Raw genomic sequence first — 144179 nt, forward strand, 5'->3', positions numbered from 1 at the left:
CTTTTCAGATATTTTGCCTTTTTTAAATTGATCACTTTGTTCTCTTATAGTTGTTTTAAAAGTTCTTTGTATATTTGGAACATCAGAATCTCTTCATCAGATAACGGGTTCAGCAAACATTTTTTTTCCCAAGTCTGTGGCTTATCTTCTCATTCTCTTAAGAGTCTCTGCTGCAGAGCAGAAGTTTTTAATCTTAATAAAGTTCAATTTACCAGTTTTTTCTTTCATGAACTGTGCTATCAGTGTTGTATTCAGAAACTCATCATAAACCCACATCATGCACATTTTCTGTTTTCTTCAAATGTTTTATAGTTTGTATTTCACATGTAGTCCAATTATCAGGTCTGACTCAATTTTGTGAAAGTATAAGGGTTGTGTTTAAGTTAATATTTTGTATATAGGCATCCAATTGTTCTGTCACCATTTGTTGTAAAGATTGCAATTTCTCTATTGAATTGCCTTTGCTTCTTTTTCAAAGATAAGTTGACTATACTGGTTTGCATGTATTCCTGGGCTCGCTTCTGTTCTCTTGATCTGTGTGTGCCATCTTGCCCCAATAACACACTGTTTTGATTATTGTAATCTTATAGTAAGTTTTGAAGTTAGGTAGTATCAGTGCTCTTTCTTCTTCTTTATTATTGCATTGTATATTCTAAGTCTTTTGTCTCTTTATATCAACTTTAAAATTAGTTTGTTAATATCCACAAAATAACTGGCTGAAATTTTGATGAGAATCTCACTGAATCTATAGATCAAGGTGGGAAGAGTTCATATACCAACCCTATTGAGTTTTCTAATATGTAAACACAGACTTTCCATTTAATTGGATCTTCTTTGATTTATTTCATCAGTGTAATATAGTTTTGCACTACTAATCCTTCACGTTTTGTCAGATTTACCTCTCAGTCTTTCTTTCCTTCTTTTCTCTTTCCTTCCTGCCTTCCTTGTTTCTATTGTTCACGATATTGCTGTTTTTTACATTTCAAATTCCAATTGTAAATCATTGGTATATAAAGAAACGATTGACTTTTATATGTTAACTTTGTGTTCTGTGACCTTGCTATAATTGTTTATTAGTTACAGGATTTTGTTATTAGAATTCTCTACATATACAATCATGTGATCTGTGAACAAAGATAGTCTTACTCCTTCTCTTTCAATTTATATATCTGTACTGAATATTCTTGTATTGTCATAATTCAAGTATAATGTTGAATAGGATTGGTGAGAAAGAACATCCTTGCCTTATTCCTTACTAAGGGCAAAGACATCTACTTTCTCACTATTAAGTATGACGTTTAAGGGCAAAGACATCTACTTTCTCACTATTAAGTATGACGTTTACTATAGTTTTTTCATGGTGTTTTTTTATCAAGTTGAGGAAGTTTCTCTCTATGCTTGGTTTTCTGAGAGTTTTTATATCAATGAGGGTTTGATTTTGTCAAATGCTTTTTCTGCATTTGTTGATATGATCACATAATCTTTCTTTAGCCTGTTGGTATAGTGGATTGCAATTATTAGTTTTAAAGTGTTGAATGAGACTTGCATAGCTGGAATAAATTCCACTTCATCATAGAATATGATTCTTTTTGTTCATTGCTGAATTCAATTTGCTAATATTTTGTTGAAGATTTTTGTTGCATCTTTATGAAAGTTATTGGGCTGTGATTTTCTTTTTCTGTAATATCTTTATCTGGTATTGATTGTTAGGGTAATTCTGCTAATTCTAGTTAGGAAGTGTTCTGTCTGCCTCTATTTTTTGGATGAGATTGTGGAGAACTGCGGCCATTTCTTTCTTACATGTCTGCCAAAATTTATTAGTTAACTCATCTGGGCCTAGTAAGCTTTACTTAATGTTTATTAATTACCCATTCAAATTCTTTAATATGATAATTTAGATGAAAGTGACTGATTCCTTAAAAGAAACAAACTGTCAAAACTCAAATAAGGAGAAAGATCATCGGAAAGGATTTTTAAATACTAAAAAACACTTTACTAGTATGTAGTGCCTCTCTACATCCCTGGTAATTTTCTTCGTTTAAAAGTCAGCTTTGTTTGAGGTTAATGTAACTACTCACCTTTCTTTTGACTCATGTTAGTATGGCTTATCTTTCCACATTCCCTTACTTTTAATCTGTCTTTATATATAAAATGAGTTTCTTATAGACAACATATGTTGGGGGCCTTTTTTTAATCCACTCTGACAATCTTCCTTTTACTTGGTGCATTTAGACCATTCACATTTCGTGATTATTGATTCAGCTGGATTAATATCTACACTGTTTGTAACTGTTGTCTATTCTTTGAATTCATTCTTTGTAATTTTTAACCTCTCTTTATCTGCCTTCTATGGTTTTAACTGAGCATTTTATGATTCCATTTCCTCTCCTCTCTTAGCATGGCAATTATACTTCTGTTTCAAAATTTTTAGTGATTGTCCTAAAATTTGCAATACACATTCACAGCTAGTCTAAATATGCCTTCAAATAACACTGCATTGCTTCATGCATATATAGTTATCTTATAGCAGAGTATTCCCAATCCTTCCTCTAATCTCTTATGAATTGTCTGTCATTCATTTTACTTATCTATATGTGTTGTAACAACACAATTCATCCTTACCATTACTTTAAACAGTTATCTTTTATATTAAATAAAAGTAATAGCAATAAAATATTTTTATTTAACCTTCATTTATTCCTTCTCGGGTGCTGCTTCTTTATTTATTTTTATTTTTTTTAAAGATTTTATTTATTTTTTATTTGAGAGAGAGAATGAGAGAGAGAGAGCATGCACATGAGAGTGGGGAGGGTCAGAGGGAGAAGAAGACTCCCCGCTGAGCAGGAGCCCGATGCGGGACTCGATCCCAGGACTCCAGGATCATGACCTAAGCCGAAGGCAGTCGCTTAACCAACTGAGCCACCCAGGTGCCCTGGTGCTCCTTCTTTAAATAGATCCACATTCTGACCTATATCATTTTCCTTCTTCCTTTAAAACTTTTGAAATTTCTTGCATGGTAGGTCTGCTGACAGCAAATTCCTCAAGTTATTGCTTGTCTGAAAAGGTCTTTATTTGTTCACTTTGGAAGTAAATTTTGGTGGATATTTAATCAAACATTGATGTTTATTTTTTCCATTCAACACTTTAAGTATTTTATTCCACTCTTTTCCTACATGAGTGATTTCTCACAAGACATCTACTATAATTCTTATTCTAGTTCCCCCATAGGTAAGATGGTTACTTCCTTGACTTCTTTCAAGATTTTGTCTTAATCTATGTTTATATATGATAAGCCTAGATATATTTTATTTTGTTTTATGTTGTTTGGGTATTTATCCTAACCCTTGCTATTAATTGGAAAGCTTTCAGCCATTATTGCTTCAAATGTTTCTTCTGCTCTGTTTTCTCTTTTTTCTCCTTCAGGTATTACAATTACATTAATCTTATACCTTTTGTAATTGTTCCACAGTTCCTGAAGGTTCTGTTCCTGGTTTTTTGTTGTTGTTGTTTCTTCTTTGTCATTGTATTTCATTTGGGGAAATTTCTATTGATTAATATTCAAGCTCAATGATTTTTTCCCAATGTGTCCAGTCTATTAATGAGTCCATTTACAGCATTCTTTACTTTAATTAAAATGTTTTTGATTTCTAGCCATTTCCACAGTTCCACTTTCATTACCTCTCTTTGCACGTTGCCTACTTTTCCATTAGAGCCCTTAATCACAGTTGTTTTAAATTCCCTGCCTAGGGCACCTGGGTGGCTCAGTTGGTTAAGGACTGCCTTTGGCTCAGGTCATGATCCTGGAGTCCCGGGATCGAATCCCGCATCGGGCTCCCTGCTTGGTGGGGAGTCTGCTTCTCCCTCTGACCTTCCCCCCCTCTCCTGTTCTCTCTCTCTTTCATTCTCTCTCTCAAATAAATAAATAAAATCTTAAAAATAAATAAATAAATAAATTCCCTGCCTAAATTCCTAAATCTGTGCATCATCTCAGTCTGGTTCTGATGTTTGCTTTATGTCTTCAGACATTTTTGTTTTAATTTGTCTTTTGCATTTTATATGTTGTCATTTTTTTGTTGAAAGCTGGACATCTGTCAGGTGACAAAATTGAGGTAAATAGGCCTTGTGAGATTTTGTTAATGTGCCTAGGAGTTGGTCTGTGTTTAATATTCTCATAACTGCATTTGTCTTCAAATTACTTTAGTGTCCTTGTTTGTGTAATCCTTTGACTTTGGGTTTCTTTAAGTATTCCACCTAGGAGAAATTCAAAATCTTGTGAGTCTTTCAGCGGTAATCCACTCTTATTATAACGGAGCCCTGCTGGTGTGGTAGAAAGGTGTGGGAAGGGGAAGTATTCTATAATCTTTTGGTTAAATCTCTGTGTTTTTGTGAGCTTGTGCCTCTGGGTTGTGACCTTCCTAAGTGTTTCTTCTAGTGGTATAGCGTTTTTATCTCTCTTAGATGAGATAGGATAGTTAGAGGAGACTGGAGTCTGAGTAAATCACTGCCAGCAGCTGGGATAAGGGTCTGATAACCTTTTTTTTTTTTTCCTTTTTTTTTTCTTTCCTTCAGGGAATAGGTAGTACTTACAAAGAAAATTCTGGGAGTATTTGACAATAATTACCCTTCCCCTTTTCCTGTAATAGGCACAACAGGGATCTTTCTAATATATTCACCTTGAAAACATAGTGGACTTGAGAAACATGGGGCTCTTTCTAAGACTACAGTCACCAGGATTTTCTTTTTATCATGCTAGTCCACACTGAGCTTCCAGCAACTCATCAAAATCACCATATAAGTATTCCTACACATTTATGGTTCCTGTGGCTCCTACTCCAAGCAAGCAGTTCTTGACTGTGACTCTTGGTTTGCTTGTCTCTCTGAATTTCAGAGTGGCAATCTGCCCTATAATCTCAGTTATCTGATGGATTCAATAAAAGCCATTAATTTTCTTTTTGTTCTGCTTTTCCTTGTTTTAAGGATGAGAGTGACAACTTTAAAGCTCTTCTGTACATGATGCAGCTGAAACCAGAAGTAGCAGCCATTGGGTCTTTAACATCTAGAATGTTAAGTTGACTTCTTTTAAGAATTTGAAGTCTATTTTTCGGAGTCTGTCATCTCTCATGGTTCGTCTCCCTCTCCGATTTCCCAAACTGAGGGTTCTGGGGTGGGGGTTGGGAGGATGGGTTAGCCCGGTGATGGGTATTAAAGAGGGAATGCTCTGCATGGAGCACTGGGTGTTATACACAAACAATGAATCATGGAACACTACATCAAAAAAAAAAAAAATTTGAGGTCTATACTAATGTTCTCCATTTTTTTTTCTATTCTTAACAACACATTGATCATATTTATTTTAAAGTTACTATCTGATAACTGTGGTATCTAAATAATCTATTTTTTCTTGGTTTTGGGTCATTCTTTTTGCTAAAAGATAACCTCTTAATTTTTAAATTTAATGCTAGATATTGTATATGAAAAGCCAGAGAAGCTCTGAATGATGTTTTCTTCCTCAAAGAGGGTTAAACATTTTTTCTAGAGGGCAAATAGAGGATAGGCTGATTTGTTTGATCCCATGGGGAATTCATTTTAGGTTGTTGTTTTTTTTCTTTTATGCAGAACATGTTCAACTTTGGCTTTACGTCTAGATCATGTCCCTTGCCCCTTGGCTGTGCTCCTAAGAAGTCTTAACTATAACCTAACAATGTCTGCCAGCGTCCTTCATCTTGGCAGGTCTTGAACTCCCACCTCTGCCTCTAGTACTGCACCGCTGATGAAATCTCTGAGCAGCTCTTTAGCTTCTCAGCTGCTAATTTCTGTACAAATTGTTGCAGTATTTCTCTGTGCATGTTCATCTTAGAAGCTCACTAGTATCTTAACGGAAATTGCACACTTGGGTTCACTTTTTGTGATTCTCTCTTCTCTGAGATTTTGTCCAACTAGTCCAATCACTTTGAAATTTACACAGTCCAATCTCTGAATTATCATACATGTCAGTTACATTAACTAGAGTCCTAAATGTCTCCATTTTTTTTCATTGTCCTGAACTGTATCAGTATACGTCTATACTTGGAAATATATTCAACTAAATTGAATACTACTTTGGGGTCTTAAAAAACCTCATATACAAGATGTTGAAAATATAATTCAGTCTACACAAGTAATCAAGAGAAATACTTAATTCCAGTTTTTAAAATTTTTGAAGCATTTAAAATAAATAATGGATATATTATCATTTAAAAATAAACCCAATGACCTTGTGCTCTATATTAATTAGAATTTATTTCAATCCCATGCTATTTTGAGGATTCAATTTTTTAAAACTGTAGTGCTGGTAAACTGAGAAAGTTATCCGAAAAAAATCATAAGTATAGTAGCTATGAAATATAGATGATAAATAGAGAATTTTTAAAAGCTATTTTGCTTTACCATTTCTCATGTGAAATTATATAGTTAAGTGTAGTGAAATGGCATACTATATGAAGGTAGCTGAATGAAGAACAATGACAGTGCAACATTACTGATAATTATGTAGTTACTCACATAGTAAATGCATTTTCTTTCATTTAATTCCCCCCAAGGGGAAAAAAAGCAGAATACATGAATCTATCTGTTTTATATTTGGTTGATATTACATATTAGGCTTCATTTAGAACCCAATTTAAGTTGTATGTATCAGCAGTAATAAGACAGATTTATTTGAGAAAGAATATACTTATTGTAATGGTTATCTAGTTTACTGTAAATATATATATGTAGGGAGGGAGGGAGGAAAGGAAAGGGGGGGGGAGAGAGAATGCATTTAGAAAGTGTGATTTAGCCACAAAAACATGGCTAAAAAAATTCTGTTTTACTTAAAATAAGTTCTTAGATTGTATCTACTCCATGGAAAAGGTAAATTAAATCTCTTAAAATTCAGTGCTTGGAACCTGATTAACCTTTTCCTTAATTTCAAGATTTTATCTGTAAAAGATATAGTATTGTTTATATACCTTATATTGCCATGAAAGTTAAACAAAATAACTTATTTAAAGCAATGGAGTCTAATAATCACAAACAAAAATGTCTTTACACATCCATGATGAATTTTTCCAGATATTTATTTTAAATAAATGTTAGTCTAAAGTTCTCATTTTATAGGTCTACATTGATTAGCTAATCCAAAAATTGCTATAATTTATTATTGAATATTTTTACACACACAAACACACTCGTGTAGGCACACACACGCATATACCACATGCACAGACTTGAATTACTGATTTTTTTTTTGTAACTGGGACATTTTCTGAAACAAAGACGACCAGTATTTTGCCATAATTAGACTTTGTGAAGAGCAGACTTAGATATTTGCAGTTTTAGCAGGCATGCTTTTTTTTTCTTACTAAATAGTTAATTGGAGATAATTGAAGAAAACAAAGAAATGTCCTTGGTGAGTGTTAGCTGGATTACTACTTTGTGAGAATGAAGTTATAACTAGGGCAACATGAAACCTGCAAAAGAACAATGGTAAAAAATTAAAGAACATTCTTTAGGAGTTCTAAGTGGAAACTAAAATGGCTAAATATTAACATTCTCTGATGTGTCAGAAAGTATTTCTTATTCACTTTGGTAATAGCAAACTTAAAGGAAGCTTTATTAAGGGCTTGTCAGAGGTATTACCTCTATTTTTTTCTTTTATTATAATTATTATTTTCCCTATTTTAATTACTAAATTTCAAACCATAAAATTTAGAAATAGAAAATTGACTTGAGAATGAGGGATTTTCACACAGACCTAAACACACACATACACACACAGAAAAATAAAATAAATATCTTTATACTCACCAATCAGAATCAACCACTTTATCATTATCATATTTGGTTACTGTATTTTTTTTGCCTTGTTTTGTTTAAAAATATAAGACATTCTGTATGGTTACCTCTATTTGAATAATGTCTCCATTAAATGTAATCTTAGGTATTATTTAGGTTCTGACTCCCTACAGTCAATAGGTATCATGAATTTAGTATATATTTTTTCATTTTATTTTTGTTAGTTTTTAAAAATGATAGATTAGATTACCATGTTCAATATGTGTACATGTACCAGAGTGTATCATTCCTAAATTTATTATTTTACCAAACAATATATTTTTGAGATCTACCTGTATTCAGAGAGGGAGTGAGAGAAAGAAAGACAGAGATGGGCAGACAGATAGATAGAGATATATCTACTTTTTCTAGTTATATAGTTTCTAGTTTTAGATTTCTAGTCTACATTTATTATGTTGTGTTCTATGGATCCTGCTTGACAGAATACAGCTGGAATTTATTTCATTAAAATTTTTGATTTAACAGCTTTTAGTTGATGAGTATATTCAGTGTACATGATTACTTATATCTTTTTTTAATTTCCTTGTTCTCTGAGTTTTATTTATAACATATTTCATTTTGTTCATTTTCTTTTTCTTTTTCTACCTTTTAATGAATTGGTATTCTTTAGTTCATTTATTTTCTCTCTATAAGTTAGGAGCTAATTTATTCTGTGCTTTCTCATTAAAGGCCTATGATGAAATATTTGATATGTATTTTATACATGTGTATATGCATTTGTTTATATTTAAGTTGATTAATATTTTAGCCTCTTTCTGGACACTTCAGGGACTTCACTGTTGCTTAAATTTCCTAAAAACTGTCTTCTACATTTTTATTAATCTTTTTTAGTTCTGTTAGTTTCTAAGTGCAAAAAAAAAGTTATTATTATGTATAATCCTCTGGCTACAATTATTTACCTCTTCTTTGCTCATCATTACAATTTTATTTAAAAAAAATTATTATGTTAGTCACCATACAGTATATCATTAGTTTTTGATGTAGTGTTCCATGATTCATTGTTTGTGTGTAACACTCAGTGCTCCATGCAGTATGTGCCCTCCTTAATACCCATCACCGGGCTAACCCGTTCCCCCCCAAAACCCTGTTTGTTTCTCCAAGTCCATAGTCTTTCATGGTTCATCTCCCCTTCCAATTTCCCCCCCTTCATCATTACAATTTGAATCCCAGTTCTTTTCCCTAGGTACTTTTTTTTTCTTGCCAAGGCCTTTATTTTTTCTGCATACTTAGAGTTTAGCTTGTTATCGAATACCTGATTGACACTATTTTAAAAATGTGCTTTGAAGGCATTGTTCTTTTTTCTTCATGTTATCTTACACTGAGAAATCTACTTAATTTTGATTGGTGTACCTTTAGACACACTTAGATTTCAAGTCTGATAGCTTTTAACTTTTCTTTTAAAATTTAAGATTCCACAGTTTCATAAAAATATACTTAATATTTAATTTTATTTATTTATTTATATTTTTAAAAATTTTTATCCATTTATTTGAGAAAGAGAGAGATAGTGAGAGAGAACATGATGGGGGGAGGGGGAGAAGGACAAGCAGACTCCCCACTGAGCAGGGAGCCCAACACAGGGCTCAAACCCAGGACCCCGGGATCCTGACCTGAGCTAAAGGCAGACACTTAACCGACTGAGCCACCCAGGAGCCCCTAATATTTAATTTTTAAATCTAAGGATTTAGTATTTCTTAGTTCTGGGAAATTCTCAGCTATCATTTCATTAAGTAGTGCCTCTTTCACATTCTTCCATTCCATTTTTCTGCTCTTCTTCTATTCACTATTCTGTGCACCCAAATAGATCTATATTGGATCTTCTAAATCTATCATGTTATCTACATCTGAAAATTGATCAAGTCAGTTTACTTACTGAGGCTTATTATAATTTGTTTTGCATTTTTTTCATTCATTTGGTTCTCTTCAGATTTGCCTTTCTTGTTTCAAAATCTTTATCTTTTTCTGCATCACATCTCTTATTTTATCTGGTTGAACATTTGGAATATACTACATACTCAATTTAAGTTCCTTTAAAATTTTTCCATCGTCTCTAGTCCCTTGGCTTACAATTCTTGCATTATGGATCTGTCGGCAGTCTTCTTCCTTTGAACTTCACTGTGAATCTTATAATTTCATTTCTTAAACCATTCTCAATGGGATAAATCTGGACTCCAAAAGTTCCAGGAATTTTAGAGACCACTCTGTGGGACAGTTTTTTTTGTACTACTGCCATGTACTTACAGATTTCACCAGTTTGGGACAAATCTTACAACAGTTTACATGCTCAAGGTCCTTGCCCCTAATAGCTTTTGTAATTATAGCCTCAAATTTACCATATGCAATCTTGGACACATGTTTGTCTGTTTCTGCTCAGAGTCTGCTGCAGATAGCTTAAGTCTTACAGTAATGCTAAGCAAACAGGTAAAAAATATTGTGTTGTCATATTAAATATCAGTGACTCTTAGATCTATACATGGGGTCCAGGGAGTTTGTCCTTGATTTTCAACCTTCTGTAGATAGCTTTTTTATATCAAGTACAAATTCTTCCACCATCAAACCCATGATTTACATGCCTTCAACCTCCTTTTGGCACCAAAAGCTATGGATTGTTATTTTATCCAATAATTAATTACACATGTCTGAGCTGAAAGGAAGAATCACCCATCAACCCAACCTGACAATTAAACAGAAGTAAGGTTCATAAAAATTTATTTTTATATTTTCTTTTTAAAAAGATTTTATTTATTTATTTGAGAGAGGGAGTGAGCGCGAGTTGGGGGGAGTGGTGAGGGAGAATCAGACTCCCACCCCTGAGCAGGAAGTCCAATGCTGGGCTCCATCCCAGGACTCTGGGACAATGACCTGAGCCGAAGGTAGATGCTTAACTGACTGAGCCACCAGACACCCCTACTTTTTATATTTTCATTTGAACTAAATTTTTAGATGCAAAAATTACTTGGAAATATTTATATTCACAATGAACATATGAATTTCAGTTATATTTTCAATCTCTGTATATATTATAGATGCACTTTCAGAAAGTATTTTGGTAAAGAAAACTTATTTCTCCTTGAAATTCATACAGCATAAAAATAAATGTGGAAAAAAACTTAATATGAGGACCTATGCTGAAAACCAAATTTACTCATATATATTTATGACTTAGTATCATAGATTTACTTCTACACAACAAGATAAAAATATTACTGCTATTTGAAAACTGGTTCTTGAATTAATAAGCCCATTTGAACCATGAAAACTAAGTCTATTTGCTTCAGGGTTAGCCACATACATCATCTATCTCTGAACCAAAAGAAATATTGACCTTCTCAAAGTAGTTATGATGAGAAGGATCATAGTAAGTTCATTATTATCATGAAATAGAGGAGAAATCAGAGAAATCTATTCATTATAGCTGTCCATAAATTAAATTTTAGTCAATATTCAATATATATAAATATATATACTATGCCATGTGTTGATACCATTTCCCAATGTAAACTTAATCAATAGATTAATAAGGTAAATTTAGTTAATTTTGTTTTTCAAGATCATATTGAAAACAAGATAAAACCAAATTTGGAAAATAGTTTTGTTGTTAATATAGCTCACTTTGTACAGACCCTTTTTGAATTTTCAAATTTTAGTTTTCCATTGCAATGACCTTAAGGCATTGGTTCTGAAATGAACTGAATATCATTTCTCTTTTGTAACAGTTGGGCAATTAGCATGGCTTAAAGATAAAAATAATCATGAGACATAATTCACACAGTAAGAATACAGGAGACTAAAGGAGAACACAGGCAGCAACCTCTTCAACCTCAGCCACAGCAACTTCTTCCTAGAAGCATCGCCAAAGGCAAGGGAAGCAAGGGCAAAAATGAACTATTGGGACTTCATCAAGATAAAAAGCTTTTGCAGAGCAAAAGAAACAGTCCACAAAACCAAAAGACAACCGACAGAATGGGAGAAGATATTTGTAAATGACATATCAGATAAAGGGCTAGTATCAAAATCTATAAAGAACTTATCATACTCAACACCCAAAGAAAAAATGATCTAATCAAGAAATGGGCAGAAGAGATGAACAGACATTTTTCCAAAGAGGACATCCAAATGGCCAACAGACACATGAAAAAGTGCTCAACATCACTCGGCATCAGGGAAATCCAAATCAAAACCTCAATGAGATATCACCTCACACCAGTCAGAATGGCTAAAATTAACATCAGGAAATGACAGATGTTGGCGGGGATGCAGAGAAAGGGGAACCCTCCTACACTGTTGGTGGGAATGCAAGCTGGTGCAACCACGCTGGAAAACAGTATGGATGTTCTTCAAAAAGTTGAAAATAGAGCTACCATATGATCCAGCAATTGCACTACTGGGTATTTACCCCAAAGATACAAATGTAGGGATCTGAAGGGGTACGTGCACCCTGATGTTCATAGCAGCAATGTTCACAATAGCCAAACTGTGGAAAGAGTCAAGATGTCCATCGACAGATGAATGGATAAAGAAGATGTGGTACACACACACACACACACACACACACACTGGAATATTATGCAGCCATCAAAAGGAATGAAATCTTGCCATTTGCAACTATGTGGATGGAACTGGAGGGTATTATGCTGAGCGAAATAAGTCAATCAGAGAAAGGCATGTATCATATGACCTCACTGATATGAGGAATTCTTAATCTCAGGAAACAAACTGAGGGTTGCTGGAGTGGTGGGGAGTGGGAAGGATGGGGTGGCTGGGTGATAGACATTGCGGAAGGTATGTGCTATGGTGAGTGCCATGAATTGTGCAAGACTGTTGAATCACAGATCTGTACCTCTGAAGCAAATAATACATTATATGTTAAAAAAAAAGAAGATAGCTGGAGGGGAAGAATGAAGGGGGGGTAAATCGGAGGGAGAGATGAACCATGAGAGACTATGGACTCTGAAAAACAAACTGAGGGTTCTAGAGGGGAGGAGGGTGGGAGGATGGGTTAGCCTGGTGATGGGTATTAAAGAGGGCATGTTCTGCATGGAGCACTGGGCGCTATACGCAAACAATGAATCATGGAACAGTACATCAAAAACTAATGATGTAATGTATGGTGATTAACATAATAAGAAAATATGTATGCAAATAATAAAAGAACTTAAAAATAAAGAAAATAAAACTGAAAAGAGAAAAATAAACAAAAAAGAAATTTCCAAGCAATCTTCCAATGCAGTGTGCAACTGTATATTCCTACCAACAATGTATGAGAGTTCTAGCCATACCACATTCCTGGCAACTCATGGTAGCGATCAGTCTTTTAATGTTAGCTCTTTTAGTGGGTGCATAGTGCTATCTTATTATGATTTTAATTTGCACCTCACTGATAATTAATGCTACTAAGTCTTTTTAAATGTGCTTATTAGCCATTTGTATATCTTCTTTTTTTACTGTGGTTGTTCAAATTTTTGCTCAGTTTTTTATTCAATTGTCTTTTTATTACCAAATTGTAATTCTTTATATAGTTTGGATACCAGTCTTTTGTGCCTTTCTGAAATTACACATTGTTAATATTTCTCACCTTTGACTTACCTATTAATTTTCTTCATGTTATATTTTAGTGAGCATATACTTATGATGAAACTTGATTTATCATTTTTTTCTTTTATGGTAATTACTTTCTGCGTCCTTTGGAAGAAACTTTTGACTACCAGAATCCATGGACATAAGCTTCCATAGTTTCCTCAAAAGCTTTATGGTTTTATTTGTTATGTTGAGATCTGTTATCTATTTCAAATTAAGTTTCTGCACAAAGTGAGTTGAGGTAAAAAAAAAAAATACAGGAGAGAAATGCATTACCTATATCCAAAACTTTCAAGTTTTAACACTTCTAAAGAATGTGTGGTTTTAGACTATATAAATTTTATGCATTTAAAACATTGTATTTCGGGGCACCTGGGTGGCTCAGTCGGTTAAGCGGCTGCCTTCAGCTCAGGTCATAATCCCAGGGTCCTGGGATCGAGCCCTGCATCGAGCCCCGCATCGAGCCCCACATCGGGCTCCCTGCTCGGCGGGGAGCCTGCTTCTCCCTCTCCCTCTGCCTGCCTCTCTGCCTACTTGTTCTCTCTCTGTATCTCTCTGCCAAATAAATAAATAAAATCTTTAAAAAAAATAAAATAAAATAAAACATTATATTTCCCCTATGCCTATTAAATAAGTGATGAGATACTAATTGGGTATTATTTTGAATTCTCTTAAATGCTTAAGGATTGAATTAAAATGGTTAAACCAATCAATGTAGTAGACAAATATTTTTTGAGGAACTAGGATGTATGAGGTATGTGTTATTAATTAGACATATACATTTTTAAGAAATATTCCTACCTACAGTGAAATTATACCTCTGAGGAGGGAGCTCTCTGAGGAAGTATTAATAAATAAATACCTACTGTGAGTTAAAATAATTAATTACTAGAATAAAATGAAATATAAAAATACTAATAATGAGATGATATGGGAAATGAGACTGTAGAGGGGCATATGGATTGAAGAGGAATGAAGAAAAGGGAAAGAGGTATATATATATTTTAAGTTAAATTTTAGGTAGTGAACATACAGTGCAATATTGGTTTTTGGAGCAGAATTCAGTGATTCATTACTTACATACAATACCCAGTGCTCATGGTAACAAGTGCCCTCCTTAATACCCATTGCCCCTCTTGCCCATCCCCCACCCACTTTCCTCCATCAACCCTCAGTTTGTTCTCTATCGTTAAGAGTCTCCTATGGCTTGAGAAAAGAAATATTACATAATTAAGAAAATTGGGAAATGAAACTAAATAAATGAGAAATGAGACAAAGGATAGGATAATAAAAACAAATGAACAAACAATAAAAATGAAGAAAATGTGAGCCAGGTTTCTCGAACAGTGATTTACTCATTGAAATTTTTATTTTATTTATAATCTGAAGATTTCTTCTAATGGGAGTATATCCTTAGCAAATTCATAAAGTACTTTTTACTAATATTTTGGTAGAAAGAAATCATTATTTTGCAATACAACAGTCCATTTAGCATTGAGAATCTTTGATATACTAAATTTTATAGATGTAAAACTCTTGACAAATCATACTATTTCTTTTGTCTTTTACAAAGGCTTTAAATTCATAGTTGTAATTTGGGAGTAGCATACATATCAAAGAAAGCAATCCTTATATAAAAGCCAAAAAAACTCCCACAAAAACCCACCAAAAATGTTAAGATATCTCAACAATCTGATATAGTTATGGGTTGGTTTTGGTTTTGTTTTTTTTTAATCTGATAAAAATTCTTAGTCACAACCTTTTATTTCCTTTGATAAATATAGAACAATTTTCTCAAATTCTCTCCCTGAAGAAAATTTTAAAGAATGAATGAAATATGTGATAAAAAGCATCTAAAAAGAAAGCATCTTAAAATATCAAGGAGCTATCAAGACAGTGAAGAAATTGAGTCTGATTTTAAGAGACCATATATAAAACCACAAAGAGGAGACCCAGAACTCAAAATGCTTTCTCTAAGGCATAAAAGTTTCTGATTTTTTTACAATGGCCAAAAATAAAAGCAAATAAAGAAAGGACTAAGATAGCAAAACCAGTAGAGAATTAGAAATAGATCTACAATGACTTCAGTTTTAGATTTATCATCTACAAAGTAAACACACACATACACACACACATTTTACCATACTCTTGGAGATTTCAAAAGGCTTAAAGATTTAACAGGAAACAAGAAACTATAAAATGTGTCATAGTAGATTTGTATAAGAGCCAAATAGAAATTCTTGAAAAAAAAATCTATACATTAACCAGTAGTAACAGCAAAAAGAAGATACTGCTAAGTAGTTTTCAAAAGCAGATTTTCTATCTAAGAGCGGGTTAGAAATACATGGAGAACCAGCCAATTGGAAAATAGATCTGCAAAAGCACTTAAAATACAGCATTGAGAGATAAGAAGACTCAAATTAGAGAATAGGGGATAAGAAAACAGCAAATACAGTGAGACATTCTAAAATCCGTATCATTGGAGTCTCAGAGGAAGTGGAGAGAAGAAATAGTTCAAAAGCAATATTTAAAGATAATGGTTGAGGATTTTCCAGAACTAATGAAGTCAATGGTCCAGAGTCAAGAAGCCCAGTAAATCATTAGCATGAAAAATAAGATAAATACACTTGGAAAACTGTTCAGTATCTTCTCAAGCTGAACATAAGCATACTCTATGGCCTACTGATTTTGTTTCTAATTTATACCACAAACATAAATGTGTATGTACATAAAAATAGGTATAAAATATCTACATAAAAATATGTAGCAGCTTTATTTATATTAGCCCTAAATTGGAAACAACCCAAATGTCTATCACAGGATGACACAAGCATTGTACAGTTTTCAGTGAATGAATACAGAAAATTATGTAGCAATGAAAAAGAACAAACTGCTGCTCCCTGCAATAGCATGGGTATTATCTTTCACATATACTGTTCTGTAAGAGAGGATGATCAGATGGGGTTACACACTGCAAGATTCCATTTATACAAATTTTAAAAACAGGGAAAAGAAAAACAATGTGTTACAAGTCAGAATAATAATTGTATTTTGGGGTGGTTGGAAGGGAGGATAGGAGAAGTTTCTAGTGTGTCTTAATGTTTTAAGTTTTGATCTGGGTGGTGATTAAATAGATAAACTTGTTTGGAAAATTTTATAAAGCTATATACTAAACATTTGTGCATTTTATTACACGTATGCTACATTTTATCAAATAAAACTTTGCTATTAAAAATGTTAAAGGTATTGAGAAGAGGAAAAAGATAATATATAACATCTTCACCAAGAATGTGGGTATGGAAAGCTTCCTTAAGAAGCAGAACATCAGGGCACCTGGGTGGCTCAGTCAGTTAAGCAGCCGACTCTTGATTTCAGCTCAGGTCATGATCTCAGGGTCCTGGGATCAAGCCCTCGGTAGGGCTCTCTGCTCAGTGGGTAGTCTGCTTGCTCCTCCCCCCCGCTCTTGCTCTCTCTCTCTCTCTCAAATAAATAAAATCTTAAAAAAAAAGCAGAACATTTATGTTCCGGAAGAAACTGATAAATTAAACTATATGTAAATCAGGGGCTTCTTTTCATCCAAAGTGACTGGTGAGTAATTCATATCCAGAATATATAAAATTCTACTTACCAATAAAGAAAAAAATACCCAAAAACTCATTGAAAAAATTGGGAAAATTATTGAATAAAAACTTCAAAACAAGAAAAAATACAAATGACAATAACAGCATCATATGGAAAGTTGGGCAACATCTTTAATAATCATATATTATTATATGATTATATCATAATAAATCTGGCAACTCCGTGTGTTGGAAAATTTATGGAACAATGGCAGTTTTCATATATTACTGGCTTGTGTATACATTTTGATACCATTTTGAAAAACTGGAAATATCTGCTGTAGTTAAAGATATGCACATCCAATGAACAAACAATCCTACTCTTGGAAGAAATGCAAGAGGCGCACCAGGACCTATGCATAGATGCTTGTAGCAGCATTGTTCATAATTGTCCTAAACTAGAAATGACTAGTCAGTTCTACTAGAATTAATAAATTAATTGTGTTATTTAAAAAATGTAACATTATCTAGCAAAGAAGCTAAACAAACTAAGCTAAATCCAACACCATTGGTGAATCTTAAAAAAACAAAACAAAAACAAAAACCCAATATTGGAGCAAAATAAGCACACTAAATAATATTTTCAGTATGATTTTATTGCTAGAAAGTACATAAACAGGACGAACTATTGTGATGCACACATAGGAGGTAAAACTAGAAAGAAAATCATGGAAGTGATTACCATAAAAGTCAAGATAATATTAACCTCAAGTGGAGAGAGAGGAAATGTAATTGTCCAGAGACATATGGAGTTGACAGAAATGTTCTCTATATTAACCTGGATGCTGGTTACATTGATGGTCACCTTATGATTATGCTATATCTGTATATTTATGTTGTTTTGGCATATATGACATGTTTATATTTCATAATAAAATAAAAAGACCACTGACTCATATACATAATCAGTTGAGTGCAACTATCTGATGAACATTAGCACTGCCTAATTAATAAACTAAATCCAGTGGGCAAAAACTTAATTCTGTGTCATTATAACTGCCTGAAAACCTGACTACAGTAGTGAATCTAATTGTTGTTAAGACCGAAACATTCTGATTCTAAAATCATTTGACATAAACAAAAGCTGATTCAATTTCTTTGGTAAGATTTCAAAGTGCAGGCATAAAGAGACAGAAAACTCTTTTCAATGTAATTAGGTAAAGATTGTGATTCTTGTGCTAAATATAAATGTATACATCATATTTGAAAAAGAAAAGCTAGACACATAAAGCAGAATTAATTCAGAGGGAAAATACTTATTTCAGTCCCAAGTTTTCTCTGAATTATTTATTTATTTTAAACTCTGTTTCTAATTTTTTTAACTACCCAACTAAGGTTACATTAAAAAAGGCCTTCATCATTTGCAATATCAAGTATTTCTTCATATACACTCTACCCTGAATCTCTACCCTATGAACACATAGGTTTTTGTTTTTTTTAAGATTTTATTTATTTATTTGAGAGAGAGAGAGAGAGTGAGTGAGAGTGAGAGAGAGCAGGACTCTGGAATCGCGATCTGAGCCGAAGACAGACATTTAACCGAATGCGCCACCCAGGTGCCCCACCTGGTTTTGACATTATCAGTTGTCTGGAGGAGTTTGGGGAAAACCTGAGGGTCATTAAACCATATTCTGATAACCACTGTAGTATAATAATAGCTCTCTTGAAATTAATATCTTCACTCCTCTTATTTTTATATTCTTCAAGCAATAAAGATGATTCAAATGTGGAAATATGAGAGAAATTTTTAGAATGATGGGAATGTTCTAAAACTGAATTATGGTGATGATTCCACAACTGTCAATTTACTAAAATTCATTCAATTAAAAACTTACACTTGGTGAATGTTACAGTATGTAGATTATGCCTTAATAAACCTGTAAAAATGGTGGAATATAATCTCATCTTTCCTTTGTAAAATCATGTAGTGATCTTGCTTTGTGATTTCACATTTATTGTAACTTGTGAATTATTTAAAACTTTGATTTTAGAAGAGGTAGGACAGTGTAGGGATTAGAAAAACAGGCTCTTGCTTGACCCTGAGTTCATAGATTTAATTCCAAATACCTCTCTAGCTACTCTATAAGACTGTTTTTTTTTTCCTCTTCTGTAAAAAGAAGAAAATAATAGTACCTAACCTAATGATTTATTCTAAGTACTAACTGAGTTAATGTGTCTAGATGTGCATAGCGTCATTACCTGGTAATTACTATATAAGTGTTAGCTATTACGCTATATGCTGAATTAAGGAGCCAGTTAAATGCTGAAATTGAAAATACAAAAGTAAAATAATAAAATTGTTAAAGAAAGATAGGAGTGAAGGGAAATAAAAAGGAATGTGTTAATCTTCTTTAAATAAACATTATCCTTGAGATAAGACATAAATAAGCAATGATTAAAATTAATTCAGGTATATTTGTAAGTGGTGGACTGATGAATGATGATGTCAGTAATTAGGATGATGAAAAAATTCAATATATTTGGCTATATCTGTTATTGTTTTATAGTAGATAAAATAATTTGAAGAAAAAGATGACCTGAAATAATAAAGGTTGGAGAGTTGAGATTATTAAAGACTTGCATGGGTATTGATGACAAATGGAGAAAGATGCTAAATACTTTACTAATTATGACTGTGGGCCAAAAAGGGTCAATATGTTCTAAAGATCTTAGAAAAAGCATTTCCAATTAGTTTATTGGCAAGATCTTTGAGTTCTGTGTGTCTTGGGGGGGGGCGGGCAGAGATTGTGGGTATGGTGTATCTCAAGGATAAGTTTACATTATTAGTTTTTTTTTTTAGGAAAAGCAGTAGTCCCCTGGAAATGAAAATCTTTGAGTGATCACTTACATGAATCTGAGGTTTCTATGTCTGTGGTAAATCGTCATTAGTCACCTTGGAACTGCCATGACTACCTTCTAAGATAAGACAAGCTTTCAAGGCAATCCCCTTCACTGTATTTGCACAAGTTGGTGTTTCCCATTAAGAGGAAGTTGAGTGAAATTAGGAAAGTAGAAGTGGAGTGATCATCACTAACATAGTACAGATCAGACAAAATGGCTTGGCACTCTTCTGACTTGCAGTTCTGGGGAAAGCAGAAGAAAGCTTGTCAGAAGTCCCTATGGTCCTTGGCTTCTTTCCCATCCTCCTCAGCCTATGTTTCAGCCAACATCATTAATAACTTTTTCCAGTGCTCCTGCTCTAGGTTTACCAATTTTTACTCCCCCAGTTTCTGTCAGAAATATATAAGCTTAAATCCCCATATTAAAACTCCTTTCTTAGTAGTACTATTTTCATAACCAAACTCATATTAAAATAGTCCCTGAAATAGGGGAAAAGGAAAGAGGAAAACAATATTAGGGCAAAGTAATGACTATCCATTCTATATAGCAGAGAAGTCTAAATCTAGAGAAGTTAAGATCTCAGAAACATTACAAATTAAGAATAAAATTAACTTCTATTACTGATTGCATTAATCACCTTTTCTGATATGAAGAAACTCTCAATATTTTGATTATATTAGTTTGGACCGTCTGAAAATAATGTTTTTGTAAATCAAAATGGTTGAATGTTAATAATTTCATGTAGTTCAATCTAATAATTTTTATCAATCAGGGAGAAATATTTTTTTTAAAGTAGAGATAGATTAACATTTCCTTCTAGACCTCACTCAAGTGGGAAATAAGCACACGGAGAATGGTGCACAAAAACTCTGAGGAGTGTACTTGAGTGGAACATTACTGACCTCAGAATGTAAAAGGGAAATAAGAACCAGAGGAAAAGTTTGAAAACTAAAGGCTTTTCCAATTTAAAAGTGTTTTCTTGCTGTCAAGCCTGAATGATATCCTAGAATGAAAGAGCATCATATGATTTTGGAAGAAATGGCATTTAATGCTGATTTTTTTTTCTTTTTTTAGCTTGGTAAAACTGTGCTGAGTGAGACTTCACCTTTCCATTCTCTAAGGGAATAACACTATGATGGGTTCTGAATTTAATTAATGTGTTTCTAGCCCATGCACATATTTAGGGAAGGATGAAAGATTTGGCTCACAAAGATTTGACATGCTCTAGTATAGTTTTAATCATTTATTTAAGAATAAATTAAAGGACACTTATGTTATAGTACTTGGATATTGTCGTATTAAAATACAAGAACTGAATTTATCTTTATGTTCACTTTTTCTTTCTTCTAATTATACCCAAGAATAAAAGATGTTTAAAGGGACAATTTCAGCAGAGTTGCTTCAGGTACAATCAATGTGAGAAGTCTGGCATGTGTTTATTTTTAAAAGTGGTGAGATTAATGTACTCTGAGAATAATGTAATGAGGTATGCTAAGAAGATTGCCCAAAAGTCAAGAGAAAAAAAAGTAAAATGCAGTTAGGAGAATGTAAACCTTCTCCTATAATTTGTAAGCCATTTATAATCCAGAGTCATTGCAATGATTCAAACTAATACAGTCAAATCAAATGCTCTATTTGGTGGATTTCTATTAGATAGCAATGATAAATATAGGACAGAAGCAAATACAAATTTCTTACCATGTTGTCAGATATACTTTCTGAATTTTTAATTCTTTATTTTTAAGATTGTTTCAATTACATCATTTTTATAATCTATATACACGCTAAGAACTACTTTTAGTCAAACATAAACTTGTACAATTGATTTTTTTCTCAGACGCTTTGAATTCCACAGATCTAATCATCCTACTAGCTCCTTTGGGATATTCAGTTTCGGAGGAACCCATGATTTCCAGATAAAATGATTACACAATGATGATTAAATGTAAATTCAATTACATATGTAAATATAATATTAATCTTATTTAAATTAAATAACATCTTTTTCTTCTTAATTTTCTTCTTAATTATACTTTATAATGAATGTCTGAAGAATATTTCCAGATTCCTGTTTTGTATTAGGCTGAATTATTTCACTCTCAGTAATGGAAACCACAACTTAAATTGTATTTAGAAATGAGAAAATATATGAACTGAAATAATAGGCAGTCTAGATTAGGCTAGTCTTCTGGGATATTTGACTTGTTTTTTACAGGATTTTATGAAGACCCAAGGTTATTTCTTTGTCTCTGCTCTACTACTGTAAACCAGATTCATCTTGAGGATGGTTCTTGATGTCTGCTAACAAGAACTGGGAAACAAGTATCTTTTTTCACATCCAACAGCAAAGGCTGAATTCAGTTCCTTAAAAGTCCAAAGCAAACAATTCAGTTGCATTTCATTGCCTGATGTTAAACTTGACCATCTCTAAACATTGGCAAGTTTGAAGAAATTACCATTGTTGACCTAGAACAATTATTTCACAGGGAAGAGATGAATGTTAGTCAGTCATAGTGGCTATTATACACTCTAAAGACTGGTTTTAATAATTAGTAAGAGGATCAGGTTTAGTAAAGTACTTTTGTCATTTTGTCTATTGAGATTGTCAAAGGAATATACTTCCACTAACACTGAAAAAAAATTAGGGGGCGCCTGGCTGGCCCAGTAGGTAGACCCTTGATTTCTAGGTTGTAAGTTTGAGCGCCACATTGGGTATAACAATTACTTAAAAATGAAATCTTTTAAAAAAAATTGAAAAAATGTTAGAGTCTACAACTTCAGCCAGATTCCAATTACATTTGGTTTTCCTCTTATGTATTTTTATTTTAGAATAGATTTCAATTTACAGAAAAGTTGCAGAGATAGTAACAAGTTACTATATATTCTATACTGTTTCTCTTATTATTACTATTATACACTCATATGTTATATTTGTCACAATTAATAAACTGATGTTGATACATTACTATTAACTAGAGTCTATACTTTATTTCTACAGTGTTGACCTAATCTCCTTTTTCTTTTCCAGGATCCCATCTGAAATACTACATTACATTGAGTCATCATGTCTACTTAGGCTCCACTTGGCTTGTCACAGTTTCTTAGATGTTCTTTGTTTTTGATGACCTTGGTAGTTTTAAAGATTACTGGTCAGGTATTTTGTAGAATGTCCTTTACTTTGGATTTGTCTGATGTTTTTCTCATGGTAAGACTAGGGTAATATGTACTTGAATATTATATAGAAAGAAAATTTTAAAATTATCACTCAAAAATTATTATAATCTAGGAAAGAAATATAAATTTGTAAAGAAAGGAATAGAAAATTATATATATTAATATGTATTATATAATAAATATCTAGTATCAAAATATACAGTACAAAGAGCAGATTTTCAAAAATTTTGAAACCTCAATCCATAATTCATATACTTTACATTGTGCCTCAGGAAACATACACACACATAAAACTAAAAAAAAAAGTCATATAGTCTATTTTTTTCATTATAATCCATTAAATTCATTTTACAATCCACTAGTATACCATGACTTGCAGTTTTAATAGACTGAGGAAATCAAATAGGGCCTTCTTTCTCTTCTTTTTCCTTCATAGCTTTGGAGAGCATTTGACTGAATATTACCAAAGACAGAAGGAAAAAATGAGAAAAAAATATTGGAGAGATGATATAATATCTAATAATATAAAGTTCCCTAAAGAATTTCTTTACATATGTTGGAAACACAAAAGGCTAAGTGAGAAGAAAATAAATACATGTTTTGGTGATTTTCATAATGGCCATTACAGTTAAATTAGGTGAATCAAGAATAAAGAAGTTAATTGCATGGATAAAGGTTGTACAATAAGTCAGCAGTAAAGAGGGAAATAAAAACCAGGCATCTGTCCCCTGCAGTCACTATCACACACATCCCACAAATAGTTGATTTAGCAGTAAACTGCATTGTCTTTAATGCTTCTTATTAGATAGGTCTACATTTTCACTATAAAAAAGAAAATGAGTATAGGGAATTCAAAGCTATGTACAAATGATTTTGGTTCTCAATTTTATTTCTCTATTGAATATGAAAAAACTGCAAGAATCATGTAAAAATGTCCTATGTTTCAAGTGACTTGCACTATAGCAGTCCCCATGGCACATTCACATACTTGAACTAAAAGGTAATATTACAGGGATCATTTCCAAAAGGAGATAAAATAAGAGAAGAATCTTTCAACTTGAGTCCCATTAGGAAGGGAGGCTCAGGAGCACGTTTTCTTATCACTTCTGTTTGCATAAAGAGGTGGACACACATCTAGGGAACATTTTCAGAAAGGGCATATGTGGCAGGGATCAAGTGGGTGGAGGATGGTCTAGGCACGTGAGGAAGTCTATCTAATACAGGTATTTGGGGAATCTAATGAATTCAATTCTTGTTTAGAAGCCAAAAGAGTAGCTCGTTGGTAACATTTTTTAATGCCAGAAGAGAGATGTGGGTTCGGTTCCCAGTGTCAGTAGCTACTTCTTCAGGCTATTTGGCACACATCATATAGCAGGGGTTGCCTGACCAAAAAAAAAAAAGCTGGAGACCAGGAAGTATGACTTGTTGCTCATCAACAATTCTGCTAGCCAAGAAATGATCTGCATGTTGATGGGCCCTCTGATTAGCTATTCATGATGAGATGTACTGTTACAGTGCATATATATGCATAAAGCAAGAAGGGGTAAAGTTAAATGTAGGAAATAGATGGACACAAATGCCCTTTGTACTTGGCCATTTCTAGGTAAACATAAGGGTGATTTATCTTGTCTAAATGCAGATAAGAAATAATTAACAGCTATTTCAAGCCACTAAATTATCTACTCTTTGTTTGTATAAATAAAATAAAGTCCTAATAAAAAACAACGTGGTTTGTTGACTTCTGCTTGGCTAATTTTTAAAAATGTTCTTTGATTTAGTTATTATACTTTATTTTAAATTTACAGTGTCGGTAGCTTTAAATGTGACCTAGTATTCCTTCTAATGGTGATGACTTTTCAATTTTTAAAAACATCTCGATGGTATTTTTTCCCATATTAAAACAAGCTTGACAGAACAAAGTACTAAAATCTTTAAACGAGCCTTTGTTATATTTATAAGCAACGTAACACTAAACAACAAAAGAATAAAAGGAAATTTTCAATAAGGCATGACAGCATTCTGACCCATGACTAAAAGTGTGCTGGAGTCAGTGGTTTATAATCTTGATTTAATGAATCCTTAAAGCAGACCTAAAGTTAAGTGCAAAACTTTGAGTAAATATGTATTTGTGCATTTTTTTCATGCAGTAAAAGTGCCTACTACTTCTTTTCATAGCATTTTTAAGGCCAAGTGGATCCATGACCAAAAGTAGCCAAAATTCCCCTCTCCCTCCAAAGATAGTAGGCTCATATGAGTCTTGCCAAACTTTTAAAAACTAGATCATCAGGGCGCCTGGGTGGCTCAGTTGGTTGGGCGACTGCCTTCAGCTCAGGTCATGATCCTGGAGTCCCGGGATCGAGTCCCGCATCGGGCTTCCTGCTCGGCAGGGAGTCTGCTTCTCCCTCTGACCCTCTCCCCTCTCGTGCTCTCTCTCTCTCTCATTCTCTCTCTCAAATAAATAAATAAAATCTTTAAAAAAAAATAAAATAAAAAATAAAAAATAAATAAAAAAATAAAAACTAGATCATCTATATATTATGCAAATTGTTTCAGAAAATTAAAATGAAGGAAATATATCTGGCTTAGAGTGCCAATTTAAACTTGATACTATAATCAAATAAGGAGGGTATAAAAAAAGATAATTATAAACTAAGATATCTTTGTATTCAATATCTAAAACAAAAGATTTCCACCTATATTTCAATAGTATAAAAATCAATGTAACACTAGCTTCTGTAATAGATAAAACCCCAAATCTCAGTTGTTTAACACGTGGAGTTTTATTTATTTATTTATTTTTTACTCAGATAAAGGTAGTGGTAGGGATAGAAGGTGGGGTGGTATTCTGTACAAGCAGTCATTAAAGAACCCAGGTCCTCCTATCTTTAACAGGTAGCTTCTTCTAAGGTCCTGGTGGGTGGAATTTCCAGCCAACAGATGATGAAAATGAGAGATTGTAATTCAGTGGGGAAAAGGAGAGGTTGTTGAATGAATGATATTGTAGAAATTGTTTATTAATATGGAAAAATGAAATTCAATCCCTACAGATTACCTAAAGCAAAATCAATTCCTAAGACAATATTAGGAGACTTTTAAATTAGATCCCAGTTTCCTACCGCCTGGGTCAGGAAACTGGCAGAGAAATCATTTCCACTGTATTCTGTTGGTCAAGTGATCACAGAGACAAGATTCGAAAGGAAGGAGCACAGATCACTCACCTGGATGAAAGAAATGTCAAAGAATTTTGGCCCATATTTGAAAACTGCTACAAGTGTCTCCTGACATTTTGGGCTAAATTTTATCGTTTACAAGGAGGAACAGTGCTTAAATGAGGGGAGATAGAAGAAAGCAACAAAAGAGTATACAAAAACTGCAAACCTCATACTAATGACAATCTTTATCAAAACTTTTTTTGAAACTGTTTCCATATTTTACCTTTGAGAAAGATTTGAAATATGAGTCATACATAGAACACAGTTATTAGCAAATCAGTCTAATGTACTTTGATAGAGTAATTTTTCACTTCTGATTGCTATGTTTTGTTTTAAATAAGTCACTTTGGCAAGAGTTCCACCAGTATGCATTCATAACTATATTTTTACATTGTAAATTAAATAAACAGATAACAAGTTATTTTACATTTCAAACATAAAGTATATTAAACAGAGAATGTACATTTTGTTACCCTGGGCAACATCTACCCTCTGCTCAGTTATTTATTTAGGTTTGACAGCTACTTCTGATCAGAAACTTGAGGATACACATGGAAGATAAAATACAGAGGAAAACTATTTCCTTGTTTGCCATGATATGCATGCTAAAAATAAGCATACAAAACATTTTTAAAAAGAACAAAACAAAAGAAAACAGCAGGCCACCCTTCGGTAAAACATTCTGAGCTGAGGAGATTGTCAATTTTATGCTTATTCACAATGTACTATAAAAATCTTAAGAATATGTATATTCTAGTGTGCCTATAAAAAACAAATAATATATTTTATTTTCTGATAGAAAGGGCATCGAAAGAATTTTGATTGATAGTGCCGAGACTTAAGCATTATTTTTTTTTTCCCCTGAGATGTCATCGGAGTTTTATCTGTGTTATATAGGTACTATTTTTAATTAGGTTTTATCATCTACGCAATAATTCATATAATCATTTATTAGACTTACAAGTTGTCTGTTGAAAGTTTATGTGAGTTTCATAAATGATCTCCCACTTTTTTCCTATATGTTGGAATAGTTTGTGTAAGGGTGGCATTTTTTTTCAAATTTTGGTAAAATTTGCCAGTGATGCCAATCTGGTCATGAAATTAGTTTTGTGGGAATATTCTTAATTATTGATTCAGATTCTTTAATAATATAAGTGTTCTGAAGTGTTTTGAAATGTTGGAGTTTTCTATGAATTTGCCCATTTCATCTCAATCTTCAAGTTTATTGAAATAAAGTTAGTATATCCTCTCATTCCTTTTTTAATGCTTATAAAGAAAAATGCCTATATGTAGTATTCATATATGATATTGAATACTTGTGCTTTATATCTCTTTCTTCTTGATCAGCTTCACCAGATGTTTACCAATTGTCAGAGAACCACCTTCTGACAATTTTAATACCCTTCATCTTAAATTTCTCAGTCACAAAGCAGACAGGAGGAATGAGGATAAATGTCTCTTTTAAGACTCAAAGACTCAATGTGTTTAAATTTGGGATAGGCTTATCTTAGTCAAGTTCCATATTTTGTAGTTAGATGAAATTTCTTCAAGATTTTTGTCCTCAATTGTCCTCCGGACTTCTATTTTACTGTATTTTGTCATAGAGGGATTTTCACTGTTTTGTTTGTTTCATTTTTCCAGAGTTGGATGAATCTGCCTTTTAACTGTTTTCCAAATGCCACTTTAGAACAAAATCCAAGCATTTTTTTTCCCACAAAGATTATTTGGATTGAGGAGCAGAATATAGTGTCCATAGAATATGTGACAAAAGACAGGTACAGGTAAGTGGTTGGTATCAGGGACTTTACAAGAGGGATATCCGCACATCACCAATAGTCAGGTCAGTGGAGCATGGCAATGAACAATCTAGGAGCTGTCACTATTCAGAGATCCAGATAATAAGCTAAAACAAAACAAACAAACAAAACAGCAGGAAGTAGCAGGGCGACAAACATTAGGGGACTAACTGCAGTCTCCAGAAGCTAGGAGTATGGGGATTGACAAGAGAGAAAAGCAGGGTTCAGGCTTGAGGGACTGAAGAAGTTCTAAGACAGGCTATTTAAGGAGGAACATTGGCACAGGGGATCAGGGACAATCTCCTGTTACAGAGCCATTCCCAGAAACGAAGCAGAAGTCTAATTTCTTGATTTGGCCTGTATGGTCAGAGCCAGATTGGTAGCAATGACAACTTGTTGCTGACCATCTGGCAGTGAATTAAATCCTTGCTGGCAAGGAAGAGTTTTGGGTCTAGAAGCAAGGGCAGGGTTGAGCTTAACGCCAGGAAGTCTGGCAAAAGGGAGGTAAGCCAGATCCTGATACCGTGGACACCTGGCTCCTTTCATATACATTTCTTTCACTTGTTTTTAACTATGTTTTAAATTAGGGACATTAGAACTTTCCAGTAATAGATCTTCTCTTATTATTAAGAGGAACATATTATATGTAAAATACTTTTTTCCTTACCAAGCATCATTAACAATAAATTAAACCTAAGGCAATTTTGATTTTTCAAAGCTTAAAATGTCTAGCTACAGGAAATTAACTACTAAAATGTTTATCCCAGCCATTTCAAATTGGGGGTCATCGCTTCCATATCCAGAAACACAAATTATCTTTAAACTTGAAATATTGCCGTTACTCAAACTTCATATTTAAAATGCTCCTTTTAAAGGAAAAAAAAAACTGTCAAAATTTGTTAAATATTTTCAAGAAATGTCATATTTTTCACTCTTTTACAAAGACCCTATTATTATTAAATCAGTCTGCCAAAGTCTATTTTTACTTATTTTATTGTCTATTCCCAAATTGGTACAGATGTTGATGTCAACCCTTTCTTATACAACTCTACCTTCTGAAAAATTTTGGTAGATTATTTCATAAATACTAATTTTAAAGTGTGTACTATTTTTTTTAATAATCTAGAATGCAAAGCAGAATGTTGGATAGGGTGGGTGTAGTGACTAGAATATCATTTTTATTTCTATTCCTCAAAGCTCCTATTTTCCAAATAAGATGCTGCTTGTCTCTTTCAGTTTTTGTATGAGCCTGTTGACTTTGCAATCTGAAAGCTCTTGATCTTTAGTGATCTGTAACACATCTGTATGCATAATACTGTCTTCCAAACTCCCCAACAATACAAAAACATTAGGCATGTATCATGGAGCTCTTTTAATACATTTTCCATGCAACAGTGCTTTTCAAAATGCAGCCCATTTTTGCATAAAAAATAAGATTTTACTGTGTGAGGATAATCAGGTAGTTATGCTGAACTAATGAGCTTTTTCTCTTTCTGACAGTCCTCAGATACAGTAATTGGGGAATTTAGTCATTCTTTAGATCCAGGAATGATGAGTTTTCTACCTTTGGCCATCATGAAAGATTTCCTTACACTAGAATATCCTGGCCAGGCTTTAACAAACCAACACTCCAATCCATTGATTGCATTATATGAAATAATAGGCTGTCTGCCTATTCATTCATATCAAATCATTCGTTAAAGCTGAGGCACTTTGCATATAATGTAAATTGTGTCTCCTTGCCTCTATTATTTTTATTACATAATGAATCTGAAAAGATATGTTAATTTTCTTCTTTATAAAGCAAAATTTAAAAATTAAAAAAAATGATCACAGGGAAGTAATGATGTACTAGCTGGGGCAGCTTGGCTTTATTTTGTTAGAGGAAATATGTTTTCTATAACTTGGAACCACATTTTAAGAATTCTATTGTCATAATTTTTAGACATTCCATCTCTCTTTCTACTTATCTCATGTCCTGTGTTCCAGAATTCAGTCTTGATACTTCATAATCATACAAATCCCCTTTCTGCATTCTGAAAGGAATATTCAATTCAAAAAGGGAGAGGAAGGGCCTGTGAAATTCATTTAGACTAATGGCATATTTATTTAGCACCAAAGGGCAACATTCTCATTATGAAAATGTTTTATTTTTTCCCCAATATGACAAACAAGCTAGTGAGAAAGTGGCAAATCTTCACCTTTGGCTGTTTTTCTCCGAAGCTCTGGCCTATTTCTTAAACTGCTGTGGAAATAGCCATCGCTTTCCCATTTCTTTCCTTCTCTCAGTTTCACTTCTTTCCATAGTTCTCTATACTCATGATCAAACAAATGAAAGCTTGAGGGTTTCCTGTGTGTACCCAATATCAGAAATGCAAGAACTAGTCGTAAGGTGAGCATAAGCCTTGCCTTCAGATCTATGTTTATGAGATTTAAAAATTATTTTTAAGTATTTCTAATTCTGATAGAAGCATACTTGAAAAACAAAAGAAAACAAAACAAAACACACAAAACTGCTGTGCATTGTTTCTTATTCTCTCCATTGTCTGGCTTGTGTGGAGCTCCCAGAAAATAAGATTAAGCTGATAAAAAGCTTGAGAGGAGTCATGATTAACTTAAAGAGAAAAATTAACAAATGAAAACAATGGTCTGCCTGTTTAGCAACAGCCAACAAAAAAACCCAACGACCAAAAAAAGAAAAAAGGAAAAAAAGAGAGAAAAAAGTGTATCTAAAACATGTTTTCTATAAGCTAAGTGTGCAAAAGGATAGCTTTTTAACAGCTATTGAATTCGCTCTGGGACTGAAGCATTAAATCATTCTAACCCCAAGTGTCAGACAATCAGGAAATCCTTACATTTTAGCTGGATCTTTAACACAGAGATCTACGTACTCACAGGTTGCTTTCTTGTATTATAAAGTTTAATGCATTGTATAGCACATCGTCGTAAACTGGCCAAGACTGACATGGACTTGGCAGATACTTTCTGGGGCTCCTGGTGCCAACAAGATGTCTTTGCTAGGTGAAAACAAGTAAGAACCAAATTTTTTTCCAGCCTGCAGAGATAAAAGGTTCCTGAGAATTGCTGAGTGTTATATTGCTGTCCTAAAACCCTTCATTTTGTGCTCTTGTTCTGAGTTGTGCTTTTGTTGTAATTGGCTCCCTGCCTAGGAACTTGCTGTGCCCTGCTGGGTTAACCATGATGGGCAGGCGGTATGAGGAATCACCAGTTGATCTGACAGTAGCCCCGTGGAGTTTGGGATTACCTTTACCACAAGAGGGTGGTATAAATGTTTGGAAGGCAAGGTGGTATTTTATCCCCTGGCTCCCTCCCCCACACCTCGCTCCGCTGTTAAACTGGTCTCTGTCTTCTCAGCCTTTCGCTTCTCACCTTTCTCTACATACACATCCAAATGTCATTCTGTAAGCTTACAATGTGGTGGCACTCTATCAGCTTCAAACATGTCAAAAACAATCAATGCAACCATCTTGGGCAGGGGTGTTCAACAGAAGTTAAAGTCTTTATTGACCCTCTGGCAAACATTCAGAAAATGTCTCCTTAAATCCCATAGATAAGGCTATGGAATGTTTTATTAGCATTCAAGATCTATGAAATAGAAGAAAAGGGATTAGCCGAAGGTTACTATTCATTTGCAAATATATGTCATTAAAAATTGTAAGAATACTGTTATTTCACTTATAAATATTGTATTGTGGAGATTTTTATTGAATCTCTACTAGATACCAAGCACTAAGGATACAGTAGTGAACCAGAGACAAAGCCCTATCCTCACGGAACTAACAGATGAGTGGGAAAGACAAAAACTGTGTGAATTTATAATAGATATATATGTCATATAATTTTAAGTGTAAAGAAGGAATATAAATCAGGTTAAAGAGACATTCAAGAAGAGGGTGGTGCTATTTAGGCAAGGTGATTAAGTAAGGCCCATCTGAATCAAATATAGAAGTGAGTTTGTATAAATCGAATGGTATTTATCCATTCATTCAACAAATATTTATCAACTGCCTAGAATAATGCAAAACAAGTGTTTTATTTAGTATTTAAGCTAAACTGTGTACATTCTTCATGCCTTAGTTGTTGCCACTCTGGCATAGCATAGAGATTAAAATCTTAGGTTCTGATATCATATACCCATGTTTTCATCTTACTGTAGTGGGATGTGTAATGGGAAATTAATTTCTCTAAGTCTCAGTTTTCTCATGTGTACAGTAACATCTAACCCAGCAACTTGTTATATGTATAATTGGAAAAACAAATGAGAGGCACCTAGCATAATTCTTAAAACACAATTTATAATTATTGAATATTAATTATTAAAATTGTTAAAATCAATGCACAGCCAGATCTTTCCAGTTAAAAATAAAATATTGATTATATAACCAGGGAGCTCTTATTTTATTAAAGCCTTCTGCTTATTTTAATGGTAACATTTTAAAAATGAAGTTATAAAGTATGATATAAAAAAACTACAGCAGCCATTACTTTTTTACAAATGGAAAGTTAATTATAAGGCCCCATTTTCAATATGTTAGTTCAAAGTAACTCAATTGCTTTCAGAATTCTCTCTATATTCCTTTTTCTCCAGGTGATCTATGTTTAAGATCAAGGCAGAATGTTATAGATCACCCTGCCATAAGGAAAGAGAAATATCTATGCATTCTGCCAATTTTTGGTCACCAAAGTCTTCAAACAGTCCTTCTTGTCTCAACGTTAGATCCTCTTGACACTTTTGACACCATCTTTGGCTAGATAGAAGACTTCATCTGCTTTCCTTGCACTACCTAGGACTCTGAAGTTGCTATCGGCTCCTGACCTCATGTTGGATAGAACACGTATAAAAGGTTTACATTCTTTTCTGTATTACATGCGCAAAAGGGAAACCATATCCATACCCAGGGATTCTCTTGTACTCTCAGGCTTTTAATATTTTTTTTTAAAGATTTTATTTATTTATTTGAGAGAGAGAGAATGAGAGATAGAGAGCACGAGAGGGAAGAGGGTCAGAGGTAGAAGCAGACTCCCTGCTGAGCAGGGAGCCCGATGCGGGACTCCAGGATCATGACCTGAGCTGAAGGCAGTCGCTTAACCAACTGAGCCACCCAGGCGCCCTCAGGCTTTTAAATATTGAGTACTTCTGGCCCTATGCAGGGTTTTGGCCTGTAGGTGGGGCAGGTGTGATGACTCTTTCCCAAACAACTATTTCTAAATCATTCCTATCCTAAAATCACTTTCAGCTTAGACCAGGGGTTCTCAAGCATGCATTAGAATCACCTGGAGGGCTTATTTAACTATAGATTGCAGAGTTCTACCCCTGGAGTTTCTGATTCAGGACATCCCAGTGGAGCCTGATGACTTGCATTTCTAATAAGTTTCCAGGTGATGATGCTGTTCCAGGACTGTACTTGGGAAACTACTGACCCAGATATCTGAATCTTTACTTCCTTTTGGGCTGGAAGATCATCATGTTAAATTTTCCATTCTTTGGGCGCCTGGGTGGCTCAGTTGGTTAAGCGACTGCCTTCGGCTCAGGTCATGATCCTGGAGTCCCGGGATCGAGTCCCACATTGGGCTCCCTGCTCAGCGGGGAGTCTGCTTCTCCCTCTGACCCTCTTCCCTCTCATGCTCTATCTCTCATTCTCTCTCAAATAAATAAATAAAATCTTTAAAAAAATTTTTTCCATTCTTTATGTTTCATAATATAAACTGTATTTCTTAGTCTTTCAAAGTTTACCCTCAACATTTAAAGCTGAACTTTTGGAATTCTAGAAAAACCTTTTCTCTCACTGACATGCAGTTCTTACAAATCAAAAGCACTTTGTTTTTCAGGACAATGGTTTTCTCTTTTTTTTTTTTCCTTACTATATTTTGTATCTATTTCAAACTAAGATTAATGAAATGAAATACCAGGAGGAAGACCAGATTTTTTTTTTCTAATTTCAAATGTACTTTTCAGTTTGGAAAAAACAATACATCTGCATATATTTAAAAAGTATCTACTGTTTAAGTATTCTCTATTTTAGCCTTCTGATTGCTAAATATGATTGAGTCACATAACAGCCTTCCAAACTCTGGAGGTATCATACTGTTACACAAGTACGTTCTGTTAAATAATGCTTATGCAGATTACAAGTACTTAGCTAAGTTAATATGAGCAACCGTTTACAATCTGTTATATTTTGCTTATGGTAATTTTTAAGAGATTACGTTGGATGCACAAGTAAGCTAGCTGAACCTGCTAAATGAAAGTGCATGCACTTAATCCTTTTTCTCTCAGTGCATTTAAATTAGACCAGAATTGCTTTTTTAAAAGCATAGACTTAAGAGTTGTAATGAATACTTTGGCCACTGAGGAGAGTATGAATTGTAAATGCATACATACATATATACATACACAAATATACATATGTAAACCCCACATACTTTGGTAAACTGTGATGAGACAAAACCAGATATAGCACTTATACACAGGAGCTGGGTAATGTAATCTGAATAAAACAATGTATCATTCACTTTCAATTTTTCTAGCTTTAAGCTGACTAGAGGATGGATACACTTGTTCTAAATTTTTAATCATCCTTTTTTTGAGTACCCTCAAATTAACTGCGATTTAATTATAAGGTTTCTATTTCGATTGTTTGGATTAGGCATGAAATTTGGGGTGTTAATTGTGTGTGTTTGTTTGATTGGTTGTTTTGCACAGACTCACTATATCATAAATCCATGGTGTGTGCTTCCTACATGGGTATGTCCCTTGATCTACAATGGCCCTGGGTTTTAGTATGGCATTTACACTTACATGGTATACGAACACAGTTAACATACTTTAATATTTGAAACTGACTATGGTAGTGGAATATGAAGCTAAAAAGGCCAATATATTTTCTGAGGAAGACATTATGAAAGCTGTCCTTGGTTTAGCAGGTGAGTTTGCTACTTTCAGAGTATGCCTTTGTACTTGGAGCTCTATTAGTCTCTGTAATATAGATCTACAGAGATTTTTTTTCCCCCCAAAATGATATCGGCCTATCTCAGATTCCTCCTGCCAGCTGCCTGTTCCTATTTCTGTTTATTTCAAGTAATCAACAACTCTTTTACATTTCTACTGGCTGAGTTTCTGTGGTCCAGTCTTTCTTTTGGATGGAAAATATCCTAGCTTCATTTGACAGCAGGTCTAGCAAGTATGGTTGTAATACCAATTGATGCATTCTGGTCCAGGATTTTGATAATTTCAACTCCATTTTGCTAACTGAAGACAACATTAACACAGTGCTTGCCAATAAATCGTGTCCGAATACTGAATAAAGGGAGTGACAGTGTTCAAGGACACTAAGCTCTGTGCATACATTATTATTCTTAGACTCCATGTTAATCTTCATTGCCTCCCATGGGTACCATTATACTGGAGAACTATTATTTTGCTTGCCCAAAAAACACTTCCCTTTCATTTGGTAAAAGCACCTTGCCTTTCTTTTGGAAGATAAGTCTTTCCTCAATCTTAATCCATGCGATTTGACAGAGGCTGATTCAGCCTTGAACATTAGCAATACATGCCACCCAGCTCTGATCATTTAAGGCACTTCAGTTTCCTCACTAAACTCATTACCTTGGCTGGAACAGTGAGGCCATTACATGTGGATTTTACTGTCAATAGAAAAAGGAAGTATTTTGTTTATTTGTTTATTTTCAAGAAGATGTCTAAAGTGATAAAATATCACCTTGATGTCACTGGTTATCACTTGGCACTACTTGCGGCTGAGTACAGCTGCTCAAATAAAGTCAACAAAGATAAAAGCAAAGCAGTGATGAAGCATTACCTTTACAGAACTCTTCTTGAATACCTCATTTGAACATCTATATCAACCCATATCTAAAGCCGTTTCTACTCTTAGACTTCTCTTTACGCCAGCCAAACACTCCATTTTTTGCTTGCATCAACCTGAATTGGGTTCTACCACCCAGAACTAAACCATATGATAAAGCTCAATGATTACCAGTATCCCCAATTCTGAACACTGGCATTAATAACAAAAACATTATAGAATCACAAAATTTAGGACAAAGCCAATGATTTATTTTATGATAAATTAGTAAACACTCTGCTTTATTAGCATTAACAACCTAACATTTCATCTGTAGGGCTACCAAGAAGCCATTTGATGTGATATGCATGTGCACTAAAATATGAGAGTTGTTTTTTGTTTCCTACTTTCTTTTCATTTTTGGTTCTCTCCTTTGTTTGATATCCAAGTATCACAAGGCTGCTTTGGCTTTACAATATATAGTAATATTTCCTCTTTAATTAAGCCAACCTCTTTAATAGGGAGGTGGTATATAAGACACTGTAGTGGAGACTGATGATGAGCTATGGAGGGAACAGATTACAGTGACAGCTCTGAGGCCTGTAGTCAGGAGAGAGTTGCTGCCAGTGTAGGATTTGTCCAACAACTCCTTTGTTTTCAGGATGATTGTCATTTCACTGTATTACATTGAACCTTTAAACAATCCATAATTTATTACATGTCTTCTCAAATGTGTGCTTCCAGGGCAGAGTAAGCAATGTGGAGACTTTCCCAAACAACTTTACCAAGGTCTTCTATGTATGCTTGTGAATCCCAAGAGAAGAGTTTCCTTTAGTGTCCAAATTCCAGATCCCAGGCTTTTGTTTCATAACTCATCAGGGTGGAAGATGAGGACTGGAAAGAGTTATTTTTATCTTAATAACTTGGACTTCATTAATGCACTCAGAAACTAATACTTTTGCTGACTATAATATTTCCTCAATATGTAGAGACAGTTTTTAAGATCTGAGAGTTCTCTGAATTATGATAGATATAATTCTAACTCTGGCTCCTGGGCTTACTCTTTGGGAGTCCTTGGGATTTAGGTTCCTCTCATGTAAACTAGAAAAATCTTAATATACTATTTGATTGGGTGATAGTCATTATTAAATTAGACAAGGCGGATTAGTCTGCAAATTGTGATTTATTAGTATTAGTGTGAGCATTATAGTCCAATGTAAAAATAATCATCAAAAATGAGTCCAATTCTTAGGCAAAGTTTTTTTTAGTTATAATTTCTAAGATGTGTGATTTACTAAAAAAATATTTTCTGACTCATACATGTTATATCATGAGGTTATTTGCCTGAGGTTACCACTTGATTTATATGTTCTATCTGACCTCTTCCCTCTTTTTCCTATGTGAATACATCACAAGAAAATTACTGGCCATATGTTTCTACTTGTACTCAGTGCCCAGAGTGTGCACATACATAAAATGGTTCCCATGAGGGAAGAAAAATAAAGACCCTTGAGATGAATGAATCTCCTAGAGCAAAGGAAAGATGCTTTTCTCTGGGATTCAACATAGTCATGGAATCAGAGCATATAAGAAGTGATCTATCAGTACAGCCTCAAGGTCACAATTTCCAATTCAGAAAATCACCCAAGGGAGAGTTTCAGAATCAGTAAGTGCTTCTGGAACTGCAGCTGAAAGCAGTGCAGGAAGAAACACCATTTATAAAAGTGAAGAAGCTACAGTGAATACTAATTTTTTTACTCCTTTCTGGGCAAATGACATAGGCTACCACAGAAAATGGGAAGTGATAGTAATTATGACTTATGGGAGGTGTTTAAAATCATTATTGTTGGTGATGATGATAAACAGAGTTGTTTGAGCGGGAGGGATAGTTTAACAAAAAAAAAATTCTAAAAGAACATAAAAGAAAGCGATCCAAGACAATAGAATTCTTTTCTTAAAGAAAAATTGGAAGGAGAAAAATTAATGAGACCTAGGTGAGATAAAAGATTAAAATTTTAGTATTCAGGAGTTTGGAAGACCAGTCAACTTTAATAAAAACATATTTAAGTACTCTCACTAAAACAAACATTTCTATCTGTTTGGAACACAATTTTGTTTATAAATAAATAACATTAAACTAATAATAATGCTATTAATGATATGTTACCTTTATATACAGGTTCTGTTTTTTTTTTTTAAATAAACTCTTAATGCCATGATATTAGTCTAAGAGAGAACAAGAGGCTTGTCAAGACCACAAAGCAAAGGGGTTAGAACTGGGACAGGAATTTATATTTTCTAAATGCTCAAAGCTTCTCCTATTGTATTACATCTGCTCAAATAGGTTTTTACCAATTTCACAAACATTTAGTATAGAGACTTCCATCTCAGTAGGCCTTATTGGTACATGTAGTTCTATCAATTTCCTACATTCAGGGTATAGTTCACGAAAACCAACTAGTAATTATGTTGGCTATTATTTGACTCCTTAGGGACAAACTGATACCAAATGTGTTCTAAGAATACTTTCTTATTATTCTTACTTAGCAATGCAAAAATTTATAAAATTAGAAATAGTATGGCTTAATTTATGGTTAAGAGTGTGTGATATACCTGGGATATTAGAATTCTGTTTCATTTAGTCAAAACAGTCAGCTGTGGATCCTTGGTTTGATAAGTTTCACTGCATCTTGAGTGCAAAGCAAGAATTGCCATGTTACTTTGAGACTGAGACTTAGAAGAAAAGTTGCAAGAGTGTGACCAGATAGAAAACTTTGAGATGGATAGTTGAAATTAGGCTACAAGATTGGGGATATGCAGGGAATTCCATATTTTAAAACTAACAGCTACCTCCACAGTAGTTATAATTGCCAGCTTTTGTGTACTAAAATTGCTACTTTGTCGTGAAAGTGGCTAACTTAAAAAAAAATCTCCATTAAGCTTATTGATAGAATTTTATTGTCTAAACAAGTGGTAGTATAATGTTTTTCTTTTCCAATTGTTCAACTTAGGGAACTTAGAATACAATTATCCTTCACTGTTGTGACACTCTTCAGTTTATCAACAAATACACTAAAATTGTGTTCTCCATAATTATTTCATATGTATCTTAATTTCTTATTAATTTTTACTGCTATGTATTCTTCTTCAAATGCATTATTGTACTATTCTTTCCATTAAAACTTGTCTCTTTCTCATCTGAATTAATTTCTCCAGCTGTCCAGATCCATCTGTATTTTTGATCAAGCTGATTTATTATCTCTAGCTTCTAGCATTTTATTATTACAGATTTGGATGTACGCTCGTTTGCATTTTCCACTGACTGCTTAATGAATATGTTGAATAATACCAATGCACATTCTGATCCCCAGGGACCTTCCTTGATACCTCTATCCTTCAATGAGGCATAAAATAAGTGAAGTTTTCTATTTGTTGAGCTAATTTGTATATTCTTATTGTACTGTTACTTACATGCAATAAAACCTTAAGTAATGAAACCCTCAATTAACTAGATTTTTTTCAACTTAATTTTTAGAATAAAGAAGAAATTAATGGCAAAACAGTAACTAGCAGGTATTATTATAAAACCACGACTTTGCAGAGTCCTAGCTCAATTTTGCTTGAGTTCAGTCTCTTCTATCTTCCACAGCTACAGTAAGAATATTTTAAATAATTAAGACTTGGGTACAGCAATATCCTCAGGCAATTTATTAGGAAAATATGCCACAGACCCTACAGTAAACTGAAGAGAATTGGGGCTGCTGACTTCATGTGGAAGATGCTATTTCAGATAACATCCCATCCCCCACCTCCAAGTACATACACAAATATACCCAGAAAGAATAATCAATAAATCTTTCAGACAAACAAAAAAATTATGGAGACCCAGATTCCCCCTCTCTTTATGATCAGATAAGGTGAGTTTTCTTGCTTAACTTAAAACAAGCTGACTAATCTCTGATTCATAAATTTCAGTTTTCAAATACAAATTTTGTTATACATTTCTGCTGGTATATCATAATACATCTGGGCACACAGTCCCTTTCATCTTACATTTTAAAAAGTTCTACCTCAATCAACTCCATGAGAGTATGGCTGTGTATAATTCTAAAGCTATCTTTTCTTCAGAATAAAGGACCTAGCTAAAAATGAGTCTTTTGACATTGTGATGATCAGGCTCAGTATTACACTGGGGTCTTCCCTTCTTCCTCTGGTATAGTGGTTGCTGCTTCCTATGTACCACTTTACCTCCCTAAGTAAACATCTAGGTAGTGCCTCTATTTTGTAGTCTCTGATCTTGGGCCTTCATCTCTACTGCCTATTCCCATACAAGCTTTATTTAAAAATATTTTATTTATTTATTTGACAGAGAGAGAGAGATAGAAAGAGCAGGAACACAAGCAGGGGGAGTGGGAGAGGGAGAAGCAGGCTTCCTGCCGAGCAGGGAGCCTGATGCGGGACTCGATCCCAGGACCCTGGGATCATAACCTGAGCCGAAGGCAGACGCTTAACGACTGAGCCACCCAGGCGCCCCATACAAGCTTTATTTAGATCCTAGCTATGATTGAGAACTTGGTCAATCAGATTCTCAAGGAAACTTAGCAAGCAGGACTTGTTGGAAATGATCACAGAGTAAGTCCAGGGTAAGACAGACAGATATCTAAAACCCAAAATAAAACACCAAGTGTGATTTTCATTGTAATAAGCATATACAGGAGGTGGTAATGATGATGATTTCCTAAATGGAGAAAACAGCATGAAAAATAAAAAGGAAATTAATACATGTTGGCCAACTTATATGGAATTAAAAGTTAGAATAAAAAAAGGGGAGATGTTAAAAGGATACCTAAAATTTCAGTTATAGCATAACAGCTCTACTATGGATTATCCTGGTTAAATCATGTAACAGACTCAGTTCCCTGTTACATCATTTAAAAAAATGGCAATTACAAATCTTGAATTGTTCCTAGGGTTTAAATGCAAAAGTAGATATAAAGCCCCTATCAAAGTGGCTTGTTCATAATAGGTAAGTTGCCCATAAATTTTAGCTACATACTCCTTCCTGTTGCAGGGCAATCCTTAGGGGCTATTTCTCCAAATATTTAATTAAATTAAAGCATGATATGGGGACAGCATGATGAGTGAATAGAGTGACATAGATTCCAAAGAACTAGAAACACGATGGTTAAGTCTAAAATCACCAGAGAGAAAATTTATAGTATGCTAATTCACTGAACCTTGTATTACTATAGTAGAAACATGGTAACAGATACCTAACAAAATCATTTTTGCCAGGCATGGTATAACACTAGCCAATATAGGTTGTTATGGGGCTATCTTGCTTTTAGTTTATTTAAGAAACAGCTTTATTTATTTATTTATTTATTTATTTATATTTTAAGTTCTTTGAAATGTTGAGGTCTCTTAAAATTGTCATAGGCCAAGCAGTGGAAGGTTGCTTGAGCTTGGGGAACCCTGACTGTTATTTCTAGTGCCGTGACTGGACAACCATAGCTCCATTTTCAAATCAACAGGGTATTTCTGAACCTCTTGAGAAGAAAATATGGTTTCTCATTGTTACCTACAAATATTCTGTGTATTCTTTGGGAAGTTAAAGAGAAAGAAAAAAATCAAGTCTACAGACCATAAGTAAGTAGTATGGAAAAATATCTTGGAGACAAAAGTAAAGAACTTTTTAGAGGAATTATACATCATTGTATCACCAATACTTTTGATATCATAGGGGATGTTATTCTGACGCGAAATACAGAGACTGATAACTCTGCAACTCAAAAGAGCCAGACTCTGAATGGAAAGATTTTTAGTAATATCTTTTTCAAATTATTTCTCAAAAAAATTCTCTGACATTTTCTTTTTTTATATATATACAAGTGATATATAAAACAGAAATCTAAATCGAGTGAAAAATATTTTTCCAGGGACCCTGGGTTGGCTCAGTCAGTTAGGCATCCAACTCTTGGTTCCAGCTCAGTTCATGATTTCAGGGTCCTTGTGTGGGCTCCATGCTCAGTGCAGAGTCTACTTGAGATTCTTTCCCCTCCCCTTCTGCTCTGCCCCACTCATGCTCTCTCTCTCAAATAAATAAAAAAAATCTTTAAAAAATATATATTTTTCTATAAAGACAAAATTTTAAAAGTTTTAACTGGCAGTGTTCTTTTATTGTTCCTTTTTGATGGTAATTAACATAATAGTGTATCATATAATTGACTACGTCTTAGATTTAATGATATATACTGGCTGCTCAGATGTTACAAAATAGTGACCTAAAATGTATCCAAAATAAACATATTTATATAGGAAACATCAGAGTGATTCCTCACTAGTTTAGGTATAGCGGTCAATAGAAACACCACTGTGAATGCAACAAAGTTATAAGTTTTACATTTTTTGACATGATAGCTAGGAAAAAGAACAGAGAACACATTAAAAAAAATTAGGAGGAAATGTAAAGGGACTCATGTCTTTACACTGGGATTTAGATTACTTAGATTACTCATAGAAGAGTAATTGTGGGATTATCCAAATCCATTTTCTTATGTACTTTTGATATTTTATTGCCATATCCCACATAGTGGTCTACTCTGTGGAAAGCATGACTGGTTTAGGCCTATTTGTACAAATAAAAATGTGCAAGGGTATTCTTTTTGTGGTCTGGGAAAATGCAAAGTTACCTCAAAGATGAGGATATTTTTATTTAAATAAATACAGTGTAGTAATCTCACTTTTAAAACTTTTTAAGTAATATAAAATAAGCCTGCCAGGCAAAGACAAAGCTGAAAAAAATCAGAAGAAAATGATTTATATGGCCAAGCATATAGATTAAGTGAAAATACAGAGATACTTAAGTCCAAATTTTCTCAATTGTGGCCTCCATTTTGCACCTGCAGTGTGTGGGCACAATTCAAACAAGATAACATCTGGCATAGTGTAAATGCAGTAATCAACAATTGCAGAAGCATTTAAATTGTGGCTGCACTTATGGGAAAGAGAGAAAAGGCAATTAGGAAGATGTGAATCTAAGATAGGTTTTAAACTCACAATTTCCACAGAACTCATTCTTTAGATGAAAGACCAGAAGCAAGGCTGTACAGGATCTCAGAGGGAACATGAGGTCACAAGCTCAAGTAGTTCAGTCATGGAGTGATGGAGGGAGGGTGGGCTCTGGAGATAATTAGATCTGGTTCCTCATTCCGGCATCAGCACTTCCTAGGCTTAGGGAGTTGAAACAATTACTTAAACTCTGCATCACGTGTCTCTCATTCATAAAATGAAAATAATATAATAGAAAGAGTGTGGGTTTATAGTGAGAATTATAGTAGAATGCTGTAAAGCAGGAAGCATCATGAATGGTAGTTTCCATTCTCACCCTTCTTTTCACTTTATCATTTGTCCCTGTATTTTATATGTAATGATAACTTTTATGTATTTAACTTGACTAAGTATGCTTCAGTTTGACTTACAAATTTATCTATTTCATACCCTGAATAATTGCAAATCATTTATTCATTCTAAACCATGTATCAGTAGACTCTTATGTACAAATTAATATGCTAGGTGCTGGAATTGCAGTTGTGAGCATGAAGAGACAAGGACCCTTGTTTCATATAATCTACCGAATGAGACAGACATTAATCAGATGTACATAAAAAATAAAGTCACATTACAAATGTGATAATCATCATGAATAAAGGATATTCCTTGTAACATGAAAGGGTGCAGAAAGAAAGTCAGGAAAATATTTAGTAAACTGAAGGAGGAAGAGAAAATATTTAAGCAAAAGGCAAGTGAAGAATGTGCAGGCAACAACAACAAAAACAACAACATGAGAAAGGCATTTTTGGCAAAAAGAAGCACTATATATGAAATCAAGAGAATGTGTTTGGTATTAAACTGATGATATGAGTAAAATCTTAAAGACCCAAAAAACATACAGAGGTCTTTATCAGGTTATGTGGAAAGAATAGTAGGGTTCTCTACATAGGGTTGAAGTCATGAGTAATGTTCAAAAATGTGTTTGCAATTTTATAGACAATGAAAATATTCCTTAAAATTGGCAAATTGTGCCAATAATGGACATTTTGAGGGCAATCAGATAAATTTAATTCACAATGACATCTCCAAGGTCTAAATTTGGGACAGATATAAAACAAAGCAGGAGTGGGAGCACTAGAGTTTGGCATGACAGATGTTCACACATACAGTCTTCCTCCTCCTGATCATTCCTACTTTTCCTAGTATTTAGAGAATAGGAAAAAAAAGAAAGGTTTCATTTCTAAGGTGGATTGAACTATAATTTTTGAGGGAGTGTGCACAAATACAGTCGTACAGTTTATATATGTATGTGTGTGTGTTTGTGTATGTGTGTTTATAAAATACCGATGTAAGAGAAATACAGCTATTAAGAAGCTGTCCAAAATCTGAGCTAGAGAATGGATATTTCACAAGGTTACAAATTGTAAGAGAAGTATAAAAGTGATTGTACCTTAGAACTCTGGGATGGATGGACACTATAAATTAATGTCCTTTATTTAATCATTTATGTACTTATTCATTCAATTTGCCATAAAATTGTTGATAGCATATCATGCATGAGGAAGTCTGTCAGTCTTGGAGATGCATCAATACACAAAGTAAATCATGTCCTTAGACCCCACAGAGTGTATAGTTTCTCATGGAATATAGAAAATTATACAAGTAATTACCATAGTTAAGGTAGGAAACAAGGAATGCAAGGAGATTAGAAAGTAAGGCATAATAATCTAGGGTTGGGGGAGGAAGAGAGTGAGAAAAACTTCTCAGAAGTAATTTTAAGTCTAGTCCTTACCAAGGAATGGGATATAGCCAAAATTTGGAGTACAGGTAGGAGAACGCTGCATGAAAAAGAACAGCATGCAGAGGGGAAGCCTGTAGGCTAGACAAAGAAATTCCATAGGGATGGAATATAAAAGTGCAAGATGGAGTGTGAAAAGCTATGAGGATGGAGAGGAAAGGAAGAGCGAGAAGATGGAGATTCTCATGCAGCAAATTAAGAAGTTGAATGTATCCTCAAAGGAATAGATTGTTTTGTAATTGAGAAATGGTTCAGTAAGGGAGCATCATGAACAGTGTTGCATTTTTGTTTGTATGTTTTAAAGATCTTTTTACAGAGATTTTATACGGATAAAATTTTAGGAAAAAAGAAACAATAGACATAGAGATATCAATTGGTTTTAGCGGTACTGGAGAAAACAAAATAATTAGGAGATATCCTTAAGTCATTGTCTGCAAGTCAGCCTACTTGATTTGGTATGGGTTGGAAAGGATGATTTCAGAGTTTTTGACTGTAGTAACTAAAGATATTATAGTACTGATTACAGAGGAAGGGAACAATTATAGAAGAGATAATTAGGAGAAGGCATAATAAGCTTCATTCAGGTGCAGTTTGAGGTGTCTATCAGACATCAAGTGGCAATTTCTAGTGAATATTTAAATATATCGGATCTGGAATTGAGGAGAAAAATCTGGTATGGAGTTAAAATACAGAGAAAAATAGCCATTAAAGAGATAGTGTTCACAGCCTCTCCTCTGCAAGATGCAGCTTTGTGACATCTTCTTAATTCTGAATCCCAGAATTAGATCCATCCTATCTATGGCAAATATTGCAGATTGGTTCAATGAGCTTCTCTTCCTCTAACCTAGAGGATGGAAAGGTAATATTTCATTTCTCACACTCTTGAAGCTGTTTTTAAAAATGACAATCTTCCACCAAGCAGGTTCCCATGTAAAACTTGGGAGGCAGAACTAAAATTACAGGGCAGAGGCCATGTGGCTTCTCTGGCAAGCAAAATCAGAAAAAAAAAATATCCCTTTTCTGTCTCTCTTTTCAATTTTCCCTTCTCCTCTCCCCTCCCCTCCTCCCCTCTTCTACTTCTCCACTTCTTTTTCTTGGGATGGGGGGGAGGGCTCACACTTCCTAATTTTATTTTATTTTTATTTTTTAATTTTAAAATTTAAATTCAATTAATTAACATAAAATGTATTAGTTTCAGAGGTAGAGGTCAGTGATTCATCAGTCTTATATAACACCCAGTGCCTTCCTTAATGCCCATCACCCAGTTAGTTACCCCATCTTCACACCCCCCTCCCCTCTAGCAACCCTCAGTTTGTTTCCTATGATTAAAAGTCTCTTATGGTTTGTCTTCCTCTCTGATTTCATCTCCTCCTCCTCTTCTTTGTCTTCACCTTAGTCTTCTTTTTTTTTTAAAGATTTTATTTATTTGAGAGAGAGAATGAAAGATAGAGTGCACGAGAGGGAAGAGGGTCAGAGGGAGAAGCAGACTCCCTGCTGAGCAGGGAGCCCGATGTGGGACTCGATCCCGGGACTCCAGGATCATGACCTGAGCCGAAGGCAGTCGCTTAACCAACTGAGCCACCCAGGCGCTCTAGTCTTCTTTTTTAATAGCAACTATATAAGGATCTGTGGTCTCCAGCCTATGCAGGATTTCAAATGGGATATTTCTATTGTGTGGTTGGAGAGTTCTCCTACTTACATTGCTTCCAGAAGTTCAGCATATAAATTTAGTGTCTAAACAATAATCTTTAAATATATTCTTTTTTTTTTCTTTTATTTTAGTTAGGAGTAGATGGTATTGTCAGCCGTTAAAAATCCTTTCCTACTGGGTGCCTGGGTGGCTCAGTTGGTTAAGCGACTTCCTTCGGCTCAGGTCATGATCCTGGAGTCCCGGGATCGAGTCCCACAACGGGCTCCCTGCTCAGCAGGGAGTCTGCTTCTCCCTCTGACCCTCTTCCCTCTCATGCTCTCTCTCTCTCTTTCTCAAATAAATAAATAAAATCTTAAAAAAAAAATCCTTTCCTACTTAGCACTAATTAGGTTTTTCTGGAGTCATTACTGGGTACATATTTTGTAGGGCCCAGTGCAAAATACAAATGTGAGACCCTTATTCAAAACATATTAAGAATTTCAATACGTCAGCCACAGAGCACTAAATCAAACAGTGGGAGCATCTAAGCCCATAACCCTGTGTACCTGCACAGTCCACACCCCCATGAAATCAATCCCAACTGGAATATTAAATAACCATTTGCATTGATGTGGGCAGAAGGTCCATTCTGGAAGCAGGCATTTTCAGGCTCCAACTACAACAGTTGTTAGCTGCTGGGTCAGCAAAAAAGAGCTAATCACTGGTGTACCTACAAGTGTCACATGCTATTTCACCTTATATGTCATTGTCTAAGTTGGCAGAGGCTTTCTCCTAACTGAAAGAGTGCTGGAAAGTATCAGGAAATAATTTTAAGCTCACTGTGGTGAGTTTTATGGTATTTGCTACAAATCCTAATGTACACTTGCACAAGTCACAGGAAGTCCTGGAAATCCCCAGGACTCCTAATGCCAGACTACAGACTTCACTATCAAACTTATCACAAGGACATAGCTTTTGCAGTCAGAAAAATACACAAAATGAAGGCAGGGAGGAAAGAGTTGAGCTATGTATGCCTTGCAAACTTTCCCTAACTCTATAATCTGATCATTCATTCCTTTTTTTAAAGGAAAGGGAGGAACGTGAAGATTGAGATAGGCCTGGAGTATTATTCAATGGGAAACCCAATCATATGGAAACTAAATGACATTGGAAATGAGAACGCTTGTCAAAAATCCCTTCTTTCTGTGATCCTTCTATTAGACTATTCACGGAGGTACCCAGGACAACATGGATGATAAGGGTAGCATACTGTCTTAAAGCAACAGTAACATTTGTACACAGCTAACCTGATGTCCAGCTATCTTTAGTAAAACACCTATGTACTCAGAATTCAGGAAGAAGAAGAGAAATGGGCTGTTTAATATGTACTGGCATCTTAAATACTTTTATTTTCAAATCCCCTTCCCAGAAGAAGCCTTGCAAAACTGTTTGGCTTTTCTTTGTTCATTTTCTGTGAAGAGTTGCTGCCATGGAGAAGGCTGAAATTTACCAATTACTGTTGATTTTAATTTTGCAGATATTTTACATCTTGCTTATATAATCTAAACTCATCCTAACAGTAGTTAAAATAAGTTTAATAACATAAAGCTACTTTAGAGAAAAATACAGAATTGCAGTGTGTAACAAAACCGCAGGTAAGTCACTTACTATTATTTGATGTTTCAGAACATCTCCACCATTCTTTTCATTTACAGAGTGCTTTTAAGCCCCCCAAATGTTGTCTTTTATGAAGACTCAAGTACTAGAATTTGACATAGCTACACATCTGAGGGGTATATTAGGGTGGTAGTAATAGGGCTTGACATGATTTCAGGAGATTTACGTTTATTTGTTTCAGTCTCTAGATGTGTAACCTTTAAAAATCACATAATGTCCCATCAAACTATTCTAATATTTTATACAGGGTCACTTTATTCCTAACTTAATCTGGTCTTCATGTAGTTGGTTATTTCAGCACAGATTACAGACTTCCAAAGATTCTGTCTTTCTCTCTTTTACTCCCACTCTCAGTTACTTACAGGATTTCAGTGCAAACTCCTTGAAAAGTTTTGGATTTCTTAATACCTTCATGCTAATATGCTCTCTAAATTTTTAAAAAAATGTAAAACTAATTATTGTGTATTGGATTTCCTATCACACTTGCCATAAATTGGATTTAACTTTTATTTATCTGGGTCTCATTTTAAGAATATTAATGTAAATATATTTTAATGGGGAGAATAGGAAAGCAGGAATTTAACATACAGAATAGACAAACAGCAGACTATAGGATTCAGCAACTAGAAGAAGCTAGAACATTTTACATATTGGCTATCCAATCATGGACTAGTAACTTTTTGTCTCAATATGTCTATATATTTTGTTTAAAAATTATTAACTGAAACTGCTAAAATAGCTTTACTTTAAAATTAAGGACAGAAAAACTCCTATATAGATATACCTGGTATTCACTTCACAGATGTCTAATCTACAGTTTAAAAAGTTTCTATAATTTTACTTTTGTTATTTTTACTAACAACACAGTTGGTAATTGGCTAACTGAAAGCTTTTTTGTCCTTTAAATATTTTGTGTTTTAAGAATTGGTAAATTATTTTTTCCAGTTTTCTTCTTTGTACCAATTCACAGAAGTCAAAATAGAAGACACGTTTACCCAGAAAGAGATCAGGTAACTGATACACCAAAGGTCATGTCAGAGCACTTATCAGTATAAGCTAAACCCTCAAAACACAAACCCTAAAAATTCAACCAGTGAGAACCATGTACATAGTCATTATGTTTATGTGAAGTTATAACAAACAAATAGAATAGGAAGGCTAAATTAACAGATCCAAAGTACAGAACACAGCTAAGCGTTTGTAATACTTCAAAAACTTTATCTTTAAAATAATAATCCTATTTATATATAGTTATCTCATCATCCAGATCTATATAATTTTAACAAATAAGCACAGAAGGATGAGATCTAGCAGCAAAGTATTATAATTAAAAATACCCTAATGATGAAAATGCAATATCCTTATTATACCAATAATATCAAAGAATATATAGTTTTAGTCTGAGATTATTACTGCAGGAATCTAAGCCCCAGAAAAGATGTACTCCCCCCAAAGATAGGTGGTTTTTTGTTAAAGACAGAAAAGAAGCAGTGTGCAAATGAGAGAGAATATACAAATATATAAAATTGTCCACACGAAACTTACCTGCTTCACACTGACTAATCCATAAATGTTTACATTTGCAATAGTTGCCAATATATGATTGAAGTCTTGATTCTTGGGATATCCAAGAGTGTGCAGAAAAGGGTATTCTGTTCTCCCCTTCCTGTTGCAGTGACAACAGGCTATTTCAATACGGCTCATTTTTTGGAAGTAGTTATAATAAAAACCATAAAAATTAGTAGTTTGCCTTATATTTTAATCCTAAAAATTAACTGACCAAGCACATTTTATGACAAACTACCATTAAGATACAAATATTTTGTAGTGTGGCAACTCCTTAGATGTATATTCTTCCAAACTGTCATTAAAACCTCGATGATTTTTTACATCTATAAAATATTTCTTTTTATTCTTTAATATTACTGCATTCTTTTTTTTAAAGATTTTATTTATTGATTTGAGAGAAAGAGTGAGCAAGCATGATGGGGGGGAGGGAGATAGAGTGAGAGAAAGGAGCGGGAAAAGCAGGCTTCATCCTAGGACCCCTGAGATCAGACCTGAGACCAAGGAAGATGCTAAACTGACTGAGCCACCCAGGCACCCCATATTACTGCATTCTTAATGAACTGTAGACCTTAAACTCTGTCTCTTTTGAGGTTCTTGTCAATTTTCCCACTAAAGTGAATTTATTTTGACTGAATTTCTCGTGATAATATATATTGGTGAGTAAGGAACAGGCGGGCCTAAGTAGGGAGAGATAGGTAGAGGGCTACAGGATCAGACTCACAAAAATCACAAAAAAGTGGAGGTGTAAGGAAACGAGATAAGGGAACAAACTAGACCACCCTGCCCTAGGTGTCAGAGGTGGGGTCCTGTTATAACAGATGTTTGTGACCAACAAAAATTAAAAAGGAACTAAGCCATTAAAGGTGTTATCACTATCCTTACTCAATGGAGCTATCCTAGATGTTAAAAGGATTTAAGTTCCCTGGTTAGCTTTCAGTGGCTAACTAGGAAACTTAAAGCCCTCAGTGGCAACTCTGTCTGGACACCTCTCACTCCTGAGAGCTTTTCCTGTATCCTCATTTCATAAAACTGTAGTGCTTTACACACTCTCCTTTGTCCACAAGATTCATTCTTTGATTCCATGAGACAAGAACCTTGCTCTCCCACGTCATTGGTTTTAAATAACATTTCTGCCTCCTATGTTGAGGGTCAGTTTGGGGTTGATATTTTCATTCATTTGCAAAATATTGACCTGATATGCTTATCTTTAAAACAAATTTAGATGAATGGGTACAATATCAATATTGGGGGATTCCTTCTTCAATCAGCTGCTTGCCTTGTCTAGACAATGTGTTATGACATTTCAGTCTGGCCAGTGACCTAAAACCAGAGCAGCTGTTTAATCATTCATAGTTACCTTCCATGAACTGGCCACTGTCACCATTCCTTTAATAGTTCTGGAACATGTGATACTTAGTAAGGTGACAGACTTTATTCCAAGTAGACTGTTGTGCGATAAGGAATACTAGTCAGGTTCTATAACATCAACATAGGAAATGTATGAATGTATGAGCAAGAGGGCCTATGCGTGTTTTCTTAGGCTCCCATTTAAAATTCTTAGCAGTTGTTTGAGAGAAATTATTAGATTCATTTTACAGATGTGAAAACTGAAGTTGAGAGGTTGAGAAAAATCACAAAGACAAGCCAATAATGAGGTGCTCCCATTGGTCTGATTCTAGGTGGAACTCAAAGGTAATGGGAAGATGTAAAGTCTCTTAAATAAACAGTGGGAAGAGAGAACAACAACAAAAAAGCATCGTCTTCACATTTCTGGGTAGTAAAATCAATGGCTTCTCAACTTGTTCCCAGTATTTTAGTAAAAGATTTACTCATGATTCTCAAGCAATTTCAGTGAAAGCCCAACTGGTTCAAAAATTTTTATCTCAGCGCTAAATAACAAAAGTCCTAAAAAGCAATTTTAGAGTCACATTGATATAGTAATGGCATCATTATGTTTACAGGCTGATAGGGTCTGAAACTAGGTATTTTTATGGATAGCAATACTTTTCACCAATCACATGAAACTAATCATCAGTTGTTAAGTTAACCTGAAAACTCATCCAGACATCTGCCATGTAAAAAGGAAAAAGGCACAAATCAAGGGAAAATTGGGGATGAGTTAGTAACAGACTTATCTTTGAATTGTCTAATTTAGTTGAGTTACACCTTCACCATACTTCTCAGCAATATAGCTTTTTGAAGTGAATTTCCTCTCTGGCCAAGAAGAAATAAATGAGTTGAGGAATAAAGGAAAAATGAGGCTCAGGAAATAATGAAAACTTTCTCATATATCTTCCATCTACCAGGTACAGCATAGTTACTTATGTAGTAACTATTCTCTGAATCTTTAAAGCCATGGCAAGATTTATTGTTGAATAGTGAAGATGAAATAATACTTGACGTTATGCAAAATATCATATATCGCAGGTATCAAATTACTGTCATTTAAATAAATTGTAAATCAGCCTTCTTGTTCCTCAGACAGAGATTTAGCTGCTGTAAATCACTAGGATCTTCCTGCTTTTCCACCAAACCATTATTGTCTTTTATATTCTAACAATTATCATGTGATTCCTCTTCAAAATAATAAAGAACAGGGAATCACTACTACAGAGAAAATACTTTGGGGATTTCTCACAGGCAAAGTATTTCTATTTTTCCTTTCTAAGGCCACATAATGATTCCTCATAGCTCAAGTCAGCGAACTTTTCCTTAAATGGCTAGGTGGTGAATATCTTAGGATTTTGCCAGCCATAGGGGCTCTGTCACAACTATGAAACCCTACCATTGTAGCTGGAATGCAGCTACAAACAATAATTAAACAAATGGTGTGGCTGGAATCCAATAAAATTTTATTTACAAAAACAGGACAGAATTTACCTATTGATTCTAGTTTGCTGACTTCTGTCATGTAGAATAGCTTCATCATACCTTCCATTCGGCCAGAGTACCCCACTGAAAGTTTTTTTCACTATTTCCAAATTTGATGAGTGCCAATAATTTGCCTTTGTCCTTCCTCTCCTTCTGGTCTGAAATTCCCTTCATAGTTATATCCCAGCCATTCTTCAAATCTCATCTCAAATCCACCTCATCAAAGCTCTCCAGTAAGCATGATACTATGGGTATTTTAGAATATCATTAACCATTCCATTCATTAGGCAATCCCTTCTCTTGGTGACTTATAATAGTGTTATTATTTTTACACATAGGATCCTTTCTTCAAGAATTAAAGAAAAAACAATCTGAATTTTAAAAATGGGCAAAGGAAGTGAATAGACATTTTTCCAAAGAAGACATACAAATGGCCAACAGGTACGAGAAAAGATGCTCAATATCAATAATAATCAGGGAAATGCAAATCAAAACCACAATGAAATATCACCTCACACTAGTTAGAATGGTTATTATCAAAAAGATAAACAACAATTGTTGGTGAGGCTTTGGAGAAAAGAAAACCCTTGTGCACTGTTGACAGAAATGTAAATTGGTGTAGCCATTATGGAAAACAGTATGGAAGGTCCTCAAAAAAAAAAAAAAAATAGAACTACCATACAATCCAGTAATCCCATTTCTGTGTGTATATCTAGAGGAAATGAAATCGCTAATCTCAGAAACATATCTGCACTCTCATGTTCATTGCAGCATTAATCACAATAGCCAAGAGGTGGAAACAACCTAAGTGTCCATCAACAGATGATGGATAAAGATATAAAGATATGGTATATATATATATATAAATAAAATGAAATATTATTCAGCCATAATAAAGAAGGAAATTTTGTCTTTTTGTGACAACATGGATGAACCTAAAGGGCATTATGCAAAGTGAAATAAGTCAGATAGAGAAAGGCAAATCCTCTATGTTCTCACTTATATGTGGAATCTAAAACAGCAAAACTCATAGAAATAGTAAAATGGTTGTTGCCAGAGGCTGAGGGGTGGGGGAAATGGGAAGATGTTGGTCAAAGGATATAAACTCTCAGCTATAAGATAAATAAGATCTGAGGATCTAATGGACAGCATGGTGATTATAATTAACAGCACTATATTATATACTTGAAAGCTGTTAAGAGAGCAGATCATCACCACACATACACAAAAATCTTAATTATGTGAGGGGATTGAGGTGTTAACTAACCTTATTGCCATAATCATTTTGCAACATATACATGTTTCTAATAACCATATTGTATACCTTAAACTCATATATGTTACATGTAAATAATATCTAATAAATCTTGGGGGGGGAGAATTAAAAGGAACCCAATCATATGGTATGATCCTCTCATTTGGGAAACATAAAAACCAGAGAGGCTAAGTGATTTTCCATAATCAAATGAGGAAAAAGCAGTAGTAAAGCCCAGCTCTTTTAAATCCTACTTTAGTGATCTTTATTAAGGCTGTAAAAATCTTAGCATTACATAAGAATTCCTAAGAGGAAATAACTCATCATCCCATCAAGTACAAAAAGTCCCTCTATCAGTTCACTAGCAATTAAATCCATTTTCAATATTTCCAATCACAGGGAAATCACTACTGACATGCTTCTATTTAAAAATAACTTAGTTTCTAAAAGGACCTTTGTGAGTCCATTTCCTATTAAACCAAAATGCACACTTAAATTCTTTGCTAATATATGCAGAGTTGATGAAATGGTGATCTGGTGAGAGTCTTTGTTCTTATTAATAAAAATTGTGAGTAGAAAGTAAAATGAGAAGCTTCATTACCTCCCATGGAGAGATGTCTGTGGTTGGACAGGTATAATTGTGATTTCTCATATTGAGTAAGACCATCCTTGCTGTAATATTTACTCACTTGCTTTTACTCTACAGATTTTACTTTCACAGAGTCTTATCTCATGTTCACATGGCAAATATTCATATGTTTGAGAAATGTTGTCATGTATCCTCTAAGAATATTTTTTCAGATTAAACAGCACCACAACTGCCCTTATTTATCCATACAATACCAAGAACACATCTAACAACTTGCATGTATGTATGTCATTCTTAAAAAAATAATGGTTTCCACAGTGGCAAGTGGCCTGACCATCACAGGATACAGTGAGCCTCTTGTCTTCCATGATTTGTAAGCTGAAATTCTCTTAATACAGATTGATTGCATTAAAGATACATTCCTTTTGCTCAATCTGCTGGTAGTTTGCATAAATTCTTTACCTTTTAAGTAGATTTCAGTATATTAAAATCAGAAATAACTCAGTTATATTTCAACAAATTCCTGCACAAACTATTTCATCTTATTTCCTGGTCAGTTGTGCATTCAACAGATCCTTGAAATTCATACAGGAATTCTAAGTTTTATGATTTAACCTCCATATACTGTCACTGATAATGCTACATGTTTGGAGGTCTTTGGGCTTAACGTCCTAAATCAGTGAACCACTCTTCAGTAAAGAAAAATTCTTTTATGAGTATTAAAGTCCCTGGAAAAAAAAGTTCAAAAACAAATGTTCTTTTTGAAGGTTTAACAGTAATGTCAAAAACAGGACAAGGCACTGTGCATTTAGATTTATATTTCATGTACTTTTGCTAGGATAAGCATTCTCTGGAAGGAACTCTAAGAGTGCTGAAGGTTGAAACTGCTCTGTGCTTGTTTTTACACACAATCATTGGCTAAATCTCAACATTTGTGATGTAAAGTCTGAAAACAGTCTCCAAGGCCGAAGATAAGCAGTGAAAGAAAGCTTAAATGTATCAGTCTCTACCTGAGCTCCATCTAACTTATTACATATAAAGTCAGCATTTTGCTGAGTTTACTTAGCTTTAATCTATTTCATCTATTTTAAGTAGATTCCTCTTTATAAGTATTATTTTAAAAATATAATTGTGAGAGAACGAAAGAAGACAATTGTGTGTGACAGATACATGTTTAGGCAAAACCTAAACAAATACAAAAACAAAAACAAAAAACAGAAAAACGGGAAAGGATCTTATCCTATCAATGCCACAGGACTTTCTCACCAAGCTATTTTGCTGGTGTTCTAAAAATAAGCATGAGGTTTTCTAAGCCTTCTAAATTAGTGTGATGCAGGCTAGAGCCACCACATCGAGGCTCTTATCTATAGGACAAGCAGATTAAACTCATTTGCAAGTGTCACCTCTGCCCTCCTATTCTCATCTTAAGCAGTTCATTAGCTTGTTTTGAATAGTAGTACCCAGGTATCAGTGAGTTGGCTAAAGGTTCCCAGCATGAACTTAGATTCAAAATGGATGTGACTGAAGCAGTGGCTGTCATTTTCATAGAGCAGCAGTTCTGTAATTTGGGATTCTGGAATTTGATGATCTCAACTGTATTTTAGTTATCTACCTCTTCACAACAGAGACTATAGGCTGGCCTATCCACACTATAATGTGTGTGAGATGGGGAGAAGAGTGAGAACTCATGGGAAGGGGCAGGGAGAGTAAGGGAAATGTTCTTAATCTTTGTTGGCTTGAGAAAATATCCCCAGTTTGGGTTCAGTGGACAAAAGTTTATATAATATTATATAAATATGGTATTTGAAGTATTGTATATTTCAATGGACAACTGTTTGGACTCCAGGAAAAAAATGCTAATAATCTACATGGTATCACTGAACACACACATACTCACACTCACTCACTCCAACAATTATAGAAACTATAGAAAGACCCATAAATAAAAATTAAAAAAAAACTGAAACATAATTCTAAGACCTAACTCTTATAGTCTTTTTGCTATATATAAATATAGGGACAGTATACTAAACAAATTATAAGGTATATATATGTGTGCGTGTGTGTATGTAGACATATACATTTTAATGTAAGAGAAATAACCCACTGTCCTTTCAGATTTAAATAAAAATTTATTGAAACCCAGTGTGTGGTGATTTTTAAATAACTACAAATTCTCTGACATTGCTGTCTTTGACTTGAATATTGGCTGGTCTTAATACCTCATTATGACCAATTTCATCTGTTAACTTGGGCAGGTTACCCATTCAAACAATAATCTAGGTATTTTGTAAATTAGGTTAGAGTCCAAATGCAGTTGTCCTTAAGAAAAGAAGATTATCCTAGATGAACTGGGTAAACCTGATTCAATCTGTTAGGAAGTTGCTAGAGCACAGCTGAGGCTTCTCGAAGTTCTGCCTGTAGATAACCATTTCAGTAATGTCCAAGAGTTTCGGCTTGCTTTTCCTAATGGCCTGCCTTATAGTTTCCAAACTTGCCTATCCAGTCCCTAAAATTATGTAAGGCATTTCCTTTCAATAAATCTTTCAATATGTATCTCCTATTCGTCTTTTTCTCTGGGTTGAACCTTGACTAATACACTATGTGGTAGAAGTGACTGTACATGATTCTCAAGGCTATGTCCCAAAAAGTGATATAGCTTCTGCCTGGCTCTCCTTCAGATACTTGCCTTAAAAACCAACCCTGTTGCTGTGATGAAATCCAGGTAACATAGTTGTGTTCCACCCCTAAAACAGGTGACTGACATCATCGTCTGCCAGGCATTTAAGAGAGAAAGCCTTTGAGAAGATTCTAGACCCACCACTCATTGACCACAACCATATGAGAAACTGAGATCAAGAACAACATAACCAAGCCCAGTCAACTTCCAGAATTGTGAGAGACAATAAATAATAAATGAATGTTTTTGTTTTACACTACTGTTTGGGATGGCCATGTATATAGTACAGATAACAGTTACAGACCTTGGAGGCTTTGTATTGTGTTAAAATCTCTAAATTAGAACATTTTCAAACCTGCCTAGAGGATTACGTATTTTATTGATCTTTTCAAAAAACTGGCCTTTGGTTTTGTTGACTTTCTCTTGATTTCCTGTTTTCAATGTCATTGATTTCTGCCCTGATTATTATTTCTTATGTTTCCTTTTGGATTAAATGATTTTCTTTCTCTAGTTTCATAAGATGGAAGCTTAGGTTATTAAGTTAGAAAGATTTCAGATCTTCCTTATTTTTTAAATATATGTATTTCATGTTATAAATTTGCCTCTACGCACTGTTATTACTGCACCTCAAAAATTTTGATGTATTTTTGTTTTCATTTATTTCAATATATTTTAAAATTTCTCTAGAGATATCTTCTTGACCCATGTGTTATTTAGAAGTGTGTTGTTTAATCTCCAAGTATTTCTGAATTTTCCAGCTATTTCCAGCCAGTTACTCACTTTTAGTTTAATTCCACTGTAGTCTAAGCACATACTTTGCACGATGTTTATTCTCTGTATTTGTTCAAGTGTATCTAACTTGGTGATTATTCCATATGAGCTTGAGAAGAATGTGTATTTTGCTACTGTTGAACGAAGTATTCTATAAATTTCAATTAGATACAATTGATTAATGGTGCTCCTGCTCAGTTCAATTATATCCTTGCTAATTTTCTACCTGTAGAATCTATCACTACTGAAAGAGGTATGTTGAAGTCTCCAACTATACTAGTTACATAGCATTAATTTTTATATTAAATTTGCTAGGAGCTGGGATATTTCACTGTATACTGTAGCTGTAGTTGCCAGAGGTTTACAATTGATTTAGTGTCATTGTTTTTAATCTCCCCTGTTTTCTTTGGGACTAAGAGCTCCTTAAAGTCAGTATTTGTCTTTCAGCAATTTCAGCTATAATTCACTGTTGATGTGGTGGTAAGGTGTTGGGTACTGTATTATTAATTATCAGTCTTTTAGTGGGCCTGAGTCCCTAGACTTTGACCTCCACAAATGTTTCTTACCACTTCTTTTCTCCATTTGGGTAAGACAGGAAGGTTAGAGGGGGCTAAGTTGGATAATTTCTTCTCCCCCCCCCCCCCCCCGGTCAAACAATGATCTGGTACAGTCTTTCTCCCTTGGGGAGTAGGCCTTTGTTTCAGATAATGATCCAAGCACATTTCAAAATGGTTACCCTTACCCCCTTCTGCCAAAGCCACAGGGGATCTTTATTTTCTCCTCACAGTGAGAAACTCTTGGGGTTCCTGGAGGTGAAGCCACAAAAGTTTAGGGAACCTCCCAAAACTGTACCTCCCAGGGAATTCTCACTTTCATGCTAAGCCATACTCAGCCTCCAGTAATTTGTCAAAATTAACCAGTATAGTCTTACTACTAAATTATGGGTTCCTGTGGCTTCTGCTCCAGGTAAACGAGTGTCTACAGTGATTGTCTATATTGCCTATTTGTCTATCTTTCCAGACTTGAGTATAGTGATTTGCCCTATAACCATAATATACTGATAGGTGCATGAAAATCTTTTTTTATTTTTTTATTTTTTTCCTTTTTCTTGTAAAGATGGGAATGACTTCCAAGCTCTTTACATTTTTGAAGTGAAACTAGAACTTTCCAAGTGCTACATCCATGTGAATGTCAGTTGGAGGATGGTGACACAGTGTTCAGGAAAATATGACCATTAAAGTAACTAGCATAAATTTATTTTATTATTGTTTGCCCCTTTACATAAAAATATGAAAACTTAAGCAAGTGGGATGCATATAAATGTCTTGATTCGGGTTCTATTATTTTTAAAGAGTTAATGGGTTCTAAATATTTGATTATATAAATACTAAGAAATGGATATTTCTTGCAATTTCTACCTAGGCTTTACACTATGATGAGGAGATGCAAAGGGACTGTGAAATAGGTAATCTGACCATATCTGGAATATTTGCAGGATGCTCCATGTATTCTTAGACAACAGGATGAATGCCTGGCATGAACACTACAGTGACTGACCCAGACTCTCATTTTGTGCTTCTATTCTTGCCAACCTAAAAAAGGAATATGAACCAGTAAATGACAAAGAAGACCATTGTAATAGCAGCTAACTTTCATTATGAACACAGATGAATTTTTTTTTTTTTTTTTTTTTTCCCTGAAAGGCCTTTCCTTCCTTCCTATACTTATTGCTGTGTGGCCTAAAAAAATAGCTGAATTGCTCTGGGCATCTGTTTGAAAGTAAGGGCTAAAAGTAGAGTGTGCCTTTTCTTAACAATAACAATTAGAATTTTTCTTCTCAAATAACCTTACAAACATGATGATTCACAACTGGCATGCTGTGACCTAGTTTCAGCTGGTTTTATAACAATATTCATCATAATAATGCAGGCACCAAAACTCAGCATGCTGAGCAGCTAGAAACCAATCTCTGGGTTTTCTACAACCCCATCTATCTATTTCAGGGGATTGTTGTTCCACAGGTACTCAACTACGTGTAGATACTCTTAAACTCTTTTATAATTATATTTTTCTTTGTTCCTTTGCTCCTCATGAAGAGACATTTCCAAAATGAAATCTGGTGTAAAATTCAAGTGCTCATTAGCTGAGAATATATTTTCCCAACTAATTTATTCTAGAGATATGAGGGAAAATCCTAGAGAAATAACAATTGATTTTCTGTGTATTTTCAAATCACTAAAATTCTCTAAAGAGTGGATAAGTAAAAAGCATATTTCTAGAGAGTCAAAGAATGCATATCATAAATTCACTGCAATTCCAGTTTGTTACTAGAAATATTTTACCCCAGTTTATGCTTTCTTAATTTGTTAAAGAAGCAAATAGTGCAAACTCCTTTGGGATAAGATATTAAAATATAGGGTGGGGTGCCTGGGTGGCTCAGTTGGTTGAGCGACTGCCTTCGGCTCAGGTCATGATCCTGGAGTCCCAGGATCGAGTCCCACATCGGGCTCCCTGCTCAGCGGGGAGTCTGCTTCTCCCTCTGACCCTCTTCCCTCTCGTGCTCTCTCTCTCTCTCTATCTCATTCTCTCTCTCAAATAAATAAATAAAATCTTTGAAAAAAAAAATATAGGGTGAAGAGGTCAAATGAGGACACAGTGACAAGGCAGCCCTCTACAAGGCAGGAAGAGTTCTTACCAGAAACTGAATTGGCCAGAACCTTGATCTTGAATTTCTAGCCTCCAGGACTATGAGAAAATAAATTTCTGTTGTATAAGTAAAAAAAAAAAAAAAAAAAAAAAAAAAGGTATTATATGCAACATTTCAATATCCTTGTTCCATTGTTTCTATGCCCTGAAATTTCAATGTTATCTCAAACTATATTCACATGCATACATACATATATATCCATATCTATATTCACATACATACATATATATCCATGTCTATATCTATATATCTATCTCCTGTTAATTTAGCTTTGTTTCTCCAATTCTCTAATTAGAAAATGAGCTACTCTATACCTAACCGGATGCCAAAATGCCTCTAAATTTCTGCTGATGTTTTAATACTGCAGAACTTTCAACTAGAAGTTATTCTTTTTTCTGCTATCTTAATAAATGAAAAAGTATATTTTCTTTAAACTGAGATGTTTCTCACGACTAATATAGACAGTCATGTAACCAAGAGCTATTTTTGAACTGAATAAAGGATACTGGACTCCAATCATTGTGGGAAATGCTACAGTGATCAATGAGCTTGAAGGATTACTGAGTAAGGTGGCTCTTTGTTTTTTTTAACAAACACACTGGAATGTTTATTTTTACAGATCTCATTTTACTTTGGTATATCATGGAAATATTTATTCTGAAGGTGCTTCCACTGATGACAAAAGTGACAGAATGCTTGTTTTGAAATTGTCTTTAGATACAATGTTCTGCTCATTAATGTTATGGATTCTATCAGTGCTAGGCACTATTGCTAGGCACAGAAGAGTTAGTCTAGAAAATACTCAGCTTACATTTTTCCTTTTCTTGGCCTTTGAGTCTTGATAGGAGTCAGTTTTGACCTAAATGGCATGACCTCCCTTAATGCATCATATACTTGTTCTAAAGAATCCATGACATAAAACTACAGAGAGAATTAACGTTATGATAGTTTCCTGATGAAGCAATTAAACCTTTTGAAGTCAAAACAGGAATATATTTCTTCCTTTTAAAAACACTCCTTTGTTAATCATCTGTTACTACTCTAGATCAATTGGTTATAAGCTAGAATGCTTTAGAAAACAGAAAAAAAATCAACGCAGATGGTATGGCTGTTTTTAGCTCTAAGATAACATGTCATGCATATATGGAAAAATTGCTATGCAATTATTCAATCATTCAACAAATATTCAGTGATAGCCTACAGTGCACTAGACACTGATCCTTGTTCTAGATTATCTAGTGTGAGTAGACAGATTAGTAGTTCAATAGGGGTGCCCTGTTTCTCTTATGAAGTCTATTTAGTATTTCTATGAATCCTAATATTTCTTTCTGTGTTGTAGGTAGAGGGGGGTGAAAATAGATAATTGCAGAAAATGTAAAGATCATAGTAAGAGTAGTAAGGAATGACTAGAATTGTCATATAGGTGTGACCAGGTGGAAAGAGGGCACTGAATATCAAAATAATGTAGGGGTCACAGCCCCATAAATGAATTAACATCCTAGACCTGATACTACCAATCCTACCTTGGGGGAAAAGAATGCTCTGTGTGGAATTAGAATAATTTTAGTATGATACGCTAAATACTATAACACTGACGAAATGAATGGTAAAATTGAGACCATGACCTGGACTTGACAGATGTGGAAGAAGAGAAGGCAGATAGCAGGAGAGGAATTAATAATAAAGGAGAAGAGAGAGAGGTATTTATGCCAGACCTGCCCTTTTATCTTTGACTGTCAACCAAAATAAGAATAACCTTGAGAGGAAAGTCTTCTCAGATGGTAAGAAAGAAGTCTCTGGTACACGTCTTCTGAATTGTTACTGAAAACCATCCTTTCCTCACTTCCTTCAGCAAATACTCATTGAGCATTTCCCACATGACAAGATACTAGCTATACTCGGGGATATAGCCGACCATCCTTATAGAGCTTATATTCTATTGGGCAGAATTTGGGAGCTATTAATTTGGAATCTTATAGTTATACACTATTTGATTTGTGATTACTGACTCAAGTTTAAGTCAGAAGGCCAGTAATTACCCACTCTAAAACTAAAGTCATTAATTTTTATAATTTGTACTGTAAACAGCAATCCATCAAAACAAGTTAACTCATCCAATATCCATGCATAATTAGAACAAATGATTTTAACTGGTTCCTCAGGAAGTTACTCTGCTCAAAGATGAACATTCTCTCTTTTTTTGGCCAAAGTCAATTAGATTATTCTGGATATAAAAATATTCCTCAATAAAAATAGTCATATTTATATATATAGGGTAGAGCTCTGTTGCTTCAATTTTTATGTACACATAAAAGTATATATATTTCATTATATTCATATGTACATAATGTGTATATGAATGCAATAAAGTAAAGTATAACTTAATACATGATAAAATACCTTTAGGCCATCATATAATAAAACCAAGTTCATGGAAACAGAAATTTGTGTACATAAGATATAAAAAAGATTTAGGTTACCCTAGCTCAAATATTTTAAAAAGGCATTTATTTTTTTTAAAAATCCTTGTTTTGTGAATCTAGCCAAAAATGTGTTAGTCATCTTGATCTTTTCCCTCTACTCTTTGTGTAAAAGCAAAATTTAGGCTAATGTCTGATATAAATAGTGAATGAACATGGGTTTGAAATGGACTGGGTAGATCTGATGCTATAAGCCTCTCTAATCCTGATGCAAATATGCCATTGGTAAATTCTATAATATATGTAAGGTGAAACTTTTTTCTCAGGAGGGAAAAAAATAAGAATATGAAATAAGGTGATGTAAGCTGGTCTAATTTTCCACTCTGTGCCACATATTGATGGCCCTCATAATTCACACCTGAGGGAAAGTACAAGCAAGGCAGAAGACATCTGAAACCAGATAAACCCTACGGTATTAGGGAAAATGCCAATCAAAGAACATGTATTATCAACAAGAAATAATGAGTGCATTAGTGCATAGTTGAGATGGAAAATAATTTGGCTTAAGAGGATTAGAAATCCTCAGTTCCTAGTTACAGGTAATTCAACCACATAGTAAAATAAACAAATTCAGTAATATTTGAAGTTTATGAACAAAGATAGTCAAAAGGGGAGAAATGACAATATGATGATACATGCAAAGCTTTGTCCTTATTGCTTCTGAAAAGTCTATGTTTCAGAAAGATCTTACTGAGAGGAGAAAAACAAAGCTTGCTGTTAAATCCTTGGGGCTTAACTACAGCTTTGCATTGATTTTTATAGGTGTTCCTTTTCTCTAATAATATCACATTATTTATTAAAATTGTGACATTGCAATAATTGATACACAGTTAAAGTGTTATAAAAAATATACTTTGCAAAAATTATGATTCATTCATCCCTGATTTCACTGGTTTTGTGTAGGTTATTTATATATTAATGTTCAATACAGTTTAATTTACTTTATGCCCATGTATTATTTGTAAAGTGTGTGAAGTTTCACCAATGACAACAAATCTATTGAAACAAAAATAAGAAAGAAAGCTATCTTCCTTCCCCCGATGATGAGGCCTTTCCCAATTTCCCCCATGCAAAAACAGAGATAATAATTTATCTCTATTTCAAAGAATTGTTCTGAAAATTGAATAATTTAAAAACAATTCAAGTGAAAATGCTTTAACATTATAAAGCACTTTGAAAAAATCCATTAGTTTTTTATTAATATAATAATTATCATTAATAAGAATGTCTTTTTTGGACATGTAAAAATGAAATAGGGCAATTATAGGTAATTATGAGAAATGATGGACAAAAGGCTGAAGCAATCACACAAAAGTAAATTAAGCCTGTGTCACATTTCAGTCTCAAAAAAAAATTAGATTTTGCTCAAGGGTCATTACTAGCCTTCAATACACACCAAGTAGCAAAAAAACAGGAAGACATTCTCAATTAACCTTTCCCCCACCCCCTTCTACTACCTCAGCATACCTTTCATTTCTCAGGACTATGGAATGTGACTTTGACTCAGTAATTGATGTTGCTGCCACAAACTTGCAAATATGGATACGCTCTTTTCTTTCTCCATCCCTTTCCAACTTCAACAGAGGAAAAAGGAGCCAGCATGCAAGTGTGAGGAGATAGAGAAAATGAAGAACAATTGCAAAATTCAGTGTATTCCTGACTACTAAACAATTAAACTCGGAGTAAAGAATTAGATGATCCTCATAGTTACACAGGATGTTCCTAAGTGAATTCTACATAGAAAAGCACAGAGAAGGGCGAGAAGGGCGCCTGGGTGGCTCGGTTGTTAAGCCTCTGCCTTAGGCTCAGGTCATGATCCCAGGGTCCTGGGATTGAGCCTTGCATTGGGCTTCCTGTTCCGCAGGAAGCCTGCTTCTCCCTCTCCCACCCCCACTGCTTGTGTTCCCTCTCTCGCTGTCTCTCTGTCAAATAAATAAAATCTTAAAAAAAAAAAAAAGCAAAGCACAGAGACTAGACACTTGGTTTGGACAAACAAACCAAAATGTCACCATTTAAAATTTTTTTTTTTATAGATTTTATTTATTTATTTGAGAGAGAGAATGAGATAGAGAGAGAGCACGAGAGGGAAGAGAGTCAGAGGGAGAAGCAGACTCCCTGCTGAGCAAGGAGCCCGATGCGGGACTCGATCCCGGGACCCCAGGATCATGACCTGAGCCGAAGGCAGTCGCTTAACCAACTGAGCCACCCAGGCGCCCAAAATGTCACCATTTTAAAAGAATGTGATTTCAAACAAGTTTCTCAAACACATTGGCCCTCAAAATAAATGTAAAAATAGGCAAAATATTTACTATATTGCAGGTGTAAAATTGATACCAAGTAACCACATGATGATGATGATGATGATGATGATGATGATGATGATGTCCGACATCAAATATATCCCAGAAGTCGGGGCGCCTGGGTGGCTCAGTTGTTAAGCGTCTGCCTTCGGCTCAGGTCATGATCCCAGGGTCCTGGGATCGAGTCCCGCATTGGGCTCCCTGCTCTGTGGGAAGCCCGCTTCTCCCTCTCCCACTCCCCCTGCTTGTGTTCCCTCTCTCGCTGTCTCTCTCTCTCTCTGTCAAATAAATAAAATTAAAATATATATATATATATATATATATCCTAAAAGTCATTACCACAGTTATTTATAATTTGGCATTACTTATCCCCCAATGTAAGTTTTATAATTTGATAGAATATCCCCCTTTCATTTTGAAAAACTTGGGAGTTTATTTGAGTGAATATCCTAATGTTAGACTTATTGAGAACAAGTCAAACCTAATAAATGGCATGTTGAAACCAGAGTTTAATAAATCATGCATTTCCTTTCTTTTGTAAATTAATCAATATTTGCATACTGCATGTTTATCAGTTTGAATATCAACTCTTCACATGAAATGCAGTAGAAATGAATGAACATACTTAATTAAATTATATCAATTAAATTTGTATTAAGCCCAGATTATTCTCAGGATTTTTAAAATAAATTTCTGCTATTAGTTTATTTTTGCTATTTGTGAATTACTCCTAAGATTAAAATGTAGGAAGGGGCACCTGGGTGGCCCACTTGGTTAAGCATCCAACTCTTGATTTTGGCTCAGGTCATGATTTCAGGGTCATGAGATCCAACCTCGCCTTGGGCTCTGTGCTGGGCATGGAGTCTGCTTGGGATTCTCTCTCTTTGTCTCCCTTTGCACCTCCCAACCCCCTGTTAGGGCACATGCATGTGCTCTCTCTCTCTTAAAAAGAATTAAAATGGAAGAAAATTGTTATGGGTCCCATTGATAATGTTCTGACAATTACTTCATAATAATATTATTGTCATCAATAATACTCTTGCATAGTGTTTTGTTTTTCTATAATTACTTATTAAATCTTAAAATTATGAAGTGCAACATGTAGCATTTTTCTGATGGCTCCTATAAAGTAAAACAAAACAAAACGAAACAAAACGAAGCCACAAGAAAAATATCTTGCTGTTTTTTAAATCTTTTCACATTTCTCATATACTTTTTTTTAAGCGGCATGGAGCCCAACTCAAGGCTTGAACTCGTGACCCTGAGAGAAAGACCTGAGGTGAGATCAGGGTCCTGGGATTGAGCCCCGCATCAGGCTCCCTGTTTGGCAGGAAGCCTGCTTCTCCCTCTCCCACTCCCCGTACTTGTGTTCCCTCTCTCGCTGTCTCTCTCTGTCAAAGAATAAATAAAATCTTTAAAAAAAAAAAAGTCCCTCACTTAACCAACTAAGCCACCGAGTCACCCCTCATATACTTTTAATAGTTCCCTATATATATGGCTGAGCTGGATTAACACAAAAATATTACTAAATTAATATAAATCTTCTAATAGCTATCTTTTGTTATTTTATCTTTCTAGTTCATGAAGAATGTGTTGCATTTCATGACTTTTAACACTGCAAAGCAATGACTTACTCAAAGTCAGAAATTTAAATATATCATGATTATTTTATGTTGTAATAGCACTGGCAAGACAAAACTTGGGGTCTCTCTGTACCTTGGGTTAATCTGATTAGTTCAATCAGGAATACTGAATTTAACAGAATCCCTCCTACATCTGTAATGCTCAATGAATATGATTTTCATTCTATTTCTGCTGCTTTGCTTTAACTTTTTAGACCCTCTTTTCAATTAGACATGCTCTTTACCTCATGTTCAAAATCATGCTTATACTGCAGGTTTTCTAAGTCCCTCTCTAACTGAATAATCTTATTTGGATTATTACTTTTCTATGATTCATCCTAGCCTTATGTATTTAATGTATAGTTTAAACATTCATACATTTTTTTTTCAAGATTTTATTTATTTATTTGACAGAGAGAGACACAGCGAGAGCAGGAACACAAGCAGGCGGAGTGGGAGAGGGAGAAGCAGGCTTCCCGCCGAGCAGGGAGCCGGATGCGGGGCTCGATCCCAGGACCCTGGGATCCTGACCTGAGCCGAAGGCAGACGCTTAACGACTGAGTCACCCAGGTGCCCCACATTCATACATTCTTTCATGGTTTGGAACAGTTCATGTTGCTTAACTTGCCCCACTTATGTTGCTCTATTATCCAAATGCCCTAAAGGTAAAGATACAACACTATGCTATAAATATTGCTCATTATATATTAGTTTACTAGTTGAAATTTACATTAAATGTGCATTTAGTTTTTAGACTAAATAAAATTGACATTTTCATTATGTCATTTGTTTTTGGTTTTTTTTTTTAAATTTTTTATTGTTATGTTAATCACCATACACTACAACATTAGTTTTGGATGTAGTGTTCCATGATTCATTGTTTGTGCATAACACCCAGGGCTCCATGCAGAATGTGCCCTCTTTAATACCCATCACCAGGCTAACCCATCCCCCCCACCCCCCTCCCCTCTAGAACCCTCAGTTTGTTTTTCAGAGTCCATCGTCTCTCATGGTTCGTCTCCCCCTCTGACTTAATCCCCTTCATTCTTCCCCTCCTGCTATCTTCTTCTTTTTCTTTTTTCTTAACATATGTTGCATTATTTGTTTCAGAAGTACAGATCTGTGATTCAACAGTCTTGCACAATTCACAGCGCTCACCATAGCACATACCCTACCCACTGTCTATCACCCAGCCACCCTATCCCTCCCACCCCCCACCTTCATTATGTCATTTGTAATGCTGATGTTAGCCAGTCATTTCAGCTAAAATTGTTTTCAGATAAGAAAAGCAAAGATACGTCGTTTTAAATTGTTTACATTTGTAAAGCAGATATTTTTACATAATTATTGTACTCTAATGTTTGGATTAAAATCAGTACTTAAGCTCCATGGATTAATCCACTGATGCAAATTTATGTAAGCCAAAGCACTCAGAATTTATGCTACTTAAAGATAATTCGAAGAGCTAAAACTTCCGATAAAAAAGGGGGTAAAAATAATCTTAGCACTGCCATTATGACCATAGACTACTTGTATTGCTCCCCTCTATGCTCAACATTTTGATCTGTGATCTATGAAAGACACTTCCGCTACTGTCATGAAAGTGCCATTTCTCATGAGTAATCTATTTGAGAAGTTGTTTGGTCTTGTTTTGTAAGTGGAGGACAAGTGAATGAAGGAAAGTGCAAGTAGTTAGGGGCCTGAGTTCTACAAAAGAAAGAATTAAAGTCTTAGATGGCTCTGGAAAAACAGCTCTGTTAAGTAATAAAAAATAAAAGTTAAAACAACAAACAACAACAAAAAGCAGCCAGAAAATGATCTTTAGAATAATAGATTTTTAATTTACCACTTCATTATAATTACTTAAAATAGCCTTAATATCAGATTATTTCATTTTATACAATGTATCTATTGGCTACCAAATCCCATAAACTTTGTGTTAGCTCAACAGGGACTAAGAGTACAAATTACTTTTTATGTGGTTTCAGATTTTACTTGGTATAGGTCCCTCACCCAGAATACCTGGGATTCTCTAAGAATTAGATATGAAACACAATTAAAATGGTGACTTGATTCCTCCTGTTTCCCACATCTCTCAAAATCTTAACTGACTTTCACAGTCCAGTGTAAGCGCCACTTCCATCATGAATATTTACCTAAACATTTCAATATTTATGATCTATTTCTCCAAATCCATAAGGCACCTATTTCTTGCATTATACAATTTGTTATTAATTACTACTTCATAATAGTTAAGCAATGTTTGAAGACTATGTATTTATATTACCCTTCCCTAATCCCTCAAAGTATTCTATGTTATTATAGCTCAAAGACTGATTCACACTTCACTTTTTTTGAGAGAGTGCGTGATGGGGGGGGGCAGTGAGGGAGCCCAGCAGGAAGTCTGACAGGGGCTCAATTTTATGACCCTGAGATCATGACCTGAGCCGAAATCAAGAGTTGGAAGCTCCATGGACTCAGCCACCCAGGTGCCCCCACATTTGATTTTTATGTGCCTGAGCACTAAAATAACTGTAAATATGACAGGCCTTATTTTTTGAGCTGTGACTTTAGTGTTCAGAAACTTGACTTTGTCACTTACTAGCTGCATGATCTTGAGCAAGTCAACTGATATTTCTAAAACTATTTTTTATTATGAATAAGATATTCTAATAATGTTGAATTCATAGGGTTATAAGAATAAAAGGAAATACTGCATGGGAAATAGTACTGGAACTAGAAAATTGATTATTGTAACAAAAATTATGTCTAAATGGACAAAAGAGTGCTAATCTCTGAGGTAATTTACTTAGGAATTGGTACGAGGAATTTTGAGCAGACACAGCATACTTTAATAATTATCCATCTCAACTGTTTTCCACAACTAAATTTAATCAATTCTGCAGCAGTCAGCACCTTTCTTGTTAAAGATGTTCTGTTTCTGTTTCCCATAGAGACATGACAGTTTAGTCTTTCCCCATTTCTCAAGAAAAGATGTAAAACCAGAATACTACATTTAACCTGGCATAAAATGTCCTAATTTCTTACACTTGTAAGAATCTAGCCTTCATCACCAAAACCCATATTCCAAGCTTCTCAGTATGACTTTTTTTAATATTACTTTAATAAGGAATCTAGTGAACCGCAGCTTATTGACTATATTATATATTTATCATAGTTGGTATGCAGTAAACTGAAGATTGCTGCATATGGGGTCCAAGGTATTCTGCTGGAGAAGGAATTGTAAGACAGTGAAATTTCCTTTTATTTAATTAAAGGAAGGGAAGTGGCAGCTTCTCCCCTTCCACACCCTGGGATATTATCACTTTGCAATCTCTCCTGAAATGTCTGCATACATGTAATGACACGCATACAAAATCATTATCCTCCTCTTCTTTACTGATACAAAGTTTTTGTTTTGTCTTTGAGGGGAGGCGCATGATTTCCTATTTCCCCAAGAGGACTGTATCTCAATCATTTCTAAAAGAGGTTCAGAGTTTTTATAATCAAGAAGATTCTAATCAAGGCTTAGAGGAAAAGAAGGAATAGGCTGCGTGGAGCCCTGGGTGTTATGCACAGACAATGAATCACGGAGCCCTACATCAAAAACCAATGATGTACTGTATGGTGATTAACATAACAATAAAAAACAAAAAAAAAGAAGGAATAGGGGCAACCTGTAGGTAGGAAGAAATGGGTACAAATAAGTTGGTTTACACTGTTTCTAGGTCTTTCTCAGTTATTATACCTAAAAATTCTTGCTAGCTTCAAGATGAATACCTTTTGAGATGGAGAGTGTGCACTTGACCAGGCAGGTCTGCACAGGTGTGAAAACAAACAAAACAAAACAAAACAAAAAAACCCTTAATACTGATATTAAAGTTCAACTTTAGCCAATAACCATCTTGTCTGAGCTTAGAAGAGACAGCTTCACTGTTGCTGACATCTTAATCTTGACGCATTCATCAAAATCTGTGAGAAGCAGAGATCCTGCGCAGTAACAGGAGTTTAGTCAGCAGCCTGACCCCAAGCTCCAGTGACTGGTCAGGAATCTAGAGAGCAGAGTCCCATATTTCAGTTATTCCTGACTTTGGTGGTATCAAGTGAGCTTGCTTTTCCTGGAGCAAGGGGATTCTGGAGATAACTATGCAGTGTTACAGGCTCTTTGAGTGACTTCTAAGTCTCTATATTTAAAGAGATACATATATTTACTTTTTTAAAAAAAAATTTTATTTATTTGAGAGAGAGAGCACGGGGGGGGGGAGCATGAGTGAGGGGAAGGGCAGAGGGAGAGGCAGAAGCAGGGAGCCCGATGTGGGGCTCGATCCCAGGACCCTGGGACCATGACCTGAGCCGAAGGCAGACGCCCAACTGACTGAGCCACCCAGGCGTCCCAAAAACTTCCTATTTTTAAAGGAAACATTTTTTTTATATTTGTTAGTTAAAACAATATTTGACAGTGTGTAAGACTGTGATTCTTATATTGTTGGACTAATCTATAAAGCTTATACCACAAGAAATTTCTCATTTAATGCTCATCAAATTCTTATACATTTTTCATTTGTGAATTATTAATATTTACTAATCCATTAAGTAATGCTATGAAAGCTATATGATAAAGAAGAAAAATTACTTCCAGATCCTGAAGGTAGATGTCTTAATGGTCCATATTAACTCATAACTTAACTAAATAATGAAGTAATTAAGAATTTGCTACTATAAAACTCTATTAAATATAAATTTCTTTGAAGCTATAAAAATATAAAGTTAATTATCAGTTAGTATCTAATATCTTCTTTTTTGAAGAAAGCATGACATTTTAATGTATGGAATAAGTACACAGAAGAGAAAAACATAGTGAATCATTAAAATATAATTTAAGTGTTATCAAATTACATAATAACAGACAAATATTTATAAGCCAATTTGTCTAGCACATTATTTTCAAGATATTTACTGTTCCTTATAATGGTACAAGGGATTTTGAAAAGGGTTTCTGAGGAGTCCCGGCTTGCAGAAGCAAAAATCACTAGATGAGTTTTCATCAACCAATAGATGTATTTGAAGTAGCCAAAGACAGGATTTTAAAATAAAGCTTTAAAACCCACACCCTTCATCATGAATAAAATTAAAAGGCTTTATTGCCTTCATTAGTTTTCTTCACCCCAAATCTCAAGAATTTGCTTTCAATATCATCCATCAGAATCATCAGTGGAGGAAAGGTCACAGATCTAATTCTTCATTCAGGCACAGAGGACATTAACATCTAATATACAATGTGAGATATCATATATAATAATTAGGATGTAATTATGTTCATATATTTCCTCATAGATGCCTTTAGGCACTAGCTGTTCTTCCACTTCAAGAAATCACAGTGGATGTTGTTCCTATGGTTACCAGGAGGGGTGCATTTATGGAGATAGTTCAAGACCATAAAAGGGAGTGAGAAACTAAGCTGCAATTGCCAGTGAGTCTGATGAAGTCACTCCGCCCATCAGTATTTCTCAGTTATCGTGATGTTAAGATGTGTTCTTTACTAGGAACAGAACAATAAATGAAATATTTTACAAGAATAAGCCAAGTTAATTAATTTTTGGTCTACTGTAATCCATTTATTGCTGCAGCTCTAGATTCCTGACAAAATTTGTAAAAAACAAAATAATTTGGGAAAAGAAAGAAGTCTATTATTTTAGAGGAGATGGCATTTTGAAAGAAACGTTCCCTCAAATGTTACTGAAGCATTCACTGAAATAGTCAACTAATATTGAAAATAATCCACGGGAAATAGCCATGTTCTGTACACAGTTGTTAAGTTTATTTAACTGAATATGAGCCTAATCTTTCTTGTTATTCTTGTTTTGTTTTATAATGACTGGTCTGAAATAAAACCTCCCTATTTTGACAAGATGTTTGCTTAGAGAAAGAAAGAGATAAGGAAATTACAGCCTCACAGGCTGTAAAAGGAAGTAAAGTAGAATTAGAGAGTGAAATGAAGATGGTAGTAAATTATTAATCTTCTTTAGAGGAAACTGCCATTTTTAGTAGGAAATCTTTGATCTTTTGCTTTTCTTGTCCATCCATTTGCATAAGAAAGATACAAAGGGTAAAGTACCTAAATATTCTTACTAATTTTAAGATGAAAAACAGCTATCTTCATTGTGCTAAAGTTTGCAAGAATACAGATATTTATACCTATGCATATATACTTATAAAAGCTTACCATTATGTTCTCTTATCTAATTAAAGGTAAAATACTTAACCATTTTTATTTAGCTCATGATATTATTTGCTTTTAAAATCCAGGTTGAAGCCTATGAAAAGTACCAAAATTTTTCCAACTCTGTATTTTTGCATGTTTATGACATTAAACATCTTAGAGAAAACAGTGTTCATCAGTCCAGCAAACTTGGCTCTCTGACTGCTAGAGCTGAGAGAGAACAACAACAAAAAAAACCCAACCAAACAAAAAAAGGCAATTTATGCAAATTTTTTAATTAAGCAAAGGGAATCCAAAGACATTTACTTGAACCTACCATTGAATATCCTGACATATTTTTAAACTTGGATAGGATATAATTATTTGTGTATGTCAGCAAATACCCAGTGGCACATCTGAGAGCAACAGCTATTAAAGAGCAGATACCCCCATTTTCCTGGGAAGATTCTGAAATAATTAAGTTAGTAAATCATCACCTAGTCAGGACATCAAGCTCCCACAGCTACTCTCCTTGATCTTCACCTTAATTATGTACCTGTCTTGATCCCTGACTATAAAATGTACTGACATGCATGTGTCTTTGACTGTTCTATTCTGGAGATACTTCACAAGCTATTCATGATTTAATGTTTTTATTCTAACTCCCCATGTTTCTTTGACATATGTATCCAGAGAGAGGTGTCTGCCATAGTCTGCAAACTCCTATGGGGTAAGCTACTTACAATCAATTCTCATTGTTCTGTAGCCACCAGAGTGGCATTTGCAATCAGACAGTTCATCAGTGCTTAATGTCATGATGAGGATGATTATGTCTGTATTTTGATTGACGTATAAATATATGGAGAGAAGACAGAGTTAATAGCATCTGTTTCAAATGTACACATATATACACCCCCCCAAATAAGGTAAAATATGTTATTAAAGACTTTCCTTATCTCTAAAACCTATCAAGATCAAAATTACGCTTTGAATAATTAAAAAAAGAGAATGTAATAAGATAAATTAGTACCACCAACAAAAAGGAATGTAATGCTGTTGATTACCCATTATAGTGTTACAGTAGTATAATTGTATTTTGGAAATATACCTTAGTTTTATTTCTTCTGGATGCTATTTTGACTTTCCAGTATTATTAATATATATGTATATATACAAATCTGTGTGATTTTTTTATTAGAAAAAATAAAACATAATAATGTATGCCTATTATTCAGTTAGATGACAGATAAGATGAAATATTAGAAGTCAATATTCTGCCAGAGAAGTATTATTTACATTCTCTATAGTGTACCTATAATATTCTCTTCAGGGAAGTGATACTGTCTATTGTAGAACAAAGAAAGAACAGGTTAATGAGAAAATAATATTAGAGTACTTACTATGGGATATCCTTAAGGAATAATCAGAGAGAGGGAGCATAATACCATATCACCCAAGTCTGTAGAGTGAATGGATAAGGACATTATGCAAATAAGAAAAAATGGCATTCCTAATCTCTGTACCATACTCATCCTTGAAAGAAGTGGCCTGTGTCCTCAAGGTTTGTCTTATGAAGATGTCAACATTTTGAAAAATACAAAGACAAAAGATAGCAAGAAAAAATAAGTCTCAAACCTTGACTAGTGATTGAATTTTTTCACCTGCTATCTATTACTATTTAATCTATACAAGGGGAAGAAATCAGCTGAGCTGTCTAAAAACATCTGGATGTTATGGCACCCAACAAATATAATAGCCACGGCTAATGAGCCTAAAGATAGGAAGAGCATTACCTGGTTGCTGTTTCAGCCTTCAGCCAATGAATATAAATAGGCTTTTGTTGATCTTTTGTCCTAGTAAAATGTAATCCAGTTTATTGAACTGGTGAATTACATTAACCATTTTGACATTATTTCTTTATAAATCTACCATGATGTCCTTGTTCGGTTCTTCCTCTCTCTGTATTAGAGAAACCATATAAAATGATATGATTTGTTTAAGCTCAGTGATTCTAATAATTGAAAAATAACTTGCATAGGAAATGCTAAAAATATATAAGTGACTATATATATACACACACACACATAGTAATGCAAAATGAAAAAAAAATAGGACTTCAACTTTTATGCCTATCATTACTTCTTCACACAAAATGGTCTGCCTCAGTTTTGTCCCTGTATAATGAGAATGATGATGGGGTCTGCTCCATAGGGTTTTATAAAGATGAAATTAAGTAATGTATATAAAGTGCTCAACACAGAGCAAGTGCTGAGGAAATGTATTCATTGATATTATTACTGTTGTGGCTATTAGCACTTTATCAGAGCATCAAATCTAGAGCTGGGTTTTATGAGAGCAAATTCATCCACAATTAGGAGAGAAAGGCTGCATTGAGATTAGAAAGTGTGCCCAGGCTAAGTAAAGGGCTTATGAAGGTAAATGTGAAAAAAACCCGGCTCCTTTAGTCACCTAAGGAGAAATGTCTCCAATAAGTACCCAGATTATTCCCCTGCCTCAACTGGCAGTCATTACATTATATATAATTATAGATTCAAAGGTCATGCTCTGTGATCTCAGTTGCATTTTTTTTTCTTGGGAATAATATAATGCAAAATTATATCTACTATGTGTGTAGTAGTGGTCATCTCTTGAAATCTTTAACTCTTGCACCTCCATTGATCTAAATATGGGGAAAAGAGGACTAAAGGTGCTAGAAAATTATTTTGGGCTATGTGGAAATATGCAGAAATTGATACCAGGTTTTTAACAAGGGAAACTAGAAGTAATAATAAAAACACAATTTTAGGACACAGAATTAACAATGGACACAAGACTATAGTTTTCACTCAGCAGCATTATAACAAAACATAAAGTGGGTTTTATCATTTAAAAACTACTGTCATAAAAATATTTTTACATAACCTTCATAACCATAGTGACCTACATAAAGAAAACATTATTTTCTCCATTTTACAGAGGAGAAAACTAATTTTGACAGGTTAAGTGGCTTATCAGATCTCATAAATATGTAAGCAATAGATTTGAGGCAGGGAGTAATATCTTTTCCCTCTAAGCAAAGTTTCTTAATATTTATATATTTCATCTTAAATATTCATTAATAAAACAAACATTTATAAGTAAAGTTCTAGCAACTCATCTTTTATTATAAATATAGACCAAATTTCTCTCTTAGAAAAATCAACATTAGTGGCATTTTTATGCAAGCTTAATGACTTCAAAGAATAGTTTTGGACATCTACTTTGTTTTCATCCAAAGGTATTCCATAGCTAATGAAATTACACCTAAAGTTATAAAGACACAAAATGATTGAGAAAACTGCCAGGTAAGTGGCTTAAGCAACTGGGTGGTCTGTGCTATTTGCTGAGATAGAAAATGTGATCAATGTAACATTTGGGGGAGGAGAAGGAGAGAATCAAGAGTTCTATTTTTTCATACACTGCATTTGAGGGTGTGACTCAACACGAAAGTTCAAACATCAAGGAGACAGTTTGGTCACACAAGTTTGGAGCTCAAGGGATCTAACAAGTTATAAATGGTTGTGTCATCATCTTACAGAAGTGGATGCATGAATCCACTTAGACATAGTTAGGATAGAAATTAGAGTTTGGTTCTTGAAACACTCCAACATTTAGAAACTTGTGGGGGTGGGGAAGAGAAGCCAGCAAAGCAGAGTAAGGCAAAACTGGATGGTAAGATAAAAATCCTTAGAAAGTGACTATACACAAGAGAAGAGAATGTTTCAAATATGCTGAATTCTTTACAAAAAAAAAAAGGCATGACATAAGTGGTACTCGAAACTTTCATTGGTTTGGTAGAAACAAAACTAATTTTTGGAGGGATTTCTACCAGTCTGAGTTTGATAAGAAAAACAGAACTAACAAGTAAATAATTTATTTTAAGAATTTGATTGTAAACAGTTGTGGGAACTCGTTATGCTATCCTTGTATGGAGCTGTTGCAGGAAGTCAGCAGAGTGGTGAGTTGTTAAGGGAAGATTGACACTGATGGGAAAAGGGGAAACAGGGAAAAATTAGAATATCCAAGAATGAATGGATGGATGGAGCAAAGAATGGAACTGGTATCAGTCTCCCATCTCCTCCAAGCCTCCAGTTTCAATGATACAGAATTCTTGCAGGAACAGCTGGTGGTTTGGTCAATGAGTTAAGAGTGCAAAAGGCCAAGAAGTCCAAGACCCTTAAGGAGGAGATGAAGCAGTAGCTAGAGTTGCTGTGAGCCTAGCTGGCCGATCCCAACCAAGGAGCCACCAGAAAAAATACAACCTGCTTGAGCTGCAGCAGTACCTCATCCCTTCCTCTGTCCTCCCCAGAGTGAAAAAAAACATGACTTCACTTCCATTGTCTAAACCTCATTCATACTGTCTCATGTAACTCATGCAAACTGGAATTAGACAGGGAAGGGAATTCAAGGATACTAGCTCCAAGTTAGCTAACTTGACAACGTACAAGTTCTTCTGAGGGCTGAAGAGTAAATAGGAGGTGAGTAAACATTTACAGTTCTTTCAAGGGTTTTGCTGAAACAATTAAAATGTAAATGTTTTTGCACAGATTTTGTTTTTTGATTTTCTAATTTTTGTTCTACAAAATGGTTGATAATGGAGTAAAATGGTAGATAATGGAAAATGATTCAGCAGAAATGGAGAGACTAATGCTGGAGGAGAGAAGTAATAAAGCCCTTGAGAAGGTGAGATAAATAATTACTGTTAACACTCTAGGTCTAGGATATTTCTTCTCGGCCTTTCTGTTATGTATTTCTAATGGAATTTAGTGGTTCATAGCACAGACTCTGGGACAGACTGTCTGGTTTTAAATCTCGACCATTACTTAATAGTTGTGTGACAAAAAGCAAGAATTTCTTTCCCTCAGATTCTTCTTTTTAAAATGGTAATACTAATGGTAGCAACTCATGGGGTCACTGGGGTACAAAATAATAATGGTATTCACTCATAGGTCATTGTAAAGATTCAGTAAGTTAATATTTGGACTTCATGGAGAACTTCATGAGTACTTAGTGCTGTGTTATTATTTAAATATTTGAATGCCTGAAGAATATTTTTAGCAATATGCATCTATCACTTACTTCAAAATCCATGCTAAACTCTATCAAATACTAGAAAACTGTAACTTTTCTTTAGCTGCATCTCTGTTGTAATGAACACTGAGGACGCCTGGGCGGCTCAGTCAGTTAAGCGTCTGCCCTCAGCTCAGGTCATGATCTCAGGGTCTTAGGTTCGAGTCCCACATTTGGCTCCTTGCTCAGCGGGGAGTCTGCTTCTTCCTCTGCCTGCTTTGCCTGCCACTCTCCCTGCTTGTGCTCTTTCTCTCTCTGACAAATAAATAAATAAAAATCTTAAAAAAAAAATGAACACTGAATTTTCCATAGAAAAAATGCCTTCTGTAGACATTTAAATTATAGTAATTACAATAGCTTTTTCATATTCTCTCACTATTTGCTCTTTTGTACCTGATGTTTACAATTATAGATTTTTTTCATGAAACTTAAAAATGCACCACAGTAAAATAATATAGCTCCTGCACTTCACTGATTGTCAATTAACATTTTGATAGTATCATTTGTTACACTTCACAATTAAAACATATGGATAATTCCTTTGTACTGCAATTGTATCTGCTATTTTAATAAACAGTGGTAAAACTGCTAAGATAATATTCCCACCTGTCTCTAGAAATCTGAAAGTCTTCTCTGCATTACTAATTTGACCAAAGTTGATCTCCTCCAATGTGGTTCACCTACTGTTAGTATATTTGTTAATGACCATAACTAGGTCTTTATTTCATGATTTTATAATCATGATTTTATAACATACATTTATGACAAATGTCCTTAAACATCTTCTGCCCACAATTCGCAAATGTTCTTTTGGTGGTTGAAAAGATTATATTGTGAATAAAGTAGAAGAATATATGCTCACGCAAGGGAAGGGAGGATTTTGCCCTATGTAAGAGTGCTCACTAATAATGCCATCATCACTTTTATTAGGTGCTACCTCATTTTCTCTGCAATCATCTGTCTTTGGAGTGCAAAGACAAGCTGTTCCTGAGAGGCAGAGGCTAAATAAAATGCATCCCTTTTTTGCTTTCCACCATCAACTTGGTGTTAACATTCATAAGAAACTGGAAAAGTACATTTGCTAAATAGTGCACTCTCATGGTTTCCTTGACATTGCACTCCCCTTAGACCTTCTAATCTTTTCTTCTTTTTCCCCTTATATCATCATAGTTACTACCAATTAGGTGTCTAAAATTTTAGAATACACTAGTGGGTACTCCAAATGTACTTTCTCCTTTACTTTCTGAATAACACAATAGGGTATTTTATTGCAGTGAGAAAGCCAACTTGCCACAAAATAATAATGTTAGTAAGGAAAGTAAGAAACAAAAAAGCAGATTAAATCCAGAAGGTGTGACTGACTCAAGTATTCAACCATATCCGAGCGCTGCCGCCCACCCCTGCATCACCAGCTCTTTTTCATCCATACAATCCCTCAAGTGGCAGTAGGACCTAAGTTTCTGTTTACTGTCATCCATTCTTCTCACTTTACACTTTACACTTTTCCTTCAGTGACTTCTTTCCCATGATTTCAGATTCTACTGTAGGTTGGGGGCTTCCATATTTTGTTCACAAGCCTAGAATCTACTTCTGAGCTAAAGATGCTTAGATTTATCTGCCTGGTGGACACCTGGTACCAGAGTGTTCCACAAGAAATTCAGTCTCATATATCTATAATTGATTACCTAATTTCCCTGGCTTCATTCCTTCTCTGACAACTGGTCTTTTTCTTGAATTTTCTATCTCTGTGATTCCTCAAATATTCATCAGATCCTTAAGAAGTCCCCTTAAGAATTCACGAGATTAAGAGTCTTTAAGAACGGGGGCACCAGGGTGGCTCAGTCGGTTAAGTGTCTGCCTTTGGCTAGGGTCATGATCCCAGGGTCCTGGGATGGAGCCCCACGTCCGGCTCCCTGCTCAGCGGGAGCCTGCTTCTCCCTCTCCTCCCCACTTGTGCTCTCTCTTGCTGTCTCACTGTCTCTCTCTTTCAAATAAATAAATAAAATCTTTAAAAAATTATAAAAAAAGAGTCTTTAAGAAATCTCTTTCCCATTCCACATTTCAATCAATTAACTAAGGTCTAGTTATCCCAATTCCTATAAATGTGAATTCATCTTCATTCTGTATCCTCACTGCCAATAACATACCATTTCTCTCCTTCATTTTCTCTATAACAGAGTAATTCATCTTTCTTCCATCTCGAACCCATCCTTCAGGTGATCTCAAAGTGATATTTTAAAAATATTTCACTACAATCCCATTATATTCAGGATAAACTTTAAATTCCCTAACCCAGAAATTAATCATAATCAATATTATGCCAATATTTCTAACCTCATTATTCATTCCTTTTTCCTGTAATAGATATTCTCTTAGCAAACAGAATTTCTTCTGTTTGTTTTATTTTGTTTTTTTTTTTTTTAGCTTAAGCTTACTCTGTCTTCTATGTTTTGAATGGCCTGTTAACCTGAAAAAAAAATTTTTTTTGGTCTTTCAAAACCAGGCTTAAGTTTCTCATACTCTGTGAAATTTTTTTTGGTTGTTATCTTAATTTATTAAAATATGACATAAGTGGATAAAAGTGCTTAAATAATAAATGTACTGCTTAAATAATTATCTTAAGTTTTTTTGTTTATTCATTTTAATTATTGCTTTTATTACTTTTGACCCCCTTCTACCTGGTCCCTTCTTTCACATTCCAAAACCTTCAAAATATGCAATGTTTTTAGTTTTACTAAAATTCCTAAATATTTTATTTTCTAAATTAATTAATTATTTTGAGAGAGTGTGAGTGCACATGCAAGCAGGGGGAAGGGCAGAGGGAGAGAGAGAGTCTCAGTGAGACACCCCGCTGAGTGCAGAGCCTGACAGTGGGGCTTGATCCCAGGACCCTGAGATCATGATCTGAACAAAATCAAGAGTTGGATGCTTAACTGACTGAGCCACCCAGGAGTTCCTAAATTCCAAAGTATTTTAGATATGCAATAATTTTAGTGTTACTGAGCTCCTGTTGTAGAAGGATACAGACTTTTCCCTCATCTTCACCAACCCAGAGTTTGTCTCACTTTTTTTTCATTTGCATTTTTAAATTAAGTAATAGTAAGGATATTTTCATATATGAGTGACTACTTTAATTTTTTCCCAAAGTGGGCAAATTATACCTTTGTCTTCTTTTCCTCAATAAGTATCTTTCTATTTCTTATTGAGCAACTACTTATACACAAAGTAAATTATCTATTTGTCTGTATGCATTGCAAATATTCTTTCAACCTGTTTTTGTTTTATGGATTTTTTGACATTTTTTCCCCCTGCATTTCCCATTTTTATATCAGCAAACCTTTTTGATCTTTGTTTTTATGGCTTACAGATTCTGTGTCATCCTTAGAAAAGCCTATTCCAGATGAAGTCATGAAAGAAAAATTACATTTCTTTCAGTACTTTTTTGAATTTACTTTTATATTTTTAAATGGGATGCTTACAGGATTAATTTTGTAGTAGGGTATATAAAGGAATCAGGATTAGCTAAAATAGCTAGTCAATTTGCCTACCATCATCTTTTTACTAATACCCATGTTTTCACCACTGATTTTGATAGATTAGATCAACTTATGTTTGGAGGATTTCTTCTGGATTTACTATTATATTCTAATGATCTTTTAGTCTAACCATGCACCCATAGCTTATTTTATTAATTAGAGCTTTACTGTTTGATATCCAACAAATATTTCCATTGCCACCATCCTAATCCTCATTTTTTGCATAAATTTTCCAATTATTCTTGGATATTTCTCTTTTCATTATCAACTTTAGAAGCAGTTTCCCTAGTTCAAAAAATAAAGCTATATTATTTGAAAAATTAATTTAGGGAAATGGCAATTAAAAATATTTAATCCTCATATCCAAGGACATATTATGCATTTCTATTTATTCTAAGAGTTATCTCTCAAAGATTTTTTGTATTTTTCATATTCTGGAAAAGTTCATTATTGGGCATTTCATATATTTACATTGTCAATACATCGTCAATTACTAATTTTAATTAATTTCTTTCCTCATTACTTATTACTAGTATAAAATGCATTTCTACACATTTGTCTATCTAGATTATTATCAAGCATATTACTGACTTTATTTATTACCTATTAATTTTTTCACATCTATTTCCACCCTTTGTTTTCTATATATAATTATACTTCATGGAAGAAAAAAGTTAGCCTTCTCTTTTATAGTTGTATACCACTTAATTCTTTATCTTTCTCATTTCATAGGTTAGTATAGAGACACTCCTTTGAGGCATCTAGTATTCTGTAGTCCATTCTCATCTCTCCCCTCCCTTAATTATTTATACAGTCTCTGCTACTTAGAAAATACTTGAACAGACAGTACGGGAATGAACAAAAATCACTGGCATCTGATCTATAATTGTTTGCTACCACAACTGTATCATTATGGCTTATTTTCCTACCTAGGACCTCATGGGTCCTTGAAAATGCATTGAACAGTTGGAGGAAAAAACTGGTAATACACAAATACATTGTTATATTAAGAGTCATAGAGAGAAAGATAGTTTGTTAATAAATGTTATTCTGCATTTGTCTGTATTCTGTCAAGAGGAACAGAGAGACAGTCACTGTGAAACCAAGAAAAAGTCTTCCGAGTAAAAGCACGGTATTAGATTAATTCTTTCCAAGTACTTAGAATGTTTCTTTGAGCTAACTTGTTTATTCATTCATCTAATTGTTCAACTATATGTAGACATTGTTCTGGGCAGTAGAGATAATGGTAAAAACCAAAATAATGTTAATGTGCTTATTGAAATTTCATTACAGTATAAGGAAAGATAGTAAAAAAAAAAATGTTGTTGGGATTAAGTAACATGTAAATGATATTTAAAGTCAGGGGATTAAATGAGCAGCCTGGGATTTAATGCAGACACAAAAGGCCCAAGGATTGACTCCTAAGATATATCAATATGAAAGATTGGTGAAATTAGGAAACAGTAGGAATATTAGTCTGAAAATAGATAGTAAGGTAGAAAAATAATCAAGAGAAATGTGTATTCTGAGTTTCAAGTAAAGAGTGTGTTTTAAGAAAGATAGTGTTCAACTACATTAAGGTTTTAACCCATAGTTTGAAGAGAATGAGGATCTGGAATTGATTATTGGATTTGGTAATATGTAAATCATTGCTGACCTTAATATGTTCTGTTTTTTTCAGAGTGAAAGGACTGATTCAAGATTAGAATGAGTTCAAGTCAGACTGTGGAAAGGAAGTAGATAGTGGGCTGGTACATTCCTTAAAGTTGTTTTGAAACCATATGTAGAGTCTAGGGAGTTTTGCCATTGTGTGTGTTATTTTTCTGTAAGGCGGAAAATATTAATCATGTTTGATTTGGTATAGAGGGAATAATTATAATTCAGAAGAGAGAGAACCATTAAAAAAGTAAAATTTTAATAGTCCAGAGATAATGAGAACAAGTGCAGAGGTAGAAGAATTGACCGTTGAGAAGTATACTGGTAATTCATTCATAACAACAGGAGAATAGATACTGTATATAGTCACCAATGCTGGATGACTGGTGGAAGTCATGGCACACTAATATGGTAATTCTCTTCTAATTTCTTCTAATCTTCAAATGAAGTGAATAGATTATAAGATCATAAGCAGAGAGTAAGGGGAGCAGAGAAAATGTTGATTTATTGAGAAACGTTAAAAAAGTATAAAATAGGGGATGCCTGGGTGGCTCAGTCAGTTGAGCACTTGACTCTTGGTTTTGGCTCTGGTCATGATCTCAGGGTCTTTGGACTCTGCATTGGGCTCTCTGCTCAGCGGGGAGTTTGCTTGGGATTCTCTCTCTCCCTGTCTGTCTGCCCCTCCCTCCATTCCTGTGCGCACTCTCTCTCAAATAAATAAATACATCTTTTAAAAAAAGTCATAAAATAGTCTTTTCGGAGAATGACGTGAGCTAAAAGGCAACACTGTCAGGGAGCATTAAGGTCTCACTTAAGGTTATCTGATATGAATTTAAAATAAGAAGTGTCAGAATAGCTGAGTGCCTTGTTGGAGTAGGTGATCATTTGGAGAGTACAATTAAGGCAGAGGAGGGAAGGGAGTGGAGAGAATAAGGAATAGTACATTTATTAACTATAAACTTTAATTGGCTCTAATGATCTAATTGGATCTAATAATGTAGTGGATAAAGTGTGAACGGAGGATGTGAGAGATGCTGATGCAGAATGCAAAAGAAAGTAGTTGTGCCCATAATCCTACCATCCTATTTTAATGGAGAAACAACACATATAAAAATTATTTGCAAAAATTTTAGATATGGGAGACAGAAAACAACGGCCAACTTCTGTACATGTGGTACTCCACAGTAAAAAACTACAGTGACTAGAACAAAAACAAAAATCAGAAATACTTCCCAAACTAAAATATTACTGAAGTACAGTGAAAAGACTTATAACATTTCAGAGATATCCAATAGAAGATAATCAAAAAAGAGAAAAATAAAAGAGAAAAAATTAAAATCTATGCAGGGAAACATAATGTTCAAAGACATTTTAGCTGAAAAAAATTATATCTATAAAAGAAGAAAAATTAGGTTTGCCTCAGATTTTCCATTGCAATGTCAAAACCAGAAGATAATTCTTCTGGATGATTTCATCAGAGACTCTAAAATAGCAATCTGTGCTCTGATAGATCCAATCGAGCATCTACTGCAATCAGTGTCTAACATCCCTCGTCTACCTCTCATGTTGAGATATCAAAGTAAAGGGGCATTTATTAAATAACTTGTTTCATCAAGGGAATGGATCATGTGGTACACAAAAATCCTGCCTTTAGGTATTATGAAGCTTATTTTTCCCCCGTAGGTTTCATTTGTGATCTTAGAAGAAGAAAATAGTTGTGATTATCAGTTTTCTACCTCCCTTTGAAGTTCATATCTTATGATTCATCATGGCATCTCTTCCTTAGGATGTTTTAAAGGATTTTCAATTTAACTAGACTATCAAGAGAAACTTTGAAAGAAAGGTGGCATTCATTTCACTGCAACTATTGGATTTAGAGTGAATACATAAAACTGTCCCAATAAATACATAAACATAGGATAATAACATTTTTGGTAAATTTGGTAATTATGTATATAGGTTAATCTTTGGGTTCTGTGCTACTTACATTGAAATTTTCACACAAAATTGGAAAGCCAAATTTTTATTTTTTTCACCTGTATATATATTTAAAGAACCACAGATAAAACAGATAAAAAACAATCAATCAGAAATGAAGAATACAATAAATGACATTGGAAACAGGCTTGATGCAATGAACAGCAGGCTGGAAGAAGCAGAGGAACGAATCAGTGAAATAAAAGAAAAATAATGAAGCTGAACAAAAGAGAGAAAGAATTATGGAACATGAGAATAGACTTAAGGAACTCAGTGACTCCATCAAATGTAGTAACATTTGTATTATAGGAATCCCAGAAGAAGAAGAGAGGAAAGTAAACAGAAAATTTATTTTAAGGAATAAGAGCAAAAAACTTCCCTAATCTGGGGAAGGAAACAGTTAAAAAGATCCAGGAGGCACTGAGAACTCCCATCAAAATCAACAAAAGCAGGCCAACAACAAAACATATTGTAATTAAATTTGCAAAAAAACAGTGATAAAGAAAAAATCTTAAAAACAACAAAACAAAAGAAGGCCTTAACTTACAAAGGAAAACACATTAGGCTAGCTGAAGATATCTCAACACAAACATGGCAAGCCAGAAGGGAGTAGTATGATATATTCAAAGTGGTAAACAGGAAAAATCTGCAGCCAAGAATATTCCATCCAATACTCTCCTATCAGAATAGAAGAAGAGATAAAGAGCTTCCCAGACAAACAAAAACTAAAGGAGTTCAGGACCACTAAACCAGACCTGCAAGAAATAGTAAAGGGGACTCTTTAAGTCTAAAAAAGAGACCAAAAGTGACAAAGACAAGAAAGGATCACAGAAAATCTCCAGAAACAATGTCAAAAGAAGTAATAAAATGGCAATAAATACATATCTATTGATATTTTGAATGCAAATGGACTACATGCTCCAATCAAAAGACATAAGGTATCAGAATGGATAAAAAACACAAGGCCCACATATGCGTTGCCTACAAGAGACCCATAACCAGCAAAGAAATTGAATTAGGGATCAAAAAAATAACAAACAAAAGTTCAGGATCAGATGGCTTCACAGGTGAATTCTAACAAACATTTAAAGAAGAGTTAGTATCTATTTTTCTCAAACTATTCCAAAAAGAGAGAAAAGGAAGAAAAACTTCCAAATTCACTTCAGGAGACCAGCATTATCCTGATACCAAAACCAGATAAAGACATCATTTAAAAAGACAACTACAGGCCATTAACCCTAATGAACATGGATGCAAAAATTCTTTTTTTTTTTTAAAGATTTTATTTATTTATTTGACAGAGACAGACACAGTGAGAGAGGGAACACAAGCAGAGGGAGTGGGAGAGGGAGAAGCAGGCTTCCTGCAGAGCAGGGAGCCTGATGTGGGGCTCGATCCCAGGACCCTGGGATCATGACCTGAGCCGAAGGCAGACGCTTAACAACTGAGCCACCCAGGCACTCCTGGATGCAAAAATTCTTTATAAAATACTAGCAAACCAAATCCAACAATACATTAAGAAAATCATTCACCACAATCGAGTGGGATTTATTCCTGGGTTGCAAGGGTGATTCAACATTCACAAATCAACGTGATACACCACATTAACAAAAGAAAGGATAAGAACCATTTGATCATTTCAATAGATGCAGAAAAAGCACTTGACAAAGTACAACATCCATTCATGATAAAAACCCTCAAGAAAGTAGGTTTAGAGGGAACCAACCTCAAAATGATAAAGGCCATATATGAAAAACTCACAGACAATATCATCCTAAATGGGGGAAAAACTAAGTTTTTCCTCTACAGTCAGGAACAAGACAGGGTTGTCCACTCTCACCAGTGTTATTTAACATAGGGCCGGAAGTCCTAGCCACAGCAATCAGACAACAAAAAGAAAAGAAAAATGGCATCCAAATCAGCAAGGAAAATGTCAAACTTTCAGTATTTGCAGGTGACATGATACTCTGTATAGAAAACCCAAAAGACTCCATCAAAAAACTGCTAGAAATGATACACAAATTCAGTAAAGTCATAAGATACAAAATGAACCTACAGAAATTTGTTGCATTTCTGTACAACAATAATGAAGGAGCAGAAAGAGAAATTAAAGAATCAATCTCATTTGCAAATGCTACAGAAACAATGAGATACCCAGGGATAAAGTTAATCAAAGAGGTGAAGGACCTGTACTCTGATAACTATAAAACACTGATGAAAGAAATTGAAGATGACACAAAGAAATGGAAAAACATTCCATGCTCATGGATTGGAAGAAGAGATATTGTTAAAATGTGTATACTAAATGCAATCTACACATTTAGTGCAATCCCTATCAAAATAACAATAACATTTTTCACAGAGCTAGAACCAACAATCCTAAAATGTGTATGGAACCACAAAGGACGCTGAATAGCCAAAGCAATCCTGAAAAAGAATAGCAAGCTGGAGGCATCACAATTCAGGACTTAAAGTTATATTGCAAAGCTGTAGTGATCAAAACAGTATGGTATGGGCACAAAAATAGACATTTAGGTCAATAGAACAGCATAGAAAACCTAGAAATAAATCCACAATTATATGGTCAATTAATCTTTGACAAAGCAGGAAGGAATATCCCATAGAAGAAAGACAGTCTCTTCAACAAATGGTGTTGGGAAAACTGTAGAGCAACATGCAAAAGAATGAAACTGGACCCCTTTCTCACACTATACACAAAAATAAATTCAAAATGGATGAAAGACCTAAATGTGAGACTTGACACCATAAAAATTCTAGAGAACACAGGCTGTAGCCTCTTTGACATAGGGTGTAGCACCTTTTTTCTACATACGTCTCCTGAGGCAAGGGAAACAAAAGCAAAATTAAACAAACAATTGGGACTTCAGCACAGCAAAGGAAACAATCAACAAAACTAAAAGGCAACCTATGGAATGAGAGAAGATATTTGCAAATGACATAGCTGATAAAGGGTTAGTATACAAAATATGTAAAGAACTTCTAAATCTCAACACCCCAAAACTGAATAATCCAATTAAAAAATTGGCAGAAAACATGAAGAGAAAAATTGGCAGAAAACATTTTTCCAAAGAAGATAGCCAGATGGCCAACAGACACATGAAAAGATGCTCAACATCACTGATCATCAAGGCAATACACATCAAAACTACAATGAGATATCACCTCACACCTGTCAGAATGGTTCAAGTCAACAATATAAGAAACAATAGGTGCTGGTGAGGATGTGGGAAAAAGGGAACCCTCTTGCACTGTTGGTGAGAATGCAAAGTGGCATCCACTCTGGAAGACAGTTTGGAGGTTCCTCAAAAAGTTAAAAATAGAACTACCATATGATCCAGCAACTGCACTACTATTTACCCAAGGAATACAAAAATACTAATTCAAAGGGATACATATACCTTGATGTTTATAGCAGCATTATCTATAAATGCCAAATTATGGAAATGGCCCAAGTGTCCATGGACTGGTGGACGGAGAGGGAAGATATGGTATATGTGTTTTAGAAAAGGTATATGTGGTATATACAATGGAATATTACTCAGTTATAAAAAAGAATGAAATCTTGCCATTTGCAAGGATACGGATGGAGCCAGAGAGTATTATGCTAAGCAAAATAAGTCAGTCAGAGAAAGACAAATACCATACGATTTCACTCATATGTGGAATTTAAGAAAAAAAGAAAACAAGCACACAAAGGAAAAACAAAACTAGGAGGCTAACCAAGAAACAGATTCTTAACTATAGAGAATTGAGGGTTACCAGAGGGGAGATAAGTAGGGGGGGTGGGTAAAATAGGTGACCGGGATTACGGTGTGCATTTGCTGTGATGGCACCAGGTGATATATGGAAGTGTTGAATCACTATATTGTACACCTGAAACTAATATTACACTGTATGTTAACTAACTGGAATTTAAATAACTTTAAAAAAAGAACCAAACACAGAATGACTTTGTCCTGATTTTGATCCCAACTGATTTCAGAAGTATTTCCTGAACTTTGCTTACTTCACCATCAGTAGCCTGGTGACATTGTGAATAAGCTGCCCTTAAGTATCTTTTATTCTGGCTTGCTTCCATGACAACATCCTAGTTTGTCTTTATCTACCTTTTTTTCACTTTCTTGTATTAAAGTTAGAACCATAATTCTCCCAATTTTGGAAACTACTGTATCCCATTAATAAAGATACTTAAGACTTCACTGAATTCAGAAATTTCTACTGAAATAAGTAAAAGTGCTTCTATCATAACCTTTAAAATATCTCTTTGTAGAATCTGTAACATTATTAACATTTTATCGATATATTGGCTTAAGAATGTTTTCTTGAGCATTGTATGACAAACTTATCAGGAAATTATGCTAATTAACTTAATCTTGAACATTTTGGAAATACACCGTCCATTGACTACTACAGGCATTGTTTACTTAAATTGATTCTGTAACTAGTGATTTGCTAAATAATATATTACACATTACAACAACGTAACAAAGTAAGTATAAAAGCAGTAATGTTAAGTGCTATATCTGAGTGTTTGTGTTTCCCTGTTAATGCACATATTGGAATCTTAACATGGAATATGATTGTTCTAGGAGGTGGGGTCTTTGAGAGGCAATTAGCTCATTGGGTTAGGGCCCTCTTCAATAAGATTATCACATTTATAAAAGAGATTCCAAGAGCTCCTTTTTCCTTTCCAGGAAGTGAGGATACAGAGAGAAGTCTATGACTGGGAAGAGGGCTCTCACTTGACCATGATGGCACCCTGATCTTGGACTTCCAGCCTCCAGAACTATGAGAAATAAATGTTTGTTGTTTACAAGCTATCCAGTCCATGGTATTTTCATTATAACAGCCTGAACAGACTAAGAGAGGTTAACACTTTTAATCTTTGATTTATTCCAGGTATTACATCTGGCACTGTAGGTATTATTTACTTCCTACCTGCTAGTAAATATTAATGTCCTAATAATAGATTGCTTTAAAGATAAGGAAACTGAGGCTTACAGTGTATATGTGTCTTGCCCAAGGTCAAGGTGTTGAAGTTGGAATTTAAAGTGAAGAATTCTGATGTTAAGGTTTAATTCATAACTATTAAGACCAAAAATATTGTTACATACAAAGCAGTATTCTATATTAAAAATACTGTCCAATATTGTTGTGGAATTTGTTTTGTTTTTTGAAATTCATCAGACCTCTCTTAGATGACATTTGTGCAACATGTAAATTTCAAAGGAAGATCTACATCTAAAATGCATGACTATTCCTATCAGCAGTTTGCAAGAACTATATTAGTAAATCATCTGGGAAACATGGTATATTAATGGCTATTTATCATGAGTCACTCTCATCTTTCACATCAACGCTGAAAGATGTGAGTTTTTTTTGTTTGTTTTTGTTTTTTTTTTTTAAAGATTTTTATTTATTTATTTGAGAGATAGAAAGCACGAGAGGGAAGAGGGTCAGAGGGAGAAGCAGACTCCCTGCCGAGCAGGAAGCCCGATGTGGGACTCGATCCCGGGACTCCAGGACCATGACCTGAGCCGAAGGCAGCCGCTCAACCAACTGAGCCACCCAGGCGCCCCGAAAGATGTGAGTTTTAATTTACAACAATGGCTACCTGAACTACCACTAGATAATGGCCAAAAAGAAGAAAAAAAGGAAAGAAATCCTAGATAGAGAAAAAGTACGATATATATTAATGTGAGGTGCTGTGTAGGGTCTGCATCTTTTAAATCTTTTTCTTTTTCGGACTACATGTTTTTCCCCTGTAACTCATTTGACAACCTTTATGGTCCTATGTATTTTAAGGACTTAAAACTATGCTGACTAATATGACATAAAATCATTCACTTTGACTTTGAATAGAAATTTTGAAATATTGATTTTCAAGCTCTGCTAACTAATGCTTTTATAAACACCAAACAGCTCAGTTCTCATAATTTTCTTGAATGGCAACTGTGATTTTGGAGACTTTTGGAAACTTCAATTCCATATTTGCTCTTAGAATAGAAAAATAATTCACAAAAATGTGATGAGTTCACAAAATTCCACCTAACACTAAAATAAAGGGAAAAAAGAAAAAGAAAAAAAAAACTGATGTATGTTTTGACAGCTGTTTTTGCCAAATGCCACCTTTATTTGCCAGTGACTTGAGAATAGGAAGCTAAAGAACACTTCATTAAAAATGTACAGGGAATACATCTGGTATGCCTGAAATCAAATAATTAGCCAGCACTTGTTATTCTAACTTCTATTTAATGCCATTTTTAATAGAATATGAGGGATTTACATAGTACATATAAATATAACAATGATAACACTAAGAGCAAGGATTTAATAAACTATCTTTTTATTTTTTTATTTTTTTAAAGATTTTTATTTATTTATTTGACAGAGAGAGAGAGAGATAGAGCAGGAACACAAGCACAGGGAGTGGGAGAGGGAGAAGCAGGCTTCCTACCGAGCAGAGAGCCCCATGTGGTACTCGACCCCAGGACCCTGGGATCATGACCTGAGCCAAAGGCAGATGCTTAATGACTGAGCCACCCAGGCGCCCTAATAAACTATCTTTTGAGGATCTGTTTGTATAACTGTTGAAAGGTTATTAGAAGATTGTTTTTTTCCCTTTATATGTTATAACTTACTTATACCCAAAGATTCATGGAGGGAAAAAAATTAATCTCTCAGAACATTTAAAATGCAACTTGGAGTTTAGAGGAATAAGCACAGCATTGAATTAGCTATGTAAATGATTAAAATCAAGAAAAATTACTTCATAGTTTTAGTTTATTTTTTTAAAGATTTATTTATTTATTTTAGAGTGTGTGTGATGGGGGGAGTGGCAGAGGGGAGAGAGAGAGAGAGAGAGAGAGAATCCCAAGCAGATGTCCCGTTGACCACAAAGCCTGACTGCGGGGCTCTATCCCAGGACCCTGAGATCATGACCTGAACCAAAATCAAGAGTCAGACGCTTAACTGACTGAGCCACCCAGGTGCCCCAAGAACAATTATTTCATATTTTTATATATAAAATGCAAATCAAAATCAAATTCAATATAAATGATCTCTCCATATATATGTGTGTATGTACATATAAAATATATCTAATTTGAACTTTAATCAGAAAATCTGAAACTTTAGAAGTAGAGGTTTGTGATCTTTTTTTTTTTTAGATTTTATTTATTTATTTTAGAGAGAAAGAGAGCACAAGTGGGGGGAGAAGCAGAGGGAGAGGGAGAGAGAATCTGAAGCTGACTCTGCCCTGAGGGCGGAGCCCAACATGGGGCTTGATCTCTTGACCTCAAGATCAGGACCTGAGAGGAAACCAAGAGTCAGATGATTGACTGAGCCATCCAGGTGCCCTGTGATCTCTTAATCACCATCCTAATTGAACCCTCAAACATGCACTCTTTCTTTCTCCCCATTTCACAGATGATTAAACTGAGACTCTCAGACTCTAAGGTATTTGTCCAGAGTAATTCTGTACCTAGTAAGAGGTGGCAGAGATCTTGTTCTCCAGTATCCAAGCTTAGCATTTCTTCCCCAAACATGAAGTTAATAATGTTAGAACAAAATGCTAAATAAAGTTGACAAGATAATAATGAAATTCAAAGCATATAAATAGTTTAGTTACCATTATTGTGCTATTTAACTTTATAGTTTGGACCCACACCACTATGTAGAAATAATTTATGTATTTCTTTAAATGTTCAATAATTTGAGTTTTGAATAATTATGGATTGAAATAAAAGTAGATAAACTTTACCTCTAATTTAGCTAGAGCAATCTACTTATTTTTTTTCTTCTTATGCTTTATTAGTCTTCAGTTTTTACCTCTTCTATCACTCCCTGCCCCCCCAAACAATTTTTTTACAAAAACAAAGCATGGTTTATTTGTCTTTATGGCTTATTTAAATGTGGAAAATATTTTGTAGATATAAATTAAAAACTTACAAAAAGATCTTAGACCTTTATAACACAACTTTAATAATAAGAACATAGCCTTAGGAAAAATGTTTAGCATTTGGTGTTTATTTTGGGTATTTGAAACTCAATTTTATTTATTTATTTATTTATTATTATTATTATTCTTTTTTAAAGATTTTATTTATTTGAGAGAGTGAGCGAGAGAAGGAGAACGAGCAGGGGGAGGGACAGAAGGAGAGGGAGAAGCAGGCTTCCTGCAAGAAGCAAGAAGTCCAAAGTGGGGATTGATCCTAGGACCCAGAGATCATAGCCACCCAGGTGCCCCATATATAGTTCTTTTTTAGACATGTGTTTTCAATTACTTCAGGTAAATACCTAGTAGAGAAATTGCTGGGCCATGTGGAAGTGTATATTTAACTTTTTAAGAAGTTACTAAAAATTTTCGGAAGTGTTTGCCTATTTAAACTGCCCTTGGCCGTAAAAGGCAGTTCCAGTTGTTCCATGTGCTAACCAACATACGATTTTGTCCGCCTTTTACACTTAGCTATTTTAGTGGGTGATGAGTAATATCTCATTGTGATTTTATTTTCCTTTCCTGAAGATTAATGATGGTGGGTATCTCTTCATGTCCTTACTGACCATTTGAATATCTTTTTGGTGAAGTGTCCAACTTTTTGTCCATTTTTAAAATTGTGTTTTTGTCATAAGAGACTGTTTTATATTCTAGGTATAAAACTTTTGTCACATACACTTATCGTGAGTCATTTTTCAAAATTTGTGACCTGCCTTTTCATTTGCTTAGCAGTGTCTTTAAAAGAACGTAATTTTTTATTGTTTATGAAACCTCATTTGTTAGTTATCTATTTGCTGTATAACTTCTAGACTTCTCTTAATTAAGCAGCTCACATCAATAACACCATCTTACATAGTTGCAAGGATCAGTAATCTATGAGTGGCTAGATAGATGTTTCAGGCTCAGGATCTCTCATGAGATTACAGTAAAGCTATTGGGTTTGGCTGGATCTTGTTTCCAGTTCCTCCTACATGGACTCTTCCATAGGATTGCTTATAGCAAGGCAGCTCAATTTCCTGAAAGTGGGGAGGGAGATACAGAGAGAGCAAGAGCAGGAAACCAAGAGAGCAAGAGCAGGAAACCAAGAGACCAAGATGGAAATTATAGTATCTGATATAACTTAATCTCAGAAAATGGCATTTGATCAATTTTGTCACAGTCTATTGGTCCAATATACCAACATCAGCACAATGTGAGAGGTCTTACATAAGGGTGTGAATACCAGGAGTACCAGAGGATGACCAGGACCCTCTTGGAGACTAGCTACTGCGTATTTATAAAATTATTATATTTTCTTTAATGGTATTTCTTTTTAGCAGTGAACTTTATCTATCCTAACATCATAAGGATTATCTCCTTTGTTTCTTCACATAAATTTTAGGTTTTTAGGATCTCTGTTTAGGATGCATATTCATTTCAAGCTAATTTATGTGTACGGTGTGATTAAAGGACTTATTCCATAGGGATTTTTAATGGTTCTAAGAAAATATTATAATTTCCCCATATGAATTACACCAGCACAAGTTTCAAAAATTATTTGATAAGATTTCTATTTCAGTAAAACTGAATAAACACCTAATATTTCATGCCTTTTCACAGTAAACACCTACTATTTCATGCCTTCCCACAGATAACAACACAATCTTTGGAGAAAATAAAAGGGCCTGGAGACACTAGCGAGTAAATCAAAATAGGAAGATTCTGAAAGGACAGTCAAAACATGGAAGGTGTAGGGTGACTTTCCTTTTTAACATCTTTTAGCAGGAGGGTAGATTGAACTCACTCCCATGCTTTTAACCATGTGTTTGAAACCTAAGGAATTTGAGGGAATATAAGACAATGTATAACATATGTTTAAGAGGAGCAGTGGAAAGTGGAGAGAAAATGAATAGAAAATATATTTCAATATGTTAAAATATAAAAGCCAAAATTTTTTCAAAGATACATATATAAATGTATTGGTTCAAGAAGTTCAGTAAGCCTTGAACAAGATACATATGAAGAAAACCAAAGTGACAAAAGCTAAGTATAAGGAGACTATCTTAAAAGCAGCCAAAAATGACAGATTGCATACAAGGAACAATCACTTGAATGACTGCTGATCTCTTATCAAAAATATGGAGGTCAGAATACTCTAAAATACTGGGAAAAATAATCAACTATTCTATATCCTGTGAAAACACTCTTTAAGAATAAAGGCAAAATAAAGACATTTTCAGACAAAATAAAGATAACAGAAGTGGTCATTAACACACCTGCACCACAAGAAATAATGAAGGAGGTTCTCAAGGCTGAAGGGAGATGATAACAGACATGACCTAGATCACCAGGAAAGAAAAAAAAAGGCATCAAAAATGTTAATGCTTATTAAAGGGTCAACTCACCAAGAAGTAGTAAATGTAAATGAATGTGTAAGTACATATATGAAGCAGAATTTGAGAGAATTAAAGGAAAAATAAACACCTTTACAATCATAGGAATTTAAACCCATCTTTCAGGATTTAATTTTAAAAATTGTTAACAACAAATTATTTGAAAAACAGTCAACATATTGACTTAGTTGATATTTCTACAACACTAGGTACTACAATTGCAGCATGAAAACTGTCAAATCCACACAATGTATTAACCAAGATAGACCGTATGCTAAGCCATATAAGTCTCAACACATTTCAAAGGACTGATATAACTTCTAAATGATACATAAGCAGAGAAGAAAAATCACTAGAAACACAGAAGATATTTCAAACTTCATGAAATTAAAAACAACGTATCCAAATACATGGATGTCTGGAAATTCCCCAAGCATTTAAACCCTAAATAAGTCAATTCTAAATCCACAGGTCAGAGAAAAAATCAAAACCTTAGAAAGTATTTTGAACTGAAGTTAAAATGAAAACACATGCCAAAACTCTGGTAGCTGTTACAGTAATTATACAAGGAGGCTGAGTTGGCTTTAATGTTTTGGTAGCCTAATCAGAAGTAAGCCAGAGTAAAGTCCTTTAAATGCACTTGTATCCCAAAACACAAAATTTAAGAACAAATCACAATGGCCAACTATTCTTTCCTAAATAAGCCAACCACATAAGCTATAGACAATCGAATAATTTCCTTGCTTTAGTTCTGCATTTGGTCTGTAAAAGTCTTTGCCCAGCTCCTGTCTAAGGAGTGCTGCTAACCACTTTGGGTTTGGTGCAGCCCCACTGGAACAGAAGTTCCAGCAAATAAACTCTTGAAAATTTTAATGTGCCTCAGAAAATCTTTTAACATAGCTAAAGCAGTAGTTGGTATTTTATAGCACTAAATGCCTGTATAAGAAATGAAGAAAGGTCTCAAAACAAATGACTTCAGCTTTCATCTTAAAAAACAAGGAAAAGATCAGATTAAAGTCATAGGAATTAGAGTAAGTTAAATAATAAAAACTATAGTGAAAATCAATGACACAGAAAATGAAAACAATAGAAACAATGAAATCAAAAGGTGGCTCTTAGAGATGATCAATAAAATTGATAAAATTCTAGCCAGGATGATCCACAAAAAAAAAAAAGGTATAAAGTAACAACATCTGGAATGAGAGGGGTTATATCACTCTAGATTCTACAGATATTAAAAGGATGTTAGAGGGATAGCAATAATTATTTAAAGGGATATTAATAATTATTTCAGCCAGTAAATTTGATAACTTAGAGGAAATGAACAAATTTCTTTAAAGACACAACTACCACAGCTCACTATAGAAGTTACAGAAAATCTGAATAGCCCTCTGTCTTTTAAGGAAATTGAATTTGTAGTTAAACAATCAGCCCTCAAAGAAAACTCCCTGACTAGTTTCTTAACTATTAAATACTATCAAATATTTGCAGAAGAACTAATAGCGATTCTACAGAAACTCTTACAGATAATTTAGGAAGAGGGAATACTTCCTAATTTATATTATGAGGCCAGAATTACCCTGACACCAAAACCAGTCAAATATATTACAATTAAACTACAGACCAATCTCCTTCATGAACGCAGATTCAAAATTACATACAAATTTTTAGCCAATGGATTCCAACAATAAAAATAATAAATTATTGTCAAATAGGTTTTACCTCAGAAATATAAGGTTTATTTAACATTAGTAAGTGAATTGATATAATTCACCATATAACAAAAATGAAAAAAAAACCAGCTTTACAAACAGAAAAACTTTTTGACAACATCCAAGAAACATTCTTGACAAAAACTCTCACACTAGAAGAGAAGAATATTTACCCTGATAAAGAGCATTTACTCTTGGTTTTTCTCATCAATCTTCTGTTCTTTTTTTTCCCTCTGTACAGGTATTTTACATATATATTTAATCATTCATATTTCATATTTTGATGCCTTAACAAACTGGAACCTTATGGGACCCAGAACCTTTCTAAGAATATTAATAAACCGCGGGACCTTCCCAGGCCTCCAGAACCCTTCTGGGAACAAAATGGACAGGTAATTTTAAATAAAGTGTGTTTGGGTCGGCCAGCTGTATGCAAGGGAGCGGCGCTCAAACCCGACCCACTCACTCACCCAGGGTCCTCGGTAATGAGCGGAACTTGAAACTCAAAACAGTTCAGCCGTGGGCGCCTTGCCGGTCCGTCTCCTCCTCCCATTGGCTGCCTCGGATCCCGTTCCTCGTGGTCAAAAACTTTTAAAAAATGACTAAAAAAGACAATTTTGGTGATAAAAACAAATCTTACCGAACACTTCTGGAAGCGGACAGTCTCCTTTCAGGGACCCGCAATATGGGGCGGAAGGCAAGAAGCTTTTCTACCACAATAACGAAGAAGAGAAAATAGAAAATACTTTGTGGACTAGGGCCCCACAGTCACTTGTTTGGGGTGAGAAGGCCAGGAGTAGGCGTGGCGTTTGCGGATTGGCTGACTGGGTATCCAGTGGAATATTTGCATAACTAAGTTCCGGTTTGTTGAGGTGGCACGTGGGGAGCCAACACGCCCGCGGCGTCTTGGGCCTAGAAGTTTCTATTTCAACGCGGCCCAGGGAGAGGTGTGCTGCAGCCCCGGCGGTGGGAGAGAAGCTTGCTGGCTTTCCTGGAGCACAGGTGCTTCTGCGTCACAGGGTAAGAGTGTGGGTATGACAGCCCTCACTCAGTGAATAGTTGCCAAATGAATCAAGTGTAATGACAAACGGACAGTCCTCGATTAATCCCCTAAATGTTTATAGAGAATATATTCTCCATATGTCTAGACACTAGAACATGACCTAGGAAAATACCTGCTTTCTGTGGAGCTTAGATTCTTGTACGGAAATGAGCCAAACCCAAACAAATAAGTAAAATAAGTACATTAGATGGTAGTAACGCTATGTGAGAAGGAGGGTCAAGAGAATTGGTGTTGCTATTTCAATTAGGTTGATTTGGGAGGCATAACTAGAAAAATAAATATTGGGGCGCCGGGGTGGCTCAGTTGGTTCAGCGTCTGCCTTCGCCTCAGGTCCTCGGTGGAGAGCCTGCTTCTTTCTCCCTCTCCCTCTGTCCCTCCTCCTCGTTTGTGCTCTCTCTCTCTCTCTGGCTCGCTCTTGCTCTCAAATAAATAAATAAAATCTTTAAAAAAATAAAAAGTAAATATTTTTAATAAAAACCTAAAAATGGGGAGAAAGCAAGTCATTCCTGTTTCAGAGGAAAGGTATTTCCAGCCTGAATAAACTGTTTAAATGTGGATGTCTCGCTCCACGTAAGGCTAGTGTTTCTAGACCAGTCCGCAAGGGAGTGAGTGAGAGATCCAGTCAGAGACGTTGGAAAGAGGGCCTGTATACAGCTTTATAGGTCATTGTAAATAATTGGGATTTTACTCTGAATGAAGTAGAAATCCACTGGTAAGTCTTAGGCAGAGATGTGATTTTTGTTTTAGAAGGATGGCTCTAGCTGCTATGTTAGCACTGGACCTTTGTGGTATGGAAGTAAGAACAAGGGCAGGGAACCGTTTGGTTGGTGGCCAGTAGATGCAATGGATGCAAAAGAAAACAGTTGTTGGGACAAGGAGGGTAACAGCGGCAATGGCGAAACATGACCAGGTTCTGGGTCATTTACAATGTAAAAACAATAAGGTGTAGTGTTATATTGGATGTGGGATGTGAGGAGTTAAAAATAACTTCAAAGTTTTGGGCCCAAGCAACTGAAAGAATGATGATGTAATTTATTGAGCCTGAAAAGAATAGTGAGGCAAGTTAAGATAGAAAGGATGCATGGATTTTGTTTTTCTCAAGTACAGTTTAATAATTGATAGATAATTCTATAGTGTTCAAGGACATTTTAATTTTCTGATATACTCAAAATTAATATGCCATCACGCCTGGAATAGAATTTTTATTTCTAACTCTTCCCTTTCATATGTTTGACTTTTTACAATTCATGTATTTATGTATTCTATATTGTCACTCCTATGCCATGTTTTGTGTGCAAGTTTGGACTTCTGTACTCTTCATGCTGTCAGAGAGCTAAAATTTTCATTATTGCAGTGTCATCATCTTTCTCTGTATAAGTGTTTGTGATTTGTGCAATTAGTTGGATATTTTATTGAATCTTTCCTTATTTAATATAAATTACTAGAAAATGGAAAAATGAAAGGGCTGATACTAGATATAAAAAGATGGGTCATAAACATAATGCAATTGTGACAAAGATGGAATTCATTAAGGATGCTGAATGAAGCAACTCTAGTTTCAGTTCTAAGATCCTTAGACTTAATCTGATTGTTACTGTGTGAACTGTGAAGGGGAAAAATCAAAATTAAAGAACATGTGTGTGGTGCTAGAAAAAATATTGTCATACTTAAGACCTCCATAAAAGAGCACAATCAATGCAGTGTCAATCTGTTCAACTTTAAAAATAATATTTAATTTTCATAGCTATTTTTATAAACATTTAATATATATAGGGGGAAACTACTTATAATGATGTCTAATCAATATGTTATGCATCACGTTCTATAGAATTTTGTTGATTAAACATTATGCTTTCTATAATAAACAAATCTCAAGTGCTTGTTACCAGCATATTCACAGTTTATGTCTTTACCAAAAAAAGATTTGTGTCAGTTTAACCAGCTAGTCAGATAATAATCAATGGAAAATATATTAGCCAGGTTACTGGGAGAACTGATAGAATTAATATGGTCAAGTTGTTTACACACATATTAAGGACATACTTGCAAAATTACAAAATTGTTCTACAATTAATGGAAAAGAAGTTACTCGAATTACCATACCATCAGTTAACTGACAAGAGACCAAGTTATTATTGTCATAGTGTAGAAATGCTGTATGTCCTCAAAAACTTCTTTGCTGAAATCTTGACTTATCCTACAACTGATATGTTTATATCTATCATGTGATTTTTTTATTTCCTGTTAATGTCTAAATATTCCTATATCTACTCAAAGTTTATTTTGTAAATGATGTAAAATTTGGAAGAATTTTAGTTTTGCTTGGATGATTTTTTCCCATCTCACACCATACATAAAAATAAATTTACAAAGGCTTCAATTTTGAAAATAAAAATTAAAAAACATTAGCAAACATAAGAGAAAAGCAGAATAAATAACAAAAACAATGTAAGACTGGTTACATGGACATGGACTGACTGTATAGGGAAATTTTTTTTTTAAGTTAAAGGTCAACCATTTGGAAGTTCTACAAAGCAGATAAAGGATACACTAAATGTATAAGGGATTCTTGAAGTCAGTAAGATAAAGATGAAATACTTAGTGTATAAGTGGGCAAAATATGAAAAAAATTAACAATAGGTCTATAAAAAAATCAAGCTTTAATGTGGAAACAGTCCTCATGACCATTGTCAGATGAATAGGTAAAGAAAATGTAGTATATACATACAATGGAAGTTTATTGAGCATTTGAAAAAGATGGAAATTCTGCACTATGGGACACAAGGAGGAACCTTGAAGACATTATGCTTAGTGAAATAAGACAAATATTGCATGATTCCACTTACATGAAGTATCTAAATTAGTCAAATTCATAGAATTGAGGAGTGGAGTGGTGTTTGCCAGGTCTGGGGAAATAGGAAATGGGGTTACTAATCAACCAGTATTCAGTCAAGCAAGATGAATAAACTCTAGAGATCTGTGTACAACCTTATATCTATAGTCAACAGCAATATTTAGTACCCTTAAGAAGATAGATTTGTGTTGTGTTCTTTCCACAATAAAATTTAAATAAATTCAAGCTTTACCTTAATAATCAAACAACAGGAAGATAACATTTAGGACATCAGGGGACCAAAGAATGTGACAGACATGAGTCATAATGTTCTATGATAAGGGTTCAGGGAAGTATCTCAGTAATCCATCCCAAATAATCTGGTTTTAAAATTTAATTTAAAGGTTTTCTTTGTTTTCAATTTTTTAGCAATGAGACTGTATTAAATATGTAAATAGAAAAAGAATTATGAAAAATTTAAAAGATTTATGAGAGATTTAAGTTTATAAGCAGTTGGCAAATTGCAGAAAATAGAGAATGTAAAGTATAAATCAGCGCAAAATTTCTAGAGGAGCAATGTATTAATACATACCAGGTCCTTTATTTTTTTTCCACATCATTTAGCCCAAAAATCACAAAGAAAGCAAAAAGAAAGAAGGAAAGAAAGAGAAATAGAATGTTTTGTGAGTTTTAGCTATGGTCATTATAGCACAGTTTATAATATTTAAAAAAGAAACAGTCTGTCCAAAAATAATGAATTTAATTACAGTAAAATTATTATAGCCATTTAATAGATTGCAATATACATTTTAAATATTTTCTAGATACATATTTATTGATGTAAAAACTAAATATGAAAGGCCATTTTGTTTTATAAAATTATAGATATGCAGATATTTTATATATACTATATGTTTTATAACGTATAGATATTCTGTAGATTGAAAGCCCAGAAACCCTTCCCATTGCCAGATCTCAATCATGATCCTCAAAAAATAAACACAGTTCTGCTTTTTAGGCAATTATTTCCCTGTATTTTTTTATTTTTTTCATTATCTAAATATGCATTTTGGGGCACCTTGGTGGCTCAGTTGGTTAAGTGTTCGACTCTTGATTTCTGTTCAGGTCATAATCTCAGGGTCATGAGATCGAGCCCATGTTGGGCTCCACACTGGGTGTAGAGCCTGCTTAAGATTCTCTCTTTCTCTCCCTCTGCCCCTTCCCCCCCCCCTCCCCATCCTTGAGCACACACTCTCTCTGTTTCTAAAAAAAAAAAAATGCACTCTAGACAACATAGTTTAATATTACCCTATTTCTTAAAATTTGGTATGTTGCTTAAGCCTCTTAATTTGCAAGTGCAAACTCTATCTTCCTCTTTCCCTTGCAAAATATCAAGTTGAAAAACACAAACCATGGAACACTACATCAAAAACTAATGATGTAATGTATAGTGATTAACATATAATAAAATAAAATTTAAAAAAATGCAAAAAAAAGAAAAACACAAGCCATTTAAATTGCAAATTTCCCGTGTTTAGATTTTGCTGAATATGCTCATTTTGCAATTCATATGTTCCACTGCCCTCTGTATTTTCTGTAACTTGGGAAAAGAAGAGTTAGGTCAGATTTTTTTGGCAAGATCACACATGATTTTGTTTATTTCTAGTTTGTCTTTTCTTTTTATGCTTAATGCCTATATCCATTAATTCATTGATAATTGAATCTTATCATTTCTTGTTTAGTTATGTAAAGTTTTACATAAGTACCCCTCATCTGTTGAGTATTAATAGTGTTTTTATTTGTTGTAGTGATAAAACATTAATACTCTTATCACTCAATAAAGTATTAATAGAATCAGTACTTTATATGGAAAAACAAGATACATGCTCAGTTTTTCTCTTTATTTTATAGATTTCCAGATAATTAATTTGTTCCCTCTCATCTCCTGAAGGTAACTAGATTGTTGTCAAAATACCATTAGAAACTCATGTATTGGGGCGCCTGGGTGGCTCAGTCCTTAAGCGTCTGCCTTCGGCTCAGGTCATGATCCCAGAGGCCTGGGATCGAGCCCCGCATCGCATCGCATCGGGCTCCCTGCTCCACAGGAAGCCTGCTTCTCCCTCTCCCTCTCTCGCTGTGTCTCTCTTTGAGCGTATTTGATGGGTTTCAGTCTTTTCATATAAATTCAATCCATTTTGAAGCTCAAATCTTTAGTTATAGCCCCTCCTCACATTGAATCTCATCTCCTTTTGATGTGATCATAATAGTCTTTGCAGTGACAAGTTACTCCAGGTTCATTTTGTGCATTTTCAGCCTCAGACCTGGAATCAGTCATTTCTCCAAGAAGCCCTCATGATCTTTAGCAGGAAAAGATCTTTTTAGTCTACAACCTGGATTCCAGCAGTATTCATTTTTACCTGATTTTTTTCTATATAACTTTGTGGCTGCAACTTAGAAGAAAGTAAATATTGATAGAACAATTAATTGATCAATAGATGAATCAAATGCCTAATGAGTTCATCCTGATTTCCAGTTTAACTTCAGGCCTGCAGGACTATTCAACCTCTTCCACTTTATATATATACTTCTTTTCTTTTACCTTCAGAATTCTGTTTTCAGGTACAGAGAGGGGTGACGAAATTAGTGTACAGTAATTACTTATTTGCCTTATCTCACATCACACCCACATTGTTGTCCCCATAACAATGTGAATACCTCGAAACCTGCAATGATTACCAAACACACTTAAAAGATTTTCAAATGCATTATTTTTTGTCCTCAGTTAGTTCTAACTTGACTATATCTACTTTGTCTAGGATATAGCAATTATATTCTGTATTCTCTCTTCATTTAATCTTAGTTCTGTATAGATAGCTATATATCCAAGGCTTATTATCATATGAAAATCTGAATTTTTATAAGTTTTCTGAATTTTTGAAAATAAGCTTGTTTCAGAATAGATTCTCTAACCTTCACAGAACTCTCACTTCTGATTTTTTTTTTCAATTAGTATTTAAAAATATGACATTCTTCTGGCTCAGTTCTCCTCCCCCACTTTTATCTAGACCTTTTCTTTTCTTCATTTCTATTGCCCTTATCCTAGTAAGTTTTAATTCAGTAATTCAGTTCTTAGTAAGTTTTTTTCCCTCTCTTAGTATGGAACTCTGTTCTGGAAGGGAGCCATGCTTAATCAGTTTTAAGAATTAAGAGGGGCTGGACTGCTCCAACCCCTTCAGACCTTCCTATAGACCTTTGCACTGACCAGCTGTGGATTAGACAAAACCCCTCCTACTTTAGCTGTTTTCAAATTGGCCCATGGTGACTATACTGTCCTCAAATCTTTTTTTTTAAAGATTTTATTTATTTATTTGAGAGAGAGAATGAGATAGAGAGAGCATGAGAGGGGGGAGGGTCAGAGGGAGAAGCAGACTCCCTGCCGAACAGGGAGCCCAATGCGGGACTCGATCCCGGGACTCCAGGATCATGACCTGAGCCGAAGGCAGCCGCTTAACCAACTGAGCCACCCAGGCACCCCTGTCCTCAAATTTTAAGACACATGATTGTTTCCTATGCTCCCACTATTCCAAAGACCGGCAACACAGGGCATGTAGCCATCATGTTTCCTCCCCACTCACTGTATTTTGGGTTTGGGGAAATATAACGTAATTTCGTTGTAAATGTGGTCCATCAATTTTGGTTTACTGTTTAATTGGTCTGTCTGCTTTTATACGGATGTTTGAGGAGATTAAATATTATGCTACTGTCTCATTTTCCCAGAATCCCTTGTTCTTATATTGAAACCAATTTTTCATGATGGAGGAATATGTCCTTAAATAAAAATAACTTCTCCTTTCAGTATTCCTATTTTAAGGGATTAGGAGTCTAATAGCTGCATTTTGTGTGTAAAATAGAACAAATTTTGGCAGCACCTATGCCAACCAATTAAATTAAAGTAAAATCATAAACCAGAGCTGAACACAGTGCACCAGAAATTGAGTTAACATTGGGCAAGTATCCTTTGGCTCTTTCCACAAAAATCTGCACTGTAGACAAATTGCAATAAACAAGACTGACAGTTATTCAGTATTGGTCTGTTTAACTTCATGTGAAGAGCCAAAGCCTGAGATTTCTCTTCAGCAACAAAATTAGTTAAAATAGTCAAATCTGTTTTGTTTAATGCAGTTTTGTATCAATTATTTTTTAAAATTACTAAATGTGATTTGAGAAATCAGTCTGCAGTTATCCCTGCCATCCATCCCCTCTGGCTTCACTACTTCTATCAGAGAACTTTGCCTTTGGGAATATAAACATGTGGTGTATTTTGCAAAAATGTATTCCAATGCTTATAAAGTCATAGTGTATTAGATTCTGTGGTTACATTTATTTACCACTGGGCTATTGCATAAGAAGAGTAAGTCATATGTAACTTTGTATAAGCTACGATTTTATGACAATTAGTTGGAGCAACTATGCTAGGGAAAGTTAGCTCATTTGTAAAGTGGTGGTAAAAAGTGTTCTACTCTTAATCCTCTACTTTGAAAGTTTCAACTGTTCAACAGTTTAAAAAATTTCAGAAGTACAAAACTATTTCTGTGTGCATTAGGTAAGGTTTCTAGGAAATTCTGATTAGAATAACAAAGAGTTTCCTCAGTTTTTACACATGCCTAAAAATGCATCGTCTTTTAGATTTGATTATTTGAACAAAACGCATTTAAGAGAATATACTACACAGAATAACACATGGACTTTGAGGACTATACACCCAAGTCCTCACTGTGATTTTGCTATATGCTAGGTGCATGACTTTGAAGAAATACTTCTATATGTACCCCAGCTTCCTCCTCTAAAAATTGAGAACAGTAATAATACTAAACTTATGGGATTGTTATGAAAATTAAATGATATAATAAATACAAACCAACTTTTACTCTGGTGTACGGTCGTAAAAACTTTGAACGTAAAAAGCATCACAAATTTTACATGTCCAAACTAGAATACTTTTTTCGCCCATCTAACATCCCTACTACAGCTTTCGACATGACTCACTCCCTTTCTTCCTTCAGTTCATTGTTCAAAGATGACAATAAATAGTATATGTTAAGGATATCATTCATTTACTAATGGTGCCACTGTAAAGTAAACTCATTCTTCAGTACTCTGTAGAAGTTTTCAACAACTTTATGTCTGGAAAGGTGGATACTAATTACTAAATCTGACTTTTTTAAAGATTAGCAATCAAAAAATGGATATATCTGATTTTAGATTGGGGCCTCATTTTATAATAACTGAATTATTTTCAAAAAGTTCTATTTTCTTTTATGTAGTCATGCACTAATTTATAGATTAACATATTTTATCAACATTTGAAAATATCCCTTTTTTGAAATTTCCTATTATCTTTGGACTAAAATGTTAAATTATTCAGCTTTTTCCAATGAATAAAGTATAATATAGGGAAAGATTTCCTTGTATTTGATGTATTTCCTATATTTAATAAAAATAATTGTGGAGTAGTTGATACTTAAGTTAGTGGAATGAATCTATTTCCTTAATAAGGATATTTGTCATTTAGATATATATTTTCAAATATAAATTTGAAAACACTGCCTTTCACTGAGATCTCTTTCATTCATAGTGACAGAGGAACCTAGGTCTCATCTGTATTAAACACTCTGACATACTCTAAGAAATAAAAGAAGGTCAATGTGCTTGCAGCATAGAAAGCAAGAGGAGAATAATAGGTAATGAAAATACATTAGTAGTCCACAAGGAATTTCACATACTATTTATATACATGTTTTTGATATGTTAAAGTTTGTATGTACGCATAAATTTTAATTGCTATAATATAATCAGAAAGGATTAGGATTACTTTTAATATTAGCATTTCCCCACTTTTGTAGTTTCTACAAAGATGTTAAGGCCTGTAATCACCTTAGTTGCAATTTTTTTTATGTTCAAATTTTTAATCTTTAAATTTTAGGGCCTAAAGCAAACTTTGCCTTCACAACACCTCTCCTCCTAGCATTAGCTTTACGAAGGCCTGAGCTTACTGAGAGAAGAGGAAAAAGTGTGCTTTTAGTAGTGGTGGTAATGGTCAGATTTATTTCTATTTTATTTTTATAAATAATGGGATATTTTTTAAACACTAAAGTAGTACAGTAATATTCATACATTACATTAAGGTAACTTAAAACATGACTTTAAAATGCAATGAAAAGCTATTAAGAGTTTATGCAGGTGAGTTACATCACGTAAAGGTATTTTTAAAAGACTACTTAAGAATATTTAAATCTTCATAGAAAAATAATTAGTTAAGGTAATTAAAGAGGCTGGTTAAAAGATTATTACAATAAAAACAACAAAGGATACATCCAATTTTTGACCATGGTCATGACAGAATTCTTATATTTAAAATATAGTTTTGACCTATGATAGAGGTAGGGAAATGTCAAAACTGACTTCCATGGTTTATAGAGAAACTGCGTATGGATGGTGCCACTACCCAGGATGGCAAGATCGTGAAGGAATATTGTTGGTGAATTTCTTAAATTACATGGAAAGCTGTTAAGTGGGCATTTGGTCATACAAGTTAGGAGCTCAGAAATATATCCTAGAATGAGATATATGAATCATGCCATTCATTCATGGAATGGTCATTTTTAAAAGCTGACTGTACAAAGTAAAAGACATGGTTGCTGTATTGGTGGCTATTTAGGATACAAGGATTAATTAGGAATTTTTCACTAAAAATATGTTAAGAGCTAGGTTTCATTAGCTTTTCTGTGGTTCTCCTATCATATTGATGTCAACAAAAAGGATATTCTCAGATATTCAAGAGCTTTGAAAAAATCACATCCATGACCCCTCGGTGAAAATTTAATCAAGATGTAATTTAAGTGACCAGGAGACAGGTTGAAATAAATCCAGATTTGGAAGTCATGGTGTAATAGAACTGACAGTGAAAAATGACACCAGTAAAACATGAAGTTAAGAGCAGTAAGGCATGCACATAAATAACTAAAATAAAATGTTGAAAGTAGTGTGTCTCCTGAGAAATGATGTACAAATAAAGTTCAATTTGGTATAGGAAATTGAAAATTTTTTCCATAGCAAAAGATCAGGGATATCTGAGACAGGAGGTGACTATAGAACTGGGTGTTTCAGATAATTAGGATTTGAACAAGGAGGCATAGGAGAGAAATGATTAGGTGCTTCAGAAACCAGCAAGAGCAGTTCCAAGAGGCTGGACAATATACATAGGCTCCTCCCTGTGAGAGGAGCAGGTGTAGCAAGTGGAGCACTGGGTGACTCAGCTGGACAGCTAGTTTAGACCAAACTGAGTTTACCTTTCAATTTACATGTCATTTCACTGTCTTCCATCAAATGGACAATCATTATTTATAGGTCCAACCCAATAATTTTTAATTATCCTAATAGAATTAGAAATAAATAAAATTTTGCTTTAAGACTTCTCTTTTAAGGAATTCAGTTGTAACTGTCTGACATTTAAAATAAATTGTTCACGTTAAGGTAGGATTTCTTAAGCATTAGATCTGATGTTTATGCGATATCCTATAAGGAAAGATACAAGTAGGGAAAATAACAAAACAAGAAGGAAACAAAACTTTTCAATTTAATTTTTTTTCAGTATTAAAGATATGATTTAAAGATGTGATTTAAAGATATGATTATAAGGCACTTAAAGATGTAATTATAAGACATGGATTGCAAGTCAATGCTAATTGACTATAAAAGAACTGTAATTAAAGAGAATTCTTAAAATGCTCCTGTACTTAGAAAGTGTGAAAATTACCAGAGGAGTTTTAGTTTGGTCAATAGAATGTGGTTTTAGCAAACAGATTAGCTTTAAAAAGTATTATTCTTCAAAAGAAAATTTGATGAGTAAATTACTAGACAGAAAATTGTTCCACATAGTTGCAGCATGATGTACACTGTATATGAATGTGAGACTCTTAGAGTACATATAATTTTATAAATCTTTTACTTATTTCAGGTTCATGCTTGCACCGATGTTAATATTAAATTCCTAAATACACAAAACAAGTAATTCAATAAATACTTAAAAATAGGAGAGTTAAAATTTTGTTTTTTAATTCATCATAATTTAAAAAAATAGCCTTATTTTCCATGAGTTTTCTGTTTCTTAGTGTAATGAAATACTTCCTGTCTGACCTTCCCCCTGCTTTTTTACAACTTAGAATGGTAGCACAGACTATGTAAATTATTGTAAGCACATAGTCAGAAATCTATAGAACATTTAACAGAACTAAAGAAAATCAAGCAAAAGAAAAAAAATAAGGATTGCAGCAAAAATGATGCCTATAAAAAACTGTTTTCATTACTCTTTCCTGTCTCATCACTATCTATACTTGGCATATTCTTCTTCCACTTTTGTTCATTAAAACTGAACTCAGATGGCATTTTCTCAATAATCTTTCTTTTCTGTTCTCCCAGAATGTGAGATAAGAGTCAGGTTATATACTTGAAATCTGTCATCAGATAAACCTAATTTGTGTCTAACCCTTGCACTCCTTACTTTGCAAATTTGAAGTTACTATTCTATCCTAAGGGGACAGAGAGAGATAAGTGTCCCTGCCTCAGGAATTTCTATGAGGATTTAATGAACTTGTATATGTAAAGAGCTTAGAATTTTTACATGTTGTATAATATTTTCATGTTGTACTGTAAATGCTTCTGCTCTATGGTCCTTATTCTCTGATTTTTTCCTTAAATTCACTCTGATGTAATTATTCTGCATCCAAAACACTGAAAATCAATGACCAACAACCATGGCAGTAAATCCAATGTTATTTCTTAATTCTCATCAAATTGCAGCACTGTTGGACTAAATCAATTGATTACTACATCCTCAGGAGAATATTTTAATGTTTGGCTTCCAGGGCCACTCCCCATCACTGTTTTTTTCCTCTTCAATCACTGGCCACTCCTTCTCAGTCCCATTTGCTGATTCCTCATATCCTCAGTCTCTTAAAGATGGAGAGACCCAAGGCCCATGAGCCTTTCTGCTCCATACCCACTCCCATGATAACCTCATGCAGCCCATATGCTGAAGGCTCTTATATTTGCATCTACAATGAGCGCAATATTTGTCTATACAATGGTCTACTTAATGTCTCCATTTAGATATCTAAGAAACATTTCAAACTTGATCTCCTTTGCACCAGTTCCCCCATCCCAATCTGCTCTAGTCTCATTCTCCCACATGTCTCAAATGATGGCAGCTCTATCCTATTTGCATAGTCCCAAACTCAGGTGTCTTCTTTGTTTCTCTCTTTTTCTCATACACCACATCAAATCCATTCATTGGCTAAACTTTAAAATATATAGTATATAGAATTAGACATTTTCTTACCCGTCAATTACTCTATTTTTTTTAAGATTATTTATTTATTTATTTGAGAGAGAGAGAGAGAGAGAGAAACAGCATGAGAGGGGAGAGGGTCAGAGGGAGAAGCAGGCTCCCCGCCGAGCCGGGAGCCCAATGTGGGACTCAATCCCAGGATTCCGGGATCATGACCTGAGCCGAAGGCAGTCGCTTAACCAACTGAACCACCCAGCCACCCTCAAGTACTCTATTTCTGTTCCAAGTCTGGATTATAATAAAAAAGCTCCTTGATTCCATTATCTGTTCCTCTAGAGTAGCTTTTTAATACAGATGCCTGAATGATCCTTCATAAAACATACTTAGGTCGTGTCCCTCCTTTTCTCAAAAAAATTTGCAATGCCTCTCCATATCATTTAGCACAAAAAAGAACCCAGTGTATTTAGAATGTCCTAAAAGTTTCCACAAATCTTTTCCCTACTTCTTTGATGTCCACCAAAGCCAATGGCTTCCTTTCTGAATGTTGAGCTTGCCAATTAGGTTTTTACCCCAGGATCCTTGCACTTGCTCTTCTCTCTGCCCATGATGCTCCTCATTCACAAATCCACAGGCTAGCTCCCTCATCAACTTTAGCCCTTCACTCAAATACAACTTTCTAAATAAAGAGGTTCCTCATGGCTGCCCTGTTTTAACTTGCAGCCCTCCTTATCTTCTTTCCTTGCTTTAGTTTTCCCAATAGCATGCATAACTGACTTTACCTGTACTTTGTCTTACATCATGAGAAAGTAATCACTGTGGGAGTGATTACTCCTCTCCCTCCCTGATAGTTCAGTGATAAACCTAAAACCTAATAACCTAGAACAATAGCTGGTGAATAATAGACCTGCAATAAATATTTGATTAATTTAATTGGGTTGAATTGAATCCTTTCTTTGGATATTGTGTTAGTCTGCTTGGGCTGCCATTAATAACAACAACAACAACAAAAACAACAACAAAAACAACAAAAACATAGGCAGGTTGGCTTAATAGAAATTTATTTTCTTACAGTGTTGAAGGCTAGAAGTCTAAGATCAAGTTTCCAGTGCTGTTTCGGGTGATGACTCCTTGCTTGTTGACAGCCACCTTCTCACTGTGCCCTCAAAGGCCTTTTCTTAATGCATGCATATGAAGAGAGAGAGAGACAAGTTCTCTGATGCCTCTTCTTGTTAGGGCACTAACCTAATAAGAGGCTCAACTTCTAGGACCTCATATAACCATAATTACTTTCTTAGAGTTCCCATTCCCAAATCAGCCCTTTTGGGGGGAAGGGAGGGCCAGGAATTCAACATATGAATTTTGGAGGGACACATTCAGTACTTAACACATATCAGCTTTCCAATTGAGGCTGTGAACTTTCAGATACGGAGTTAATGTTGTCCATGTTTCTATGTGTAGCACCCAACAAATGAAAATGCTTATTAGTTTACCTAAAGATTGGGTGATGTGCATTGTCAGATTTTAAAAGACCACTTAAATATGTATGGAGCATTTACTATTTTATCATAAATGTATAGAGAAATTTTAAATTAGTCATGTTTCTTTAAAAACCACATGACTGTCCATTTTTTAATATTGTTGTTTTGGAAAGCTTCAGAAAGTCTATAATTTGAAAACCTGAATTTGTACTTGCATTATTACTGAATGGGGTTCTATATAATATTTCTAATAGGAATCAGTAGTAAACATAATAAAAATGAGACTGCTTTGATAAATATCAGAATATCTCCACAATTTAAGTTCCCTTCTTTACTTGTTTTATATATGATACTATTTTTTCCTTGCATCTAGAATAAAGAATTCTCTTTATTCATACAATAAAAAATATTGTAATCTTTTTTTTTCCTTGCCCCCTGAGGTATATGCCCAGTTCATATTTGTTTTTTCTGTTATAAAATAACTCCCCCCTGCAGTGGTCTTCCCAAATACAGTGGTTTCTTTAAATGTAACACTAATAATTCATATACAGTTGTTCTTAAGTGAAATGTTTAAGAATAATCTGTCTTTCGATGAATGGATAAAGAAGATGTGGTATATATACACAATGGAATATTATGCAGCCATCAAAAGGAATGAGATCTTGCCATTTGCAACGACGTGGATGGAACTGGAGGGTCTTATGCTTAGTGAAATAAGTCAATCAGAGAAAGACATGTATCATATGACCTCACTGATATGAGGAATTCTTAATCTCAGGAAACAAACTGAGTGTTACTGGAGTGGTTGGGGGTGGGAGGGATGGGGTGGCTGGGTGATAGACATTGGGGAGGGTATGTGCTACGGTGAGCGCTGTGAATTGTGCAAGACTGTTGAATCACAGATCTGTACTTCTGAAACAAATAACTCAACATATTTTAAGAAAAAAGAAAAAGAAGATAACAGGAGAGGAAGAATGAAGGGGAGTAAGTCAGAGGGGGAGATGAACCATGAGAGATGATGGACTCTGAAAAACAAACTGAGGGTTCTAGAGGGGAGGAGGGTAGGGGGATGGGTTAGCCTGGTGATGGGTATTAAAGAGGGCACATTCTGCATGGAGCACTGGGTGTTATGAACAAACAATGAATCATGGAACACTACATCAAAAACTAATGATGTAATATATGGTGATTAACATAACAATAAAAAAATTAAAAAAAAAGAAAAAAAAAGAATAATCTGTCTTTCAAGTTCAGCAGTGTCTTCAGAAACTCCTGATTAACATCCAGCAGATTGTTATGAGCTATTCATTTAATCTAAAAAGTACTTTTCCATTCTTTTTTTTTTGTTAAATGTATGTGGATAATTAATGAAATAAAAATGTTTCAAGGGATTCCAGGTGATGCACAGTGTACAGTAGATTCTGGGGCTAAGTCAGTTCTAGATATTAGTATCTTCACTTGTAGAATTAGGATTATATGCTAACATACCAAGTACACAGAAAGACTGACTTATAAAAATGGCAATTCCTAATCAACAAAGTGGAATAAAACAGGAAGGAAGAACATAAAAGACATGATTAACCAAAAGAATAAAAGTTTCCAAAGCTATGGAAGTTTAATAGAATAAAAGCTTAGGTACAGAATCGAGAAGTGATTTGATTTAGCCAATTTCTATAGAAAATAAATATACAGATTCCCACTTTTATTCTAATTTAGAGCATTTTTTTTCTAATTTAGAGCATTCTTAAAGTAATACCTCCAAAACAAATTGAATCATACCCATCTTGTTTGGGAGATACGTCAACAGATATAGTTATTAAGTTCCTTTGACAAACATTCCACATATGTCTACTTTATTTTAATTTTGTCAGCAAATATTTTCTCATGCCATGTATCAGAAAGAGATTTTTTTTCCTCCTGAGGTATACACATTGAATCACCATATTTTTATATTTTTTTATAAATACAGCAAAAAACCTTGTCTAGGAAAATAATTTTCAAATTCTTTTGGCTTGACAAATAACTTTGGTCTGTTTATTGCTCTTCAAGAATAACATTTAATTTAAACAATTTATTCTGCAGTAGTGACAAATCTAAGATTTTCTGCTAGGAAATCTCATCCCATTCCCCTCCTGTAATTTAGCTCAATGAACTCTAAAAATAAAATTTCAAATAATAGATATACATTGAGTTACTCCTAAATAATACTTCAGAATGCAACAGGCTTTGTAGTAAATCTGAATGTAGGAATGATTCCCTACAGATGCCAGAGATGGCCAGCACAGCCATTGTATTATTAGTTACACCAGGAAGCCTTGTCACAGGACATGACTGCTGAACCTGGAAATACTCTGAAATGTCACAGACCAAATCTCCATTGCCATATAGAATCTACAGAGACCTGTAAAGGTATTTTAAGTTGGATTGACATTACTGCTTCCTTAAAAATTTAGCTTTCAAGAAGCTAATGTTCTCTGGGTCTATTGTTTGCTTCTTCCTATATTGTATGCATATCGTTTCTTGCTAATATTCTTAAATAGCTGTAAATTTTGTTCGATTCAAGGAGTTTATGGATTACATATGAAATTAGGTATTGAACAACTTAGAGAAAAAAAAACAACTTTCACATTTTTTTAAGATGTTTAAAACATTCACAGATCCTAAGCACTAACAACAACAAAAATAATTTATTTTATAAAATAGGTGTTTAATTTGATAATAATGAAAAATTCACTATATAAAACTACAGAAATAGTATAAATGTTAAGAAACTTTTCATTTACACATTATCAGAATTGCTAATCAGGGAAAAATGTAAAATTCAAATTGAAAGAAAACTAGAACTATGCTTTAAACATTAAAGTGTGAATTGGAAAATAGAGGCAATAATCTAGATAACTAAAATTAAACCAAAAAAACTTCCATGATCATTTCCAAATTTTTAAGCATTTTTTTTTTTTAAGTAGGTTCCATGGGGACCCAGTGTGGAACCTAACATGGGGTTTGAACTCATGACCCTGAGATCAAGACCTGAGCTGAGATCAAGAGTCAGATCATTTCACTTAAGAAAGTGAAATGTTTAATTTAAGAATAATCTGTCTTTCAAGTTCAACAGTGTCTTCAGAAACACCTGATTAACCTGAGCTGAGATCAGGTTACTGAATAGGGTTCTATATAATAATTCTAATAGGAATCAGTAGTAAACATAATAAAAATGAGACTGCTTTGATAAATATCAAAATATCCCCACAATTTAAGTTCCCTTCTTGTTTTATATACAATACTATTTTTTCCTTGCATCTAAAATAAAGAATTCTCTTTATTCTGAGCCACTCAAACACCCCATTTTTAAGCATTTTTAAAAAGATTTTATTTATTTATTTGACAGAGAGAGAGAGAGTGCACATGCACAAGCAGGGCAAACAGCAGGCAGACAGAGATGGAGGAGCAGGCTCCCCGCTGAGCAGAGAGCCCAATGCGGGGCTCGATCCCAGGACCCTGAGATCACTACCTGAGCTGAAGGCAGACACTCAACCAACCCCCTTAGGCATTTTTAATGGCAAACATTTTTGCCTGATTGTTGGGATAATTTTTTGTAAATTCTCTACTATGTATAGGCACAGCTTTAAAATCAATAAGAACATGGGGCAAAAAAGCTAGTTGTATATTCAGGAAATAATAGTTTATTAAAATAACCGATTTAATGCTTGCTTGTGTTTAGAATAATGATGTCCATGTTATTTTAATATGAAAGTAATTTTTACTTGAAAAAAATTGTTCAAGCTCTTCTATACTGTTAGGAGTTAGTTAAATAGAGGTAGTCAGGGTGAGGGTCCCCAACAAGAAAATATGGAGTCAGGATAGCTAAAATAAAATAGCACTGACATCCTATTTTGCAGCTTAGACAGGACCACACTGACATTCTGCTTTGCAGCCTTTGCAGAAATGACTTCTGCAAAACGTCCTAAAATAAGACAATTAACCACAAGAGCATTTGTCAATATCATGGGCAAGGGGCAGTTAAGACCTAAGCCCCCACATGTCAGCAAAAAAGGGACCATCAGCATGTGGACATTAATCTACTTGGTAGACAGATATGTGACTGAAGCCCTGATTGGCACGACTCAGCACACCCTGCTTGCTTAAGTTCTGCAAAAGACCTCATAAAAACCCCTAAACTTAGAAATAACGAGGGCAACACACTCAGGTCCCCCTTCCTCCCAAGGAGCTTTGTACTCTTGCTCAATGAACCTTGCTTTGCTGCCCACCACTCTTCATCTGGTCTACCTCTTCATTCTTCGAAGTGGCATGACTAAGAGCCGCGGGCACTAAGGGGACACAAAATCCTGTAACAGTACCAGATATATCTAGAAAGTAATTTCTTTAGATTTCTGAAATTGTTTGGAATGTTTATAGATTCTTGTTGTTTTACTGTGTCTCAGAATTTACACTGTATTATAAAATGATTTCATGAGGGCCTAGCCTCTGATGAGATCTTTTTTGGGGTAGGCAAAGGAAGAATGCTAATGCATGTCCATCAGCATTCTATTTAAATTAGCATCAGAATGTTGGCTTTCTCACGAGGGCATATTGTGGCCTATTTTGAAGCCACCCTCCTTAAGATATACATAGTACAGAGTCCAACACAAGCTGTGTGTTGCAAGCACTTAAAATGTGCCTAGTGCACTGAGGAACTAAATTTTAACTTTCATTTAATTTTAACTAACTTAAAATGAAATTTAAGGAGTTACTATAGCTTGTGGATACCACCAGAGAGTGGGATTCTATAGGAAAAGTCAGTTTTATTTTGTGAAGTGTTATGTGAAGAAACATTTTAGAGAAAAAAAGTATACACATTTTCATGGTAGTTACAGACGTGTGGAATCTTCTGTTTTATATTTGTAAGAACAAACTGAAAATGGCAATTAAAGCTCAAAATATATATTGATTACTTAGAAAGTTAGAAACAATGGGCCACAAAATTTACTGATACAAAGAGGATAAAGGAAAGTAAAAGATTTCATAACATGTAGATGATTAATGATTTTACAATATCAGTCTTTTTATAGATGTTATAAAACATTATGAAGGGGCTTATATCTCAGAATCTGAAAATTCACAAGATGCAAGTACTTGAAAAGTGAAATTTTAATCATAAATATAAGGCAGTATGTTCTCTCTTTGAGTTGTCTGTGAAAACCCTATCTGTTATATAAGTCAGGTAGAAAGCACAAGTCATGGAAAGGGGGATTGTGTTTTTCAAGTAGCACATAAATCTGAGGCTGATAATTAGAGTTCAAGAGTTTTATTGAGATTACAGTTTTGTTTTCCTTCAACATCATAAATTTAGCAAAGGATTATTGGAAATAAAGATAAAATCACAATGTAGCTGTTAAATTATTCTGCTTTCTTGAAGATTTTCTGAAAAATTATGTTAATTTGAATATGTGTAACATTTTATAATTATGCTAAGATGTGTACAGAAAATAACCTCTCAAGTTCTTATTTATCTAGCAGGGAATTTAAACTTCTTTAGTGAAGTTATACTTATAAATTTTTGCTTCATTTCACATTTAAGTAATTACCAATGAGTTTGTTTTAAGATTGCTAAAAAAATCAGTGTTTTTTATGTTTAAAATTATAGACATAAATATCTGAGATGAGTCTAGCTAATAGTCATATGTAAAGACTTTTTTTGTTTTCGAGAGATTATCCTCTACTGTACATTTATGTTAAATATAATTTAATAAAAAATTTTAATAAAATTTCTAGTCATGAACTTTGAAAGTTCACTAAAAGATATTTAAGATAAAGAACTAAATATTTTATCATACATATCATACATGTGAGTATGTCATTTGGGAAAGGGTTTTCCTGCAGGCCAGTGTTGTGTATTTCACTACATATTATATTTGTCTCCAGAACTAGTTAGCAAGAGTTATGGAGTAAATCCACTATGATGTAAAATATCAATTACATTTTCCTTATGCACCAGTATCTCCGTTTGTCCTTTGCTGCTGCTGTCCAGTGCTGCCGTTTGTGTGTATCTGTGTGTCTGCATTATAAAATAATCCATTTGGAGGCTAGCGAAGGGGGAATATTTTGTTTTCTGTTAATTCAATGACAATTTCAATACTAAGCATTCTTGGGGCTCCTGGTGGCTCAGTCAGTTAAGTGTCTGACTCTTGGTTTAGGCTCAGGTCATGATCTCATGGTTCGTGTGATCAAGTCCTGCATGAGGTTCCATGCTCAGTGGGGAGTTTGCTTGAAGATTCTCTCCCTCTGATCCTCACCCTGCTCATGCAAGCATGTGTGCTCGTGTTCTCTCTTGCTCTTAAAATAAATAAGTAAATCTTAAAAAAAACCTAAGTGCTCATGGAGAAAGTAAGATGTCATAGGCAAAGCCTTTTTGTGCATTGTGTATAATGGGAATAAAAATTAACTCATATACTTTCTATTGGGTTTGTTCATCATGACATAGTATATTCCAATAAGGTCATGCATAATCCTAACTAAGCCAACTTCTGAAAAGAATATTTATCTCATTTGCTCTCTCTAAATACAGAATTTGAACAAAAATTTCTAGGTGGGCCCAATCAGACTTTATATTATCTAAATGGATTTTTAAATCAAGAAAATTTTGTAGAAACTTTGGAAATAATTTTATTATTTATTATTTGCTATATGTATAAATAATATAATATAAATAATTTTATATTATATATAGATGAATAATAATTTTCACATTTTGGTAATAAGTATAGAAAAAACACCCATGAAACTATCACCCAACTTAAGCAGAAGATTGCAAATAATATTATATGCATAATTCTTATTTATGATTTAATAACTAGTCATTCAACATGGTTCAATCCAGAGTCTTGATTTTGTTATCAAATAATTTTTACTGCCACACACATTACTCTTTTAAAGTGTTTCTTCCATGATTATTAAGAACAGAATCATGTAGCACATAATTATATCTCATTTTAATAGTCAGTACCCTCATGCTCCTATAGATAGTCAAAATAAACAGAACACCAAGAACAGTTACATCAGAACAGACTCTATTCTTGTCCAAACATATCACATCCTACTTTAGTATCTTTATAAAGTGAAACATGCTTGTGCTGACCCTTTCATGACTTTTAAAACATTTCAATAATTTACAGTCTATTCCAACTCCCACTTAGTACTTTCCTTTTATGAGGAAATTGGAATCCTCTTTTACCAGGGACTTGCCAACATAGGTTGTGTTTGCACCAAAACTATGAAGAAAGCAGTCTGGGTTATCACTGAGAAGTACTATGCACGTCTGGGCAACAACTTCCACATCAAGTATGTGTATGAGGAGATTGCCATTATTCCCAGCAAGAAGCTCTGCAACAAGATAGCAAGTAGCAAGCTATGTCACACATCTGATGAAGCCGATGCAGAGAGGCCCTGTGAGAGGTATCTCAATCAAGCTTCAGGAGGAGGAGAGAGAAAGGAGAGATAATTATGTTCCTGAGGTCTCAGCCCTGGATCAGGAGATCACTGAAGTAGATCCTGACACTAAGGAAATGTTGAAACTCTTGGGCTTTGTCCAACCTGCAGGTCACTTAGCCTACAGTTGGGATGAATTTCAAAATGCCATGTGGAGCCACTTGAATCCTTCTGCCATTCTATAGTATCTTCAGTAAACCTTGGAAAACAACATAGCAACAAGAACAAAAGAAATTGAAATAAAGTCCCCTATCCTAATATCATTTCTACTTATAATATTTACATATTATAAATTGTAGCTGTTATAGGGGATTTTGCTGTACACATTTCATATACATACACATACTGTAGTTTTCAGTTACATAATAGGTAGGTAATAATGCTAAATAAACTTATAGATTTCCTTTGGTAGTCTGTGTTCTGATAATGTATTACCATGTATGTTATATAGAAAAAAATATCATTTAACAATTTCCTATTCTCAGGTTGTTGCATAACAGTACAGATGCCATCATTTCTTCTGTTATTTTTGCCACATGCATAATTTTAAAAGATACAGTGCTTTATAATGACTTTGAAGAAATTATTGCCCTTAAGAGTTCTGCTATATTATTAATATGTTACTCAGTAGGTACTTTTCAAACATCCTCACTAAAATAGGCAATATCGTTTCCTCTCTCATTTTCCTCCATCCCTTTTTACTGTTTCATAAGAAAATGAGCATGTGAATAAACTCTTTTATAAATAGAATCTATTTTCAAATTAAGAAACAAACATAAATATATTTAAGATGATTTTCTAATGATTTCATAGTAAGATTCTAACTATATTAATAATAACTGTTATAAAGGTACATATTTATCTAATATATGTTTATAATATATCTAATATATGTTTATATTATAAAGATACTATAAAATAAAATATTCAGGACAGGGGAATTTTCTGAATTTAAAAGTAATGGAAGAACTCCCAAAGAAGAATGTCAATAGATTTTCATCATAAAATACCACAACTTCTCAATATAAGAACACCACAATTAAAAGACAAATAGCTGTGGACCACAATATTAAAATAAATTAAACCTCGTTTAAAGCATTACAATTTAAATGCTTCAGGTGAATAGATAAGGGAATACTAATGTGATGATAGATAAATGTACAGTTAGAATTGACAATTCAGTAAAGAACAATTATGATATTTGCCACAAATATTCAAAACCCATCTGAGCATGAAGCAGCTGATAAAATTACATTTTAACAGAAATTTTTCATTTCTAATTCCCTAATACATTCCTACAGGGAAGATATGAATTCTGGGGTTCAAGATATATGTGTACATTTTTGTGGTCACATCTTAGTAGCTCTTTAAAAATTTAGACTCTACAACATAACAAAATCGAACTTTTTCTCCTCTATGTGTGCCCGTTGCCCTTTATGATCCTTTCATGCTCTGCTTTTCAGTGGTGTCCTTAAGAAGGTCTTATTCTTGGATTTCAGTGTAACCTTACCATCTCTGCTATTAATTAACCTTTCTTCCTCTGAACTGGTTACACATTCAGTGTGCATGTTTGTCTTTCTTTTTTCTATTTGAGCTGTCTGTGAAATGTAGCAGAGGAACCAAGGCTCTCTCAGCAAAAGGGCACCAACTCTTTTTATAGCCTACTCCTTGGTTCATGGATTCTTAGCGGTCAGTTTGAGACCATAATTGTGTTCGTATGTCACCACAGACTATTCTCAGGGGCCTGCCCTCAATTCCTTATTCCCTTACAGAATCCTAAATACCATTTCCAGTCCCTTTACCATTTAAGCTTTCAACTAAACAACTTCAAGATACAATTCTCAGGGGAGAACTGGAAAAAAAAAAAAGTGTAGTTGAAAACTAGCTTCTGTTGTGTGTGTATTTGGATAACCAGTGGCCAAACTGCAGAAATTTCTCTGTCCTTCTATAACATATTTCTGAAAGAAGGGGAAGGTGATTCAGATAACTGTCACAAGCCCAGCAAGTCTCATTTATATAGATGTCAATGGGGGTTTGGTTACTATTTTTCAATCAGAATAACCACAGTGTGGTTCTTGATATTCAGCACATACTAAAAATTAAGGCTTAACATTCTACAGAAAAACATCACTGTTGCCATTTGTCTAAAAAGTACTGCTATGTTCTGGTTAATTTGTTTTAAAGAAATGATCACAGTATTTAAATATGAGGAGTTTTTGGAAGTTAATTCTATCAGTGAAGTGATACAGATTGAATTTTCTTCTAAACATAATTTGGGTAACAGAGGTAAAGGATCAGCTGCATGCTTACTTCATGTGACTTTGGGTCAAGTTAACTACGTCCTCAAACTACATTTTTAGCCCTTACTGAGAAGAACGATCAACTTGACTTGACCAGGCAAACCTGACATTAGGCATGAGTGAGGCATTTTATTAGAAGCAGTTTTTCCATCAGGTAAACAACAGGGGTCGTGGAAGTTATGTTCATGCTGTAATGGAAAGCAGAACAATGAATGGGAATTTTACTCTAAAAGGCTCGTTAGAGATGGAAGACCCTTCACCATTCAATAAGCAAAACAGTGTGGAAGCAGGTATCACACCAACTGTAGCATTAACCTTTAGAATGGATTCCTGACAGTCACTGATGGTTCTCTGATACATGATTTCAAAGTCAGCATCCAAGTTCCTTGGAGGCAAAGTAGTGTGGCCTTCTACCTCAAAGAGCCTGTAGAAACTTTTTGACCAGCCCAGAAGAGTCTGTCAGCAGAAGCTGAATTACTGAACAAGGATTAGGGAACTTTAGCTCACATTGGAAGACAGGCGGTAATTGAGTCGATGATCTTGGCCTGAGTCAATATGAGAGGTCTTTAATGAGACCTAAAGGCTGGAATTTTCAAAATAATGACAACAACAAAAACAAGCAGTCCAAATTGGCTATTTTTTTCCTTTAAGGAAGATTTATAACATTTCGCCAAAAATATGCTTTGTTGAGAAGTTTTGCTTTTGTTTTGTTTTCCTATATTTCAGGCAGGTCTTTCTCTGCTGAGAGGTTGACTAAGTGGATACACTATTCTTGTTTCTGTTACCTCTGACTTCTGATCCCTCAATTGAAATCCCAAGTCTGACTTTGATTTTCTGGAGTGCCACCAAGAAAGGACATCAGAGATTTATGGAATAAACCGGCCTACAGATTTTTTCTTACCTTAGGGTTCCATCAGTTTTATTCTGAGTCACTGTGTCACAAATTTTTCAAAAACAGAGTGCTGCTAATTCACAGTATGCTCTGGCCATGAAGTTCTTGGTGATATTGACGTATGCAACAAATATACCTCAAAAAATTAGGAAATCAGGCTGAAAGTGACCATAAAGTTAAATAAATCAAGAAGGAAGGAGAATTGAGGATTGGTATCTGGAATCTCAGAGGTTGCCGCAGTTACAGAGAGAATCATGCCGGGGAGAGATTGAGGAGTTGATTTTATATGTCTCAGTAAACATGATCAACTGAGAACTCAATTATCCTCCCATCAAATACAACCATTCTTTTTCAAGGTTAGGAACCAGGGGCTGCCTCCTTGGTTAAAACTGAATACTTGCTGAAAAAGAGAAGTGGTAAAATGGAGTATTCCTTTATATTGCACTTAGAAGAGAAATGCAACTATTTATACACACACAGTAAACAATAAGACATCTCAATTTCCATGTTATTTGAATTATTTGAGAGCATAAGAAAAGTTGTAAAACTTTTCAGCTTATTGTAAGACAGTCACCAACTATATAAACACATAACATATCCAAATTTAAAAATCCCAGTACAATAAAATCCTAAATAAAGTATTCACAAATATAATTTACCACTGTTTAAATGAAAAAAATATCATGACAAAAGTAACATTTAATCCTGAAAAGGCAATACATATTTAATACATTAGATTTATATTATCAGTGATCATCTTAATAGTTTTCAAAAATCTGTGATAAACTGATTAAAGCATACATTTATTTAAAAATATATAAAACTCTTAATATGCTAGAACTAATATACCATCATTGAAAATGCCTGATGTTTCCAACCAAAAGACAGGAAATCGGCTGTAGAACAAGACAGAAACTTTTATATAACAATTACTCTATTGTAAAACAAAACAAAACAAAAAAACAAAACACTATAGGAAAAACCATGGCATCACCCCCAACCCAGCCAGCAAAAGCAGAGTGGAGAGCCTAGATTTTCACTGTCTGCAGGTTGTAGCAAGGTGTACCAGCTTCCTTCCGATACCACATAGGAGTGGTGTCAGAGAAGGCTGATTTGAGAGCCAAAGCAATTCATTTCTTCTAGGTGGTAACAAGGACCCAACATGGTATTAATGGAGATCATATGGTGAGCCTGAAGTAATGAGGCAGTGTTCCTCCTCCACTCCTCCTGGGAAAGTATTAGAAGAGGGGTCTTGGAAAGTTAACTTTCCCTCTTGCCAGCAGTAACAAGGACATCCTCCCCAAATTGGTGTAAATGGAAAACATATAAGATGCTAAAAAAAGGTAGAGCTCACCCCTCCTAGACAGGGAGATATTAGTAGAAGACTAGCAGGGACCCAGAACTACCATCTCACAATAATAATGACTACCTCCTGATCTTGGGTATCAACAGAGGCCAAATGGAGAAGCTGGCAATAATGATGTGGCACTTTGCCCTTTCCTTGCCAGAGCAGTGTCAGAACAAGCCAGCCAGAACAGGTTTAAATGAGATCCAGAGTTTCAGAATCTCAAAATGTCTAAGTTTCAGTATCAAATTATTCATTCTACCAAGAATCAGAAAGATCTCAAACTGAATAAAAAAGACAATCGATAGACACCAACACTAAAATAACAGGGGTTGGAATTATCTGACAAAGACTTTAAAGCAATCATCACAACAGTGTTTAAATGAGCAATTATGAACATATTTGAAACAAATGAAAAATAGAAAGTTACGGCAAGGATATAGAAATTCTCAGCAAAAAATTGAAGCTATAAAGAAGAACCAAAGGGAAATTATGGAACTGAAAAATATGGTAACTGAAACAACTCAGTATATGGGCTCAACAGCAGAATGGATGGAACAAAGGAAACAATCAATGAACTTAAAGACTCAACAATAAAAATTATCCAGTGAGAAAACAGAGAACATAAACTGAAAAACAGTGAACAGAAGCACAGGCACTGGCAGGGTTGAAAGAAAAAGTTCATATTGGTGTAGTTGGAGTCCAGGAAGGAAATTAAAAAAATGGAGGGGGGGGGAATAAGGCTAAAAGAGTACTTGAAGAAACAATGGCTGAAAAATCCTCTAAATTGACAAAAGAGAGAAACCCACAATTTTAAGAAGCTGAGAAAATCTCAAGATAAGCCCAAAGATATCAACACTAAGAAACATCATTGTCAAACCTCTGAAAACTAATAGCAAAGAAAAATCTTGAAAGTTCTAATCATTTTAACTATCAGGCAAAAATAATTATCATGACAGCAAGTTTCCCATAGAAACCATGAAGGTCAGAGAGAAAAGGATTGTCAGCACAGAATACTGTATTGAGGGAAAATATTCTTCAGGAATGAGGGGGAAATCAAGACATCCTAGAAGAAAGAAACTACGATGAATAGGAATTGGTAAAAGAAAATATCCGAATCTCCAAAAAGCATATGGAACATATTTAACAGCATCTATCAGCAGGTAAATACAAATTACCTCCTCTGTGATATACTAGGTTGCACATACCAAGATAGCTAAAATTAAATAGATTTACATTAATTATTGATAAGGATATGAAGGATCTGGAACTCTCATTCACTGTTGGTGGTTGTTTAAATTGGGTATAAGACTTTGGAAAACTGTCTGTATTTACTAAAGCTAAGCATATGCCTACATTATGACTCAGCAAATCCACTTCTGCTATATAACCCAAAGGGCATGTATGTATATGTTCTCAAAATCATAACCAAACGAATGTTTGCAGTAGCTTTATTCATATTTCCAAACTCTTTCTACAGGAAAATGGATGAAATGTTCTAGTCAAATAACAGAATACTATACACCTATAAAAAAGGATGAAATTCTGATATGCAGAATAATATGGATAGATATTATATTGAGCAAAAGAAGCAGACAAAAATGAAAATATATAAATGCATTTATATGAATTTTAAGAACCAGCAACACTTATCAATGATTCTAAAAGTCAGAATAATTAAGAAATTCTGAGGGTATTAGGAAGGAGAATGATTGAAATTTATAGATCTGGTATCTGATATTGGGCATTATATATGTGTCTGTATCTGATATTGGGCATTATATATGTAAATAGTCTTTGAGTTCTACATTTAAGTTTTGTGAACAGGTGCAGTTGAGTTTAACTGGCTTAAGTATGTTTTCTAACTCCGAAAGTTAAGTCGCTCATTATTTGAAGTTTTCAAATTTCAGAGTCCATGGTAATCTCCATTATGTCATATTGCCCTCCTAAGATAAACAGTGCCATCTAGATCTAATTCTACAGCTCAGTGGCACTAGAAAGTGGAAGAGAATTTATCCTGATTAAGAACACCGAAGAAAGAATATTAATATAGGGGCAACAATTCAATATAATTCACTAGATTTTCCACATAAAATATCACTTTAAGTGGAGGACCACTTATGATTAAAAAATTGTAATTTCTCTACTCATATTGAATAGAAAGTAAAAGAGTAGGACTTTTGTTATCCTCATAGATGCAGACTCAATAGTAATACCAATAAACTATTCAAAAAGTAGGGTTTTTTTTTCAACAAATATATAAATTGTTTTGTTAATACCAAAGTTTTGGTATTAGACTAAGTTTTTAGTCTAAACATACTGTAAAAGGTAACTATCATATATAGGCAAATAAGATATTAAAATAATATCTAATATTGATGCAACTAGATATAATATTCCCCTCAAATTAAGGTGTTCTCTCTGAGTCTTTCCCAACCCATTGCTCATATGGGTTATCTAATCTTCTCACATTTTTAGTTATCTCCTATATGCTGAAAATTATCAATATTAAGGCAGCCTTCTCCTCTGCTCCCCCTTTACTATTTGGACACTTAATTGATACTTCCAGAACAAAATATCCTATAATAAGCTCATTATCCTTTTCTTTAAACCTAATTTTGTATTCTCAGCACTATGTTACAGTGCCACAGTTAACCTGTTCACCCAGCTAAGAATATTATGTCATATTTAATCTCTTCAATTTTATAATTGCCCACTTCCATTCCCTTTATATCTTGGATTATATGCTTAATAGTTCTCTAAACACAACAAACTGTGTTTTCTTATCTCTCTGATTATTACTATTTTTAAATCAATTTTTAGAAGCAGCTCATCCTCATACCCTTTCTTATACTCTGTGCATGTTACACCTATTTCCATTTAGCTAATTATATTATTACTATGTATTTAATTTACCTATCTTTTCTATTAGACTATAACTGTATGGACTATACATCTAGACTCTTCCCATCAAGACTATCCCATACTATGGAGCCCTCTCATGTGAAGAAGATGGTGTTAAAAACTTTTTAGTACTATTCGTCACACACCAAAATCAGTGTACCCCTTCTGAAAACAGACCACATATCTGAATTAAGAGAGAACATGTCTACAAAATTCAAGACTTCTTTTGTTTAGAAATCAGGTTGCTACGTTGCTTTTATTTCTATATAATGAATTGAGAGAAACCATTCTTTTCTTGTTCCAAATTAGATCTGAAATTTATGTCTTGAGATCACGCTTATTCACAATTTGTGCTCTGAAAAAATAATGAGTGTCAGAACACTTCCTCACACATTTGGTAAGGATGACTGATTAAAATCACAGATATTTGGCTTTAGCAGTGGAAAATCCTGTCAGCCTCATTCTTATCTAAGTGAGCCATGCTTCCTTTACTTGGTCATAAGACCAGTGGGATACTTAAGAAGATGGGAGCAATGAGTAGTAGCTGTACCATACTTGGCATTATATTTGGTAGAGAAAAAGGAAATAGGGTCTTTTGGTGTCTTACAATTATTTTTTTATTTGATGAAAGGATGCAAGTACTATCTAGCCCACTGAGTGTCAGGAGCCCCAATTTGACTGACATGAACTCATGGAGTTGTTTTACTTTTGATTTTCTAAATAAAGAATATATAAATGAGAAACCAAATATAAAATGTTTATCTTTTGAATATATAACCTTTTAATTTTCATTTTGAAAGGGAACAGTCAACACTTGAGTGTGGAACCTGAACTATGTTTTCCAAAATTTTGATTTGCAGAACCCTGATTTGAGCAGCTGCTTAATAGGAATTGAATGGTAGAAAGACTTCTATGATCAAACACATCTGAGAAATAAATAGCTAAGCAAAGTTAAATACATTGCTTCTCTTTCTGAGTTAGAGCATTAGGTATGCAAATATGCCTTAGAAACTGTTAGCATATGCAGATTTTCCACATGTATTCGAACATGGTACTTTTTCCCATGGATTCTCAAGATAAAAGAATTTTATAGCATTAGTGTTACATGAAGCATGTCTTGCAAAATACTACCATAAACTAACCATATCTATCTTTCCATTTCTTCCTAATATTTCTGCCTTTTTATAAAAATGTTCCCTTTTCATTCTTTTGTTCTTGTTTGTTTAACTTTCTGACCTTACTAAGCGTCCACTGAGCATGGCATAGCAGGAGGTAGAAGCTATTTATTGCTGTGACAATCTTGGTAACCTGAAAGGATAAGGGCATAAGAAATAAAAGATGTTATTCTAAAAAAAAAATCATTTTTTTCCTGGACTTTGTACACCCATTTCATTATAATATAAATGACTATGTAGAATGTCAACCTAAAGTACATCTTGGCCCCAAAGCCCTTTTGGGTAGCCATATAAACTATTTAGGGATTTTATAAACCTCTAAACTGTCATAATCCATATAGTAGCATTTAGGTAGTTGAGTTTAAGTGAAATATAAAATCTTTTTAAAAAATCACAGAAGAGGTTAAAAAATGCCATGAAACTGCACTCCAGTTAGTGTTAAATGGCTTCTCTCTCATCAACATCTTTCTGTCCCACCTATTGAATGATTATCATGTTGGATTAATACTTAAATGATTATGTCTTTAGTTAGCTTCCTTCCATAATAAGAAAGTTCACCAGTAAGTCATAATGGATAATTATCCTGAAATGATTTATTTAAATATTCAGCCTGATATTACATATGACTCATTTATATCATAGAAGTTATAAGTGGCATTTCCAAGATTCAGTATTTATAATAAATGAGATTGTTCTGGTATGAAACAATTTCCCATAAGTAGGTTAATCGTTTAAAGTAAAGCACAGCATTCTGTAATGACCTTTTCTTCTTGAAACTTCTATGATTGTTAAGTCAGGCTAAATCATGCTATGCTATATTTTATATGTATGTTCTGAGATCTACTGGGATCCTGAATCCTTAACCTGTTTTCTGCTCTAACCAAAGCTCATGTGGTAGCTTTTTGTTTTTTGTGTGTTTTTGTTTTATTCCCCCAGACAGTTAGTACAAGGCTTTGGCCTCAAACTCCTTGTAGAACATATAGTCATGGTGTCTTGGGTAGGATGATTTTTGATTAGAATTATTCCTTTTGATGTTTGTGGCCCAAAACCTTGACTACAATAATGAAAATCACTTCTTGTACTCTTTATTTATGCCTATCTTATGTATCTTCTAACATTTTTTCCTGCTTACCCCCAAACCTTTAGCATATTGGTTTTTTGCTTTGCTTTGTTTTGTTACTTTAACCATTTGGCTCTTTCTTTTTTTTTTATGAGAGGAGGCTCATCTGATTGGTTTATTGATGATTGCTGTCAGGCTATTATATCATTTTCTTCTTGTCAAAATATATTACATTTTCAAAAATCTGAGTATATAAATCTTAACATTTTTTGCAAAGTCATCTGAATATTTTTCTTTTTTCTCAAAAAATTGAGAAAAAATTTTTCTCAAAAAATTAATTTTTCCTAAATAGAATTCTTTATGAAAGATTTAGAATGAGACCTCTAGTCTACTTCATATAAAGAAAAAAATCATTTTATAGAATTACAGAAATCTGAAAAAAATGTAATAACTTTTCCAATGGTATTTATCTGGTTTATGGCAAAGACAAAATATGTTAACATTGGGCTATATGATAAGCGTTCATTGAGTGGTGTTAAATTTAAGGGAAATGTATGTTCTTTGATCTCCAAGGAGATGCCAAGTCCTGGTACCATCAAAGAACTGTATCATTTGTTCTGGTTTTATTTACACTTCAAATCTGTTTGTTTTGTTCTTCATTTGTGAATATGGATCTATTCAAGTGCATCTGAACACATTCATATCTTAGTTTCCAAGTAGGTATCCGCTAAGGACCAATCAGATATCAACTCTTCCTTAGCTGTGAATTGAGCTGGCCTTAGGGTTGGAGTCAGATTTCTCTAGTACTCTTTACTTACCGGACTGTTGTTTAGCAAACTAGGACATTTCTTGTTTTCTAGGAAATGCAAGGATGTCTCTGTTATCAAAATGATTTGGAAATGTTAGCTCTTTGTAAAACTTCATTTTGGCTCTTTGCTCTGTTACTTAATATAACAGTGCATAGTCTTCCAGAATTACAAAATATGTTTTTGTTGAATAGAGTAAATTGGATAGTTTTTCTCTTAATTCTATGCTCAATTATTAGTCAGTGTTCTCAAAGGACTCTGATCTAGTGGAGGAAAAAAAAATCATTAGTCTCTAGATTCAAAGAAAACATGTCACTAAATTGCAATTAAATGCTGGATGATGTATATTTGAAATGCACAGAAAGAACTAGGAGATCAAAGTGCAGTATTTCTTGAATTTAAATTGTATTAATAAACATCATTGTATAACAAAAACTAAAATGGTTCTTTTCATTAACAGTCTTAACAAACTCCTCTGCCCCTTCTATATGTTTACTGTAGGAAATGGCATTGCTCCATGAACATGGAGCCAAAGATTATCTGTACAGTTTGTTTATTTACAAATCTCAGTCTCCAAACAGTATTCTCCTTTCCCTCACCCATGTTTCTCAGAGAGACTGTATCCACTACCATGCACTTTACATGAATCTTATAGGCTTGATAATTTCTTAACCTTCTAATGTCCAGACAGTAATCCACAAGATGCACCTATTATTTTAGAGATAAGAATGGTGGACATAGATAAGGTAAAATATAGTAAAGACTTCCTTTTATCCCTAAATTATTTTTTCTCAAGAGAACTTTCAGGCTTTATTTAAATCTACTGTAAGAGAGAAAAATGAGGTTAGTTACAAATGAGGATTATATGTCAGAAGGGATGATATTGTATTCATTGTAGATTCCTGGGTATGGAAATCTCATGATAGTCATTAAGCCCAATCAGTGTAATATATTTTTACATAGTTATTTTTAATTTTCAACTTGACTTTTTTAACTGTATTATCTTCGAGTCTCATAAGGACCAAAGAAATACACAGTACACAAACACTGATATTCCCATTTTACATATAATATTAGCAAATTTATACAGTGTTTGATATGTTCTTATTTAGTATGTGTTTAGTATGTGCCTGTTCAAAGTATGTTATGTTGATAAATTCATTTTATCTTCACAGCTTCAACTCAAAGAGGACATTCTATTATTATTCCCCTTTACAATTAATGAGAAAATCTCAACATTCCACAGCTGGAATGGTAGAACCAGAATACAACCAGGCAGTTGGCTCTGTAGATGTCCATTATAGTCTTTATGTTGTGCTGACTCTCACAGCACAAATAAGGAAATTAGGACTTCATGAAAGGGTGAGTTTTTTTCACATTGTTACATAAGCATTAATATAATGAGTCTGTTCTAGAGCTCTTGTCTTCTGATTCTAATTTATGAGAGAGATTACAAAGCTTAATGAGCATATTACAAAGTTCTTAGTAAAAATCAGATTAATGTTTTTTTCAGATCCAAAAAAAAATGTTTTAATTTCTGCTGGGTATCATTCTTTTGACCAAGAAAATACCTTTTGGGATATTAGGACCCAAATAGGAACAGATTTTTGCAGTGGTAGAGCAAGTATTTGTGGATGTATGTTATGTATGAGTAAAACTACAAAGGCTAAATCCTAGTTAAAAGGACTGAATTGATCCTTTGTTTAACGAAGATTTACTGAATAGTGCTCACCAAGCACTGTCCTAAGTGGTTAGGCTATGTCATTGGATAAAAAGATCCTCCCTTGTGCAGTCTACAGATTAGCTAATGGAAAGATAAAACAAAACAAAGCAAAAACAAAAACAAACAAATATAAAAAAACCCACAGTAGGGCGGAGCAAGATGGTGGAGGAGTAGGAGACCTGGATTTCGTCTGGTCTCAGGAATTCAGCTGAATAGGGATCAAACCATTCTGAACACCTACGAACTCAACAGGAGATCGAAGAGAAGAATAGCAACAACTCTCTGAACAGAAAAGCGACCACTTACTGGAAGGTAGAACGTGCAGAGAAGTGAATCCGAGACGATATTCGGGAGGATAGACGGGGGTGGGGTGGGGTGTAGGGGGCCTCTGTCGGCCTCTTCTGGCAAGTGATAGAGCTGCGGAGCACAAAATCGGAACTTTTAGAAGTCGGCTCCGCTGAGGGACGTCGCTGCAGTGGCTAAGCTGGGGGTGGAACCCTCGCAGGACAGTGTGGTCTCAGGACCCTCGGGGTCACAGAAAGACCGGGGGTGCCTGAGTGCAGCAGAGCTCCCAGGAATCAGAGCGGGGAAGCCGGCTGCAGAGACAGAGCCGAGGCGTGGGCTCTCAGCTTGGGGTTGTCATAAACTGTGATCCGCGGCCCAGTCGGGCCACTGCTCCTCCAGCAGGGACCCAACAAGCGGCAGAGCCGGGGAGACTCCCCTTCTTCCCCCGGGAGGAGCGGCACAGGAGCGCACCACAGGGATCTGCTGGGTTTGGAGACTCCACACGGGATCGGGTGCCAGAGATAGAAACGCTCGGTCACAGGCCGGGTGAGCACAGAGAGCGGCTGGGGACCGGGGGGATGGGACTGACTGCTTTTCTCTGGGGGCACACTGAGGAGCGGGGCTCCGAGTTCTCAGCTCCTCTGGGCGGAGATTGGGAGGCCACCGTTTTCACCCTGGTCCTCCAAAGCTGTACTGAGAGCTTGCAGGGGACAAAAGCTCCCGAGAACAAACCCAAGCAGATTGCTTAGCCCGACAGACAAGGGCGGGGCAATTCTGCCTCTGGCAAGGACATTTGGGAACCACAGCAACAGGCCCCTCCCCCAGAAGATCAGCACGAACAGCCCTCAAGCCAAGACCAAGTTTACCGATCAAGGAGAACGGGAGAACTCCAGCGCTAGGGGAATACTGCACATAGAATTCATGGCTTTTTTACCATAATTCATTAGTTTTTCAAAGTTAATTTTTTTAACTTTTTTTTCCTTTTTCCTTTTCAACAAACATCTTATCAATCCCTTTTTTAAAAAAACATTTTTTATTTTTCATTTTTAGAGTCATATTTTATCCCTTCATAGTAGTTAGCCTTATTTTTGGCATATATATATAAGTTGTTCTCTCTTTAAAATTTTGAGATACAGTTTCTTCTAACAGATCAAAATATACCCTAAATCACTAGTGTATGGCTTTGTTCTAGTCTCCTCCCTGATCACATTCTCTCCCTTTTTTTTTCTTTTTCTTTTTTTAAATCTTCTTTCTTTTTTCAAACAACTTCTTATCAATTCCTTTTATAAAATCTTTTATAATTTTCATCTTTACAGTCATCTTCCATCCCTTCATTGTATCAACCCTTATTTTGTACATATATAAGTCTTTCTTCCTTTAAAATTTTAGGAGGCACTTTCTTCTAACAGACCAAAATATGCCCAAAATCTAGTGTGTGGCACTGATCTATGTATTAGCCTGATCATATTTGATCATATTCTGTTTTTTAGTTTTGTTCTGTTTTTGTTTGTTTTTATCTTTTTCTTTTTCTTTTTTTTCTCTTCCTTTTTTCTTTCTTTCCCTTTCTTTTCCCCTGGTTTCAGGTCCTTTCTGATTTGTATAGAGTATATTTGCTGGGGACTTTGTTAACCTGTTAGCATTTTGTTCTCTCATTCATCTGTTTTCCTCTGGACAAAATGACAAGATGAAAAATATCACCTCAGCAAAAAGAACAAGATGCAGTATGGTCTACCAGGGACCTAGTGAATACGGACATTAGTACGATGTCAGACCTAGAGTTCAGAATCATGACTTTAAAGGTACTAGCTGGGCTTGAAAAAAGCTTGGAAGTTATTAGAGAAACCCTTTCTGGAGAGATAAAAGAACTAAAATCTAACCAAGTTGAAATCAAAAAGGCTATTGATGAGGTGCAATCAAAAATGGGGGCACTAACTGCTAGGATAAATGAGGCAGAAGAGAGAATCAGCGATATAGAAGACCCAATGATGGAAAATAAAGAACCTGAGAAAAAGAGAGATAAACAACTACTGGATCACGAGGGCAGAATTCGAGAGATAAGCGATACCCTAAGACAAAACAACATTAGAATAATTCGGATCCCAGAAGAAGAAGAAAGAGAGAGAGGAGCAGAAGGTATATTGGAGCAAATGATAGCAGAGAACTTCCCTAATGTGGGGAAGGAAACAGGCATCAAAATGCAGGAGGCACAGAGAACCCCTCTCAAAATCAATAAAAATAGGTCAACACCCCGACATCTAATAGTAAAACTTACGAGCCTCAGAGACAAAGAGAAAATCATGAAAGCAGTTCGGGAGAAGAAATATGTAACCTACAATGGTAGAAACATTAAATTGGCAACAGACCTATCCACTGAGACCTGGCAGGCAAGAAAGGACTGGCATGATATATTCAGAGCACTAAAAGAGAAAAATATGCAGCCAAGAATACTATATCCAGCTAGGCTGTCATTGAAAATAGAAGGAGAGATAAAAAGCTTCCAGGACAAACAAAAACTAAAGGAATTTGCAAACATGAAACCAGCCCTCCAAGAAATATTGAAAGGGGTCCTCTAAGGAAAGAGAGAGCCTAAAAGCAGCATAGATCAGAAAGGAACACAGACAATATACAGTCAGAGTCACCTTACAGGCAATACAATGGCACTAAATTCATACCTTTCAATAGTTACCCTGAATGTAAATGGGCTAAATGCCCCAATCAAAAGACACAGGCTATCAGATTGGATTAAAAAACAAGACCCATCAATATGCTGTCTGCAAGAGATTCATTTTAGACCCAAAGACACCCCCAGATTGAAAGTGAGGGGGTGGAAAACCATTTACCATGCTAATGGACACCAAAAGAAAGCTGGGGTGGCAATCCTTATATCAGACAAACTAGATTTTAAAACAAAGACTGTAATAAGAGATGAGGAAGGACACTATATCCTACTTAAAGGGTCTATCCAACAAGAAGATCTAACAATTGTAAATATCTATGCCCCTAACGTGGGAGCAGCCAATTATATAAGGCAATTAATAACAAAAGCAAAGAAACACATCGACAACAATACAATAATAGTGGGGGACTTTAACACCCCCTGACTGAAATGGACAGGTCATCTAAGCAAAAGATCAACAAGGAAATAAAGACTTTAAATGATACACTGGACCAAATGGACTTCACAGACATATTCAGAACATTCCATCCCAAAGCAACGGAATACACATTCTTCTCTAGTGCCCATGGAACATTCTCCAGAATTGATCACATCCTAGGTCACAAATCAGGTCTCAACCGGTACCAAAAGATTGGGATTATTCCCTGCATATTTTCAGACCACAATGCTTTGAAAGTAGAACTCAATCACAAGAGGAAAGTCAGAAAGAACTCAATAATGTGGAGGCTAAAGAGCATCCTACTAAAGAATGAATGGATCAAACAGGAAATTAAAGAAGAATTAAAAAAATCATGGAAACCAATGAAAATGAAAACACAACTGTTCAAAATCTTTGGGATGCAGCAAAGGCAGTCCTAAGAAGAAAGTATATAGCAATACAAGCCTTTCTCAAGAAACAAGAAAGGTCTCAAATACACAACCTAACCCTACACCTAAAGGAGCTGGAGAAAGAACAGCAAATAAAGCCTAAACCCAGCAGGAGAAGAGAAATAATAAAGATCAGAGCAGAAATCAATGAACTAGAAACCAAAAGAACAGTAGAACAGGTCAACGAAACTAGGAGCTGGTTCTTTCAAAGAATTAACAAGATTGATAAACCCCTGGCCAGACTTATCAAAAAAAAAAAAAGAGAAATGACCCAAATCAACAAAATCATGAATGAAAGAGGAGAGATCCCAACCAACACCAAAGAAATACAAACAATTATAAGAACATATTATGAGCAACTCTATGCCAGCAAATTAGATAACCTGGAAGAAATGGGTGCATTCCTAGAGATGTATCAACTACCAAAACTGAACCAGGAAGAAATAGAAAACCTGAACAGACCTATAACCACTAAGGAAATTGAAGCAGTCATCAAAAATCTCCCAACAAACAAAGCCCAGGGCCAGATGGCTTCCCAGGGGAATTCTATCAGACATTTAAAGAAGAATTAATACCTATTCTCCTGAAACTGTTCCAAAAAATAGAAAGGGAAGGAAAACTTCCAAACTCATTTTATGAGGCCACCATTACCTTGATCCCAAAACCAGACAAAGACCCCATCAAAAAGGAGAATTACAGACCAATATCCTTGATAAACATGGATGCAAAAATTCTCACCAAAATACTAGCCAATAGGATCCAACAGTACATTAAAAGGATTATTCACCATGACCAAGTGGGATTTATCTCTGGGCTGTAAGACTGGTTCAACATCCACAAATCAATCAACGTGATACAATACATTAACAAAAGAAAGAACAAGAATCTTATGATCCTCTCAATAGATGCAGAAAAAGCATTTGACAAAGTACAGCATCTTTTCTTGATCAAAACTCTTCAGGGTATAGTGATAGAGGGTACATACCTAAATATCATAAAAGCCATCTATGAAAAACCTACAGCGAATATCATTCTCAATGGGGAAAAGCTGAGAGCTTTTTCCCTAAGGTCAGGAACGCAGCAGGGCTGTCCACTATCACCATTGCGATTCAACCTAGTATTAGAAGTCCTAGCCACAGCAATCAGACAACAAAAAGAAATCAAAGGCATCGAAATCGACAAAGAGGAAGTCTGACTCTCACTCTTTGCAGATGATATGATACTGTATGTGGAAAACCCAAAAGACTCCACCCCAAAACTCCTAGAACTCATACAGGAATTCAGTAAAGTGGCAGGATATAAAATCAACGCACAGAAATCAGTAGCATTTCCATACACCAACAAGACAGAAGAGAGACAAATCAAGTAGTCCATCCCATTTACAATTGCACCCAAAACCATAAGATACCTAGGAATAAATTTAACCAAAGAGGCAAAGGATCTGTACTCAGAAAACTATAAAATACTCATGAAAGAAATTGAGGAAGACACAAAGAAATGGAAAATCGTACCATGCTCATGGATTGGAAGAACAAACATTGTGAAGACGTCAATGCTACCTAGAGCAATCTACACATGCAATGCAATCCCCATCAAAATACCATCCACTTTTTTCAAAGAAATGGAACAAATAATCCTAATATTTGTATGGAATAAGAAAAGACCCTGAATAGCCAGAGGAATATTGAAAAAGAAAAGCAAAGCTGGTGGCATCACAATTCCGGCTTCCAGCTCTATTACAAAGCTGTCATCATCAAGACATTATGGTACTGGCACAAAAACAGACACATAGATCAATGGAACAGATTAGAGCCCAGAAATGGACCCTCCACTCTATGGTCAACTAATCTTTGACAAAGCAGGAAAGAATGTCCAATGGAAAAAAGACAGTCTCTTCAACAAATGGTGTTGTGAAAATTGGACAGCCACGTGCAGAAGAATGAAACTGGACCATTTCCTTACACCACACACAAAAATAGACTCCAAATGGTTGAAAGACCTAAACGTGAGACAGGATTCCATCAAAATCCTAGAGGAGAACACAGGCAGCCATCTCTTCGACCTCAGCCACAGCAACTTCTTCCTAGAAACATCACCAAAGGCAAGGGAAGCCAGGGCAAAAATGAACTATTGGGATTTCATCAAGATAAAAAGCTTTTGCACAGTAAAAGAAACAGTCCACAAAACCAAAAGACAACCGACAGAATGGGAGAAAATATTTGCAAATGACATATCAGATAAAGGGCTAGTATCAAAAATCTATAAAGAACTTATCAATCTCAACACCCAAGGAACAAATAATCCAATCAAGAAATGGGTAGAGGACATGAACAGACATTTTTCCAAAGAAGACATCCAAATGGCCAACAGACACATGAAAAAGTGTTCAACATTGCTCGGCATCAGGGAAATCCAAATCAAAACCTCAATGAGATACCACCTCACACCAGTCAGAATGGCTAAAATTTAACAAGTCAGGAAACGACAGATGTTGGCGGGGATGTGGAGAAAGGGGAACCCTCCTACACTGTTGGTAGGAATGCAAGCTGGTGCAACCCACTCTGGAAAACAGTATGGAGGTTCCTCAAACAGTTGAAAATAGAGCTACCATACGATCCAGCAATTGCACCACTGGGTATTTACCCCAAAGATACAAATGTAGGGATCCAAAGGGGTACGTGCACCCCAATGTTTATAGCAGCAATGTCCACAATAGCCAAACTGTGGAAAGAGCCAAGATGTCCATCGACAGATGAATGGGTAAAGAAGATGTGCCGTATATACACAATGGAGTATCATGCAGCCATCAAAAGGAATGAGATTTTGCCATTTGCAACGACGTGGATGGACCTGGAGGGTGTTATGCTGAGTGAAATACGTCAATCAGAGAAAGATATGTATCATATGACCTCACTGATCTGAGGAATTCTTAATCTCAGGAAACAAACTGAGGGTTGCTGGAGTGGTGGGGGGTGGGAGGGATGGGGTGGCTGGGTGATAGACATTGGGGAGGGTATGTGCTATGGTGAGCACTGTGAATTGTGCAGGACTGTTGAATCACAGATCTGTACCTCTGAAACAAATAATGCGATATAGGTTAAGAAAAAAAAAGGAGGAAGGTAGCAGGAGGGGAAAAATGAAGGGGAGTAAATCAGAGGGGAGGGGGGTGTGGGGATGGGTTAGACTGGTGTTGGGTATTAAAGAGGGCACATTCTGCATGGAGCCCTGGGTGTTATGCACAAACAATGAATCATGGAACACTACATCAAAAACTAATGATGTAATGTATGGTGATTAACATAACAATAAAAAATTAAAAAATAACCCACAGTAAATAAGAAAATTGCTAGTCAGTAGAAATTGTAGAAACGAGGTATGACGTGTGGTAATAAGGAATCTGAAATTCAGTGTGGTTGATGTTGGTGGAATGGCTGGAGTTTTTAACGGAGTCTTCAGTTTAGGTCTGACATTTGAGCAAAAATTGTAAAGAGGTGAGAAAGGTAGTTATTTCTGGGGGAATAACATTACAGGAAATAGGAACAACCAACAGAGGTTTTAACGTATGGATGACGAGCATATTCAAGAAGTACCAAAATGGCCAGAAGGACTAATTATGTGATTTATAAAAGTAAAAATGTTAAAAATATTATCAAAAATCTAAAGATGGTTACTAGGGAGAATTAAACAAGATGGGAGGTCCGTTTGAGCAAAAAGCGTTGATGATGGCATATGTGTCACATCCATGAAGTTGGCGGCAGAGGGAGTAAATAAAAGAGATTAGAAAGAGGAAGAGAGAGCAGATCTTGTACTACAGTTTGGCATAGAGGTGGCTTTTGCTTTACTCTGAGCAAAATGGGAAGCTACTTAGTGGTTTTGAGGAAAAGAGTGACATGTTTTGACTTACAATTTTAAAAAAAAGATCTATGTTACTTTTTTGAGAATAGAATATAGATTGGCAAGGGTAGAGGCAGGAAAATGTTGCATTAATAACTACTAATTGTTTGGGTTGGATGATAATACAAAGAAAACGTATTTCTTTGCAATGAATTTAATAGTTTTAACTTAATGTGTGAATGAATGTATATGTAGTGGTATAAATGTATATTAAGAAGACTGGTTCAAATTAAAAGAGAACTATTTGGCTTTGTATAAACGTATTGTAAAAGATAAAAATGAAGTTAGTTATAGAAAAGGGGATGACATAAGGGATGGTATTATATTTAGTATAAACTTCCAGAAATGGAAATCTCGTATTATTAGATTTTAACTGTGTCTGTAATGTTGAGTGTACAGTTAAAAACATCTAATGAATAGGGCATATGAGTAGTCATTGAAAGTAAACACAATCTTAAGATAATCGTATATGAAAAGATTTTTAGAGATTATATCATTTGAAGGAAGGAATGCGTTTTACTCTCAAAGGTATTTCTGAACAGAAACATTTGCCTTAGCCCCTACTTTATGCATCCTGAATGATATATTTATAATAACAATCACTGCTAATTTTAAACTGAACATTTTTGTGTATATGTACACATTTTGGGCTTTAGAAATTAAATTAGATTTACAGGAAGTCAAATGTTAAACATCAAAATTAAAAACATAAAGAATTCATCCTTTAAATATTTTTGGCAATTTTATATGCATAGAATCTTGAAGTTCTATTTGTGTTATTATAAGGTGATAGAAATAGCCTAAGATAATAAATATAATTAAGACTATAAATAAAATTTGAAGGGTATTATCTCCAAAAGCAATAAAAAGATGGCAACATATAAATAGTCCACTATCTCTGAGAATATACTATCAAAAATAGGTCACGTTGGGGTTCTGGAAAGATGGACACAATGGTTCAATAGTTTGTGAATGTACTCCAATTTCCTAATTAAAGAAACTGGCAGATAAGGTAGCAGAACCAAAAGTCCCACGAAAAATACATAAAATCAAAAAAACACAAAAAACAAAAAAAAAATACATAAAATCAAGTGACATAATGGTTTCATGCGTAAAAGATAAGTCTATAGTCAAACCTGCAAGACCCACATAGAATCAAAAACTGCCCGAAGGAAAGTAGAGGGGAAGCAACTTACCTCTGACCGCCCTAGGACCTGAGAAATTCAGGTCACCAAAGATATTCACTGTCACCAAGGATACTCACTGTCAAGTATCCCAGTTCAGACTGAGCAGAGCATTTAAAACTGAGAGGGAATTTCAGGCCTAAATTTATGGGTGAATGAGAGGAGACTCTAAAAAGAAAAGATAGAAGTAGTCTGAGCACTATGACATCTAAGAAACCAGCACTCACATCAAGGAGAAGATCCTATATTGAGAAGAAAGTGTGCAGAATATGATCAAAAGTAGCAGGACTAAGACAAAGGGTAGAAAAAAAGGGGAGCAATATTGCAGAATACAAGTGAATGTATGCTTGATCATTTTATGAACAAAATAAGAAATAGCTCTAGAGTAAGAGAGTTAGCAACAATACAAAGGCCAATAATTACCTTCTAAAAAATACAAAAACACTAACCTCCCTTAAAAATGAGCAACCAATAAAGAATTGTGGTTGAATTCCATAGAAATTAGTATAGAGAAATAAAAGAATAAATAGCAGAATTACATCCCTGAAAAAGTGAAGGTGTAACAGAAAGATCTATTCACACACAAAAAAGTTAGAAATATAACCTAATATTTCTAATTGAGCTAAAACTAATCCAAAAGTAATAGAAGCTCTGAAAAAACATCTCAAATAAGAAATAGACAAAAACCAAGAAATGAAGTTGAAAAAATATATGAAAAATATATAACAGGATTTAATTATAAAATGTTTAAGAAGTCATCTCAGAAATAGTCTGAATTGGAAGAAACACACAACACAGAAATAATCATGAATAATGCCATCTGAAATATGATATACAGAAAAATTGATATTTATATTTTTTAAATAAATGAAGAAACAAATCAAATGGATTTGAACAAAAGCATTAGATACAGAAGATAGGCCAGAGCAAACCAACATAAATAAAATAGGAATCCCCATACTGAAAACCAAGTAATTCAACAGAAATAAATCTTTTAAAAAATCAAAAAAAATTTAGAAGCACAGTATTTGCAGTTTATACATGAAAAAATCAACATAGGATGACACACAGATTGGCATATACTAGCAAAGTATTGGCTTTGAATAGAAAGAAAAAGAAAAATCTATTTGGGTGTTTAGGCACACTGGTTATACAATATATAGGAGAAAGAAAATCAGTTTGTTCATCATGCTTTTGAACAATAATAACGTATTTAAGATATTCGAGCAAGGAAAATTAAGCCAATAGCTTGTATTCACTCAAAGTGGTCAGAGGTAACTATTAGGATCATAGAAAAACTCAGGAAGATTTTTGTTCCCATGAGTTCTCCTTTAGATATATAGGATGCAAAATTTCCTACAATTAATGAAGAAGATATTTATATATTTTAATAGATAATGGTTTTATCAAATTGTAATAGTATTTGAATTTCTTGGATACATTTAAATAGTGCTCTAAGGACTATCACAATGAAGTATATATCATTTGCAATTACTTTAAGTTTTAATAAAAACACAAATGTCTTCCTAAATTTTGTAAGAGAATATTTAATAATATTTAATTTAATAATATTAATTAAATAATTAATAATTATTTAAAGTTTTGTAAAGCTTTTTTAAAAAATTATTTTCCTAAGAGCTTGGTAGAGTAAATAATATTAATATTATTAATATTAATATGTTTAAAATAGAAGAAAGGAGTTAAACCGCAGGTTTGTTTGCAGTTATCTAAGTAGAAAGCAGTGGTGGTTATGTTCTTGGAACCTCTGATAGTCATGGAGAAGGAGCATACTTGAGCTTATTTTAAAGAAAGAATTAGGACGATTCAGTGACATAACATAAAAAGCTTTTTTTGAAAGAATAATATATCAAATTTGACCAAATTTTCTAGATGAGGACTCTAGAAAGTCATCTGGAAAAGCCTATTGACAGAACTGGGTTAGCTGGAAAGCAAATATATGTTGGAGGATGATATGGAGGAGTTAAATTTTTCATATAGTTAGTTTGAGGTGACAATCAACAAAGCTTTCTATGTAGACAAGTAACAGGTTAGTGATAAAGGCTATGGGTGTAAATCTGGGGTTATTTTTAGAGAAATGCATGATGATGATGATGTAAAATTAGATAAGATTCTGAAAGACTAAATGAAGAAAATAGAGCAAATTTGTAAGATTAAGTAGGTTCCTATATTTTACAGCTAGTTGCATTTTTCCCTAGCAATAAGGATTTGCTGAATACGGGATGATACTAGAGGATATAGATTCAAAATATCTTCATCTTAGATTACTAAGTGTCTAAGTCATTCTAAACAAATGAATTTTTCATCAAGTGCTGTGGGCATATCCCGTGAACACCCAGTTCTCAATTACATTTTTTTATCTTTCTTGTGTTTATTTTATTTTTTTTTACATTTTATTATGTTATGTTAATCACCATACATTACGTCATTAGTTGTTGATGTAGTGTTCCATGATTCATTGTTTGCGTATAACACCCAGTGCTCCATTCCATACGTGCCCTCCTTAATACCCATCACCAGGCTAATCCATCCCCCCACCCCCTGCCCCTCTAGAACCCTGTTTGTTTCTCAGAGTCTATAGTCTCTCATGGTTTGTTTCCCCCACCGATTCCCTCCCTTCATTTCTCCCTCCCTACCATCTTCCTTTTTTTTTTTTTTTTAACATATAATGTATTATTTGTTTCAGAGGTACAGGTCTGTGATTCAACAATCTTACACAATTTACAGTGCTCACCATAGCACATAGGCTCCCCAATGTCTATCACCCAGCTCAATTACATTTTAACTTCTTGATTTACAATATAGTTATCATGGGGTAGATTGTAGACATGTATAAATAGTAGGAGGGAAATGCATCCAAGTATGTATGTAAAACTAAAATATCTTTGTATGTAAAACTAAATACCAGCTGTATTTGCTATTGCAGCATTGTCTCTTTTATAAGAAAAAGTAAGAAAACAGCCTAAGGCTGTGTCAACCCAATGTCAAAACAAATTGACAAATTCAGTATGAAAACAGCAAAGTTATATGCTTATTTTAAATAATTTTACTTAGATTTTCATATTTTTTCTAATTCTTAGGTGTGTAATTCTAATATGCCAAAATACCTTAGTTAATAATATAAAATATCTCATTAATTTCTGTGCATATATCAAACATTGCAGTATTTAAACATATTGTTCTAGGTTGGTTCTATGTTCAATTTTTTGATTATTTGAAATTTTCAGACAGTCGTATGATATGACAGCCTGTTTTTTTTAGGTCTGTATGCAACTGAGTTTTTAGTTATGACAACATCATCACCAGTTGGAATATTTCTGTTTTTTCAAAAAATTGAATCATGTTA

The 144179-nt window shown here is 34.4% G+C and overlaps 1 pseudogene; it reads left to right on the forward strand.

Moving 5' to 3' along the window:
- Positions 1–34961: 34961 nt before the first annotated feature.
- LOC112832533 (small ribosomal subunit protein eS17-like) lies at positions 34962–119868 on the forward strand (annotated as a pseudogene).
- Positions 119869–144179: the final 24311 nt, after the last annotated feature.

Source organism: Callorhinus ursinus, unplaced genomic scaffold, assembly GCF_003265705.2.
Source record: "Callorhinus ursinus isolate GAN/ISIS: 27379988/994484 unplaced genomic scaffold, GSC_fseal_2.0 scaffold14, whole genome shotgun sequence".
Lineage (NCBI taxonomy): Eukaryota > Metazoa > Chordata > Mammalia > Carnivora > Otariidae > Callorhinus > Callorhinus ursinus.